This window comes from Nycticebus coucang, chromosome 18 (assembly GCF_027406575.1).
Source record: "Nycticebus coucang isolate mNycCou1 chromosome 18, mNycCou1.pri, whole genome shotgun sequence".
Lineage (NCBI taxonomy): Eukaryota > Metazoa > Chordata > Mammalia > Primates > Lorisidae > Nycticebus > Nycticebus coucang.
The window spans coordinates 42,331,161-42,447,420 of record NC_069797.1 but is presented as its reverse complement, the minus strand read 5'-3'; the positions used below and the strand labels follow the sequence as shown (position 1 = coordinate 42,447,420).

The 116,260-nt window shown below is 41.5% G+C and overlaps 3 protein-coding genes across 7 annotated transcripts; 1 reads left to right on the top strand and 2 right to left on the bottom strand.

Annotated features, from left to right (window-relative positions):
• Positions 1 to 16,230: 16,230 nt before the first annotated feature.
• TUBD1 (tubulin delta 1) lies at positions 16,231 to 49,838 on the bottom strand. Its single transcript, XM_053568043.1, has 9 exons — positions 49,752 to 49,838; positions 47,626 to 47,841; positions 45,023 to 45,170; positions 42,820 to 43,036; positions 41,593 to 41,824; positions 31,282 to 31,446; positions 23,973 to 24,113; positions 19,240 to 19,423; positions 16,231 to 16,652 (listed from the first exon to the last, which is right to left on the bottom strand). Exons 2-9 carry the CDS (start codon positions 47,795 to 47,797, stop codon positions 16,550 to 16,552), a joined length of 1,362 nt encoding a protein of 453 aa, XP_053424018.1. The 5' UTR covers positions 47,798 to 47,841; positions 49,752 to 49,838; the 3' UTR covers positions 16,231 to 16,549.
• Positions 49,055 to 108,630, top strand: RPS6KB1 (ribosomal protein S6 kinase B1). 4 transcript variants are annotated; one of them, XM_053568036.1, is made up of 16 exons: positions 49,055 to 49,298; positions 58,625 to 58,674; positions 60,373 to 60,493; positions 62,490 to 62,558; positions 77,989 to 78,136; positions 80,162 to 80,219; positions 80,474 to 80,491; positions 81,690 to 81,790; positions 84,892 to 84,982; positions 85,162 to 85,252; positions 86,738 to 86,845; positions 87,130 to 87,192; positions 87,379 to 87,456; positions 90,474 to 90,581; positions 93,612 to 93,724; positions 94,697 to 96,778. In XM_053568036.1, the coding sequence occupies exons 1-16, from the start codon at positions 49,158 to 49,160 to the stop codon at positions 94,932 to 94,934; spliced, it is 1,596 nt and encodes a 531-aa protein (XP_053424011.1). In that variant the 5' UTR covers positions 49,055 to 49,157; the 3' UTR covers positions 94,935 to 96,778. The 4 variants fall into 4 exon arrangements, with proteins under 4 accessions (XP_053424011.1, XP_053424014.1, XP_053424013.1 ...); XM_053568038.1 differs by lacking the exon at positions 94,697 to 96,778 and adding an exon at positions 107,855 to 108,630 and having other exon boundaries at positions 49,079 to 49,298; XM_053568037.1 differs by lacking the exon at positions 80,474 to 80,491 and having other exon boundaries at positions 49,079 to 49,298.
• RNFT1 (ring finger protein, transmembrane 1) lies at positions 100,583 to 115,587 on the bottom strand. Of its 2 annotated transcripts, none has more exons than XM_053568040.1 (9): positions 115,427 to 115,587; positions 113,115 to 113,569; positions 112,835 to 112,911; positions 111,391 to 111,491; positions 109,404 to 109,557; positions 108,645 to 108,803; positions 107,634 to 107,699; positions 101,927 to 102,028; positions 100,583 to 101,314 (listed from the first exon to the last, which is right to left on the bottom strand). In XM_053568040.1, the coding sequence occupies exons 2-9, from the start codon at positions 113,512 to 113,514 to the stop codon at positions 101,180 to 101,182; spliced, it is 1,194 nt and encodes a 397-aa protein (XP_053424015.1). In that variant the 5' UTR covers positions 113,515 to 113,569; positions 115,427 to 115,587; the 3' UTR covers positions 100,583 to 101,179. The 2 variants fall into 2 exon arrangements, with proteins under 2 accessions (XP_053424015.1, XP_053424017.1); XM_053568042.1 differs by having other exon boundaries at positions 113,220 to 113,569.
• Positions 115,588 to 116,260: the final 673 nt, after the last annotated feature.

Here is a 116,260-nt window from a genome sequence, read left to right as displayed (position 1 = left end):
TGGGGTATTCTTTGATTTCTGATGGAATGAGATATGAGATGCCTATCTGGTAAAATACAAGGTCTGACAATAAAGTTCACGAACTTACCACCATGTACTTACGCTGGCAGCACTGTAGAAACAGCTCTGCAAGGTTTCATAACCTTGGTACATCAGCATCTCACATGGCAGTGTCTTGCTGAGTGGCACTTGTTATTGTCGAGTGTTTTTGTGTGCTGTTATAAAAATGTCAAAGCTTGAATTAGAGCAATGAATAAATTTCTTGTTAAACTTGGCAAAATTGGAAGTGAAATCAGGGACGTGTTAGTCCAAGTTTATAGGGATGATGCCATGAAGAAAACGGCAGTGTACAAATGGATTGAACGTTTTTCTAGTGGGAGGGAAGGCATCACTGATAAAGAAGGTCAGAGCAGCCAGTAATGAGCAGAACTGACGAAAACGTTGCAAAAATTCATGAAATTGTGGGTCAAGACTGTCATTGACTATGAGAAGCATAGCAGATCGAGTAAAAACTGATAGAGAAATAGGAAAATCTTAACTAGGCACAGAGACACAAAAAATGTGTCATAGCACAAAAGAATACAAGGCACAAAATCTTGGCATGAGGGTGGCCCTGTGGCTCAAAGGAGTAAGGCACCAGCCCCATATGCTGGAGGTGGCAGGTTCAAACCCAGCCCCAGCCAAAAACTGCAAAAAAAAAAAAAAAATCTTGGTATGAGAGAGGTGTCTCTTGCATCTTGACAATGTACCAGCTCACTGGGCACCGTCTGTGAGGGAGTTTTTAGCCAGTAAACAAACAACTGTTTTGGAACACCCTCCATACTCACCTGATCTGGACACCAGTGACTTTTTTCTTTACCCAAAGATAAAGGAAATATTGAAAGGAAGACATTTTGATGACATTGAGGACAACAAGAGTAATATGATGAAAACTCTGATGGCCATTCCAGAAAAAGAGTTCCAAAATTGCTCTGAGGGGCAGAGTAGGCACTGGTGTAAGTGCAGAGCTTCCCAAGGGAGTCCTTGGAAGGTGACCATAGTGATATTCAGCCATGAGGCATGTAGCACTTTTTCTTTCTTCCTTTTTTTTTGGGGATGGAGTCTCTGTGCCCTAGGTAGAGTACCAGGGTGTCACAGCTCACAGCAACCTCAAACTCTTAGGCTCAGGTGATCCCCTGCCTCAGCCTCCCGTGCACCTGCCACCACACCTGGCTGGTTTTTCTATTTTTGATAAAGACAAGGTCTTCCTTTTGCTCAAGCTGGTTTCCCAACTCCTGAGCTCAGGCAGTTCACATGCCTTAGCCTCCCAGAGTGCTAGGACTACAAGCATGAGCCACCACTCCAGGCCATGTAGAACTTTCTCTAGATGGGATCTCCAACTTTTTTTTCCTTTTCTTGGCAGAGTCTCACCATGTCGCCCTTGGTAGAGTACTATGACATCACAGCTCACAGCAACCTCAAACTCTTAGGCTGAAGCAATTCTCTTGCCTCAGCCTCCCAAGTAACTGGGACTACAGGCGCCCGCCACAACACCCAGCTATTTTTTGGTTGTAGTTGTGGTCATTTGGCAGGCCCAGGCTGGGTTCAAACCCACTAGCCTTTGTGTATGCAGCTGGCACCCTAGCCGCTGAGTTACAGGTGCCGAGCCTGGGATCTCAAACTTAATTGTCATACTTCATATGTGAATGACAGTACTTTGCACAATTTCAGAAGGAAAAACCAGAGTGAGGGGCAGCGCCTGTGGCTCAGTCGGTAAGGCGCTGGCCCCATATACCGAGGGTGGCGGGTTCAAACCCGGCCCCGGCCAAAAACTGCAACCAAAAAATAGCCGGGCGTTGTGGCGAGCGCCTGTAGTCCCAGCTACTCGGGAGGCTGAGGCAACAGAATTGCTTAAGCCCAGGAGTTGGAGGTTGCTGTGAGCTGTGTGAGGCCACGGCACTCTACCGAGGGCCATAAAGTGAGACTCTGTCTCTACAAAAAAAAAAAAAAAACAGAGTGAGGTAGAGGGGAGAAGCAATGAATTCAGAAAAAAATGTATAGATTAAAGAAATTTTAAAATGTTCTTCATTTTCTTTGTCAATTATAAAGAATCCATCCAGGGCGGCGCCTGTGGCTCAAGGAGTAGGGCGCCGATCCCATATGCCGGAGGTGGCGGGTTCAAACCTAGCCCCGGCCAAAAACCAAAAAAAAAAAAAAAAGAATCCATCCAAGCATAAAAGACATCCCTAGTCTCTGTACGAAGAAGTAAAAAGTTCTTTCATACACGTTTTCCTACTTTAAATACCTTCTTTTTATATACTCCCAGATGTTGTTTTGTGATACATTAAGTCTTCCCTAGAGTAAGCAGTGTTCATTAGAACACATTGAGACAGTAAGACCCCAAGTTAGTCTTTAATTTCTCCTTTCTTTCTCTGCCTCCAGAGTTCCTGGCCAGAAGTTCCTACACCCCATTTACATGACAGTTCATAGAACACAGATGTTTCTTATTACTCCCCGCTTCTGGCCACCTTCTGATTCACTAACTCAATCCTCTGTTCTTCAAACCGCCTCCAGGTGTTATTGTCCTTCAAAAAAATCATTTTAGTTATCCTATCTTTATGTTGGGGTTTAAAGGCTTTATTTTTTAAAAATGCAAGCAAAAGAAGTGAAGTTTCCTGAGAAATCCACTCCCCAAAAGACATTACCATGAAATCTAGTGTGTATATCCTTTCCGAACTGCTCAAAAATGCTCTGACCCTTTCATTCCTGGTGGTCAGGGCAGCACAGAGGCCCTGGAGGATCACTGGGGCCTGTCTCTTAATCTATACATTTAGGGCAATGACAGCTTGCTCCTGTTCTCTCTGAACAAAATTAGACATCATCTGGCTCGGCACCTGTAGCTCAAGCAGCTAAGGCGCCAGCCACATACAACAGAGCTGGTGGGTTCAAATCCAGCCTGGACCTGCCAAACAACAATGGCAACTACAACCAAAAGATAGCCAGGTGTTGTGGCGGGCGCTGTAGTCCCAGCTACTTGGGAGGCTTAGGCAAGAGAATTGCTTGAGCCCAGGAGTTGGAGGTTGCTGTGAGCTGATGCCACAGCACTCTACCCAGGGCGACAGCTTGAGGATCTGTCTCAAAAAAAAAAAAAGAAAAAAGAAAAAAGAATTTAAATATCATTTGATAGACAAAACCATGAATATTCTGTTTGTTTTTTAAGGGACAAAGTCTCTATCACCCAGACCAGAGTGCAGTGACATGATCATAACTCACAGCAGCCTCAAACTCCTATGCTCAACTAATCTTTCCACTTCAATCTCCTGAGTAGCTTGGATAACAGACAAGAACCACCACACCTGGCTAATTTTTCTTATTTTTTTTTGTGGAGATGAGTCTCATTGTGTTATGTTATGAACTCCTGGCCTCAAACAATCCTTTAGTCTCTCAAAATTCTAGGATCACAGGCACAGGCATCAGCCATTGCACCCAGCTCATGTGTTTTTCTTAACATTTAACAGCCATTTCTGGGTTGTTTTTTTTTTTTTTCAGTTTTCAGTTTTGGCCCAGGGCTGTGTTTGAACCCACCACCTCCAGCATATGGGGCCGGCACCCTACTCCTTTTGAGCCACAGGCGCCGCACAGCCATTTTTGTATGCCTTGGCTACTGTGGCACATATAAAAGGAACAGTGGGGGACAGCTTTGAATTCCAGGAAAAGTCTACGGCCATACCACCCTGAACGTGCCCCATCTCGTCTGAATTCCAGGAAAAGATTTAGATTTCAGGCAAGGACTTGAAAGCAATGGCAATTCTTCACTCTCAATATTTTGTTTGAATTTACAAGGTCTTAAATGGCTTTTTTTTTTTTGTAGAGACAGAGTCTCACTGTACCGCCCTTGGGTAGAGTGCCGTGGTGTCACACGGCTCACAGCAACCTCTAACTCTTGGGCTTACGCGATTCTCTTGCCTCAGCCTCCCGAGCAGCTGGGACTACAGGCGCCCGCCACAACGCCCGGCTATTTTTTTTGTTGTTGTTGTTGCAGTTTGGCCGGGGCTGGGTTTGAACCCGCCACCCTCGGCATATGGGGCCAGCACCCTACTCACTGAGCCACAGGCGCCGCCCCTTAAATGGCTTTTAATTAAATAAGATTGCTACAGAGACAAAAATCTTTAATGATTTATATATTTATTTTATTATTTTTTTTGTCACCCTCAGTAGAGTGCTGTGGCATCACAGTTCACAGCAACCTCCACCTCTTGGGCTTAGGCGATTCTCTTGCCTCAGCCTCCAAGTAGCTGGGACTATAGGCGCTCACCATAACGCCAGGCTAATTTTTGGTTGCAGTTTGGCTGGGGCTGGGTTTGAACCTGCCACCCTCAGTATATGGAGCCAGCACCCTACTCACTGAGCCACAGGCACTGCCCAATGATTTTTATTTATTTTTTTTTTCTTGTTTTTTTTTTTTGTCGAGGCAGAGTTCTACCCTATGCCCTGAGCAGAGGGCAGTGGCGTGGGAGCTCACCGCAGCCTCGGACTCCGGCTGTGGGCACCCTGCTGCCTCAGCCTCCCGGGCCGCTGGGATTACAGGCGCTCGCCGCTGCGCCCGGCTGGGTTTTTCCATTTTTTTCACGAGTTGGGGTCTCACTCTCGCTCAGAGAAGCCTTGAACTCCTGAGCTCAAGCAATCCTCCCGCCTCAGCCTCCCACAGTGCTGGGATTACAGGCGTGAGCCACCGCGCCCGGCTATTTATTTATTTTTTTGTAGAGACAGAGTCTCACTTTATGGCCCTTGGTACAGTGCCGTGGCCTCACACAGCTCACAGCAACCTCCAACTCCTGGGCCTAGGCGATTCTCTTGCCTCAGCCTCCCGAGTAGCTGGGACTACAGGCGCCCGCCACAACGCCTGGCTATTTTTTTGTTGCAGTTTTGGCCAGGGTCGGGTTTGAACCTGCCACCCTCAGTATATGGGGCCGGCGCCCTGCTCACTGAGCCACAGGCGCCACCCTGCCCAATTATTTTTATATTTTCAGGTCCTTAGTTTCATCTGGCTGTGCAGTCTGTTGCTGTTATAGGTTTTGTTTTTTTTTTTTTTTGAGACAGAGCCTCAAGCTGTTGCTCCTGGTAGAGAGTACCATGGCATCACAGCTCACAGCAACCTCAAACTCAAGTGATTCTCCTGCCTCTGCCTCCCAAATAGCTGGGACTACAGGTGCCCACCACAATGCCTGGCTATATTTTTGGTTGCAGCTGTCGTTGTTGGGTGGGCCCAGGCTGGATTCAAACCCGCCAGCTCTGGTGTATGTGACTGGCGCCTTAGCTGCTTGAGCCACAGGTGCTGAGCCATAACAGGGGCTTTAACAGGCTTCCCTGCTTGTCTGTTTTTTTTTTTGTAGAGACAGAGTCTCACTTAATGGCCCTCGGTAGAGTGCCGTGGCCTCACACAGCTCACAGCAACCTCCAACTCCTGGGCTTAAGCGATTCTCTTGCCTCAGCCTCCCGAGTAGCTGGGACTACAGGCGCCACCACAACGCCCGGCTATTTTTGGTTGCAGTTTGGCCGGGGCCGGGATTGAACCCGCCACCCTCAGTATATGGGGCCGGCGCCTTACCGACTGAGCCACAAGTGCCGCCCTTCCCTGCTTGTCTGTAATGCAGCAGCTTTACATCTCTTTCAGGGTTTTTTAGACCAGGCACGTGCTTTGCAGCAAAGTACATACCAAGTGGTGAACTCTTTGAGGACAGAAGTCAGGTTTAACCCATTTTTGTCAGTGTCTTTCCTTGAAGTGTTCACTGGATGTTTGTTGAAGTAAGCTCACATTCTGCCTCTTTCATGGTGATCACATGAGTTGAGCTTAAGCAAAAGGCTTTTTTTTTTTTGTTAAAGACAGAGTTTCTCTTTATCACCCTCTGTAGAGTGATATAGCATCACAGCTCACAGCAACCTCCAACTCCTGGGTTTTTAGGTGATTCTCTTGCCTCAGCCTCCCAAGTAGCTGGGACTATAGATGCCTGCCACAACACCCAGCTATTTTTTTGTTGCAGTTTGGCCGGGGCTGGGTTTGAACCCACCACCCTCAGTATATGGGACCGGCGCCCTACTCACTGAGCCACAGGCACCACCCAGCAAAAGCCTCTTTTTGTCATGTTTCTTACTATCATGTTCCCATGACCTCTCACCTAGTAAGGATAAGCTTTGTTCAACTCCAGTTTCTATAGTTCCTGAGACTTTGCTTCTGAAATATCTACAACAGCCCTGTCCCATAAATATGTTGGAAGCCATAAAACTAATTTTGAAAAACATTAATTGTACTCAGGAGGCTGAGACAAGAGGATCACTTGAGCCCAACAGTTTGAGGTTGCTGTGAACTATGACACCACAGCACTCTACCCAGGGTGACACAGGGAGACTGTCTCAAAAAAAAAAAAAAGTTGCTACATTTTATTATTTTTTATTTTTTTACAGTTTTTTTTTGGCTAGGGCTGGGTTTGAACCCACCACCTCCAGCATATGGGGCTGGTGCCTTACCCCTTTGAGCCACATAGCTGGGCACTATGGCTTACGCCTGTAATCCTAGCAGTGTCAAGGCCGACGTGGATGGATTGCCTGAGCTCACAAGTTAGAGACCAGCCTGAGCCAGAGTGAGACCTCGTCCTGAAAAATAGCTGGGTGTTGTAGCAGGTGACTGTAGTCCCAGCTACTCAGGAAGCTGAGGCAAGAGAATGGCTTGAGCCCAGGAGTTTGAGGTTGCTGGGAACTGTGACACCACAAAACGCTATGGAGGGCATAAGAGTGAGACTCTATAAAAAAAAGTAAAAATAAACAGGTAAGGGCAGCAGCGCCTGTGGCTCATTGAGTAGGTTGCCAGCCGCATATACCAAGGGCGGCGGGTTCAAACCCGGCCCGGGCCAAACTGCAGCAAAAAATAGCCAAGCGTTGTGGTGGGCACCTATGGTCCCAGCTGCTTGGGAGGCTGAGGCAAGAGAATCGCCTAAGCCCAGGAGTTGGAGATTGCTGTGAGCTATGACGCCACAGCACTGTACCAAGGGAGATAGAGTGAGACTCTGTCTCAAAAATAAATAAATAAATAATAAGCAGGCTTGGCACCTGTGGCTTAAGCAGCTAAGGCGCCAGGCACATACACCTGAGCTGGTGGGTTCGAATCCAGCCCAGGCTGCCAAACAGCAACGATGGCTGCAACCAAAAAATAGCTGGGCGTTGTGGCGGGCGCCTGTAGTCTCAGCTACTTGGGAGGCAGAGGCAGGAGAATCCCTTGCATCCAGGAGTTGGAAGTTGCTGTGAGCTGTGATGTCACAGCACTCTACCCAGGGCGACAGCTTGAGGCTCTGTCTCAAAAAAAAGAAAAGTCATAAACAGGTAAAATTAATTTGAATAATTTTATTTAACTTAATGTGTCAAAAATATCAAACTATTTAAAATGTTAATATTTTATGTTTCTTTTATTCACTCATCTTTGAATCCAATGTATATTTTACATTTATAGCATTAGTCGTACGCGGACAGCATGATATAGAATCTTTGAATTTGTGTGTACTTACCATGTAAATAAATTTGTATTTTATTATTTAGAAATTCATGCAAAAATACCCCTCAAAGCTGGGTGTGGAAGTGTATACCTGTAGTCCTAGGGAATCAGGAGGCTGAGACAGGATGATCACTTGAGCCTAAATGCTCAAGGCTATTGTGTGTGATTATTGCACCTGTGAATAACAGGTTGGACAACATAGTGAGACTTTGTCTCATAAAAAAAGGGGGAGGTTAGCCCGGTGTTGTGGCGGGCGCCTGTAGTCCCAGCTACTCGGGAGGCTGAGGCAAGAGAATTGCTTAAGCCCAGGAGTTGGAGGTTGCTGTGAGCTGTGTGATGCCATGGCACTCTACCGAGGGCCATAAAAGTGAGACTCTGTCTCTACAAAAAAAAAAAAAGTGGGGGGGGGCAGCGCCTGAGGCTCAAAGGAGTAGGGTGCTGGCCCCATATGCTGGAGGTGGTGGGTTCAAACCTAGCCCCAGCTAAAAACTGAAAAATAAATAAAGGAAAAAAAGGCTCCATGTCCATAGCTCAGTAAGGGTGCCAGCCATATACACCAATGCTGGCAGGTTCACGCCCGGCCCTAGCCTGCTAAACGATGACAACTGCAACCAAAAAGTAGCCAGGTGTTGTTGCGGGCACCTGTAGCCCAGCTACTTGGGAGGCTGAGGCAAGGGAATCACTTAAGCCCAAGAGTTTGAGGTTGCTGTGAGATGTGACAACAAGGCACTCTACCCAGGGCAACATACTGAGACTCTGTCTCAAAAAAAAAAGTACCCATCATCTTGGCTCCATCATTTGTAAAGGAGATAAATTCAGGTTAAGACAATTATTTGCAAAGTGATATATAATTTAGTTTACTTTTGCAGGGGTGGAGACTGTGGCCTTAAAGAACCTGGTCCTTAGGTGTGGCCTTTTGAAAGAATCTAAATTTTATATAACAAAACCTTTTATTAAAAGGGGTACTACTTACAGCAAAAAACAATAGAGGCTTTTGTTGTCTCCCCTGGTGCCTTAAAAAGAACAATCTCAAAATCAGAAGGCCGCACTCCCCTTCCCCCCATTTATCCTACACTTCCCCAATATTGTCGTTTCCCAGAAGCTTGAAAAATATTTACATTGTTTATGTTAGTTCCTTGTGGGATTCCATCTATTATTAATAAGGTTGACATTACATCATCTGAGACAGGGCATAGGAGTAACAAGTTATTTAGTCCAAAATGCAAAGCCAGGCTTTTTAGCTCACATTCCTAAAAAACCACACAAAATAATGTGATTGATACAGATGAGCAAATGTCTCTTAAGTAACTGTAGGCCAAAAAAGACAAGTTAGTGGGTGAAACCATATTTGGTATGTAGGTGGTAGGACAAGAAAGGGTTGACTGCCAATCCTTAGGCTCATGGAGAGAACAGTCGGATAGGGACATATGGAGCATGTTTTAAAACAAAGTTTTGGACAGGAATTCAAGTGTGATAAACATGGTGGTCAGGAGAAGAATCACTGGTATGTTGTACACTGCGAAGTAGAGTCTACAGAGCCAGTGAGGAGATGTTTCCATACTTAAATCTAGCCCAGGCTAGAGTTCCCAGATCATTGTTCTTCCTAAGACATCTTTCTGTAAAAAGCTGAATATGCACTCAAGCAAGATAACAGGTAATCATTAGGAAATTAGATATGCAGCACCAGACATCCAGAGAAACTTACTATACTGTAAGCTTCGTTTAGTTTTGTTTTTTGAGGCTGGAGTGCAGTGGCATGATCATAGCTCACTGCAGCCTTTAACTCCTGGGTTCCAGTGATCCTCTTGCCTCAGTCTCTCAAGTAGCTGGGACTACAGGTGGCCATCACCATGCCTCCCTAATTTTCTATTTTTAGGGGAGACAGGGTCTCACTCTTGCTCAGGCTGAGCTCAAGTGCTCCTCCTGCATTGGCCTCCTAGATTGGTAGGTTATAAGGTGTGAGCCACTGTGCCCAGCCCTGTAAACTTCTTCATTTAGACTATGTAGAACTGACCTCTTTACCTTAGTTAAACATCTTGCTCAATGCCTGCCACTGAATAGTTATTGGTTGGATGAATGTATTGGCTGGTAACAATGAATTGTTGGCATACTTAGTAAGTTCTTTTTTGTGTGTGTGGTTTTTTGGCCGGGGCTGGGTTTGAACCCGCCACCTCCGGCATATGGGACCGGCGCCCTACTCCTTGAGCCACAGGCGCTGCCCTGTAAGTTCTAAGTAATGGTAAAAAAAAGGAAAAAGAGCCAGGTGGGTGTTTGTAGTTCCAGCTGTTCAGGAGGCTGAGGCAGGTAGATCTCCTGAGCCCAGAAGTTCAAGGTTGAAGTGAACTGTAATCATGCCAGTGCACTCCAGCTTGGGTGACAAAGTGAGTCTCTCAAAAATAAAAAGGCTGGGTGAGGTGACTCACACCTGAAATCCTAGCATTCTGGGAGGCAGAAGCAGGTGGATTGCTTGAGCTCACAAATTTAAGAGCAGCCTGAGCAAGATTTGAGACCCCCCATCTCCACTAAAAATGAAAAACTGAGACAAGATCTCTTGAGCCCAAGAGTTTGAGGTTGCTGTGAGCTATGACGCCACAGCACTCTACCAAAGGCAATAAAGTGAGACTCTGTCTCAAATAAATAAATAAATGTTACAGATTGAGTATAGGGTATCCCAAAAGTCACTATACATATTAGTTGGGGGGAAGGTGGGAAATTGTGACTAAATGTATCCTTATTAATTAAAAGTATCGTTTTTGTGGCAGTGCCTGTAGTTTCAGCTACTTGGGAGGCTGAGGAAAAGAATCCCTTACACTCTAGAGTCTGAGGTTGCTGTGAGCTGTGATGCCAAAGCACTCTACTAGGGATGACAAAGCAAGACTTGTCTTGAAAATAAATAAATAAAATAAAATAATCATTTTTAAGGCTGGGTGCAGTGGCTCATGTCTGTAATCCTAGCATTCTGGGAGGCCAAAGCACGTGGACTGCTTGAGCTCAAAGGTTCGAAACCAGCCTGAGCAAGAGCAAGACCCCATCTTAAAAACAGCCAGGCCTTGTGGAGGGCACCTGTAGTCCCAGATACTTGGGAGGCTGAGCCAAGAGAATCATTTGAGCCCAAGAGTTTGAGGTTGCTGTGAGCTATGACACTGCCATGTCACTCTACCAAGGGCGACAAAGTGAGAATCTGTCAAAAAAAAAAAATCGGGCAGCGCCTGTGGCTCAAGGAGTAGGGTGCTGGCCCCATATACCAGAGGTGGCGGGTTCAAACCCAGTCCTGGCCAAAAACTATAAACAAACAAAAAAAGTCATTTTAAAAATGATTTTCCCTATGTATGGAGGCTTTTGGGATGCCCTGTAGTAAAGAGAGTAGGAAAGAAATACGTTTTACAGCTTAAATAGCTCTCGAGAAAAGCACAACTGGGGGGAGATAAAGAAGGAAAAGGTTTGAAAATAAGAAATAGTTTGCAGCCTGTAGTCCCAGCTGCTCGGAGGCTGAGGCAAGAGAATCACGTAAGCCCAAGAGCTGGAGGTTGCTGTGAGCCGTGTGACGCCACGGCACTCTACCAAGGCCGGTACAGTGAGACTCTGTCTCTACAAAAAAAAAAATAAATAAATAAAATAAAAGAAATAGTTTGCATTTACACTGTACTCACTGTCCTCAAGGGTGTATCCTGGCTCTGCAGAATAATCTTTGAAAACATAGTATGCCAGTTACCCAGTAATCTAAAAAATTACATTTTCAAAATTTTCTGGATCAGTAACAGGCCCAGGAGTTTATGATTCTAATGTTGTCCTGGTTGATTAGCCATTTTCTTCACACAAATCAAAGTGTATTTCCAAAGACATTCCATATCTTGAAACACTGACATTAGCTTTCTTGTGTTTTTATATTTTTATTTTTAATTTTTTTGTAGAGAAAGAGTCTCACTTTATTGCCCTCAGTAGAGTGCCGTGGTGTCACAGCTCACAGCAACCTCCAACTCCTGGGCTTAGGCAATTCTCTTGTCTCAGCCTCCTGAGTAGCTGGGACTACAGGCACCCGCCACAACGCCTGGCTATTTTGTTATTGTTGTTGTCGTTGCAGTTTGGCCGGGGCGGGTTTGAACCCACCACCCTCAGTATATGGGGCCGGTGCCCTACCCACTGAGCCACAGGTGCTGACCCACTGTGTTCTAAATTAAACTCACAACCCTAAGAGCAAAAATTTTGTTATTCCAAATAGACAAGAAAAGGTATTTTCCATGTAAATGTTTAAAATAAGCTTTAATATGTTTAGAATTCACACTTATCAAATAATGCAGTTGCTGGTGGTGCCTGTGGCTCAAGGAGTATGGTGCTGGCCCCATATGCCTGAGGTGGTGGGTACAAACCAGGTTCTGGCCAAACACTGCAAAAAATAAAAATAAAAATGCAGTTGTAGATCATAAAAAAGGGTCAAGGCTGGGTGCAGTGGCTCATACCTACAATCCCAGTGTTTTGGGAGGCGGAGGAAAAAGGATCACTTGAAGCTTAGATAACAAAATAAGACTCTGTCTCAAAGAAGAGAAAAGGTCAAACAGTATAAGGGGACGGATGATGCAGAGGTTGGTCCAATTGGGGTTTATTCCTAGTGTTCACCCGCCACTGTTCTATGAGTTGCCAGATTAGAAATATACTTGACCCTATTCGTTCCTCAAACATCAAATAATTTCCACTTACAACTTTCTTTAAGCTTAACTTCTAGCAAGGTTCCTCCCTTGCTGAGGTAAGTCAGTTACAGATCTTCATTAATGCTACTTTCATCTGGGAAACTGTTTCAGTCTTTGGATTTCTTTAATGCCTAAACAATTACTTTAACTTAGTTTTGTAAAATGATGATCTAATTATTTTTCAAGTATACTTGGGTTAACAAAATGCAGCAGTGGGGTGTGCCTTTTAGCAGCTGAACAGACCATTTTTACATTCCTTAGAAATAAGATATGGTTCAGTATTTTAAATCATAGCAACAGTTGATAATAAAAACAGCAAAAAGGTAATTATTTCCATATGGAAAGAAAAGGAAGAAACCAGGGAAACTGTGAACTGTCATTTTTCCATATAAAAATCACTACTGGTAGATCTGGCTGAAAGGACACATGTTCCTATTTATTTTCCGTTTTACATTTGTTAATACACTGCATGTCATGTGTTTTATGGAAATATACCATTTCCCTCAAAGTTAGTTGCCAATTTTCTTTTTTTTTTTTTTTTTTGTAGAGACAGTTTCACTTTATGGCCCTCGGTAGAGTGCCGTGGCCTCACACAGCTCACAGCAACCTCCAACTCCTGGGCTTAAGCGATTCTCCTGCCTCAACCTCCCGAGTAGCTGGGACTACAGGCACCCGCCACAAGGCCCGGCTATTTTTTTGTTGCAGTTCGGGCCGGGGTCGGGTTTGAACCCGCCACCCTCGGCATATGGGGCCGGCACCCTACCGACTGAGCCACAGGCGCCACCTAGTTGCCAATTTTCAAGTGTGTTTTATCCTTCTGAGTGAAACTACATCTCTTGTGTGTCAATTTCCTTGGTGGTAATTTTCTCAACATAGTGAAAAATTTGGGTGAAAGTTCTTACCCCTTTTATTGCAAAGCACATAGCCATCATCTATACTAGCTAAACACCGGTAAGTGATTTATTAATTTATTTGTTTTGAGACAGAGTCTCACCCTGTCACCCTGGGTAGAGTGCTGTGGCCTCCTAGCTCACAGTAACGTTCAACTCTTTCAGCTCAAGCGTTCCTCTTGCTTCAGCCTCTTGAGTAGTTGGGACCACAACACCTGGCTAGTTGGGTTTTTTTTCCCCCATCCTTAGTAGAGATGGGGTGTCACTCTTGCTCAGGCTGGTCTGGAAGTCCTGAGTTCAAGCAATCCACCTGCCTCGGCTTCCCAGAGTAAGGATTACAGGCATGAGCCACTGCACCTAGCCTAGCAATTTCTTTTATTTTTATTTATTTATTTATTTATTTTGTAGAGACAGTTTCACTTTGTTACCCTCAGTAGAGTGCCGTGGTGTCACACTGCTCACAGCAACCTCCAACTCCTGGGCTTTGGCGATTCTCTTGCCTCAGCCTTCCAAGTAGCTGGGACTACAGGTGCCTGCCACAATGCTCGGCTACTTTTTTTGTTGCAGTTTGGCCGGGGCTGGGTTTGAACCTGCCACCCTCAGTATATGGGGCTGGAGCCCTGCCCACTGAGCCACAGGCGTCACCCTAGCAATTTCTTTAAAAAAAAGAAAGAAGGGTCTCACTATGTTTCCCAGGCTTGTCTTGAACTCAAAGGCTTAAGGGATCCTCCTGCCTCGGGTTCTAGAGTCACTGGGATAATAGGTGCATGCCACTGCACCTGGCTCCTATAAGCCATTATAAAGCAATGGTTCGATAAAATCAATTTCATCTCTGGCATTCCAAGGTCCAAAACAAAATGTGACCCAATTTTCTCATACTCAGAGTTTTACAAAAGCAAAACACGTATTTACTAATTTTTTATTTATGCATAAGCATTTATCATTATCCTGACATTTATTTTTAAATAGCTGCTAAGAATGGAAACCCCGTCGTTAACAGAACATTTAAAATAGATGTTCATGCTGTAACATTTGACAACATCCCCCTCTTGTGGTTCAAAGCATTCCTACTGAGTTACAATTTCTTTCTTTTTTTGCAGTTTTTGGCCAGGGTGGGTTTGAACCCGCCACCTCCGGTATATGGGGCTGGTGCCCTACTCCTTGAGCCGCAGACGTCATCCCAGAGTTACAATTTCTTAGCTTTAGATTCTGCTATGTAAATTTCGTTGCTATTCAGTGAATCCTTTTTGGACTAAAGTGGAAAGATTAAGGAACCTTGAAGACAAACAGAATAGTCCCTTTTCTTGGATAGTTCCAGAGTTCCAAAATCTCAGCAGAATCTTTCCAAAGTTCTTTACAGAAGCACCAATTTTTTTCTTACAAATGAAATGCCAATTAGATATTTTCTTTTTCTTTCTTTCCTTTTTTTTTTGAGACAGATCTCACTGTCACCCTCGGTTGAGTGCAGTGGCATCACAGCTCACAGCAACCTCCAACTCTTAGGTTCAAGTGATTTTCTTGCCTTAGCCACCCAAGTAGCTGGGACTATAGGAGCCCGCTACAACGCCTGGCTATTTTGTTGTTGTTGTTGTCATTGTTGTTTAACTGGCCTGGGCTGGGCTTGAACCCACCAACCTCGGTGTATGTGGCTGGTGCCCTAACTACTGAACTATGGGAACTGAGTCTCTTTCTTTTTTTTTGTTTTGAGACATCACTTTATCACCCTCGATAGAGTGGCGTGGCATCACAGCTCACAGCAACCTCCAACTCCTGAGCTTAGGTGATTTTCTTGCCTCAGCCTCCCGAGCAGCTGGGACTACAGGTACCCACCACAACGCCCAGCTATTTTTTGTTGCTGTTGTTGCAGTGTGGCTGGGGCCGGGTTTAAACCCACCACCCTCGCTATATGGGGCCATTGCTCTATCCACTGAGCCACAGGCCCCGCCCTCTTTTTTTTGAGACAGAGTCTAACTCTGTCACCGTGGATAAAGTGCCCTGGCATCATGGCATCATCATAACTCACAGCAACCTCCAACTTTTGGGCTCAAGAGATCCTCTTGCCTCCATTTTTCTATTTTTAGTAAAGATGGGGTCTTACTGTTGCTCAGGCTGGTTTTGAACTCTTAAGCTCAAGCCATCCATCCGTCTTGGCATCCCAGGGTGCTAGGATTACAGGCGTGAAGCACCTTGCCTGGCCTTTTTTTTTTTTTGAGACAGTCTTACACTGTCACCCTGGGTAGAGTGCTGAGGCATTATAGCTCACAGCAACCTCAAACTCATGGGCTTGAGCAATCCTCCTGCCTCAGCCTCCCTAGTAGCTGGGACTACAGGTGCCCACCACAATGCCCAGGTAGTTTTTCTATTTTCAGTAGAAATGGGGAGTCCCTCTTGCTCAGGCTGATCTCAAACCTGTGAGCTCAAGCAATCCACCTGCCTCAGCCTACCAGAGTGCTAGGATTACAGGCTTGAGCCACAGTGCCTTGCCCCAAGTAGATATTTTCTCTGAAAACATGCTAGTCTTCCTTTAAAAGATTTCCTCCTCCTTTTCTGTGGGTAGTGTACAGAATTGACTCAGCATTCTACTTTGTTACTTTAACAGTTAGGATTCTTTTTTTTGAGGCCGAGTCTCACTATGTCACCCTCGGTAGAGTGCTGCCTGTCACAACGCATGGCTATTTTTTGGTTGTAAATTGTCACTGTTGTTTGGCAGGCCAGGCTGGGTTCAAACCCACTAACTCCGCTGTATGTGGCTGATGCCCTAGCCACTGAGCTACAGGCGCTGAGCCAACAGTTAGGATTTGTTAAAGCCTCACAAAGTAGTATTGAAAATATTTTAGTCCAGGCAGCACCTGTGGCTCAGTGAGTAGGGCGCCAGCCCCATATGCCAAAGGTGGCGGGTTCAAACCCAGCCCCGGCCAAACTGCAACAAAAAAATAGCCGGGCGTTGTGGTGGGCACCTGTAGTCCCAGCTACTTGGGAGGCTGAGGCAAGAGAATCGCATAAGCCCAAGAGTTAAGAGTTTGCTGTGAGCCGTGTGACGTCATGGCACTCTATCGGAGTGCGGTACAGTGAGACTCTGTCTCTACAAAAAAAAAAAAGAAAAAAAAAATATTTTAGTCCAGGGCCAGATGCGGTGGCTCACACCTGTAATCCCAGCACTTGGGAAGCTGAGGCAGGTGGACTGCCTAAGATTACAGCTTTGAGACCAGCCTGCCAGAGCAAGATCTCACTGCTAAAAATAGTTGGGTGTTGTGGCAGGCACCTGTAGTCCCAGCTACTCAGGAGGCTGAGGCAAGAGAATGGCTTAAGCCCAGGAGTTTGAGGTTGCTGTGAGCCATGAAGCCAAGGCAATCTGCTAAGGGTAACAAAGTGAGACTGTCTCAAAAAAGAAAGAAGAAAGAAAATATTTTAGTCCAGAAATGCTTCAAGATACTTTTCTCCTTTGTTTAAGATCAGAGGTTACAGTAACTGGCAACAACCTGCTCTAACAATGTGAAACTGTCCAAGAAGTCCTCCTCTTCAATTCCAAATTTTGTGTACTGATGAATGTAGGCTCTGGTAAGAAAATAAAAGTAAAATTTCAGGCTGGTGAATAACTTATTTTTTTCACCCTAGGTAGAGTGCTGTGGCATTACAACTGACAAGAACCTCAAACTCTTGGTCTTAAGCAATCTTCTTGCCTCAGCCTCTCGAGTAGCTGGGACTACAGTGCCTGCCACAATGCTAGGCTAGTTTTTCTATCATTATTATTATTTTTTTTTTTGTTTTTTGGAGAGACAGGGTCTTGCTCTCGCTTGGGCTGGTCTCAAACTCCTGAGCTCAAGCAATCCACCCATCTCCACCTTCCAGAGTGCTAGGATTATGGAGTGAGCCACTTTGCTGGGGCTTTATTTTTTTCCTTTTGAGACAGTCTCACTCTGTTACCCCTGTCTACAGTACTGTGGCATCAGCCTAGCTCACAGCACCCTCAAACTCCTGGATTCAAGCAATGTTCCCACCACAGCCTTCCAAGTAGCTGAGATTAAAGGTGCCTGCCACAATGCCCAGCTGAGTTTTTTTATTTTTGGTAGAGACGGGTCTTACTCTTGCTCAGGCTGCCCTCGAACTCCTGAGCTCAAGCACTCCACCTGCCTTGGCCTCCCAGAGTGTTAGGATTACAACCTTGAGACGCTGCACCCAGCCTCATTGAATTAACTCTTAAAATCAATGAATAGACTTTTTCTAGCTTATGAACATTTGAAGATCACTGAATGTCTTAGAAGTCTTATATTTGCTACATTTTTTTTACTGCAGAGATTAGTGAGCTTTCAGAATTTATGGCAAACTCCCTGTTTTGTTAGTGTTCAAGAGACTGACAAGCAGCAGCCCACAGGAAAAAGCAGCATGTGGGCGACGCCTGTGGAGTGGGTAGGGCGCCGGCCCCATATACCGAGGGTGGCAGGTTCGAACGCGGCCTTGGCCAAAGTGCAACAAAAAATAGCCAAGCATTGTGGCAGGCACCTGTAGTCCCAGCTACTCGGGAGGCTGAGGCAAGAGCATTGTCTAAGCCCCAAAGCTGGAGGTTGCTGTGAGCTGTGACGCCACAGCACTCTATGGAGGGTGATAAACTGAGACTCTATCTCTTAAAAAAAAGGAAAAAGCAGCATGTTCAGATTTGGTTGTCCACCCAACACATCTTTAACACCCTATAGGAGATGACTGGGTTTAATATAAATTCTAAAAAGTGTCTGAGAAGTTTCTTCTAAGGATTGAAGCTAAAAAACACATCAATCCGGTTCTAGGAATGTGGCAAAGCACCCCAAGTGCTTTTCAGACATTTAATTTGTAGTTATGGGGCACCAGGCCCATATACTGAGGGTGGCAGGTTCAAACCCAGCCCTGGCCAAATTGCAACAAAAAAATAGCCAGGCATTGTGGCGGGCACCTGGAGTCCCAGCTACTTGGGAGGCTGAGGCAAGAGCATCGCCTAAGCCAAGGAGTTGGAGGTTGCTGTGAGCTGTGATGCCACGGCACTTTGCTCAGGGGCATAGGGTGGGACTCTGTCTCTAAAAAAAAATAATAATTTGTAGTTATGTCAAGGTGGTCCTCTCAATCCCTTCCATCCCCCAAAATGTTCTGAGGCAGGAGAAATCATGTCTAAAAAAGAATATCAGGGTGGCACCTGTGGCTCAAGGAGTAGGGCGCCAGTCCCATATGCTGGAGGTGGCGGGTTCAAACCCAGCCCCGGCCAAAAACAAACAAACAAACAAAAAAAAAAAAAAAAAAAGAATATCAAGGGCAGATGTGGATTAAATTGGCATAATAATGCCGCTACCATATAGTAAGAGTGGGAAGAGAATGATAGCCAAAGAAAACAGAGGGTTCCCGGTGCTGAGGACTAGGGAATTATGGAATGGCCACCGCAGGACAGCTGGGCTATTGGTAGAGGCTTTGTTGAGACATTTGAGGAATTTTGCTTTGACATTAAGTAATTGTGGTAGAGGTCAAGAACCCTAGTAAGATATTTCTTAGTATCAAGTGGACTTTCCCTAGTATCAGAGTTTAACTTGCCATGTATCTTACTGAGGAAGAGCAGGATTTCTTCCATTCTCCTAAGCATCTTAGTTTTGAAACTTATTTATTGTCCCTGCCTTATAATGAAATTTCTACTTTAATTTCTTGTGGCTTGGAAAATATTCATTTATAGCCGGGCATTGTGGCGGGCGCCTGTAGTCCCAGCCGCTCGGGAGGCTGAGGCAGGAGAATCGCCTAAGCCCAGGAGTTGGAGGTTGCTGTGAGCTGTGTGAGGCCACGGCACTCTACCAAGGGCCATAAAGTGAGACTCTGTCTCTACAAAAAAAAAAAAAAAAAAAGAAAATATTCACTTAGTTAACAAGAATAATAATATTAAAATAATAATAATATCATTTACTAGTGAGGCATTATACTAGGTGCTTTACATGATTATCTCATTTAATTCTCACCCGAAATTTTCTCAGTCAGGACCAGTTTCATAGGTGAGGAAATGAAGCCTTGAAGCAAGATGCCCAAGTCTTCACACCTACTAAGGAGTAACCGTGCTTACTCCACATCCGGCTTCATGCTTTAACACGGTATCGTCTACCTGAGGTTAGAAAAATTTGTAGACTTATTCTTTACTTACTTTGAAGCAAACATATTCCATGCTTTGCCCACAATCATATCGAGTGGTTTCACTAAGAACTGGCTGTTGCTGACCAAGGCTGCAGACTTCTCATACTTCCTAAAGGCTCGCTGGGTTTTCCACACGTTGAAAGCATCAACAGGCTTTAACCAGGAGGTATAGAGAGCTGGGTCTTTAAATCCCTCTAGAGTAAAAACAACATGAGCCATTCTTTATAGCATCAATTAATCATTGTGAAAACAAATTAATAGATGAATATTTTCTTGTATATTTCATTCAAAAAATTTTTTTTGCCTTTTAAAATTAGCATTAATTAAAAAAAAAAAAAACAGGCATTAAAAGAGCCAGCAAAGTGGCTCATACCTATAATCCCAGCACTCTGGGTGTCCGAGGTGGGAGGAAAACAACGGGGTCAATGACCCCGTTTCATTTGGTTTTAATGAAAACTTAAATTAAAACCAAAACAATATATAAGAAAAACTGGCTATATATATTGGCACACAAATGCCTATGTTCTCCAGGCTGGTTTCAAATTCCTGCCCTCAAGTAATGCCTTGGCCTCCAAAAGTCGCTGGTATTACAGGTATGAACCACTGTGCTCAGCCTGCATTTTTCATTCTATGTAATATCATCAACCTCTTTTTATATCAATAAATATAACTTATCTTTGAGGGTCCCTTATGTGAATTATCCCAAAATTTGTTTAAGAGGTTTTCTAATTTTTTTTTTTTGAGACATCGTCTCAAGCTGATGCCCTGAGTAGAGTGCCAGGACATCATAGCTCACAGCAACCTCCAACACTTGGGCTCAAGCAACAATCTTGCCTCAGTCTTTCTATTTTTAGTAGAGACAGGGTCTCGCTTTTGCTTAGGCTGTTCTCGAACTCGTGAGCTCAAGCAATCCACCCCACCTTAGCCTCCCAGAGTGCTAGGATTACAGGCATGAGCTACCTAGCCCAGCCTTTCTTTCTTTCTTTCTTTTTTTTTTTTTTTGAGACAGAGTCTTACTTTGTCACCCTTGGTAGAGTGCCAAGGCATCATACCTCACAACAACCTCAAACTCTTGGGCACAAGCAATCCTCTTGCCTCAGCTTCCCAAGTAGCTGGGATTACAGGCTCCCACCACCATGCCCGGCTATTTTTTAGAGATGGGGTCTCGTTCTTGCTCAGGCTGGTCTCTTAAAACTCCTGAGCTCCTGAGCTCAGGCGATCCACCCACCTCGGCCTCCCAGAGTGCTAGGATTATAGGCCTGAGCTACCATGCCTGGCTTTTTTTTTTTCTCTTTTTTATTTTCTTTTTTTTTTTTTGAGACAGGGCCTCAGTCTGTCACTCCTGGGTAGAGTATCATGACATCATAGCTCACAGCAATCTCAAATTTCTGGTGTCAAACTATGCTCTTGCCTCAGCCTCCTGGGTAACTGGGACTATAGGCAGGTGCCACTACACTTGGATAGTTTTTCTAATTTTAGTAAGATGGGGCCTAGCTTTTGCTTACACTGGTCTCGGACTCCTGAGCTCAAGAAATCCAGCCTCCCAGAATGCTAAGCTTGTAGGCATGAGCCACTGTGCCCAGCCTGTTTAAGAAGTTTCCTAATTTAAAAAAGTTTCCTAGTCTTAGGTATGTAGGTTGTTCCCACATTTTGTTAATGTGAAAGATATTGCAATGAACATCTACATAAGAACAACTTGTGCATCCATGTCATTGCTGTGGGCGAATTTTGAAAGATGAATGACTTTATATATCCTTTTAAAAATCTCCTTATTTTGGTCAGGGACAGGGACTACACCTGTAACACCAACACCTTGGGAGGCCAGTAAATAAAAGAAAACCTGAATGAAAAAAGCATCCAATGGACTCAATACTGATATGAAGCCAATAGACAAACTAAAGCATGCCCACATAAGTGAACAACTCAATTCCATTCAGGGTGGGAGGAGGGAGGAAAGGAGGAAGGTGTTCCTAGCTTATGGGCACAATGTAAGGGTGCATGGCACACCTCCTGGGTGTGGGATACAACTACAACAGGGACCTTACCTAACAAATACAAACATTGTAACCTAATCATTTCTACCCTAACATTAATCTGAAATTTGAAAACTTAAATTAAAACCAAAACAATATATAAGAAAAACTGGCTAGATATATTGGCACACAAATGCCTATAGTAGTAGCTACTTGGGAGGTTGAAGCAGGAAGATTACAGGTGTGAGCCACTGTACCCAGCTGAAATGATCTATTTTACATTTTTTTTTGTGTGTGTGTGTGGTTTTTGGCCGGGGCTGGGTTTGAACCCGCCACCTCCGGCATATGGGACTGGCGCCCTACTCCTTGAGCCACAGGTGCCGCCCCTATTTTACATTATTATTAGTGCAATGTCTAAGGGACATTATAAGGAGTAAATTGATTGGTTTTCTTTCTTTCTTTTTTTTTTTTTTTTGTAGAGACAGAGTCTCACTTTACCGCCCTCGGGTAGAGTGCCATGACTTCACATGGCTCACAGCAACCTCAAACTCTTGGGCTTAAGCGATTCTCTTGCCTCAGCCTCCCAAGCAGCTGGGACTAGAGGCGCCCGCCACAACACCCAGCTATTTTTTGGTTGCGGAGGCCGGGTTTGAACCCACTACCCTTGGTATATGGGGCCGGTGCCCTACTCACTGAGCCACAGGCACCACCCTGGTTTTCTTTATATCACAGCAAGAAGTAGCCAGTGTGGCCAGGTACAGAGGCCCACACCCATAATCCTATAGCACTTTATTTATTTTTTATTTTTTGTGACAGTCTCACTTTGTTGCCCTCCAGAGAGTGCTAATGGCATCATAGCTCACAGCAACTTCCAACCCTTGGGGCTCAAGTGATTCTCTTGCCTCTGACTCCCAGTAGCTGGGACTACAGGTGTCCACCACAATGCCTGGCTGTTTTTAGAGACAGGGTCTCACTCTGGCTCAGGCTGGTCTCAAACTCGTGCACTCAGGCAATCTACCCACCTTAGCCTCCCAGAGTGCTAAGATTACAGGCATGAGCCACCACACCCAGCCAATCCTAGCATTTTTGGAAGCTGAGGTGGGAGGATCACTTGAGGCCAAGAGTTTGAGACCAGCTGCGGCAACACAGTGAGACCCTATTGATATTAAGAAAAAAAAAAACACACTCACAAAACACAGTAGCAAATATGACACTACTAAAGCCATCAAAGAAAGATAAAATGGGCCGGTCACAGTGGCTCACACCTGTAATCCTAGCACTCTGGGATGCTGAAGCAGGTGAATCACCTGTGCTCAGGAGTTCAAGACCAGCCTAAGCAAAGCAGACCCCATCTCTACTAGAAAAAAAAAACAGAAAAGCTAGCTTGGTATTGTAAAGGTTGCCTGTAAACACTCAGAAGGCTGAGGCAAAAGGATCACTTGAGCCCAGGAGTTCGAGGTTGCTGTGGGCTATGACACCACAGCACTCTACCCAGGACATCAAAGTGAGACTACCTCAAAAAAACAAACAAAAAAAAGGAATAAAGTGAACCTAGAGACCTAATGGATAAAAACAAGCCTAATAAGAACACTGCTCTTTTCTTTTTTCTTGAGACAAAGTTTCATTGTGTCATCCTCTGTAGAGTGCTATAGTATCATAGCTCACAGCAACCTCCAACCCTTGGGGCTCAAGAGATTCTCTTGTCTCAGCCTCCCAAGTAGCTGGGACCACAGGCGCCTGCCACAAAACCCAGCTATTTTTAGAGACGAGGTCTCTCTTTTGCTCAGGCTGGTCTCGAACCTTGCTAAGGCTCGTCTCAGGGCAATCCACCTGCCTTGGCCTCTTAGAGGGCTAGGATTACAGGCGTGAGTCACCGTGCCAGGCCTCTTTTTTCTTTTTTTGAGACCGGGTCTTGCTCTGTTACCCTAACTAGAGTGCTGTGACATCATTGTAGCTCACTGCAACCTCAAATTCAACCCCTAGTCTCAAGCAATCTTCTCGTGCCCTCCTGCAGAGTAGCTAGGACTACTATAGATACACACCACCATGTCCAGCTAATTTTTCTTTTTTTTTCTTTTTGAAACAGAGCCTCACTCTGTTGGCCTGGCTAGAGTGCCATGGTGTCATCATAGCTCGGAACAACCTCAAACTCTTGGGCTTGAGCAATCCTCTTGTGTTAGCCTTCTGAGTAGCTGGGGCTGCAGGCGTCCACTACAATGCCCAGATAGTTTTTCTATTTTAGTAGAGATGGGGTCTCACTCTTGCTCAGGCTGGTCTCAAACTCCTCAGTTCAAACAATCCACTGGCCTCAGCCTCTCAGAGTGCTAGGATTACAGTTTTGAGCCACCTCACCTGACCAATTTTTCTATTTTTAGTAGAGGCAGATCTTGTTCTTGCTTAGGCTAACTTCTAAGCTCAAGGGATCCTCCCACAGCAACCTCAAACTCCTGGGGTCAAGTGATACTCTTGCTTCAGGCTCCTGAGTAGCTGGGACTAAAGGCACCTACCACAATCCCCGGTAATTTTTTCTGTTTTTAGTAGAGACGAGGTCTCGCTTTTACTCAAGTAGATCTAAAACCCCTGAGCTCAATAATCCACCTGCCTCGGCCTCCAACTTTTATCTTCTTTAAACCAATTTTATCTTGGTGTCCACTCTAACCCATTCAATGGGTACATTTTGCCATGCAAGCACACTTTCTTTTCTCCAAGAGTAAACACAGGAAAATGATGTGCCATACACATGTGCAAAAGTGTCATGTTAACTACTTACCCAGATCCGCACTTTGCACATCTTTCCCACGAAGGATGACCAAGTTAGCAATGGAAGTGTTAAAATGAAGCTCCTTGTTGACAGGCATTTTACCAAGTGGAGGAAGTCCTGATAAGGGAGGTCGTACTTGCCAATCAATACCTACCAAAAGAAAAAACAGCAATAGACTTTTTTTTTTTAATTGAGACAGAGTCTCACTTTGTTGCCCTTTATAGAGTGCCGTGGCGTCATAGCTCACAGCAACCTCAAACTCTTGGGCTCAAGCTCAAACTCTAGGGCTCAAACAATTCTCTTGCCTCAGCCTCCCTAGTAGCTGGAACTACAAGTACCCACCACAACACCCATCTATTTTTTTTTGTTTGTTTGGTCTCGTTTTAGCAGGCCTGGGCCAGGTTCAAACCCACCAGCCCTGGTGCATATGGCCAGCACCCTAACCACTGAGCTGCAGGCACCCAGCCAGCAATAGACTTTCTGTTTTTTTTTTTTTTTTTTGCAGTTTTGGCTGGGGCTGGGTTTGAACCCGCCACCTCCAGCATATATATATATATATATATATATATATATATATAGGACCAGTGCCCTACTCCTCTGAGCCACAGGCGCTACCCTAGCATTAGACTTTCTATGTAACTTTGAACACGAGGTCTTGTATTTGAGACAAGGTCTCACTATGTTGCCCAAGATGTTCTCAAATTCCTGGCCTCAAGTCATCTTCTCACCTCAGCCTCCTGACTTACTGTGATTATAGTCATGAGCCACCACACCCAGCTCTGGCTTAAAAATTTTTACTTGATACATGAAAGTTCATTTTTTTTTTTTTGTAGAGACATAGTTTCACTCTATCGCCCTCGGGTAGAGTGCCGTGGCGTCCCTCACAGCAACCTCCAACTCCTGGGCTTAAGCGATTCTCTTGCCTCAGCCTCCCGAGTAGCTGGGACTACAGGTGCCCGCCACAACGCCCGGCTATTTTTTTGTTGCAGTTTGGCCAGGGCCGGGCTTGAACCCGCCACCCTCGGTATATGGGGCCGGTGCCCCGCTCACTGAGCCACAGGCGCCGCCCTGAAAGTTCATTTTTCCTCTAAAGGTTTAAAAATTCTCTTGCCTCAGCCTCCCGAGTAGCTGGGACTATAGGCACCCACCACAACTTCCAGCTATTTTTTTGTTGCAGTTTGGCTGGGGCTGGGTTTGAACCTGCCACCCTCAGTATATGGGCTGGCACCCTGCCCACTGAGTCACAGGCGTCACCAAGGTTTAAAAATTCTTTTTTTTTTTTTTTTTTTGTAGAGACAGAGTTTCACTTTATTGCCATGGTGTCACAGCTCATAACATCTTCCAGCTCTTGGACTTAGGCGCTTCTCTTGCCTCAGCCTCCCTCGTAGTTGGTACTACAGGCGCCCGCCACAATGCCTGGCTATTTTTTGTTGCAGTTTGGTTGGGGCCAGGTTTGAACCCACCACCTTCAGTATATGGGGCCAGCGCCCTACTCACTGAGCCACAGGCGCATCCCGGTTTAAAAATTCTTATCTAGGGCGGCGCCTGTGGCTCAAGGAGTAGGGCGCCGGTCCCCAAATGCCAGAGGTGGTGGGTTCAAACCCAGCCCCGGCCAAAAACAAAAAAACAAAAAAAAATTCTTATCTAGATGTCCTACAGTGTTCAAGCCACCCAATTCTGAGGACGGCATGAGATATTCATATGAAGGAATTCAACTCAGCAATAAAAACAAACTACCAATAAATGCAACAACATTGACAAAGGTATTATGCTAAATGAAACAAGGTAGGCGCAAAAAATTATATACTATATGATTCCATTTATAGGACATTCTACAAAAAGCAAAACTATAGGAACAAAATTCTTATAGTTTTTTATAGGAGTGAAGAGGCAGACTGCCTACAAAGGGGTGTGAGAGAAATTTGAGGGATAATTGAAATACTCTACCTCAGTTGAGGTGGTGGTTATACACTATGTAAGTTTGGCAAAGTTCATACATCTATGAAAAAGGTAAAGTTCACTGTATGTGCTTTTTTATTTATTTATTTATTTTTATTTTATTTTTTTTTGTAGAGACACTCAGTTTATCACCCTCAGTAGAGTGCTGTGGCATCACACAGCTCACAGCAACCTATAGTTCCTGGGCGTAGGCGATTCTCTTGCCTCAGCTGTATATGCTTTTTTAAAGTGCTGGGATTACAGGCATGAGCCACAGTGCTTGACGTGTGTGTGTGTGTGTGTGTACACACCTTTATAAACACACAAGACACACAGAAAAATATTGAAGATGTAGAAACAAAATAAAAATAGGAAAAAAAAAACAAAAAAAAAAGAGGCGGCGCCTGTAGCTCAAGGAGTACGGTGCCAGTCCCATATGCCGGAGGTGCCGGGTTCAAACCCAGCCCCGGCCAAAAACCACAAAAAAAAAAATAAATAAAAATAAAAATAGGACTGAAAATTGACTAGTCAGATAGGTGTGGTGGCATGCAATGGTAGTTCCAGCTACTTAGAAGGCTCAGGTGGGAGGACTGCTTGAGCCTAGGAGTTTAAGCCTGTAGTGCACTATGATCTCACCTTTGAATAGCTACTGCACTCCAGCTGGGGCAACACAGCGACACCCTGTCTCCAAAAAAAAAAATTGACTAGTCAAATAAAAATACTAAATAAAATATTCTTTTATAGAAAAAAACCCAGCCAGGTGTTGTGGTAGGCACCTGTAGTCCCAGCTACTCAGGAGGCTGAGGCAAAGGGATTGCTTGAGCCCAAGAGTTTGAGGGTGCTGTGAGCTGTGATGATTACAGGGCATTCTATCAGGGGCACAGAGTGAGAATGTCTCAAAAAAAAAAAAAAAAAAATCATGTCTCATTCTTAAACATATGTAAAATTTTAATAAAATAAATGGGTTAAGGTTTTCCAAAATGTTTTCACATGCAGTGACTACCACTTTCACCTCTACATTAGTGTTGCCTTGTTTTTTTCACACATTATTGTTCTCTGTGCCTCCAGAACATGGGTGATGCAAGATTCCTTCAGGGAATCCATGAAAAAGCTAAAAACCATTTAAGTTGGCTTTGCAATCATGTAGATCACATCTACCTTTGATTCCTGCTTATGGAATGTTGCTAGACTTGTCTATGACCAATGAAGACTCCAATACTCCAGCAGAAAACTAAGCTTATTTTTTGGACAGGATATGAGTAAAGGTCTCTGGTTAGGGAAATACCTGACGGACAAAATACCTGAATAGATCAAGAAGAAAATTAGACAAGTAGAAAAACACTGACAGTTGAACACCAATAGGTACACGGAAAAACTAGAGCAAACAAGCAAGCAATTATTAACTCTAAAGAAAATAAAAAATTATACAGGAAAGAAAAGTAATCATAGTACGGTCTATTACATGGCTGAGTGTGAACAGCATTTACTTGGTCATAATATAAAGCACAATATTGGCTTAGCCAAATGATACTACTGTATCGGAAGGAGGAGGAGACAGAAGGGCAAATGTAGGGGTTAGAGGCCAGTGGGGGGGGGAAGAGCTAACTCCTAACCTTCCGTAGTGGGAACTAAGTAGATAATGCCTAAGTAAGTGAGAAACCAATAAAGGGCAGTGAATGGATAAAAACAGCAAAAGAGCCACCAACACAGTACTGGCAAATAGTTGCCTCTGGGAAGGAGAAAATAGGAGAAGGTTATCAACTGATAGTTTTTACACTACCCATGTAGAATTATTTTTTTATTTTTTTTTTTTTGTAGAGACAGAGTCTCACTTTATAGCCCTCGGTAGAGTGTCGTGGCATCACACAGCTCACAGCAACCTCCAACTCCTGGGCTTAAGTGATTTCTCTTGCCTCAGCCTCCCGAGTAGCTGGGACTACAGGTGCCCGCCACAACGCCCGGCTATTTTTTTGTTGTTGTTGCAGTTCAGCCGGGGCCGGGTTTGAACCCGCCACCCTCGGTATATGGGGCCGGCGCCTTACCGACTGAGCCACAGGCACCGCCCATGTAGAATTATTTTACTCTGTAATCTATGTGCATTCAATAAATTGTGACTATATAGTTATGAAAAACAATAAGGCATGTCTAAATGTATTGAATTGGAAAGAGGGTCACAAAATATGCTGAATAAAAGTTGTAGACACAAAATACATATGATATGACACCACTTGATTTAAATAAACAAAGTCTCAGTTTGTCACCGTTGGTGGAGTGCTGTGGCATTGTAGCCTACCGTAACCTTAAACTCTTGGGCTCAAGTGATCCTCTTGCCTCAGCCTCCTTAGTAGCTGGGACTACAGGCACCCGCCACAATGCCCGACTAGTTTTTTTTTTTTTGTTTTTTTTTTTTAAAGAGCTGGGGGTCTCACTCTTGCTCAGGCTGATCTCGAACTCCTGAGTTCAGGCAGTCCACCTTCCTCAGCATACTAGAGTGCTAGGATTATAGGTGTGAGCCACCAAGTCTGGACATTTTCTTCCCCTCTTCAGAAGAGAGTGTCTACCAGTTATCCCATGCCTGTTCTGCCAGAGTATGTACATCAGGCACTATAGCCAGGAGTGGTGGCTCATGCCTGTAATCCTAGCACTCTGGGAGGCCAAGGCGAGTGGATAGCTTGAGCTCACGAGTTTGAGACTAGCCTGAGCAAAAGCAAGACCCCATCTATACTAAAATAGAAGAACTAAGCCTCAGCGCCCATAGTACAGTGGTTAGGGCACCAGCCACATACAAAGAGGCTTATGGGTTCGAACCCAGCCTGAGCCAGCTAAACAACAATTACAACTCAAACAGAAAAACAGCTGGGTGTTGTGGCAGGCACCTATAGTCCCAGCTACTTGGGAGGCTGAGGCAAGAGAATTGCTTAAGCCCAAGAGTTGGAGGTTGCTGTGAGCTGTGACGCATGACACTCTACCCAAGGCAACATAATGAGACTGTTTCAAAAAAAAAAAAAAAAAAACTGAGGCAAGAGGATCACTGGAGCCCCAAGAGTTTGGGAAGCCACGGCACTCTACTGAGGGTGACATTATGAGACTCTGTCTCCAAAAAAATAAATAAATAAAAACAAAAGTCAAGTAACTGTACTTAAGAAATCTCAACCGAGGAGTATAAATCCACACTACTTTTAGAAAACAAGATTCTGGACTACAGGCTGGTGTGCTAATGGGATCTAATATCTGGAGGCCTTGGGAGAGGAAGAGTATATTCTGCACATGGAAAAACAAGATTCATCGGAGAGAGATGGCAGAGGGCAGTCAGTCAGCCTCCAAGATGACCCCTTTTAGTCCTTGGGCCACATCCTCCCACACTGGATAGGGCCGACTTTAATGACCAAAAGGACAGTACAGAACGACAGCATGCGACAGCTAGGTCACAGAACGCACTGACTTCTGCCTTGCTCCCTGTTGGATTACTCATTCCTCCTGTTGCTGAACATGTGGAAATAGGTACGTTGCTGATAGTGACAGAAACAGGGTCTATCTTTATAAAGGTAAAACAATCTGATAACACAAGCAGTCATATCTGATCCCTCAATCTGGTTTGTGGCATAAATATATTTATGCATGGCTGAGCACCCGTAACTCAGTGGTTAGAGCACCAGTCCTGTGCATCAGAAGTGGCAGGTTCAAATCCGGCCTGAGCCTGCTTAACAAAGAAAGAAAACATTTATACATTCAAACTCTGTAACTGTGAAAAAATGCTGATGCCCTAAAGTTCTGCATGAGAAAATAAGCAAACTGTGGTTTATGTACCTAAGTGAGCTCAGAGCAACATGTCTCACGCTACCCTGAGGAACATCATGTTCCTTAAAAGATTAATAAGTATTTCTAGAAAAACAGGTACTATGGCCAAAAAATTTGGGAAGCACTACTTTAAGATGTAAACTTTCTATTTATCTTCAAGACTCTGGCATTACAATCTAAAACCAATAAAATATTATAAGTATTGAGAAAATCCACTTTCACAGCATATGAAACCTAAGTTATTTTAATTTGTTGTATAATATATGCTACGAAAGTAATACAGAGTAGTGATTTCCGGTTAGACAGGACAGACTGAACATACCAGTTTACTGCCATTCTCTTCCCAAATCTCGCTAAGGCAATAAAGAGATTTCTTTTTTTTTTTTTTTTCAGACACAGTCTTACTTTGTCATCCTAGGTAGAGTGCAATGGTGTCATAGCTCACAGCAACCTCAGGCTACTGGGCTCAAGTGATCCTCTTATCTGAGCCTCCTGAATAGCTGGGACTATAGGTGTCTGGCATAGCTTTTTTTCTTTTTTTTTGTAGAGACAGAGTCTCACTTTATAGCCCTTGGTAGAGTGCCGTGGCATCACACAGCTCACAGCAACCTCCAACTCCTGGGCTTAAGCGATTCTCTTGCCTCAGCCTCCCGAGTAGCTGGGACTACACGCACCCGCCACAACGCCCGGCTATTTTTTTTGTTGTTGCTGTTGTTGTTGCAGTTTGGCCGGGCTGGGTTTGAACCCCCCACCCTTGGGATATGGGGCCGGCGCCCTACTCACTGAGCCACAGGCGCCGCCCTACTTTTTTTCTTTTATTGAGACAGAGTCTCACTCTGTTGCCTTGGGTAGAAAGAATCCCATGGTGTTACAGCTCACAGCAACCTCAAACTCTTGGGCTCAAGTGATCCTCTTACCTCAGCCTCCTGAGTAGCTGGGACTACAGGCGCCCGCCACAATGCCTGGCTATTTTTTTATTGTTGTTGCAGTTTGGTTGGGGCTGGGTTTGAACCCATCACCCTTGGTATATGGGGCTGGTGCCCTACCCACTGAGCCACAGGTGCCACCCAGGCATTTTTTTTTTTTTTTTTTTTGAGACAGAGTCTCAAGCTGTAGAGCGCAGTGGCGTCACAGCTCACAGCAACCTTAAACTTTCGGGTTTAAGCAATTCTCCTGCCTCAGGCTCCCAAGCAGCTAAGACTACAGGCATCCGCCACAAAGCCCAGCTATTTTTGTTGTTGTGTTGTTGTAGTAGTTCTCATTGTTGTTTAGCAGGCCCGGGCCAGATTCAAACCTGCCAGCCCCAGTGTATGTGGCCAGTGCCCTAACCACTGAGCAATAGGCGCTGAGCCAATAATACAATTTTTTTTAATATGGCATTCATCTGAAATATTTTTTGGTAATAAAACTGTGAAATGAATAAGAAGCCCTCCTAGGATGTCCTGGTGACTTTCTGTAGGAGCCACCCAGGCCAGAAGAAGGGACCATTATTTCAACTGGTCCAAGCCAGTTTATATTTGAGAGCTCCAGGACAGGCACTTTTCCCAGATTGTGGGCTGCATATTTTAAAAATACCCTTTACCTTCTTCCATCTTTGCATTAGAAATGAGCATCTGTCTCAAATGCTTGAGGAGGCCAGCCCAAGTAAACGTGCTATATGCCAGTGAATTCTCAGACATTTGAGGAATGTTACGAACACTCAGCATCTTAAATTCAGGATGAGGAACTAAATTCTCCATTAAGTCTCCTGTAAAGAAAAAAAAAAGATCTGAACTAAATTTTTTTTATTCTGTACTGTTGCCACTGGCCTATACACAACCGCGATTTGAAGGTGTTTTGGGGCCAAATGCTTTTTCTCCCCTAAAGGCAGAACTGCTTAAACTTAAAAATACAAATAAAATTTCAGAGACAATGTCTATTACATACCACATCTTTGTTTCACTTTAGCACCCATTTTAGCATGCATGAGAAAAGATTTAAAGAAAAAAGAAAAGCTGCCCTCCGGTTAACTGTCCACATAACATCCTCACTAAGGCCTGGTAAAGCTGGTAAAGACATCTCACCTCACACTCAACATGTCTAAGACCCACCTTTTTCTTTGTTCTCTATGGTGAGGTCTTGTTTTGCTGTGTTTTCAGTATACCTAGCCTTGCCTGACAGTGCCACCATCCAGGATGCTGTGTAAACCACAGCCTGTGAATTATGTTCCACATTTCTCTCCCCTGGTGAAAATGAACAGGGCTACGTGAGAAATAACGAGGAGGTCCCAAGGCAGCAGCTCGTGAACATGGCAAGAATGGCAAAAGACAAGGGAAAGTTGAAAGGTAGAAGGCAGATCACACAAGGCCTTGTTGACACAACTATAGGCTTTACTGTAAGAAATCTGGCTCGGCACCTGTGGCTCAGTGGCTAAGGCGCCAGCCACATACAGCGGAGCTGGTGGGTTTGAATCCAGCCCGGGCCCGCCAAACAACAACGATGGCTGCAACCAAAAAATAGCTGGGCGTTGTGGCGGGCGCCTGTAGTCCCAGCTACTTGGGAGGCAGAAATAGGAGAATTGCTTGAGCCCAGGAGTTGGAGGTTGCTATGAGCTGCGATGCCACAGCACTCTACTCAGGGCAAAAGCTTGAGGCTCTGTCTCGAACAAAAAAAAAAAGAAATCTGGAACTAAGATTTTTAAATTGAGCAATGGAGAGATTAAAGAAGAAATAGGCTTTTCAGGGTGGGGGGCTCCTGGCTCAGTGAGTAGGGTGCTCCCACCCAATAAACCCAGGATGGTGGGTTCAAACACAGCCCCGGCCAAAGTGCAACAAAAAAATAGCTGGGTGTTGTGGTGGGCACCTGTAGTCTGAGCTACGAGAGGCTGAGGCAGGAGAATCGCCTGGGCCCAAGAGCTGGAGGTTACTGTGAGCTGTGACACCACAGCAGTCTACTAGGGGCAACAAAGTGAGACTCTGTCTCTAAAAAAAAAAAGAAATAGGCTTTTGGGGGAAAGCTAAGAGAACTGTGCTAGACACATTATGTTTGGGAAGTCCATGGAATATGCCCATCCTGTGTCAGGATGGCTGCTGGACACAGAAATCTGGAGCTTAGGGAGTTGGTTAGAGTAGATGAGAAGCTGGAAGGCTGGGGAATACAAGTGATATTTAAAGCCATGGAATGGGGCTGGTCATCTAGACAGAGGATCTAAGACTAGCATTTAGAGGTTAGGGGAAGAAGAAAGAACCAAAAAGGGGACCAAATGGAGTTATTTATTGAGACAGGAGGAATAGTAAGAGCAGGGCTGTCACTAATCACACAGAGGAGACTTTGAATACAAGAGTCAGCTGTGCCAAATTTTACTGAGTGGCTGATCAAAACAAGGACAGCTAAGTGTCCATTGAATTTGGCAATGTGAGCTTGCTTGTGACTTAATAAAAACAATTTCAGAAAGTGGTGGGAGAGAAACTAGAAATGAGAGGGTATTAAATAATAAATAGGTCTGGCTGGGTGCGGCGGCTCATGCCTATAATCCTAGCACTCTGGGAGGCTGAGGTGAGTGGATTCCTCAAGCTCAGGAGTGGCATCATCATAGCTCACTGCAACCTCAAACTCCTGGGCTCTAGGATCCTCTCGCTTCAGCCTCCTGAGTAGCTGAGCACACACCACCATGCCCAGCTAATTTTTATATTTTTAGTAGAGACAAGGTCTTGCTCTTGATCAGGCTGGTCTCATACTCCTGAGCTGAAGTGATCCTCCCACCTTGGCCTCCCACAATGCTAGGATTACAGGTGTGAGCCCTTGCATCCAGCCTATCGTTCTTTCACTTAAATGTACAGGTTGTCCCAAAGTCATCATACATGAGGAAAATGAAACATTGTACTTAAATGTATCTTTGTTTACAAAATATTCATTATGAAATTTTACAAAGAGGTGGCCATCAGGTAGAGAATATTTTGTAAAAATTTTTTGAGATTGTCTCACTCTGTTGCCCTGGGTTGAATGCCCTGGCGTCATCACAGTTCACAACAACCTCAAACTTTTGGACTTAAGCAAGCCTCTTTTTTTTTTTTTTTTTTTTTGTAGAGACAGAGTCTCACTTTATGGCCCTCGGTAGAGTGCCAGGGCCTCACACAGCTCACAGCAACCTCCAACTCCTGGGCTTAAGATGATTCTTTTGCCTCAGCCTCCCGAGTAGCTGGGACTACAGGCACCCGCCACAACGCCCAGCTAGTTTTTGGTTGCAGTTTGGCCGGGGCCGGGTTTGAACCCACCACCCTCGGTATATGGCGCCGGCACCTTACCAACTGAGCCATAGGCAGCGCCCTAAGCAATCCTCTTGCCTTAGCTTCCCACGTAGCTGGGACTACAAGCACCTCCCATAATGCCCAGCTAGTTTATCTCAATTTTTTCTTTCACTTTTTTTTTTTTTTTTTAGTAGAGACACAGTCTCACTCTTGGGCAGATCAGTCCTGAACTCCTGAGTTCAAGCAACCACCCACCCCAGCCTCCCAGAGTGTTAGGATGACAGGTGAGAGCCACAGTACCTGACCTAATGTTTGTCTTTTACACTAAATACTGTGTCCATGTTGGCTCTCTGCTGTATCTCCAAGGTTTAGCACAGTCCCTGGCACATAATAGGAAGTCAGTAAGTATTGTCTGAGTGAACAAATATGCACACAGTATGGTAATTCCTGTGGGAAGCAGAGAAATTAAGACACATGTCTCCAAGGAAGCTGTACATAAGTGGGAACTATAAAACACACACATGGGGCCAGTTACAGTGATAGTATCTGGAAAGGGATAAGAAAGAGACTTACTTTTGTTTCCATATTCTTTTGTACTTGAATAAATGGGTATGTATTATTATTATTATTATTATTATTTTATGTAGAGACAGAGTCTCACTTCATGGCCCTCGGTAAAGTGCCGTGGCCTCACACAGCTCACAGGAACCTCCAACTCCTGGGCTTAAGCGATTCTCTTTTTTTTTTTTTTTTTTTTTTTTTAATTTGGCCGGGGCTGGGTTTGAACCCGCCACCTCCGGCATATGGGACCGGCGCCCTACCCGCTGAGCCACAGGTGCCGCCCCTTAAGCGATTCTCTTGCCTCAGCCTCCCAAGCATCTGGGACTACAGGTGCCTGCCGCAACATCCGGCTATTTTTTGGCTGCAGTTTGGCTGGGGCCGGGCTTGAACCCGCCACCCTCAGCATATGGGGCCAGTGCCCCACCGACTGAGCCACAGGCACCGCCCTATTATTATTATTTTTGAGACAGAGTCTATGTCACCCTCGGTAGTGTGCTATGGCGTCACAGCTCACAGCAACCTCAGACTCGTGGGCTTAAGTGATTCTCTTGCCTCAGCCTCCCAAGTAGCTGGGACTATAAGTGCCTGCCACAATGCCTGGCTATTTTTTGTTGTTGTTGCAGTTCAAACCCACCAGCCTCGGTGTATGTGACCAGTGCCGTAACCACTGTGCTAAGAGTGCTGAGCCAGGTGTGTATTATTTTTAAAGGTAAGCAAACATATTTAAAAAATAATAATACAGGGTGGCGCCTGTGGCTCAAAGGGGTAGGGCGCTGGCCTCATATGTCAGAGGTGGCTGGTTCATACTCAGCCCTGGCCAAATACTGCAAAAAAAATAAAAAATAAAATAAAAATAAAAAAATAATAATAATACAGGGTGGCGCCTGTGGCTCAGTGAGTAAGGCGCCGGTCCCATATACCGAGGGTGGCAGGTTCAAACCCAGCCCCGGCTGAATTGCAACCAAAAAATAGCCGGGCATTGTGGCGGGACACCTGTCAAACCCAGTCCCAGCTGCTTGGGAGGCTGAGGCAGGAGAATCACGGAAGCCCAAGAGCTAGAGGTCCTGTGACATCATGGCACTCTACCCAAGGCGGTAAAGTGAGACTCTGTCTCTACAAAAAAATAAAATAATAAAATAATAATAATACAGGCAAAAATAATTAAGTGACATAAATGAGATACAGATGTCATAGGCAAACGTTTAAAGAAAAGGAGTATTACTTCTAACTACAGGCCTCAGTAGGAAAGCTTCATGGAAAACTGTCATGTGACTTGGACCCTGAAGGATGAGCACAGTTTCAATAGACACGGACCAGAGCAGGAAAGTACCAGACTGAAGAAAGGCAGTAAAGATAGAATGAAAAATCGATGGGGACCCACCCAGGCAGAGAAGGCAGCAGGAGATGAAGCTAGTGTGAACTGAAATAAAATCTTAAGGCTCCCCACCCCCGACCCCCACAGCAAGTGACTGGACACCTTCTTGCCCAGTGGGGTCCCTAAAACATGAGAAAGGAGATCAGACATGCCTCATCATGTCCCCCTCCCTTTTTTTTTTTTTTCTTTTTTTTTTGCAGTTTTTGGCTGGGTCCGAGTTTGAACCTGCCATCTCCGGTATATGGGGCCAGCGCCCTACTCCTTTGAGCCACAGGCACTGCCCCCCCCCTTAGAGATGTTCTTGGGACTCATTAACAGGCCTAAGGCTAGGCAAGACATAACTGCAGGTCATCAATATACACAACAAACACTTGAGTCTGGCCATATATCCTCTAGTATGTCTCTAATTAACAGACACTTATCTTAACTCAGCATTCCTTTTTGCTGATTCCTGGTCTATTAGACAGACTCTACTTCTTTCAGCCAACTGTCAGCCAAACACACCTATACCTGTAAGCCCCACTTTGAGATATCCCACCTTTTGGGGCCAAACCAATGCATACCTTCCACATACTGATTTATTACTTTACCTGTAATTCCTCTCTCCCTGAAATGTATAAAACCAAACTGTAACCCCACCACCACAAGCCCACTTGCTCATGGCTTCTTGGGAGTGGCTCCAGGTCTTGGTCCTCAAATTTGGCTCAGAATAAACCTCTTTAACTATTTTATAGAGTATGGCTTCTTTTCCATCCACACCAGAAAGTAATCGTTCAGGGCATAATGAGGGCAGGCAATGCCAGGCTAAAACATTCCTATAAACCTGGCAGGTAACGCATGAGCCACAGATTAAGCATAAAAGGCATAAGGATTAGGACTGCACATTGGGAAGGCTCATTTGGATCCAGAGTGAAGAAGGACTGGAAGGGAAAGAGGCAGGCAACAGGAAGAAGAGAAGGATTAACACCACTTTAAGGACTGAGAGGGGTAGCCTGTGCTAAGGATTCCAGTACTTTGGGATAGGGAGGCAGGAGATCATTTGAAGCCAGAAATTCTAGACCAAGCTGGGTAACATAGTGAGATCCTGTCTCTACAAAAACTTAAAATTTTAGCTGGGCATGGTAACATGCACCTGTAGTCCCAGCTACTTGGGCAAACTAAGGCAAGAGGCTCTCTTGAGGCCAGGAGTTTGAGGTAGAAATGAGCTATGATTATGATGATTATGCCACTCTACCCTAGCCAGGGTAACAAAGTGACACTCTGCCTCAAAAAACAAACAAACACAAACTCTTAAGAGAGAAATATCCCTGTAAATGTAAGCTTCTGTTCTATGCAAAAAAAAAAGAGAGAGAATAAAAAGGCTAATTTGCTTTGGTTTGCTTTGTATTCTGGGGCAGTACAGCAAGATTAACTGAGAGATAATGAGACCCTGAGCCTATGTCAGAGAGACAGACGTATACAGATGAGGGAAGTGGATGGGGGAGAAATGGTAAAGGGAACAGGGAATTGAGGAAAAGGAGAACCGGTTTGGTGGGGTAGAAAAGGCAGGGGAAAAAAAAATGTATTCCAAACATGCTAAATTTGAAGAAGCAGAAGGCAACTAAGAAAAATGGACCAGGCAAGTGTGTTTTGTTTTTTCTTTTCTTTTTCTTTTTTTGCAGTTTTTGGATGGGGCCAGGTTTGAACCCGTCACCTCCCGAATATGGGGCTGGGGCCCTACTCACTGAGCCACAGGCGCCATCCTGTTTTATTTTCTTATTCAGCCTTCTCACATTGAATAAGCCACTATTTGGAAAAGAAATTAGGAATGGGGGATAAAGGTTAGGGTCTCATTTGCTGATAGATAATTTGAACTGACAAGGCACCACTTGAAGAATAAGAGCCGAAGAATCTGTGGGAAATGAGTATCTTCCAGCTGAAGGAAGTAAAAATGGTGGGAAAATACAACACAGAGCAATTAGAGAGGGAGAAGGACAGTGAAGTCCTCAAGCTGGCAGGTTGAGGGAGGAAGTTCAAGGAGAGAGCTGTCAAGTATAAAATGCTACTAGACATTCAAGCTAAGAGAACTACTGGATTTGGAGGCCAGACAGCCATAGCTAGAAAGCACACCTCAGAAGACAGGGAGGTGAGGAGACTAGAGCAAGGCGTGAAGAGAAAGGACGCCAAGACAGTGAAAAGAAAACCCACAGGATGAAAGAAAATGTTAATCATATACCTGATACGTGAGTAGTACCCAAAACACATAAAGAAACTCAAACAATTCAATAACCAAAAAACCCTAATTTTTCAGCTTGGCGCCTGTAGCTCAGGGGTTACAGCGCTGGCCACATACACCAGGGCTGGCAGGTTCAAACCCGGCCTGGGCTTGCTAAACAACAATGACAACTACAACAAAAAAACACCCGGACGTTGTGGCAGGTGCCTGTAGTCCCAGCTACTTGGGAGGCTGAGGCAAGAGAATCAATCGCTTAAGCCCAAGAGTTGGAGGTTGCTGTGAGCTGTGACTCCACAGCACTCTACGGAGGGCAACATAATGAGACTCTGTCTCAAAAAAAAAAAAAAAACCCTGAATTTTAAAAGTGGGCAAAGGATATGAATAGATGTTTCTCCAAAAGAGATATATAAATAGTCAATAAGCATGTGGAAAAGATGTTCAAAGTCATTAGCCATCAGGGATATGCAAATCAAAATCACAAGGAGATACAACTTCACATCCACTAGGACGGTTATAAAAAAAGTGACATAAAAATGAGGCATGTATGTAGAGAAACTGGACCCCTCGGATGCTGCTGGTAGAAAGATAAAATAGTGTAGCCACTGGGTAATCAGTTGGGCAGCTTTCAAATGACTAAACATAGCATCACCATGGGCTCCAGCAATTCTACTCCTAGATATTCTGGGTGTCCATAAAGTTCATGTGCAACTTAAAATTAGTCAACTATTTTAAATTGCACACAAACTTTGCACCATTAAGAAATGAAAACATACATGCACACAAAAATTTGCACACTAATGTCAATGGCAGCATTGTTCATAAAGGCTCAAATGGGAAGAACAACCCAAATGTCCATTAATGTTACTGAAAGTTCAGTATTTGTCCCCTAAAGCCTCCTCAGAAAAAAAGAGACAAGTAGTTTGGGAAGGAATGAGAAATTTATTACTTTGAGGTCGAAAGAGGAAAATGACTGACAATGGTCTCAAAATCCAAATTCCTGCTTCTGAGCAGAGGTATAGAGCATTTTTTTTTGTTTTTGAGACAGAATCACACTTTGTCACTTTTGGTACAGTGTGGTGGTTTCATAGCTCACAGCAACCTCAAACTCTTGGGCTCAAGTAATCCTCTTGCTTCAACCTCCCAGGTAGCTGGGACTACAGGAGCCCATGACAACACCTGGCTTTTTTTTTTTTTTTTTTTTTTGAGACAAAGCCTCAAGCTGTTGCCCTGGATAGAGTGCTGTGCCTTCACAGCTCATAGCAACTTCCAACTCCTTGGCTTAAGCGATTCTCCTGCCTTAGCCCCCCAAGTAGCTGGGACTCCAGACACCCGCCACAACGCCCGGTTATTTTTTAGTTGCAGCTGTCATTGTTGTTTGGTGGGCTGGGCTGGATTTGAACCTGCCACCTCTGGTGTATGTGGCTGGTGCCCCAGCCGCTTGAGCTACAGGCACCGAGCCAACACCTGGCTATTTTTAAAGATGGGGTCTCTCTTTTGCTTCGGTTGGTCTTGAACTCCTGAGCTCAAGCAATCCACCACCGTAGTCTCCCTGAGTGCTAGGATTACAGGCATGGGCCACCGCGCTCAGCCTCAAGCACAGAGCTTTTAAAGGCTCTGATCCCATAATCCCATCTTGGGCCGAGACAATCTCACAGTTTCTGCAAGGTCTAGGGACTTCTATCCAGATTAATCTCATCTTCACTTAAGATCTCATGACCTACACCAATTCCATCTCAGCCAAGTAGATCTTGTGACCTCCACCCAGGCTATTCCTTTAAACTATCTAATGTGGTAAAAAGAGACTTTCCCTGCCCTTCCTGGCCGCTGGCTTGAGGTAGGGATGCAGGTTTTAGTTCCCAGTCAAGGAGACAGAAAAAATATTCATGTATCATTTTGAGACAGAGTCTCACTCTGTCACCTTGGGTAGAGTGCCATGGTGTTATAGCTCACAGGAACCTCAAACTCCAGGGCTCAAGCCATCTTCTTGTCTCACTCTCCCAAGTAGCTGGGACTACAGGCACCCACCACAACACCTAGCTAGCAGAAAATATTTTTTCCCTTCTTTTTTTCAGGCCATCCCTCTGCAACATTAACTGGTGAATAGATAAACAAAATGTAACATATTCATACAGTAAAATATTATTTGGCCATAAAGAGGAATGAACACATGCTGCGAACAACCTGGATGAACCATAAAAGCATCAGGCTAAGTGAAAGAAGCAGATCACAAAGGGCAAGATATGATGCCAGGCATGGTGGCTCACACCTGTAATCCTAGCACTCTGCAGGCTAAGGCAGGTGGATCACTTGAGCTCACGGGTTCGAGAGCAGCCTGAGCAAAAAGTGAGACCCAGTCTCCACTAAAACAATTAAAAAACTGAGGCAAGAGGATCTCTGGAGCCCAAGAGATAGAAGTTGCTGTGGGCTATGATGCCACGGCACTCTACCCAGCACGACAGCTTGAGACTCTGTCTCAAACGAAATACCAAACAAAAGGCAAGATACTGTGTGATTCCAATTATACAAAATGTCCAAAACAGGTGAATCTACAGGGACAGAAAGGAGAGTAGTGGTTACCTAGGACTGGAGGAGCTGAGGGAAAATGCAGAGTGGCCCCTAACAGCTACAGGTTTTCTTTATGGAGTGAGGAATATGATGTTGTATAAACTGTGAATATGATAAAAAAACACTGTACACTTTAAATGGGTGAATTGTATGTTATATCAATAAAGTTGCTATAACAAAATAAGAATCTTTTTTTTTTTTTGAGACAGAGTCTTATTCTGTTGACCTGGATAGAGTACTGTGGCATCATCACAGCTCACAGCAACCTCAAACTCTTGGGCTCAAGCGATCCTCTTGCCTCAGCCTCCCAAGTAGCTGGGACTATAGGCATGCACCACCATACCCGGCTAGTTTTTTCTTTTCCTTCTCTTTAGAGACAGAGTTTCACTTTGTCGCCCTGGGTAGAGTGCTGTGGCGTCATAGCTCACAGCAACCTTTAGCTCTTGGGCTTAGGCAATTCTCTTGCCTCAGCCTCCTGAGTAGCTGGGACTACAGGCGCCTGCCACAAAATAGCACCTGCCACCCAGCTATTTTTTTGTTGTTGCAGTTTGGCTGGGGCCGGGTTCAAACCCGCCACCCCTGGTATATGGGGCGGGTGCCCTACTCACTGAGCCACAGGTGCTGCCCAGTTTTTTCTATTTTTAGTAGAGGCTGGTCTCAAATTCCTGATTTCACATAATCCTCCCACCTTGGACTCCCAGAACATTAGGATTATAAGCATGAGCTACTTCACCCGGCCAAGAGACCAACATTCTTTTCAGGAATTTAGCAACTTTTCAAAGCTTTTCAGTAAGATGGTGCAGAGAACTAAGCAGGTCCACAGGAAGGTTTTAGAGATGAGAGAGACAAGGGTATCATCAGGCAGAGGAGAGGAAATGGTGAAGAATAAACTTTGAGGTTCTCAGAACATAGTAAGAATTTCCTACAAACAACACACGGGGAGAAAAATACCCAGTGGATTTCTTCGGTAGTGAGATGAGCCTTCTGCAGAGTAAGTAGGCTGGAACACACTTCCCAGCTGATGTGCAAGGACTTGATTTATATCACTGAAGGAGATCGGCCTGATATTCATTAGTTTTGCACATATTTTATGGACAGCATCATTCTCATGAACGAGCAGGGCATCTGAAGATCGGTACAAGTGAGAAAGAGTCAAAATGGAGTTGTAGTTCTGAACAATAACCTGGAGAGGAAAAGGTCAGAAATAAGAAAGGGAGGAGAGAATCTGTCTGTGGTAGACTCTACAGGCATTCTGCCTGGGTTCAAATCCCGGCTCTGTCACTTTCTAGCAGTATGACCTTGGGCAAAGTTATTTAATCTCATTATGCCTCATTTTCTCATTTGTAATGACCTCCTAAAGTTGCAAGAATGAGTGACATGATGCAAGTAAAGCACTTACAACAGTGCTTTGTACGTAGTAAGGGCACAACAAACATGGGCTATTACTATGAAACTTGCTTCTGTATCGTTTTCATGCAGTGGTTCTCAACCTTCCTAATGCCGCAACGTATTTTCATTGTTAAAAAGGGGTCGCATGTGAAACTTATTAAATGTAGAATATAAATGTCTTAACACAATAACTAAGAAAATGCCATGAAGGCTATGTTAACCAGTTTGATGAAAATATTTCAAATTGTATATAAAACCAGCACATTATGTACCCCATGACTGCATTAATGTACACAGCAATGATTTAATAATAAAAAAGGGGGGGGTCATGACCCACAGGTTGAGAACCGCTGTCCTATAGTGACTTGTTTCACCTCCGTTTTATTTCTCCAATTAAGTTGATAGAAAGGAAATTTTCTTATATACGATGTTCCTCCCAATAGAAAGAAATGGAAATTATTTGAAGGTTGGCAGTGGTACCATGAACTGCAACATGAGGTCACAGTCCCTGCATTACATACTGTGGCCAGAGGGGCATTCTACAGAAAGGGTTCCTGAGAGAAGCAGCAAAATCATTTTCTTTAAAATTTTGAATAAGAAGGACATCTCATTTGTTTAGAAAATTTCAAGCAAAGTTAAATGAATTGCTCCAAAAGTACCACATTGTATCATCACTCTTGAAGCTGTAACTTAACATTTCCAAAGAAAGGGTGAGATCAGTCTTTTATCCACATCTATTTCAAGTGCAAAGAACATAAAACTTAGTATTTTCAATTAATATGTTCATACCTCACCAGTTCCATAAGGCCATATAATCTGATTCATTTTCAAAGAGTTTGGGTAATGATCTTGTAAATTCTGTGTAACAAAGGCTCCTATCCCGGATCCTGTACCCCCAGCAATACTCATTATGATAAAAAAACCAGTCAAAGAGTCACATTTCTCTACTTCCTTCTGGATTAGGTCCATTATAGAGTCTTTATGCTTGGGTCCGTGGACAGAGTAACTGTGCAATGGCAAAAGAAACAAATATAAACAACTTTCAATTTAACCAGACACAAGGCAGAGAAAAAGATACAGGATAGAAAGGTTTTCCAAAACTATTTTAAGTGAAAGAACTCTCAGGAAAGTTATGCATACCCTGACAAAATTTTATTTTATTTTATTTTATTTTTTTGAGAGACAGGGTCTCACTTTGGGCACTCTGAGTCAAATTCTTGGGCTTGGGGCTGGGCACAACGGCTCATGCCTATAATCTCAGCACTCTGGGAGGCCAAGGCAGGCGGATGGCCCAAGAGTTTGAGGTTGCTGTGAGCTATAACCCCCTGGTACTCTACCAGGGGTGACCAAGTGAACTCTGTCTCAAAAAAAACCCAAACAACAACAAAAAAACACTGTTGGGCTCAAGTGATCCTCCTGCCTCAGCCTCTCAACTAGCTGGGATTACAGGCACCTGCTGCAAGAGACGGGGTCTCACTTTGGCTCAGGCTGGTCTCAAACTCCTGAGCTCAAGCAATCCACCTGTCTTGGCCTCCCAGAGTGTTATGTTTCCAAGCATGAGCCACCATGCCCAGGCCCCTGACACAATTTTAAATATAATAAGTTAAATATATTTAAATGGTGAATGAGAGCAGGAGATTAGATTTACAAGCCACAGCAATTTCTTTTTTATTTATTTGGGTCTTTCTTTTGGGGGTGGTGGTGATTATATAGTTTTTTGGGTTTTTTGTTTTTTTTTTTGAGACAGAAGCTCACTTTGTCACCCTCGGTAAAGCGCCCTGGCGTCATAGCTCCCAGCAACCTCAAACTCTTAGGCTCAAGCAATTCTCTTGTCTCAGCCTCCCGAGTAGCTGGGACTATAGGCACTTGTGACAAAGCCTGGCTATTTTTAAAGACAAGGTCTCACTCTGGCTCAGGCTCGTCTCGAACCAGTAAGCTCAGGCAATCTACCCACCTCAGCCTCCCAGAGCTAGGATTCATTATTTTTTGTTTTTATTGCTATATCATAGTTGTACATATTTGCGGGGGGGGGTACATATGACATTTTGATACATGTATACAATGCATGATGCTCAAATCAGGACAATTGGGATATTTATCAACCTCAAACATTTATCTTTTCTTTGTGTTGAGAATATTACAATTCTTCTTTTCTAGCTATTTTGAAATATGCAATAAATTTTTTTTTTCTTTTGGTGGTATTTGGCCGGGGCTGGGATTGAACCTGCCACCTCCGGCATATGGGACCAGCGCCCTACTCCTTGAGCCACAGGCGCCGCCCTGAAATATGCAATAAATTATTAACTATAATTTTCCCTACTGTATTGATGAATCCTAAAACGGATTCCTTCTATCTGACTGTATTTTTGTACCCTTTAGCCAACTTCTCTTCAGCCCTCCCCTTCCCTCAAAAGCTTTTTATAGATAATTCCTTTAGCTGGAGCTTTCAATTATCAGGTAGTTACACAAGTTTACAGTACAACATAATATTCAATATTCATAAGAACAGTCTTCAAGCAGTGGTTCTCTCAAATTGTTATGTATTAGCATCACCTGGGAGCCTCTGAAACATCCCAACATCTAGGCTTCGCTCTAAACCAGTTAAACCACAATCTCTGGAAGTAAGCCCTCGTCATGAGGATGTTCTAAAGAACCCCAGGAAATTCTAACATTCAGCAAAGTTTGGGAACTACTGCCTTCTTGTATTCCTTACAACTGGAACATATGCCAGATATGGATACTGTATTGATGAGAAGTTACTCTGCAGCATGACAGTGAACATAGGAAACAAGGCTAAGGGAGATTCTTTGTTTAATCATTACCTGTATGTGAAGCAGAGATAGATGGAATGAGCTTTTCTTCTAGATGAAGTCTAATTCCAAATTTTAAAACAAAGTCAAGATTACTTGCCAACCACTGTGTAGTTGTAACTTCACAATTAATGGACTGTGTAGCTGTAACTAAACTGAAAATCATGAGGAATCAGCCTTACCCATATGCCCAGTTGTTTCCAGAACCTTGTTTTTGACAGAAGTATGCATGCTGGCCATATTTCCATCGGCCAGACCGGGCAGCCTTTGACAGCGTTTGATTGATAACTTTAGGCTCCATGTCAACAAGTACAGCTCGGGCAATAGGAACTAAACAGTGAAAAAAATTCAAAAGAAAAAATTATTTCCTATGTCTTATTTGGGTAATTCAGAGCATAAAATTCTAGATCTAGGAAAAATCCTCAGGGGTTGGGAATAGAAAGATCTATCATACTGCTTAGAAATCCAGGCGGACAGCAGCAGGTATACAAAAATGTTCATGAAGCTCAATATTCTATTAAGCAAGAAGAATCAGTGTGGGCTAAAATGATCACTTGGGTCAGGTCTACAAACATCGGTTGAAAAAAACATTAAAAAAATCGGTTGTATGTCTACAATGTGCCATGTACTGCGTGTGCTGGAATATAGAGATAAATACACCGTCAACCCAGCCCTAGAAGGATTAGTGGGAGAGAAAACAACACATCAGTACTTAACACAGTGTGACTTGATATAACCCACAATGATTCCACATCAAAGGAGCAGCACATTCAAAGATACAAAATACCATGGGTATAAATACAGCTCAGAATTGCTGCAGCTGAGGAAAGAAAAGGAGGTGGTAGAAGAAGTGATAGATGGAGATGGAAATTGGGCAGGGTCCAAAGCTTGGAAAACCTTGCAGGTAATACTAAAAAGCTTGAACTTTATCTTTTTTATTTTTTATTTTTATTTATTTATTTATTTTTTGAACTTTATCTTTTAGGCACTAATAAACCATCCAAAATTTTAAAGCAGGGGAGGAATAGTTAGACGTCTTTTTTTTTTCTTGAGACAGAGTCTTACTTTGTCACCCTCGGTAGAGTGCCATGGCATCATACCTCACAGCAACCTCAAACTCTTGGGCTCAAGCGATTCTCTTGCCTCAGCCTCCCAGGCAGCTGGGACTACAGGAGCCCGCCACAATGCCTGGCTATTTTTAGAGATGGAGTCTTGCTCTTGCTCAGGTTGGTCTCAAACTCCTGAGCTCAGGCAAACCACCCACCTCAGCCTCCCAGAGTGCTAGGATTGTAGGCATGAGCCACCACTCTCAGCCTTTAGAGGTCTTTTTTAATACAGCAGTGTGGAGGACAGATGTGACAGACACAAGACTCCTAGCTGGGAAACCCAGAGGGAATGTGTTGAAACAGTCCAGGTAAGAGAGGAAAAGAGCTAGAACTAAGGTAATATCAGTTACTGTGGAATTGGAGAACTGTTTCAGGAGATATACAGGAAGTCAAAATAAGCAGATCTCGATGTTGATGGTACGTATGCAGTAAGAGTGAAAGTTTTTTTTTTTTGTGGTTTTTTGGCCAGGGCTGGGTTTGAACCCGCCACCTCCGGCATATGGGACCTGCGCCCTACTCCTTGAGCCACAGGCGCCGCCCCAAAGAGTGAAAGTGTTTTTTTTTTTGTAGAGACAGAGTCTCACTGTACCGCCCTTGGTAGAGTGCCATGGCGTCACACGGCTCACAGCAACCTCTAACACTTGGGCTTACGTGATTCTCTTGCCTCAGCCTCCCGAGTAGCTGGGACTACAGGCGCCCGCCACAACACCCGGCTATTTTTTTTTTGTTGCAGTTTGGCCGGGGCCGGGTTTGAACCCGCCACCCTCGGCATATGGGGCTGGCGCCCTACTCACTGAGCCACAGGTGCCGCCCAAGAGTGAAAGTTTTAAAGTAAAGATAATGAATGTCTTGGGTGTGAAGATGTTGCATTTGAGGCTCACATGGGAGATGCCTGTGGAAGTGTCCAATGATTTGTCTAAAGCTTGGGAGAGAGGTTGGGCTACAGGTTTGAGAGTCACCATTGTAAAAAATGGAGCTAATTATGAAAGTGACTGAAAATGCCCAGAGAGAACTATACAAGTGAGAACAGAGGATAGCTTGAGATACGATCAGTGGAGAAAAAAAGTACAGACATTAAGGAGTTTCAAGGAGGGAGTTTTACTGTTAATGTTATCAAATCCAATTGAGAAATTAAATTAATTAAGAGAAGAAAAATAGGTTGAGTACAGTGGCATTCACCTATAGTCCCAGCTCCTCAGGAAGCTAAGGGTTGTGAATAGCCACTTCTACTCCAGGTTGGATAACATAGCAGGACCTATCTCTTAAAAAAAAAAAAAAAAAAAGAAGAAAAGAATAGAAAAATAGCAGCTGGATCTGGTAAACTAGAAGGTCACTGGAAATTTAGTGCAGCTTCAGTAGTATTGAGGGCAGAAGCTTGGTTAATCAGGGTTCTCCTTTGAGAATCTCAGATGAAAAGGCAAAGAAATAAGAAGAAATTCTAGTTGAGGGATAAATTTTACTTGGTTGATTTTAGATTGGCGAGATGGGAGCATTCACGTGTGCTGGGGGTAAGATGCCACTGGAGAGGCAAAGATGGTTAACACAGAAACAAAGGGTCAAGAGCAAAGTCATTCCCTAGTGAGATGGAAAGGGATGGGGTTCAGATGCCATGTGGAGGTCCTGGCCTTGAATAAGTAGGCTATGTCAGGGTAAATGAGAGGCCTGCAGACCACACGTACCTCCATTTTCCTCCTCACTGAAGAATCTTTCTTTGCAAGATGCTCGATAAGCCTCATTCTCTCTCTTAGAGCACAGACCCTGGGAACTGTGTGAGTCACTGAATAAGGTATCAAACACTTCAAAACCAATCTGATTGCCACACTGACCAAGCTGCACTGTCACTATTGACATGCTGAGCCACAATCTATGTCTATTTCCTTAAAAAAGTGAAGAACCTGTAATAGACAAAATACAGGCTTTTAGAACCACTACATTACTAACAGGAACAAATAAAATGTTATATATGTTAATTATACATCAATAAAAATTTTAGAATGCCTCATATATAACGTTGTAAATGAAACAGCTATATTGTCTACAGAGTCAGTTATTCAAGTTTTTCTCTTGGTCTATATGGTTTAGGATTTGGGACTGCCCATATACAAACCCATTCATACACACCTCAAGTTTCCAAAATATGATTTGTACTCACTATTTTCCTAAACATGCATTTAAAACAAAACAAAATGAATGCTGGTTGAAGCAATTAGTAGTACTCCTTTTCACACATGGACACACAGAATGCAGACGTCAGCTCAACAGTTGCACATCAAATTAACATTAATTTTCTCTCTTCTGAATGACTCTCTGCACCAACCACCTTTCTAGCCTGCAAACTTTAGTAAGATACAAGACAGACTGTGTTCACCTCGGGTACAACAGAAAGAGAGATGGCAGTTGGAGAAAGACCAAATGAAGTATTAGCACAGTATTTTTAACAACGTAAAAAGACAATTTTTCATAAAAGCCTCAAATCAGGTCTATGCAGCACTGGAAACAAGCAGTGGATTGTGAGCCAGGCAACGTACTTATACCCGCAAAGTAGGTATTATTATTCTCACCATACAAAGTAAGGCTCTGAAAAGTTATGTGACTTCCACAAGGCCACCGAACTAGCAAACGGTAAAGCCAAGACTCTTCCTTTCTCCATCAGCCCTAGAAACTCCCTCTTAATCCCAGTAGCTCACCATTAACCTGGTTCACCCACAGCCTCCAACTAGCCGCTTCTGCCGCTTTCAAACTTCCAAGGACCCGCCTCCTCAATATGCGCATGCTCACTTTCAAAACTAAAAAAATCTGAGAACGAATGCGCATGTCCCACAAACGAGGAGTTTTGTTGTATATATTTTTTCCCCTATTCCAAAAGTTAATTACGCATTTTCAATATCAATTTATCAACTTCAGATATGGTACGCATGCTCGCTATCTAGCAAACGCTTTATCTGACGATGCGCATATTCTAGACTCCACGACTGGCTTCGGCTGGTCTTTTGCGCATGTCTCTGCCAGTACTTGCCCCCGCCTTGCGCCCCTCTCCCCCGGCAATAGTTCTGCGCATGTCCATTGCCCACGCTTTGGCCTCATAGAACCCTGTACGCATGCTCTTTCGCTGAACTTGAGGAGCCAGTCTAGGGCCTAGGCGCAGACGCACTAAGCCTAAGCAGCCGGTGATGGCGGCATTAGCCGCTGTGGTTGCAGCGGGTCCGGGCCCATGAGGCGACGACGGAGGCGGGACGGCTTTTACCCAGCGCCGGACTTCCGAGACAGGGAAGCTGAGGATATGGCAGGAGTGTTTGACATAGACCTGGACCAGCCAGAGGACGCGGGCTCTGAAGATGAGCTGGAGGAGGGGGTGAGGCCCGGGGTCTCTGAGCGGCAGTGGGTGCCGAGGTGACAGGGCCGGGGCGGTGGCGCGGATGCAGGAAGCGCGGCGTGTTTCTGGAGTATAGTCTCGCGGGGCAGAGGGTCTTGGAGGAGCTGAGGAGCCTAGCTGCTCCAGGCGGGGCAGCGGGCGGGGCGGACATGGCCCTAGGTGTGAGGCCTCTGCGGGACTTGCAGGTGCAGGTCGTGCCCTTAGCCCCAGGTCAGCGCAGCCGCGAGCAATCTGAAGAGGTAATAGAAAGGGCGCGTGGTCGATTCCTCGAGCTCGTGCACTTGAGTGTGGCGGGGTGCGGGTGATGTGAACATGTGTTGGGGGGAGGAGGGCTGCGCTTGCTGGACGTCCAAAAGTGCAGGTGAAGCGCGGAAGGGTTTCCCTCCGTTCGTAAGATTTCAAGTATTAAATCTTCAGACTCCTCACACCTACCTCTCTCCTCGGCTTGTCACTCTCTCCTAGGAAGCGCTCAGCTGTTAGAAGTGACAGCTGAAAACTTCTGTCGGGAGTAGCACTGCCACAGCTCTTAACAGCCACCGGGAGTTTTATTTCGGGAGCAAGGGGGCTGTGCTGCAACTTCCAGGGTTTGTTTGTTTGTTTGCTTTTTTTTGTTTTTAACCCCTTTCCGTGTGACTTTTTAAAATAGCGTTTATGAGGACATATGGCGTTTGTAGCTTTTCCCCAAGTTGAAATTGTCTATTTTTTCAGAATAATTTATGTAATTTGGGGGGTGGAAAAAAAACAGTGTTGACAGCTGTGATTTGGTTTGCCAAAAATAAATTGCTTGAACAGAGATTTGTGAATGGTGGTGTGAGGGCTTTCCTTGCTGTAATTTAGGGTGCTAAATTTAGATTTGTTTTTCCTAATGCACAGCTTGATTTTTACCTTTGCTGTCTTAATGGTTTGTTATTCTTTATGAAATAACATTCTTTTTTTCAAGATAAATCAAAGAATCACAAATTTCCCGAATTTCAAAAATGGTTTTGCCCTACCAAAGCACTGAGTCTGGACAAAAGGTTATCAGTGACAATCTCATGGTAATGTGGGTTCTAAATTCAGTTGTGTATGTCTGTACCTGGGTTAATGGCTGATGTTTGCTCTACTGCACAGGGGACTTCCCTTCCCTGGACTCAGCCTCAGTTTTTCTCCTCTGGCATGTGCCCTACTGTTGACAGAAGATTGAGATTACTATGTATAAAGGACTATGAACACTTTAAGAAACTAAGTGGACTAGAATAATACTGTCTTTTCATAATGAAATTAGACTAAATCAAAATCACATGGTTTAGAAGATAGTTATTGGGGGCTTTTTCAACTGATCATTTCATACGGAATTCCATTTAGCTTCTTAACTGAGTATGGTGATAACACTACAATTTAAAACAAATGCTACTTTCATTGCATTATACCACACTCATCAGTTATGTTGATTCCATATGGCAATGGTTTTGAAGCAAGGCAGAGGAGAAAACTGGGTAGAAAGTTTTGGGGGTTTTTTTGCCTACTTTCATTAATCGAACTGAGAATTTCCACATCATGGGTTTATTCTTTTTTTTTTTTTGAGACATAGTCTTATTTTGTTGCCCTCGGTAGAGTGCTCATAGCTCACAGCAACCTCAAACTCCTGGGCTTAAGCGATTCTCTTGCCTCAGCCTCCCAAGTAGCTGGGACTACAGGCACCTGCCACAACGCCCGGCAGGGTTTATTCTTCTTTGAAAGTACAGTAGCACATACTGTATTAAGATTCCTGTTAAGAATAGAGACCTTGTTTTCTTTTCTCTTTCTTTTGTATTTTAGGAACAGTAGGTGTTCCAGGCCTTTTGTTTCACTGGGTACAAGTAGTGAAAAAATATAGAAAAATCCCAATACTTATCTTGCTTTGTAGTATAAACTTAGCATAAAGTACCAACTTTTATATTTTTGCAGTTTTTGGCCAGTGCTGGGTTTGAACCCACCACCTCCGGCATATGGGGCCAGTGCTCTACTTCTTTGAGCCACAGGCGCTGCCCAGTACCAACTATTTTTAAATACTCTAAGATTTGGGGTATGGATTATCCATTTCTCTCAATTCGAGTTACTGAATCATACCAGGAAATGTGCGAGCAGGCAGGCAAATAATTGGTTTAGTGAATATTTGAATTAAGGATAATTTCACCTATTGTGGAATTATTTATTTATTTATTTATTTATTTTGAGACAGAGTTTCACCATGTCACCTTCAGTAGAGTGCTGTGGAGTCACAGCTCACAGCAACATCAAACTCTTGGGCTTAAGCGATTCTCTTGCCTCAGCCTCCTGAGTAGCTGGGACTACAGCCAGCTTTTTTGTTGTAGTTGTTGTTGTTGCAGTTGTTGTTTAGCTGGCCCAGGCCAGGTTTGAACCTGCCAGCCTCGGTGCATGTGGCCAGTGCCATAACCACTGTGTTACGGGTGCCGAGCCTGGAATAACTTATTTAAATTTTTATAAAATGTGCTCTCATTGGGACTTTAGGCATATTAAATTGAATTTATATACTTTATTTATTTCTTTTTTTGAGACAGAGTCTCACTCTGTTGCCCAGGCTGAGTACTATGACCTCAGCCTAGCTCATAGCATCCTCAACTCCTGGGTTCAAGTGATCCTCCTCCCCAGTCCCAGCTGGGACTACAGGTGCCTGCCTCCACACACGGATAATTATTCTATTTTTTGTAGAGATGGGGTGTCACCATTTCTTAGGCTGGTCTCAAACTCAAACTTAAACTGTCTCCCAGAGTGCTACGATAGGTGTAAGCCACCATGCCCAACGTATATACATTTTTAATTTAAAACTTTGCAAATAGTCATTCTAATGGGCCAGTTTAGAACAGTATATCTTCTGTAGTACCTTAGGTGAGCAGAATTCTACTTTGTCAATCATAATGGCACACAGAAAAAGCCTTGTATAGATCATAAAGCTTGAACAGTTGCATACCAATGGTGGGGGTGGTCAGGGGCTGACCCCACTGGTGGTTTGTTTCACATGCTCTGTTATCCTGCTTAAACAAATGTACAAAAAAACCCATTTGGTGGAGTCAGTTCCTGACATAGGCACATCCCCACTGTGGGTACATGATTATAGGCAGAAGAAAAAATTATGAATAGAGTTTCCTGTGAAACAGAGTTGTCAGTATGTATTATAATGTTAGCTTGATGCTTCTTGTGTGAGACTTTTCTAAAGGCAACACTAGTAGCAGGAAAGATTCGTACTTCTAATGCTTCTGTTCTAGAAGGTAACCCGGAGGAAGTTATAAACACAGATGCAGGTGGCTATACAGGCCTGGCTAGCTCCAGAAATGAAACATAGCTACAGGGCATATCTTGCGAGGCTGCTCCAAAGTCATGGCTCTACTTTAACTAGTCTGTAGTCTTTAATTTAGAATAAAATAAAGCTAACATTAAAGAAAAAAACAATTAGGTAATACCAGTTTTATCACATCTAAAAGAATTTAGTCTTTTGTCTTTAAAGTGAAGCCATCACAGGTGATTATATAGAGCTACAGAGATTAAAAAATAAATAAAAAACCTAGCCATGACCACCCCCACCTCCCCTACACAGAAGATACTGTATCCAGTTGAAATGGTGAGAGCTTTTTTTCTTAATGTCTTTTGAATTATTCTAAAATTTTGACATTGATTGCTTAACGATTTCTAATTTTTAGAGCCTATTTTCAATTAAGTGATATCCTTTTGTGTGTAAACGGAAAGAGTTCGGGCGGCGCCTGTGGCTCAGTCAGTAAGGCGCCAGCCCCATATGCCGAGGGTGGCGGGTTCAAACCTGGCCCCGGCCAAACTGCAAAAAATAGCCGGGCGTTGTGGCGGGCGCCTGTAGTCCCAGCTACTCGGGAGGCTAAGGCAAGAGAATCGCTTAAGCCCAGGAATTGGAGGTTGCTGTGAGCTGTGTGAGGCCACGGCACTCTACCGAGGGCCATAAAGTGAGACTCTGTCTCTACAAAAAAAAAAAAAACGGAAAGAGTTCATAGACTATAGTCAAGAACACTCATTTAAAGCTGTATGTTATATCAATAACTAAATTTCTGCTGCTAAGTTTTGCTTTTGCAATTTAGTGAATTTTAAAATACAGTGTATCCCAAAGTTCACCTCTAAAATTGCCATACACAGGGAAGATGGGAACTTGTAGCTAAATGTACCTTTTTTTTTTTTTTTTTTTTTTGAGACAGAGTCCCACTGTACCACCCTCGGGTAGAGTGACATGACATCACACAGCTCACAGCAACCTCTAACTCTTGGTCTTACGCGATTCTCCTGCCTCAGCCTCCGGAGCAGCTGGGACTACAGGCACCCGCCACAATGCCCGGCTATTTTTTGGTTGCAGTTTGGATGGGACTGGGTTTGAACCCGCCACCCTTGGCATATGGGGCCGGCGCCCTACTCACTGAGCCACAGGCACCGCCCAGCTAAATGTACCTTTATTTACAAAATATTCATTACAGAATTTTACAAAATATTCTCTTCATGTTGGCCAGCTCTTTGTAAAATTTTGCAATGAATTTTTTTTTTTCCGAGACAGTCTCCCTTTCACCCTGGGTAGAGTGCTATGGCATCATCTTGGCTCACAGCAACTCTCTTGGGCTCAAAAGTTCCTTCTGCCTCAGCCTTCCCAAAAGCTAAGACTACAGGCGACTGTCTTGATGCCTAACTAGTTTTTCTATTTTTTAGTAGAGACAAGGTCTTGCTCTTGCTCAGGCTGCGTCTTCTGTGTCCAGCTAACATTAAATGTTTTTGAGAATCAAAATATGATTTTAACATGTATCAGTAGCATGTTTCTGTTTAGGGCCCAGTAGTATTCCACTGTATGGATAAACTGCATTTTGTTTATCTCTTCAAGTTGATGTTCATTTGAGTTGTTCTTTTAGATATTCCTTTGGGTTGTGCAAAGCTTTGGAGGGGGGTGTCTTTGGGGGACAGTATCACTCTGTCACCCTGGGTAGAGTGCTGTGGCATCATTGTAGCTCACAGCAACCTCATTCTTAAGCCTGAGCCTCCCGAGTGGCCCAAAAGGCACCCACCATGTTGCCCGGCTAGTTTTTCTAATTTTTTTGTAGAGACAAGGTCTCCCTCTTGCTTAGGCTGGGATGGTCTTGAACCCTGAGCTCTGGAAGTCCATTTGCCTCAGACTCCTAGAGTGAATGCTAGGATTACAGGCATTAGCCACTGTGCCTATCCACTTGAATAAAACCTTTATGAATATTTGTGCCTGGGTCTTTGTGGAATGTGTATTTTTATTTCTTTTGAATACATACCTAGGAGTAGATTTCTTGGATCATATGGTAAGTGTATGTTTATCGTTTTAAAAGACCGTCAAACTGTTTTCCAAAACACGCCATTTTACATTCCCACCAGCAGTGTCTGAGGATTCTGATTTCTCTACATTTGCCAAACTGACTTTTCTTTTGATTATAACCATCCTAAGTGGTATCTTAGTGTGGTTTGGGTTTGCATTTCCCTAAGGACTAATGGTGTTGAACATCTTTTCATGTACTTACTGTCTTTGGAAAAATACTCAGATCCTAGTCCCTTTTTTTAAATTGGGTTATTTGGCTAAGCACAGTGGCTCATTCCTGTGATCTAGGACTTTGGGAGGCCAAGGCAAGAGGATTGCTTGAGGCCAGTAGTTTGAGACCAACCTGAGCAAGGGCAAGACCCTCTTCCTCCAAAAAAATAATTTTTTTTTTTTTGTGATTTTTTGGCCGGGGCTGGGTTTGAACCCACCAACTCCAGCATATGGGACCAGCGCCCTACTCCTTGAGCCACAGGCGCCGCCCCCAAAAAATAATTAAATATTACAAGTATAGTGGCACAGGCCTATAGACCCACCTATTCAGGAGGCTGAGCCAGAAGGAGTTTGGGGCTGTAGTGAGCTAGGATCATGCCATTAGACTCCAGCTGGGGTGACAGAGTGAGACCCTGTCTCTAAAAAACATTAAAATTGGCTGGCTCAGCACCCATAGCAAAGTGATTACAGCACTGGCCACATGCACCGAGGTTGGCAGATTCAAATCTACCCCAGGCCAGCTAAATTGCAGTGACAACTGCAACAAAAAAATAGCTGGGCATTGCGGGCGCCTGTATAGTCCCAGCTAGTTGGGAGGCTGAGGCAGGAGAATCACTTAAACTCAAGAGTTTGAGGTTGCTGTGAGCTGTGATGCCCTGGCACTCTACCGAGGGTGACATAATGAGACTCTGTCTCAAAAAATAAATAAATAAAAAGGAAGAAAAAATAAATTATTGCCTTTCCCAAGATCATTGAAGTTTCACTCCCGCCTGTGTTTCTTTGGAGAGTTTTCTAGTTTTAGCTGATACACTTAGGTCAGGGATGTCTAGCCTGCTGCCTACATGCCACATGCTAATTATTTGAGGCTTATTTTGCTTATCTGTGGTGTCATATCTCAAAAAAGCATTCCTGGACTTTTTTTGGTCACCAGCTTTTGTTAGCGTTTGTGTATTTAATGTGTGGCCCAACGCAAATTATTCCAATCTATAGCAGAGAAGAAAACAGGTTGGACACTTATTATTTGCTCCATTTCGAGTTAATTTTTGTGCATGATATGAAGTAGAGATCCAAATTAATTTTTTTGTTTCTTTTTTGAAATAGAGGCTCACTTTCTTGCCTCCCAGTAGAGTGCTGTAACATCATACCTCAAACTTTTCTTGGAAAAATTGACAAGCCGATCCTAAAATTCATATACAAATGCAAATGATCCAAACTCAAACTCTTGGGCTCAAGCTATTCTCTTACCTCAGCCTCCCGAGTAGCTGGGAGTATAGGCGTCCACCACAACACCCGGCTATTTTTAGAGACAGGGTTTCTCTCTGGCTTGGGCTGGTCTCGAACTTGTGTTAAACAGTCCACCTGCCTCAGCCTCCCAGAGTGCTGGGATTGCAGGTGTGAGCCACCTCGCTTGGCCTTTTTTTTTTTTTTTTGAGACAGAGTCTCCCTTTGTCGCCCTGGTTAGAGTGCCATGGCATTACAGCTGGTTAAGAGTGCCATGGCATTACAGCTCACAGCAACCTCAAACTCTTGGGGTACTGACAAGTACCCAAGGCAAGCGATTCTCTTGCCTCAGCCTCCCAGGTAGCTGGGGACTACAGGGACCTGCCACAACTCCTAGCTACTTTTTTCTTTCTAGAGACGAGGTCTCACTCTGCCTCAGACTGGTCTCAAACTCATGAGCTCAGGCAATCCAACTGCCTTGGCCTCCCACAGTGCTAGGATTACAGGTGTGAGCCATCGCGCTGGCCCCAAATTAATTTTCTTTTTGCATGTAGATATGTAATTGTGCTAGCACCACTTATTGTCTGTTTTTTTTGCTATTAAATATTTTTGGCATTTTTATTGAGAATTAGTTGGCCATAAGAGTTTAGTTCTGGATTCTCAGTTCTGTTCCATTGATCTATATGTCTTTCCTTATGTCAGTACCCTGTCTTGATTGCTGTAGCTTTGTCATAAATTTTGAAATTGGGAAGTATCTGTCCTCTGACTGTGTTCTTTTTCATGAATATATTGGCTATTTGGATCATTTGCATTTGTATATGAATTTTAGGATCAGCTTGTCAATTTTCCCAAGAAAGGAACATGGGATTTTGAAAGGATTCAGTTAAATCTGTAGATCAGTTTGGTTGGTATTGTCATTTAAACAATAATTCTTCCACTCCATCAACATGGAATGTCTTTCCAGTTTTTTAGTTCTTTAATTTTTTTATCAAGATTTTATAGTTTTTCAGTGTATAAGTCTTATGCTTTTGTTAATTTTTTTCTAACCTATTCTTGTTTATGCTATTGTGAATGGAATTGTTATCTTGATTTCATTTTGGAGGATGTTCATTACTAGTATAAAGAAGGTTAATTGAATTTTGCATTCATTTATTCTATGGTCAAAATAAATGTTCAGCCAGCATGAGTTCTTTTTTTTTGGAGACAGAGTCTCACTATGTCACCCTGGGTAGAGTGCCATGGTGTCACAGCTCACGGCGACCTTAAACTCTTGGGCTGAAGGCATTCTCTTGCCTCAGCCTCTCAAGTAGCTGGGATTACAGGTGCCCACCACAATGCCCAGCTATTTTTTTTGTTGCAGTTGTCATTGTTGTTTAGCAGGCCCAGGCCAGGTTCAAACCCACCAGCCCTGGTGTGCCCCAACCACTGAGCTATGGGCGCCAAGCCCAGCCAGCTTGACTTTTAACTATTTGAGAGTATTGCTTAATTATTTTGCCTTTATCTGCCATATCGTACACTACGTATATTAGACTTGTTGTCATTACTGTAGGCTTACTTCATAGCATTATGTTAGCCTCTATCAGAAGCGTGTCATACCAGCACTTCATGTAAAGCATTTGATTGATTAAATCATACTTAGAATGTAGTGCCTTTAGTTTCATAATACTCAGATTTAAAAAAAAATGTAAATTTTGAAGAAAGAATCACTTGGTTTCGTTTTTAGATTATTGGTGAATAGCCTCTCTAGTTTAGTTGTGATATAAAATTAAAAATGAAATCCCCATAGTATTGTTTGTGTGCTTGTTTTGTTCTTTACCGTGTTTGCCTGTTATTTAAATTTAGACGTTTTCTTATTTTTCTTATTTTTTCTTTCTTTTTTTTTTTTTTTTTTTTTGAGACAGTCTCAGTCTCACTGTCACCCTGGTTAGAGAGCTATGACATCACAGCTCACAGCAACCTCTGTTGAGCTGTGAGCTCAAACTCTTGGGCTTAAGCAATTCTCTTGCCTCAGCTTCCCAAGTCCCTGGGACTACAGGCACCCACCACAACGCCCAGGTGTTTTTTGTTGCAATTGTCATTGATGTTTGGTAGGCCTGGGCTGGGTTTGAACCCACCAGCCTGAGTGTATGTGGCAGGCACCCTACCCACTGAGCTACAGGCGCCACCCATTAGAGAATTTTTAAGCTGGTTTCTTTCTTTTATTCTCTTTCAGTTATGAGGTAAAACACTAAACTTCTAAATTTTATGTTTATGGGCTGGGCTCCCATCACTTAGCGGTTAGGGCGCCAGCTGTATACTCCGGGGTAGGTGGGTTCCAACCGGCCCAGGCCTGCTAAACAAACAAACAAAAAAAGCCAGGCATTGTGGCAGGAGCCTGTAGTCCCAGCTACTTGGGAGGCTGAGGCAAGAGAATGCTTAAGCCCAAGAGTTGGAGGTTGCTGTGAGCAGTGATGTCATGGCACTCTACCAAGGGCGACAAAGTGAGACTGTCTCAAAAAAAATTTTTGTGTGTGTGTTTATGAAGTTATTTCTAAAACTTTAACATATTTTTCAGGGTCAGTTAAATGAAAGCATGGACCATGGGGGAGTTGGACCATATGAACTGTAAGTTTATATGAAAAGATTTTCATTGTGTTGTTTCTTACAAGTTATATCAGTTTCAGTTTTAGCTATCATGTGATTCCAATAACCTGTTCTTAAATATGTAGTCTTTTTTATAGACTTGGTTTATGAGTTTGGCACTAAAACCTGATCAATATAATAGGATATCCAGAGTTTTGAGATGGTGTATAGATTTTTTTTTTTTTTTTTGAGACAGAGTCTCACTATGCCCCCCTGGGGAGTATATCTTTGGTATAGCTATGGTATCACAGCTCACAGCAACTTCCAACTCTTGGGCTTAAGCGATTCTCTTGCCTCAGCCTTCCAAGTAGCTGGGACTACAGGCGCCCGTCACAATGCCTAGCTATTTTTTTGTTGCAATTATCATTGTTGTTTTAGCTGGCCTGGGCCAGGTTCAAACCCGCCAGCCTCCTTGTATGTGGCTAACACCATAACTACAGTGCTACGGGTGCTAAGCTGAGATTGTGTATACATTTTAAGAAAAAATTAGTTATCCATGGGCGGCGCCTGTGGCTCAAGGGGTAGGGTGCCGGTCCCATATGCCGGAGGTGGCGGGTTCAAACCCAGCCCCAGCCAAAAAAAAAAAAAAAAAATTAGTTATCCAAATTCAGAGTACAGTGAATGAGACTGAGTCAATTAAGAATTAATAGTTCAATATAGAAAACCACCCTTGTGGCGGCACCTTAGCTCAGTGGGTAGGGCGCTGGCCACATACACCCAGACTGGTGGGTTCTAACCCAGCCCAGGCCAGCTAAACAACAATGACAACTCCAACAAAAAAATAGCCCTGCATTGTGGTGGGCGCCTGTAGTCCCAGCTTCTTGGGAGGCTGAGGCAAGAGAATTGCTTAAGCCCAAGAGTTGGAGGTTGCTGTGAGCTGTGATGCCATGGCACGTTACCAAGGGTGACATAGTGAGACTCTGTCTCAAAAAAAGAAAAAGAAAACCATACTTGTAACTTTTTCTTACTGAAAATTTTATAGAAATGCTCCTAAAAGTCAGATACCTCTTGTTTTGCTTTAATACATCATTCAAACAGAGATTCACATGGACTTAAGTCATTTTAGACAAGCTTCATTACGTGAGTGTGGGGATTAATCTGCTCTGTACTGTACTCTCAAGTAAAAAGTCTGGGTAAGAAGTAGACTGCACACGCAGAAAGGATTTGAATGGCAGGCATAATTTTGGGTTCTTTAAATCAGTTAATAACTTAAAAAGCCAGACGTGGAAAGATGCATGGATAAATTTAATTAGCAAGAATTTTTGTAGCAGAAAAACTTGAACTAATTGAGTAGTTTTAGAAAGATCACAGATTTTTTGCTATAATATCTAACTTCATTGACATTTTGAATGAAGTAAATTTGAATAACTAGAAGATTTTTCCTTTCTCAACTTTATAAACTTGTTCTAGTTTACCTTAGCTTGTGAAAAAATAAATAGCACATTCAGTGAACAAGCAGGTAATTATCAGACCACCTAATCTTGACTTTCCATGTTATTGAATCATCAGTTTATTTAGAGAACAGATGTTAAATTTGCTGTCATGTACTTTTTTCTTCTCTTTCTTAACAGTCTGCTGAAGGTAATTTAATGTTTTAGATTGCATTTCTCTTTCTTAACAGTATGTTGAAAGTAATTTAACATTTTGCAAATTTACTTTTGGTTTTGTTTTTCTTCATAGTGGCATGGAACATTGTGAGAAATTTGAAATCTCAGAAACTAGTGTGAACAGAGGGCCAGAAAAAATCAGACCAGAATGTTTTGAACTACTTCGGGTACTTGGTAAAGGGGGTTATGGAAAGGTAGGAAGTATTTTTGAAATGAGAGCTATTATCTGTCTTGGATAGATTAATTTTTATACCCTGATTCTAGCAGTCATCTTCAAACTTTGTTAGCCATCAGCAAAGGATATGACTATGACTACTTACCGGTATAATTTGAAGGATGTGCAAAAGTTCAATTTTTCCTCCTCTTCATACCACCACACATGTAAAAGCCCAGCACTTAAGTAAATCCCCAAGTTACAAACATCTGACTGGCATATGACTTGCTTACAAATAGAGGGTATTACAGGTAATAGGTAAATTTACCTGTTCCAACTTATATATAAATTCAACTTAAGAACAAACCTGTAGAACCAATCTTCTTTGTAAGCCAGGGACTGCCTTCTCAGTATTTGTTGAATAAATAAATAGGCCACCATGCCAGGCAGAGTTTGTTATTAGAGGATCCACGCTTTCCTTTGGTTAAAAATCGCATCCTTTTTTTTTTTTTTGTAGAGACAGTCTCACTGTACCGCCCTCCGGTAGAGTGCCGTGGCGTCACACGGCTCACAGCAACCTCTAACTCTTGGGCTTACGCGATTCTCTTGCCTCAGCCTCCCGAGCAGCTGGGACTACAGGCGCCCACCACAATGCCCGGCTATTTTTTTGTTGCAGTTTGGCCGGGTCTGGGTTTGAACCCGCCACCCTCGGCATATGGGGCTGGCGCCCTACTCACTGAGCCACAGGTGCCGCCCAAAAATCGCATCCTTTTTAACAACAAACTACTCTTTATTTTCAAAGGGCATGGCACTTTAAATTGTTATCTGTCCCTGAGACCTTAATGTGAGTTAGTTTTCTTTGACTTGCAGTGTCAAAGTACTGCAGTACTTTGGAGCAGTAGAATTAGAAAGCTTAACAAATATAAAAAAGGAGAAGAAAACTTCCTAGTTTCACATTTTTGCCCATGCTTTCTAACTTAAGACCTCACTTTTACAAATTCTACCCAAGAAAACTTACACCAAGCCATTCTCTGTCAAAAGACAGAAATTAGATAACTCAATTAAAGTTAAAGAACTGCTTATACTATTGTGTGACATTAATTTTTGCAAAGCACAATGTTGGTAGTTCATTTTTATGCTTGAAGACACATTCTAATGTAGTCTAGTCATCCTCCATGTATAACACATGCACTTTAAATCTCACATTTTAACTGTTACATAAAAATGTTTACAGTTGTCTGTTCAGTATCTGCAAGAGGTGGAGAAGGATTGATTCCAGGACCCTTGCAGATACTGAAAATCTGCAGATGCTCCAGCGCCTTACCTAAAATGGTATAGTGTTTGCATGTAACCTATGCACATCCTCCCCGATTTGAAAGATGATACTTTTAAATTATCTCTAAATTATTTATACCTAATATTTGGTACAATGTAAGTGCTGTGTAAATAGTTGTTATCCTGTACTTTACGTATTTTTAAAATTCTTATATAGTTTTTATTGTTTTTTCCCAAAATATTTTTGTCTGTGGTTGGTTGAATCTGCGGCTAAAGAATTGCTGGATTCTGAGGGCCAACTATGATAACTAGACATTTTAAAGTACAGGTAATTTCCTATCAGCTATTATTGTGTAGTTGATGTGAAGCAAGAACAGTGGCACCACTGGAAGAAATTTATTAAATATTTTACAATTTTTAAGTTTGCTGTTATACTTCTAAAAACCCAGAGTGTTGCTCATTCTAAGTAAATTAGTATTTTATATACAAAGTAATAGGAAATGCTCATTTTCAGATGGTCATTGCCCAACTTTGTCAATAGAACGAATAGGAAAATCTCATGTTTAAAAGATGTCACTAGTAAATCTTTACTGTGGTTTGCTCCTTTAGCTGATCATTTTTGCAAGCAATCCTTCATGATATTATAATAGTTTTTACAAGAATATAAAGTGCCGTATTGTTTCCTTCCTATAAATAGGAATTAAGGGACTATGACTAACGTAGTCTGGCTTTTAATAACATACACTTATTTTTTTATTCAGGTTTTTCAAGTACGAAAAGTAACAGGAGCAAATACTGGGAAAATATTTGCCATGAAGGTGCTTAAAAAGGTGATTCCCCGACCACCTTTGTTTTTTTCACCACACTGTATTCTTAATTGCTATAAAAGTTTGGGCTAAAATTCTTGGTCAGAAAATTATGTTTCAAGCAAGGCACAGTGGCATGTGACCGTACTCCTTGTTACTTAGGAGGTTGATACAGAGGATCACTTGCCCTCAGGAGTTTAATGCCACCTTGGCCAAAATAATGAGCCACCATCTCTTTTTTTTCTTGACACCGAGTCTCACTTTGTTGCCCTCAGAGTGCCATGGCGTCACAGGTTGCAGCAACCTCAAACTCCTGGGCTCAAGTGGTTCTCTCGCCTCAGCCTCCCAAATAGCTGGGACTACAGGTACCTGCCGCAATGCCCGACTATTTTTAGAGACACGGTCTCGCTCTTACTCAGGTAGTCCATCCACCTTGGCCTCCCAGAGTGCTAGGAGAGCCACCATCTCTTTAAAAAAAATTTCTAATGCAATTATAATTCCTTTTAGAATGTCGGATATGTTTCATTGTTATTCGTATTATATTTCTGCTTAGGGTAGAATCTGTTCATCTCTGAGATAACTGTTTTAGCTGTTTCTGGTCTTCACATTTCTAAGAAATAAGCGTGTACTGCAGTCTTTTAATTCAGCAGTTTTAGCATTACGTCTTAACTTTCTACATGTATTATGATAGTTAAGGATTTTAATCTCATTTATGTCTCCTCCCTTTCTTCTCATCATCTAATTGTTTTGCTTTCTTTGAATCTACTCTTGTTCTCTTATACCTTCCAACAACTGTAAAACACCTTTTAATCTAATGTTCTTGGTCAGACTGAATCCATCAGTTCTATTTATTTTCCCAGAGGCATTTCTGTACTAACTTTCTAACTTTCGATCTCTAGACTGGATAGTTCTCTAGGCATAACTGTCATTACTAGACCCTCCCTTTACCATAATCCTTGGAATTTTTTTTTTTTTTTTTTGAGACAGAATCTCACTATGTTTCTCTCTGTAGAGTGCTGTGGTGTCACAGCTTATAACAGCCTCAAACTCTTGGACTTAATCAATTCTCTTGCCTCAGTCTCCCAAGTAGCTGAGATTACAGGTGCCCACCCCAATGCCCGGCTATTTTTTTATTATTGTTGTCATTATTGTTTAGCAGGCCTGGGCCAAGTTTGAACCACCAGCCCCAGTGCATGTGGTCAGCGCCCTAACTACTGAGCTATGGGCATTGAGACAGTTCTTGGAATTCTTTAGCTCCTTCAATGATGGATTCTTTTGTTTTCTGGATCCCATATCTTCATTTTTCTTAATTTACACCTTTGTTCTTATTTTGGTGACTACTAGTGACTTCTGAGAAAAGGTACATGAAGGTAAATTTTTAAGAAAATATTGCATTATTTCAGAATTTACTTACCTTTATACTTGTTTGATCGTTTGGGTATAGTTTTGAAGTTGAAAATAATTTTCACTCAGAATTTTGCTCCTTTTTCCTCTATATTCGAGAGTTTCTTTTGGGAAATCCCTGGCCATTCTGATTCCTGATCCTTTATAAGGGCATATTTTTGTGGTTTTTTTTTTTTTTTTTGGCCGGGGCTGGGTTTGAACCCACCACCTCCGGCATATGGGACCGGCACCCTACTCCTTGAGCCACAGGCGCCGCCCTATAAGGGCATATTTTTCTTTGAAAATATTTGAGATTTTCTCTTTCTTCCTAATATTCTAGATTTTTTCTTTTTTTTTTCTGAGACAGAGTCCCACTCTGTCGCCCTCAGTAGAGTGCCATGGTATCACTCAGAGCAACCTCAGAGTCTTGGGCTTAAGTGATTCTCTTGCCTCAGCCTCCCAAGTAGCTGGGACTACAGCCTCCTGCCACAACACCGGACTGTTTTATTGTTGTTGTTGCCATTGTTGTTTAGCTGGCCCAGGCCAGGTTTGAACCTGCCAGCCTTGGTGTATGTGGCTGGCAGGTGCCCAGCCAGATATTCTAGATTTTTATAGTGATATGTCTAGCTTTGAGTTTTATTTATTTAGAGTCTCACTCTGTTGCCCATGCTAGAATGTTATGGCCTCAGCCTAGCTCACAGCACCCTCAAACTCCTGGGCTCACATGATCCTTCTGCCTCAGCCACTCAAGTAGCTGAGACTATAGGTACTTGCCACAATGCTCAGCTATTTTTCTAATTTTAGTAGAGATGAGGTCTTGCTTTTGTTTAGACTACTCTTGAACTCCTGAACTCAAGCAATCCACCTGCCTCAGCCTCCCAGAATGCTTGGATTGCAGGTGTGCCTGGTCTTGACTCTTAATGTATTTTTAATCTTTTAATCTTAAAGCTTCAGACTTTCAGTTCTAGGAAATTTTCTTATAAGATTTCTTTGATAATTTCCTTCTCCTACTGTTTTCTCATCTCGGAATTGCTATTAGTCAGTTGTTGGACCTTCTGAACTGATCTCTAATTTTTTTTAAATCTTTCATTTGTCCATTTCCTTGTCTTATTTACCATCTTTCACAGAATCTTTTTTTTCTTTCTTTCTTTTGTTTTTTAATAATAGATACAGTCTTATTCTTGCCCTGGGTAGAGGGATGTGGCATCATCATAGCTCACCATACCCTCAAACTCTTGGGCTCAAACAATTCTGTTGCCTCAGTTTCAGAAGCCTACCGCAGATGCCCAGCTAGTTTTTCTGTTTTCAGTAGAGATGGGGTCTTGCTCTTGCTTAGTCTGTCTTAAACTCTCAAGCTTAAGCAATCCACCCACCTCAGCCTCCCAGAGTGCTAGGATTACAGACGTGAGCCACTGCTCTCAGTCTACAGTGTGTTTTTAAGGCTATTTGTGGTTCCCGAGAGCTCTTTCTGTGGCTTTCACTTTTTTTATTTTTTTTATTTTTTTGGCTTTCACTTTTTATAGTACCCTGTTGTATAAGTACAATATTTTCTCTTATCCCTCTGAGGGTTTTAATTATAATTCTTTGAAATGTTCTTTGTTCCATGCATCATCTCTTTTTTGAATTTCTCTATTCTTTGACTTTTCATTTAGTCTTTTCTGCGTTAGTCTCTAAGGAGGCCTTCTTTAGCTGTCAGATGTCCTTTATTCATATTTAAGAGTGGAACTCTGAAAAGCTGGTGAGAAGTTCTACATATGTAGGCTTCTCTCTGTAGGGCAGTCAAATGGTAAACTGGCAGTTAACCAAGAACTTCCAAGTAATATTACCTCTAGATCCTCTTTCTAGAGGTCTAGTGGATCATTTGGTGTTAGAAAAAAGCCTCCATTGTATTGCCTGGAAAAAGCTTTCTGGAGCTGGATGAGAGAGTGGATAGAGATATTACCTTTCAACGTGTAAAGTTGAGTTTTTACTTTAGTACTCTCTCTGTATATCTAATCCTTCACTTTTTTTTTTCCTAGAGACTATGCCTCTTCTTGGGTTAGTTCTTTGACTTAGTGTAGAGATGGGAATTTTTTTTGGTCTATCTATTCTTTATACAGGCTTTCTGATACTCTCCCTCCTATTTTTAGCCCTCTACTTTCTACAGTCTCTCTGAGTCCTCTAACTTTAATTTCCTTCTTTTTTTTTTTTTTTTTTTTTTTGAGACAGAGTCTTACTCGGTTGCTCTGGGTAAAATGTCATGATGTCATAGCTCACAGCAACCTCAAACTCTTGGGCTCAGGCAATTCTCTTGCCTTAGCCTCTCAAGTAGCTAGGACTACAGGCATCTGCCATAACACCCAGCTAGTTTTTCTGTTTTTAGTAGTGACAGGGTCTGGCTCTTGTTCAGTATGGTCTTGAACTTGTGAGCTCAGGATCCACCTGCCTCGGCTTTCCAGAGTGCTAGGATTATAGATGTGAGCCCCGGAACCTGGACTTTCATTTCCTTTTTAAAAAATATTTCCCCTTAATTTTTTAATTTTGCCATTCCATAGATGGAATCAACTTACTTTGTTTTATTCCTCTTTGTAACCACTTGAGTTTGATCTCACCCCACTCTCCTAAGTCATAGACCAGTGCTTTATCAAACCCACTGTATCTTTATCTTTTGAGTGTGGGGTTCCATGTATTTACTGCTTTTACTGAAGGTGAATTATGTGTTTTCAGTTTCTTTCTTTCTTTCTTTCTTTTTTTGTAGAAACAGAGTCTCACTTTATCGTTCTCGGTAAAGTGCCGGGGCATCACACAACTCATAGCAACCTCCAACTCCTGGGCTTAAGCGATTCTCTTGCCTCAGCCTCCTGAGTAGCTGGTACTACAGGTGCCCACCACAATGCCCAGCTATTTTTTTGTTGCAGTTTGGCCGGGGCTGGGTTTGAACCCGCCACCTCCGGTATATGGGGCAGGCGCCCTACTCACTGAGCCACAAGCACTGCCCTTTTTCAGTTTCTTGTACTTGTTTGGGATTGATTTCTGAAAAGATTCCACTGTCTTTTTTTTTTTTTTTTTTTTTTTTGAAACAGAGTCTCACTTTGTTGTACTCAGTAGAGTGCTGTGGTGTCATAGCTCACAGCAACCTCAAACTCTTGGGCTTAAGTGATTCTCTTGCCTCAGCCTGCCAAGTAGCTGGGACTACAGGCACCCGCCACAACACCCCACTATTTTTTTTTTAGAGATGGGATCTCGCTCTAGCTCAGGCTGGTCTTAAACTCGTGAGTTCAGGCAGTCCACCCACCTCGGCCTCCCAGAGTGCTGGGATTACAGGAAAGAACTACTCTAAAAGGTAATAAAAATGACTTTTAAAAAAATTACAAGATTTGTAATACTTTGGTCCTTATCTTCTTGTTAATTTTTATTTAGCGGAACAAATGACTCTTCAATTTAAAAACCAAAGAAGGTGGATTGCTTCAGTTCAGGAGTTTGGGACCAACCTGAGTATAAGAGCAAGAGCAAGACCCCATCTCTACTGAAAAAAATAGAAAAGGGCAGGCCTGGTAGCTCATGCCTATAATCCTAGCACTCTGGGAGGCAAAGGTGGGTGGATTGCCTAAGTTCACGAGTTCGAGATCGGCCTCAGCCAGAGCTAGACCTCATCTCTAAAAATAACTGGGCATTGTGGCCCGCGCCTGTAGTCCCAGTTACTTGGGAGGCTGAGGCAACAGAATTGCTTTAGCCCAAGAGTTTGAAGTTGTTGTGAGCTGTAATGCCATGGCACTCTAAGAGAGCAACAAATGAGACTCTGTTTAATAAATAAATAAATAAATAAAAATAGCCAGGCATCGGGGCAGTGCCTGTGGCTCAGTGAGTAGGGCGCTAGCCCCATATACCGAGGGTGGCCGGTTCAAACCCGGCCCAGCCAAACTGCAACAAAAAAATATAGCCGGGCGTTGTGGTGGGCGCCTGTAGTCCTAGCTACTCAGGAGGCTGAGGCAAGAGAATCGCCTAAGACCAGGAGTTGGAGGTTGCTGTGAGCTGTGTGATGCCACGGCACTCTACCCAGGGCGATAAAGTGAGACTCTGTCTCTACAAAAAAAAAAAAAAAATAGCCAGGCATCATGACAGGCACCTGTAATTACAGCTTTTGGGGAGACTGAGGCAAGTGGATGGCTTGAGCCCAAGAGCTTGAGGTTGCTTGAGCTATGAGAATGCCATGGCATTCTACCAGGGCAATGGAGTGAGATAATAAATAAATAAATAGTAAATGCCAAAGAACAAATACTGTGACCACAAGTGTATTGGAAATGGTCTTAAACCATATAGGTATTGTCAACCATTATTTCTGCTTCAGTAAATTGGAATTAATATCTGCTTTCTGGCTTTCTTTCCTGTTGGAATCATTTGAGATTAGTGATTTATGTAATTTTTTTTTTGGCCGGGGCTGGGTTTGAACCCACCACCTCCGGCATATGGGACCGGCACCCTACTCCTTGAGCCACAGGCGCCGCCCCAGATTTATTTTTTTTTTAACTGTAAAGCACGTTGGGTATATAATTGAAAGCAGCATAATAGTGCCAGTTCTGGAAATACTGAAAGAATTACTGGTCAAGATTCTTTTTTTTTACTGGTCAAGATTCTAAGTAATTCATTCCTTTTAATATATTACATATCTATGCCTGATAATCAGGGTTGATCATATTAGCCATAATTATACCTTGCATAAAATATATGTTTGACACAGGTATCTTTGTGAAAAGCAGAGGATATTGGCTTTTTTCCCTCTCCCGGTGGGTGGGAGCGGAGTACTGGGAGATTCATTGACTTGTTTATTGGTAAATTTCAGGCCTCATTTTTCAGCATGGGCTTCTAAGAGCTAAGCTATTTTGCCTCTCCTTTTGCTTGGTTACCATTATTTCCCACTCTCGGGTCTTATTTCCTCATGCCTGGCTAGAGGATCAGACACTGTCTTTCCTTGCTATCCTTGAAAACAAGCTCTCGGCAAAAGTAATAAAGTGAAGAAGTTACTAGGGTTAGGTCCAGGATTTTAATTACTAAATTCCTAGATAAGATGACTATAGGCTCCCCTTGAGTTTCTTTCTTCTGATCTCATTATGCTGGAGGCAAAGAGAACTAACTCCTCTAATCCAAGTATGTGATAAGAGGATACCACTTTCTAGTCATTAAGATGAAATCAGAGTAGAACCAGGTGTGCCCTATCTTAAGTGAGTTGTTTGTAGCTGGACACTCTGTCTGGATTTATCAGTTCTCTTGGGACTGTTTACTTTTTATAGGAATGTTCCCATTTGAGTAGCTGTGTGGTGGAATGTTGAGGAAAAAACTATGAACAACCGTCTTTCTACTAGTTGCAAAAAAAATGTACTCTGTAAGCAAAATAATACTGCCAGTGGCATTGGTTTGCTTTGCATTATAAATTTCAGAACTTTGGCCAAAGGCTTGTGGGTCACAAATTGGCCATACCATTTCCATTCCATCTTTTATTAAACCAGTTGAGAACCTGTGATGTGCTGAGCATTATACAAAGTACAAGGATTTAGCATTTGAGACGAGTGCAGTCTCTGCCTCTCACTTTACTTACTGTGTAATCCAGGAGGAAGAACTGATAAAATTATTCTTACAATTACTCATCTACCTTTTGGTCAAACCTCTTTCTCAGATGTTTAAGCCACTCGAAAACCTTAAATTTACCATCTCCCGGTTTTTCCCTTAAATTTATGAAGACTTCAACAAGTAGTTCAGTCTTTTCCCCCATGCACAAGTCTTGTCGTTCAGGTGTTTTCGCTGTCTTTGTGTTGAATAGCCTAACCTTCTAATTCCTTGATGATATCAGCTCCAACAGCTTTCACCTCCCTCCACTTCATCACTATATTCTCAACCTCTGGAATATCAGGCTTTCATACAACAGTAACTTTTTCACTTCTAATTTTCTTTATTTCCACGATGCCTGTTTTTTTTTTTGTTTGTTTGTTTTTTACCTTAAGGCCTTTAGTTTTTTGACCTTGCAGTCCTTTCTCAAGTTCTTAGCCCTCTTCTTATTTCACTTTCTTCTGAATCCAGCCTAATCTGCCTCTTCATTCAGGTGCTAACCCTATTGACCTTATGTTCAGGACAGTTCTAATCTGAATCAGCTCACTTGTCAGGACTCCTTTGTTCCTGTATCTCAGGTTCTGAACATTACTGGCAGAAATCACACAAACCTGTAGATTACTGTTGGGGAAATATATGATCTAAAACTGTTTAGACCCTAAATACTCCCCAAGTATTTTTCTACCTGTCTAGATAAATCCTTCCATTCTCTATGAGTCTTTCCATCAGCCTCTCTACTGCTTTTAGTCTAAGCTGCCTCTTTCTATTTGAGGCTGTCAGATGTGATTTCCTTCAACTTCCATTCTAGTCTGTACCTCAACACCATGTTACTCTGCATTTTTACCTGCCTTTACATCCTTTTCTATAGTCTCAGTGTTGATGTGTTCCCCTCCCTTTCTAAGACTTTCTTTTCTGTGTTTTGGAAATCATCCCTGCCTGCCTATTCAGAGATTTTGCTCTCTCACCTCTTTCCATCCTTTATTCTGATTTCTTTCTTTCTTTAAATATATTCTTGCCTCTGTCATATTTAGCTAAACAAAAACTTCCTTCACTCAAAGTCTCCCCGTAGCCATCACCCTCCTTTCCTCTTCATAGCTGAACTTCTTGAGAAGTGGGGTCCACATTACCATCTCTTCTTGTCATGTTTTATTTATATATTTAATTTTTATTTTTTGGAGGCAGGGTGTTGCTCTGTTACCCAGGCTAGAGTATAGTAGTATCAGCCCATTTTATTCTTTATCATCATTATTATTCATTGTATTTTGACTTATGACTATTTTTTTAAGACACCAAGTCTTGCTACGTCATTTAGACTAAACACTGCCTGCTTCATAGGCTCAGTTATAGCACGCTGCAACCTTGAACTCCTAGGTTCAAGCAGTCTTCCCACGTCAGCCTCAGTAGCTGAGACTACAGATACACATTACTCTGCCCAGCATGACTGTACCTTTTCAGTCAAACTGCTATCCTGTAAGTCATCAGCAACTTCCCAATTACTGAATGTAATGGTCTTTTCTTAGTTCATCCTTTTTTTATTTTTAATTTTTTTTAATTTTTAATTTCAGCTTGTTCATTCTTCTTCATTTGAAGTACTCTTTTTTTTTTTTTGTTCATTTTCTTCTTCCTCTGGCCCTGCTCTGTCCTGCTGTTTTTGATTCAGTAGAGACGGGGTCTTACTCTGGCTCACTGCTGGTCATAATGGTCTGGAACCTCTGAGCTCAGGCAATCCACCCACCTTGGCCTCCCACAGCGCTGGGACTATAGGCGTGAGGCACCACGCCTGGCCATTTTTCTTTTTTTTTTTTTTTGAGACAGAGTCTCATCGTGTTATCCTCAGTAGAGTCCTATGGAGTCACAGCTCACAGCAACCTCTAACTTTTAGGCTTAAGCAATTCGCTGCCTCAGCCTCCCAAGTAGCTGGGACTACAGGCGCCCACTATTACACCAGCTATTTTTGTTGTTGTTGTTATCATTGTTGCTTAGCTGGCCTGGACTGACCAGGCTCAAACCGCCAGCCTCAGTGCATGTGGCTGGCTCCGTAACCACTGTGCTATGGGTGCCAAGCCTCTTAGTTCATCCTTAATTACTTCTCTTTTGCATTGAAGATATTGACCATCACATTTTGAAACTCTGCTTTCCTTGGCTGCCATGAGTTCATTTACTAATTCTTCATCTTATTTCTTAGTCTTGGCTTCTCAGACTTATTTAAAAAACTCAGATCTCCTGACCAGGTCACTTCCTCTTTTTTTTCTTTTTTGCTAATCAGGCCCAGGCCTCTGCCGCTGGTATGCAGAGCTGATGCACTAACCAATGAGCTGTGGTGCACAGGTTCCTGAGCAGTTCAAAATTTTTGAGTATTTTTGTTTTGTTTTGTGTTTTTTTTTTTTTTTTTGTAGAGACAGAGTGTCACTTTATTGCCCTTAGTAGTGTGCAGTGGTGTCACACAGCTCACAACAACCTCCAAATCCTGGGCTTAGGCATTCGCTTGCCTCAGCCTCCCGAGTAGCTGGGACTACAGGCGCCTGCCACAACGCCGGACTATTTTTTTGTTGCAGTTTGGCTGGGGCTGGGGTGGGGTTTGAACCCACCACCCTCGGTATATGGGGCCGGCGCCCTACCCACTGAGCCAAGGCGCTGCCCAAAACTTTTGAGGTTTTTTTTAATATCTTCCAAAGAGTTGCAGGAATGGTTAAATGATATCAGTTGTTAACATTTTGCCATGTGTTTTATTTGTCTGCCCCTCCCTTTCTCCTGCCCCCACATATATCTATATGTAATTTATGTAAATTCAGATTTTTAATTTAAAGTTGTTATGCTGTACAATTTTAGAATTAGTTTTAAAAAATTATAGCACTTTATCCCTAAATTCTTCAGGTATATATCTCCTGAATGAAGACATTTTCACATATAACCACAGTATAATTTATCATACTTTGGAGTTTAACATTGATATGTAATACTATTTTCTTTATTTTTATCAATACTGTTTTCTAATACATAGCACATACTCATACTTCCTGTTCTCTTAATAATATACTTTATAGGCTCGGCACTAGGGCGCTAGCCACATACACCGGAACTAGCGCGTTCATATCCAGCCTGGGCCTGCCAAACAACGACAACTATAACAAAAAAAAAAAGCCAGACATTGTGGCAGGTATCTGTAGTCCCAGCTACTTGGAAGGATGAGGCAAGAAAAATGCTTAAGCCTAAGAGTTGGAGGTTGCTGTGAGCTGTAATAGCACATCACTGTACCGAGAGGGACATAGTAAGGTTCTGTCTCAAAAAAGAAAAAAATTTTAATAATATCATTGTAGGCCAGGCACAGTGGCTCACACCTATAATCCTAGCACTCTGAGAAGCCAAGGTGGGAGGATCACTTGAGCTCAGGAGTTCAAGACCAGCCTGAGCAATAGCAAGACTCTAACTCTACTAAAAATAGAAAAAATTAGGTGAGCAATGTGGAGGGCACCTGTAGTCCCAACTACAGAAGCTGAGGCAGGAAGATCACTTTAGCCCAGGAGTTTGAGGTTGCTGTGAGCTTGGCTGATGCCACACCACTCTAGCTTGGAGCAACACAATGAGACTCTGTCTCAAAAATAATAATAATGGGCGGCGCCCGTGGCTCAGTGAGTAGGGCGCCGGCCCCATATGCCGAGGGTGGTGGATTCAAACCCAGCCCGGACCAAACTGCAACAACAAAAAAATAGCCGGGTGTTGTGGCGGGCGCCTGTAGTCCCAGCTGCTCGGGAGGCTGAGGCAAGAGAATCACATAAGCCCGAGAGCTGGAGGTTGCTGTGAGCCGTGTGACGCCACGGCACTCTACCGAGGGCAGTAAAGTGAGACTCTGTCTCTACAAAAAAAAAAAATAATAATAATAATCCTTTATAGCTTTTAGCTGTTTTTATTTTATTTTGTTTTGTTTTTTTAGACAGTCTTGCTTTGTCACCCTCCATAGAGTCTGTAGCATAATAGCTCACAACAACTTCAAACTTTTGGGCTTAAGCAATTCTATTGCCTCGGCCTCCCAAGTAGCTGGACTATAGGCGCCTGTCACAACGCCTGGCTATTTTTAAAGACAGGCTCTCCCTTTTCCTCAGGCTGGTCTGTAACCCGTGAGCTCAGGCAACCCAGCCACCTTGGCCTCCCAGAGTGTTAGAATTACAGGCATAAGCCACTATGCCTGGCTTGGCTGTTCTGTTTTTTTTTTGAGACAGAGCCTCAAGCTGTCACCCTGGGTAGAGTGCTGTGGCATCACAGCTAACAGCAACCTCCAACTCCTGGGCTCAAGCAATTCTCTTGTCTCTGCCTCCCAAGTAGCTGGGACTACAGGCACCTGCCACAATGCCTGGCCATTTTTTTTTTTTTTTTTTTTTTGAAGAGTCTAGGCCAGTTGTTTTGCAGAATATTCCTTGATTTGGGTTTCATTGTTTCCTAATGAATATATAAATTTTAAAAAGGTTAAACACCTCACAAGAGTTACATAGGCACCACTGTGTTATTAGTTCACGGGCTCAGGAGGCACAGTATGTTCGTCACATTATTTGCTGAAGTAGAGTTTGATCACTTGATTAAGATGGTGTCCAGGCCGGGCTCACAGCTGTAATTCTAACACTTTGAGAGGTCAAGGTGGGAGTATTGCTTGTAGTTCAAGACCAACCTGGACAACATAGTGATACTTCGTCTCTACTAAAAACAAAAAAATTAGCCAGATGTGGTGGTGTGTACCTGTAATCAAAGCTACTCAGGAGGCTGAGGTGGGAGGATGGTCTGAGGCTAGGAGTTTGAAGTTACAGTGATCATCATGATCATGTTAACTGCGCTCCAGCCTAGGTGACAGAATGAAACCCTCTCTCCTTTTTTTTTTTTTTGAGATTGTCTCACTTTGTTACCCTTGGTAGAGTATGTTGGTGTCATAGCTCACAGCAACCTCAGACTCTTGGAACCAACTGATTCTCTTGCCTCAGCCTCCCAAGTAGCTGGGACTACAGGTGCCTGCCATAATTCTTGGCTGTTACCTTAGAAACAGGGTCTTGGGCGGCGCCTGTGGCTCAGTCGGTAAGGCGCCGGCCCCATATACCGAGGGTGGCGGGTTCAAACCTGGCCCCGGCCAAACTGCAACCAAAAAATAGCCGGGCGTTGTGGCAGGCGCCTGTGGTCCCAGCTACTTGGGAGGCTGAGGCAAGAGAATCGCTTAAGCCCAGGAGTTGGAGGTTGCTGTGAGCTGTGTGAGGCCACAGCACTCTACCCGAGGGCCATAAAGTGAGACTCTGTCTCTACAAAAAAAAAAAAAAAAAGAAACAGGGTCTTGCTCTGGCTCAGGCTGGTCTCAAATTCCTGACCTCAAGCAATCCACCTGCCTTGGCCCCCTAGAGTGCTGGGATTACAGACATGAGCTGCTGCGCCTGGCCGAGACCCTATCTCTTTAAACAAAAAAAAACAAAAAACTGGTGTCCACCTATTTTCTATTCTTTTCTGTTATTCTATTCTTTTTCCTTTTATAATTAAGACGTGTTCTAGGGAATGATAAAACTGTGAATATCTTGTCCTATAATAATGTTATACTTAATGGTTTTATCATCTGTTTTTTTTCTTGCCCAAATCAAATATTACAATAATGATTCTAAAATGGAGGTTTTTCTACTTCTATTTTTTTCTGCATTGTCATTCTTCTATAAAGAAGTTTTTATGCCCTTTTTGTTTGTTTGTTTTGTTTTTTATTTTTTGTAGAGACAGAGTTTCACTTTATTGCTCTCGGTAGAGTGCCGTGGCGTCACACAGCTCACAGCAACCTCCAAGTCCTGGGCTTAGGCGATTCTCCTGCTATGCCCTGTTTTAAAATTATTTTTAAAGAATCAGTATGGGCCAGCTGCAGTGGTGGTATACACCTGTAGTCCTAGCTACTCAGGAAATTCAGGAAGGAAGATAGCTTGAGCAATATACCAAGATCCTGTCTCTTAAGAAAAAAAAGAATTAGTATGAACTTTCTTTTCCTGTGTGTTATCCATTTCTATCATTATTCATTGGTTCTCAAATTATCTCAAATTTTTCTAGAGAGAGCCCTATTAAAAGCTTTTACATTCTGAAAAAACCTATATTTTCTAGTAAAACAAACAAAAAAATAAGCACCCTTCTACATCTTTTTAATGTATCTCCATAATTTTTTTTTTTTTTTTTTGAAACAGTCTCATTATGTCACCCTCAGTAGAGTGCTGGGGTATCACAAGCTCACAGCAACCTCTATCTCCTGGGCTTAAGCGATTCTCTTGCCTCAGCCTCCCAAGTAGCTGGGACTATGGGTGCCTGCCACAACACCAAGCTATTTTTTTGTTGTTGTTGCCATTGTTGGTTTAGCTGGCCCGGTCCGCGTTTGGACCCGCCAGCCCTGGTGTATGTGGCTGGTGCCCTACCCCCTGAGCTACAAATGCCATCCCAAGTTTTTGTTTTAAATGGTGGCTTCATATTGATACCCTAATTCCAGTCCAATTCCACAGGGTTCTTTTTCTTCTCTTAGTGCATTTTTGCGTCTTTTTTCCACAGTGAGAACCCTGGTAACAGTATCAGTAATTGTATTTATTTGTTCAGTTGTACAATACCAATATTGCTACCAGCTACAAACCGACTAGGTGTAGCTTAGGATTTCTCTTGCAATTTTTTTTTTTTTTTTTTTTTTTGTAGAGACAGAGTCTCACTGTACCGCCCTCGGGTAGAGTGCCGTGGCGTCACACGGCTCACAGCAACCTCTTAACCCTTGGGCTTACGCAATTCTCTTGCCTCAGCCTCCCGAGCAGCTGGGACTACAGGCGCCCGCCACAACGCCCGGCTATTTTTTGGTTGCAGTTTGGCCGGGGCTGGGTTTGAACCCGCCACCCTCGGCATATGGGGCTGGCGCCCTACTCACTGAGCCACAGTACTTAACATATAGGCCTCTAATGGTGTGCAGTCTAAAGTTAACTAAATATCTTTCTTTTTCTGTAGTAAAGTTATTAATGTGATAATTATGTATTGCTAAAATATTCAGTTGTATTTTCCCATCCTTGATTTCATTTTATTTTTGGAATGTATAAAACATTATTATGGTTCAGAAATAAAAATCTGTTTTTTATAATTGTAATAATTGATTTAGGCGAGAAAAACATTGATGATAAAATCATTAAGGCTTTACTCAGAAAGTATACTCAAAAGTCTTATTTCCTTTCTTACCCCTCCTTTATCATTAGCTCTAGCTTTATCTTAGTTGTGTTCATTTTTGTAGATATAAGCAGATACTTACACATATTCTCATTTCCCCTTTCGTACATAAAAGATAGCATAATAGAATATACTGTGTTTGCTGCTGTACTCATATACTCGTTTGCACTTTGCTTTCATAGAAATATTCTTTATTCCTGTTATAGCTTCTTTTATACAGTTTGCAGATTTCATAGATTTCAGCCAATATTCCTGTGTGTGAGCATATGAGGTTTGTCTCGTTTTTCAGTTTCACAGATAATACTGTAACTAATAACCTTGTATTTTGCTTTCCATATTACTAGAATTATATCATCAGGGTAACTTCCTAGAACATAGAGTTAGCATCTCCAAAACAGTACATCATTTTCTCAAATCTTTTTTTTTCCTTTCCCTGTTACTGAATGACCCTATTATCTATGCTTTTATTTAAGGAAGAAAAAAGAGTATCACCATTTCTTCTTGTATCTCGTTAGCAAGTGCAAACTAGTGTATTAGCCTCCCAATTAGTCTCATTTCTACCCATACTACTACTAGAATTGACTTTCTTAAAGACAAAAGTTTTCTCATTTCACTCATCTCCACATTCTTCCTTGCCTCTGAGATAAGATTCTAACACCTTTCCCTAGATGCTAGGCCTTCAATTTCCTGGCCTCTACCTACTTCTGCAACCTAACTTCTAACCACTTCTAACCATACTGAACCACTTGTAGATTCCCCAGACCTTTTCTGTTCTATTAACCTCTTGGGCATTGGAATGCTTTTTTAAACCTTCCATATGTCATTTTAATAACTTTCAAGATACAGCTTGGATACCACCACATCTAGGAAGACTTCTTGCCAGGTTCCTCTGTTTACTCATTGTGTCCTTTGCTTACCTCCATTCACTTGTGTTTTTTCCCTGAGACTTTGGGCTTTTATGGATAGGGCATTCCTTCTATTAGTTCTAGTTGGCACAGAGGCTGGAGCATGGTAGATACTCAACAGTTAGTGACTACACAAGTAAACTTGATCTAATTACAGATTTTTTTAAAGCATCTTTAGGTTTTTATTTACATGTTCACTGCAAAAAAATAAATAAATTTAACCAGTGCAGATGTGTATAAAAAGTGAACGTCTTCCATTACCTCATCTCAGTTTCTAATGGGAACTATGATTAATAGTTCAATATTGGCAAGATAAACACTAAATAGATTTTCCAGTTACTGTAGAATAAAAATGTTCACTATTTTGTTCTTATAGATCATCTCTTTCCCTTTAGGCAATGATAGTAAGAAATGCTAAAGATACAGCTCATACAAAAGCAGAACGGAATATTCTGGAGGAAGTAAAGCATCCCTTCATTGTGGATTTAATTTATGCCTTTCAGACCGGTGGAAAACTCTACCTCATCCTTGAGTATCTCAGTGGTCAGTACACAGAGTTTGGTGTAATTATTTGCATTTGCTCCAGAAACTGGGTCAGAACATTATTTTTCAGTGGAAAAATGCTTTTTCCCATTGTGATCAAATAGTTCTTAAATTGACAAGTGCATTGAAGTAAGGAATTCAGATGTGACCAAATATTTATATTTGCAGACAAATAAAAAGGAAATTTTAAAGTTTAAGTTGTTCCTTGTCTGAAATTTTATCATGATCCCTTTGTAATCCCTCCGTTAACAAAACAACAAACACCTAATTGATACAGAGCCATCAGATTGTGCTGGGGTAAGCTACTGTAGTGCAAATAAACCATTAAAATATTTCTTTCTAAACTAAAGTAGAAACACTTATCCAGGGTAGTGTTTAAGATAGTGGGTGTTTTTGGAATTTTATTTTTAAACAGAGTTTTTAGTTTAATGTAATCTTTCTTAGTGGTTATAGGGTATGCAGTTTATTATGGAACATTTTCCAAGGCCCATCACTTCCTAGGAACTTTTTGTTCTCCATATCATTTCTAGATCACTGAATCTATTTCTAGCAAACAAACATATTAGAGTTTTCTGAGAAACAGATTTCATAGTAGCTTGCAACATAGAATAGAAAGCAGAATTTAGCAACATTTTTGTGACTATTGCCATTTTTTCTTATACCTTTATTTTGACATAATTTTGGACTTATACAAAAAACAAAAGAGTTTTCATGTACCCCTCACCTAGATTCCCCAAATGTCAACCATTCCACCACATTTCTTTTGTTTTATCCTTCTACATATATATGTGTGTGTGTATATATATATATATACACATATATAAGCACACAATTTTTTTTGAACTGTGTGAGAGTATTACATGATTTCCATTCATCACTAAAACTTCAATGTATATTTTCTAAAATCAATGACAGTATCTTGATACTAAAATTATTAAAAATAGGAAATAAACATTGATACAGTAATATCTTTCCTCAATTTCCTTTAAGCTGAAACAGTTCCTAAGTCTTCTTTTGTCTCTCGTGATGTTGACATTTTTGAAGAATACAGGCAGGTTATTTTGTATAATGCATCAATTTGAATTTAGCTGATGTTTCCTTAAGATTAGGCTCATGTCATGCGTTTTTGGCAGGACCATCAAAGTGACCTTGTGTCCTTCTCAGTGCATCAGATCAAGAGGTACATGGTATCTTTGTCCTGTTACTAGTGATGCTAACTTCGGTCATACCTGTAATATAGTATCTGCTGTTTTTTTCCCCTGGTAAAGTTTCTCTTTTGTATTGTATCTTTTGAAGAGATATTTTAAGATTATTTAAATATCTCATCTCTCATCAAGCTTTCACATTCAGTTTTGGCATCCGTTGATTCTTGCCTGTAACAATTACCTGTGATATTTGCCAAGTGATTTTTTCTTATTCTATCATGCTTCCTTCATTTATTACTTGGCATTTGGACTATAACAAAGAGCTTTCCTTTCTCCCATTTCAAAAATTAATTTTATCCATTTATTTACATCATTGTGGGCTTGTGGATTCTAGGATTATTCATTTGGATATAACCCTTTACTATCATTATTTTTGTACTTAAATTGTGCTGTACTTTTTATAAGACCACTGCCAGGTTAATTCAGTTTTCTTAAGGGCTCATAAAATATGAAAGATGAGCCTCACTAAAACTAGTGAGGGTGGTTTAATTCTACTTATGGGTAAAATGTTAAAGAGACTTTAATAAGATATTTTTAAACTGAAGTCTGGAATTTACAAATACTTTGAAGTTTGTAGGTCTAAAGCCTAGAATTCTAAGCCAGTTCTGGTTTTTAAATGTACGTACCTCAGAAGAATAAGAATGCTGCTACAAAGAATTCTAAGGACTTAGTTTAAAACCTATAACTTTTAGGATCTTTTTTTTATTTTTAAGAGGCAAATGTCTTTTAATTATGGTTAGAAGGAAAGCACAAACTCTCATTAGAAGTAGGTTGGCAATAAAAATTGTTTTATTTTTAAAGTCTTTCCTTTTCTTTACAGGAGGAGAACTATTTATGCAGTTAGAAAGAGAGGGAATATTTATGGAAGACACAGCCTGGTAAGTGAAATCTTTGTGGTCACATAGATTCAGGTAATGATTCATATAATTAAAAGCAAAGCCCCATTCCCACTGTGGTCAGCAGAATGATTCAGAAAATTGATCTGGAGCCCGTTAGTCACTCAGGAGTTCAATGGGGAAAAGCAGCTTTGGGACTGGACAGCTATTGGAGGTTACATTATTCCTTTGCCCTCAGGCCTTGGGTGGACTGCTCCTCACACCAGTTGTTCCTAACAGAACCATTCTCATTGCAGCTTTCTTTCCTTGAATTGGTAAGCTGCCTGTCTTGGCTATGGGTGAGTGTGGTTTTCCAGTGAAACTTTATGTGTGGAACAATGGAAAGTATCAGAAATTATTCCCTCTTTTTGTTTTTTTTTTTTTTTTTTTTTTTTTTAGACTTTCCAGTTCCCAAGGTACAGTCTTAGGTGATAAGCTTGCACATATCTTGATTATATAGCCAGAATTGAATCTACCCTTCTATTTCTAAAGATAACATCTGCTTCAAATTAAAAATATACACATCCTTTTGTGAAGTGACAGTATTGGGTAAAAATAAATCAGCTTATCCTACACATTAATTGAATAGAAAACAACACTTAAATGTTTTTTTCTACCTTAATTACCAAACTGCATTCCATTGTTTAATTTCAGGCCTTTTCTAACACAGAAGCTGCATTTAAGAGCCTTAGGGATGAAGTGCCCTTTTTTGGAGGAGGCTCTCTGAGCCATGTTGGAGGCTGTGTTTGTGGTCGTGCTGGCTGTGAAACTGCCTCAGTCCTCTAGGACACACCCTTCTCCATCCTGGAGTAATCTGCAGGATTGCAACATTGTTATGCAGCCACTATTGCAGTGCCTTGTGCTTTTCGAATCCAGACAGGGTTGATTCAGCCCTTTATTCTTTTGAGGTAGATAAATTTGAGTGTCACACAGTTTATAGTTGTGGGCTGGCTGGCAAGAGGGAGGGCAGATAGGGTGGGCATAAGCTATCTATAAATATGTAGCCATGTTAAGGGAGGAATGGGCTTCTGAGGGTCAGGTTATGATATAAGGTATCTTTTGAAATCAAGACTTGATCTCTGATAATGACAAAGTTCCTATTAACTATGGAATTGTAAAGTTGGGCTGGGTGGGAGAATTCTGCTTTGCTCTGAATGATTATGGGCCTAATTTCTACACAGAAAGAACAAATCATGACCCGTGACAGTTGAGCATAGTCTAGACATCTTTGCAATTTTATCAGTATATTCGAATGGCAAAATAAAACATTTTGTAGTTTGACTAAAACAAATGAAACATAAATGTCCCCATGCCCTTGGCAGCATCCTGTGCCATCTCTTTTCCCCATCCATCTCCCTACCCCACTGATTTGGTCTTTGGTGCATGTCTGTTTCTTTCAAGGAATTTTGCTCCATACATAAACTGCTTTGGGTAGATTACTTTTTAATTTTATTAAATCACTTTTGTTTCCAGCTTTTACTTGGCAGAAATCTCCATGGCTTTGGGGCATTTACATCAAAAGGGGATCATCTACAGAGACCTGAAGCCGGAGAATATCATGCTTAATCACCAAGGTGGAGATATACCGTAAACATTTCTATAGTAAATAATCATCTTAAATTCTTCCCACTCAGGTCATGGTCATTTTCAAAGCCCCATATTCATCTCTCTGTTTTATACATTTCTTCCCTCAGAATTTATGACATCATAATACTTGCGAATGCTTAGTATTTACTTATAGTTGATGAGATTAGATGGAGTTGAAGATAATAGCTACACAACTGCTATTTTTGTGTATAATCTTTACTCTTTTTAGGTTTTCTATACATAATATGTGAACCCAAACATTGCTACATTTTACTGAGTAAAATGTGCTCCCTGTGTATAATGTGCACCCATGTTTTTGGCCTAAACTTTTAGGAAAATGCCCCCTAAAAGTGGCTGACTCTCAGCTAGGAGAGACACATTTAGGGGAAGGTTAATGTTCCACCCTCCCACAGCCACTGTCTCTGTGAAGGTTGCCCCTTCTCTCCTAGGAGCCCTTCCCTCCCCACCATGTATCATCTACTGCTGAGATGGCCACATGCCTGGCTGGCAGGGCAAGGTGGTGAGCTCCCACTCTCCTCCATGCACTGGGCCTTGGCCCTTACCAGTCCCACCAGTGCCCCTGTCCTGATTGTGATGCTCCCGCTGGATCCCATATCCTTCCAGACTGGAACCCCGTACACCATGCTGGCCCAGGCAAGATGGTGCAGTGGCTCTGGTCCCAAGCCATACCTCCTATGTATAATGTGCATCCTTATTTTACCTTTAAAAATTTGGGCAAAAAATGTGCGTTATACATGTCAAAATATGGGTTTGGTAAGTTTTACTTTGGTACCAACTTAATGTTGTAAAAAGCAAACAAACAAAATGGCTGGGCATGGTGGCCCACACCTGTGATCCTAGCATTCTGGTCACCGGCTCAGAAGTTCAAGAGTAGCCTGAGCAAGAGCGAGAACCTGTCACTATTAAAAATAGAAAAAACTAGCTGAGTATTGTGGCAGGCACCTGTAGTCCCAGCTACTTAATGAGGCTGAGGCAAGAGGATCGCTTGAGGCTTGGCGCCTGTGGCTCAAGCAGCTAAGGCGCCAGCCACATAACAGCGGAGCTGGAGCGTTTGAATCCAGCCCGGGCCTGCCAAACAACAATGACGGGTACAACCAAAAAATAGCCGGGCGTTGTGGCGGGTGCCTGTAGTCCCAGCTACTTGGGAGGCAGAAGCAGGAGACTCGCTTAAGCCCAGGAGTTGGAGGTGGCTGTTGGAGGTGGCTGTTGGAGGTGGCTGTGAGCTGTGATGCCACGGCACCCTACCCAGGGCGACAGCTTGAGACTCTGTCTCAAAAAAAAGATCACTTGAGCCTGGGAGTTTGAGGTTGCTGCAAGCTGTAATGCCATGGCACGCTATCCAGGGTGACAGAATGAGACTCTGTCTCAAAAAAAAAAAAAAAAGAGAGAAAACCCAAAAAAAGTTATATTAGTGCTGGAAAAAGGAAAAGATTGGAATGAAACCCAGGTATTTGATGTAACCTTAGAAATAAAATGTTTAGTAGGCATCAATTTTTTCTTGCCATTCGAGACAAGAAACGTAAACATTAGAAACAATGATACTCTATGTAGCTATGATTATAGCAGAAAATCCTTGAGTACACCTGCATGCTGCTACAAACAGCTTAATTTACGCTAGAGTAATCTGGGTGGAGGAACCCAGTATATGTAGGGGGCTGGAAGCAACTGCTGATCCTTAGATATCCACAGAATGATCCATAAAATAATTAACTGTTTCATACTCTTAGACGGAAAATGGTATATGGACAATAGGCTAATATAAATGTTACAAATTGTGCTTTCAGTCTTTTCTTTTTTTCTTTTTCTTTTTCACAGTTTTTGGCCAGGGCTGGGCCTGAACCCACCACCTCTGGCATATGGGGCCAGTGCCCTACTCCTTTGAACCACAGGTGCCATCCTTTTTTCTTTTTATTTTATTTTATTGTATTTATTTATTTATTTTGACCGGGGCTGGGTTTGAACCCACCACCTCTGGCATATGGGGCCAGCGCCCTACTCCTTTGAACCACAGGTGCCATTCTTTTTTCTTTTTATTTTATTTTATTGTATTTATTTATTTATTTTGACCGGGGCTGGGTTTGAACCCATCACCTCTGGCATATGGGGCCAGCTACTCCTTTGAGCCACAGGTGCCATCCTTTTTTCTTTTTCTTTTCTTTTCTTTTCTTTCTTTATTTATTTATTTTGGCCAGGGCTGTGTTTGAACCCGCCACCTCTGGCATATGGAGCCAGCACCCTACTCATTTGAGCCACAGGCGCTGCCCTTCTTTTTTTATTTTTAAAGAAGAAATGCTGTATTTAAGTACATCATGGGAATCAGTATCTTTCCCTTGCTCTCACCCCCCAAAACCTGGATTCTGAATTCTAAGACATAAGATAGAATAGGGGAGTGATAACATAGTTAAAGTCTTCTTTAACCTATAAGCCTGGGTATGTCATGTAGTCTGTGAAAATAAAGGCCATATTTCTTCTTTATGTATCAGAGTATAGTATATATTTACATTGGAATCAGTAGGCCATTGTCTTGTCTTTTAATGTCTTGTCTTTTCTCTGAAGTGAACCTGAAATACTAGGGCTGAATTAGCTAACTTGTTATAGTGACTTTCTGGGACTATTTTAAGAACTCTCAAGTTGCAGTTCACTGTGATAAAAAGCTATATGTTTGAAGTACTGTCTTACACCTTTGTTTAAAAGATACAGAATATATCTATTAGGGTCTAGGTACTTAAACCAAATGCCTTAAAGAAAATTTCCCAGGATTTTTCTCTTTTGTGATGGTAGAGGATTGTGTGTATAGTTAAAGCTAGAGCCTTAGCAAGCTGTTTCACTTTCTTCTCTATTTTTATTTTCTCTTTCGCAGATAAATTATACCATTGGCTAAAAATTACTTTGGTGTAACCTTAAATAGTTGGCATCATTTTTTATGGTAACACTTCATGAGTTCTCGATATCTTCAAGAAAAGTTTAATGTAGGAGAAGTTAAATTGAAGGACAGGTTATTATCTGTTAAGATATTTTCAAACTCGGCACATTCTCAGAATAATCATGCTGTCATCTCTCATTGTAGGTCATGTGAAGCTAACAGACTTTGGACTATGCAAAGAATCTATTCATGATGGAACAGTCACACACACATTTTGTGGAACAATAGAATACATGTGAGCTGCATGTTAAAAGATATATAACTGGTGTGGGGGGTGATAGCTAATTTTTACCTGGTTTGAGGAATAGTATTTTATGTAGCATCATTGTCAATATGTGGCATTTTAAAAATTCTATTTCACATGAAATACAAATGAGTGAATAATTTTTAGGCATATTATTTTTCTCATTTTAGGGCCCCTGAAATCTTGATGAGAAGCGGCCACAATCGTGCTGTGGATTGGTGGAGTTTGGGAGCATTAATGTATGACATGCTGACTGGAGCAGTAGGTGCACAGTTCAAAGCTGCATGTATATGACCTGTGCTTAGTAGTCATGAGATCACTATAGCAGGTGACCTCTTGTACTTTTTGAAAAAGTTACTTAACCAATAACTTTGAAAAGTTATATTCAAAGGCCAAAGATTTGTTATCGGCAATTTAACAATAAGAATACTTTATGATTATATGGGATCCCGTACTTATATATTTTTTATTTTTAATTTTTTTTTGAGACAGATCCTCAAGCTGTCGCCTTGGTTGGAGTGCGGTGGCATCACAGCTCACAGCAACCTCCAACTCCTGGGTTCAAGCGAGTCTCCTGCCTCAGGCTCCCAAGTATCTGGGACTACAGGCGCCTGCCATAACGCCTGGCTATATTTTGGCTGCAGCCATCGTTGTTTGGCAGGCCTGGGCTGGATTTCAAGCCACCAGCTCAGGTGTATGTGGCTGGCACCTTAGCCGCTTGAGCCACAGGCTCCGAGCCATGGGATCCCGTACTTTTAAAATCATGTTCATTTAAGATCTATGTCTGACAGGCCTGTGAAATTGCTGTTGAATATTTAATCCCCTTATTTTATAAATGGAGATATCAAATCATAAAATCACCTCTCATTTATTATGTCACAACAAATTAATGGTGGAAACCCAGGCTTCCTTCCAGGACATTGCTACTTCCTCTGTCCTGTTACTTAAACACGATATAGTTCTGCTGGGTGTAGTGCTGCATGCCGATAATCCCAGCTTCTCGGGAGGCTGAGGTGGGAGGGTTGGTTGAGCCCAGTAGTTCAGAGTTGGCCTGAGCAGCACATTGAGACCCAGTTTCTGAAAGTAAATATAAATTAAAAATCATTTAAAAGAGGCATTGCATCTGCAGCCACCACCTCTACCCAAAGCACAAGTTCTCTGTGGGCACAACCTATGAAGGCTGCACTGAAGCAGCTCTCAAGTCCTTAGCAAACTGGGAGAAGTTAAGAATGACATTGATAGCCCCAACAAGGTTTCCATGCCTAGCTTCCCTGCAATAAAATGTTACTTTAGTTGGGGAGAAATTTTTTTAAGCAGATTTTTTTAAATTACAGATCTGTAGTAGTTACCTACTTCTCAGCATACATTTGTTTGAATTTTCTGTTCCTTGGGCTAGAGTGCAGTGATCATAGCTTATGACACCCTCAAATTCCTGGGCTTATGCATTCCTCTCCTGCCTCAGTCTCCTGAGTAGCTTGAACTAAAGGCATGTACCACCAAGCCTAGCCAATTTTTCTGTTGCTTGTAGAGACTGAGGTCTCTCTTTGTTGCTCAGGCTGGTCTCTGAACTCCTGGCCTCAAGTGATCCTCTCTCCTTGGCTTCCCAAAGGTCTGAGATAATAGGCATGAGCCACTGCATTTATTTCTGATTTCCATGTATAACTAACTAATTCAGGAAATGAGTAATGTTGTTATTTAATATTTGTTTCTGACATGCTAATTTTTTTCATTCTCTTCTACTCTTAGCCTCCCTTTACTGGGGAGAATAGAAAGAAAACAATTGACAAAATTCTCAAATGTAAACTCAATTTGCCTCCCTACCTCACACAAGAAGCCAGAGATCTGCTTAAAAAGGTAGGGTTCTTAAATGGGCATTCATGCTACAAGCCTCAGTGGCTAGGATGTAAATAGAATTTAATGAATATTTTGAATAAAGAATCATACACAGATAATGAGCCTAAAAAACCTGTTTTTTGGCTATCCTGCAGGCATAGACTTGTTTAAAGGGTTCTTTTTATTTTTAATATTTAGTAGTAATTAGTTTTCTTAAGACACAATAAGCAAATTCTACAAATAAAAAAACAAATCAAATTAAGAAAGACTCTTCATCAGTGTTTTTTTTTCCCCCCTCCCTAAAGCTGCTGAAAAGAAATGCTGCTTCTCGTCTTGGAGCTGGTCCTGGGGATGCTGGAGAAGTTCAAGTAGGGATTGGCATGTGTGGAGTTTGGGGGGAAGATAGTGCTGATTTTATGTATTTGTGAGGGTTGTATGTAGTTGCTTATAAGTTAAGTGTAGCTTATTTTGTGACTTATAACTTCAAAAAAGGCAGTTAATTTTTCAGTCCGATAAAGTCTATTCTCTACTTTCCTTTTTTTTTCCTCTCCTAGGCTCATCCATTCTTTAGACACATTAATTGGGAAGATCTTCTGGCTCGGAAGGTGGAGCCCCCCTTTAAACCCCTTTTGGTATGTATACACGAAAAGCATGTAACTGATGGTATCTTGTGGGAAGTAGCCAGCACAGGACAGTCCCTGCAACAAAGTATTACGGGGCCCAAGCACTGAGGTTGAGAAACTCCGGTCTCGTTTTATTTCCTTAGGGGTTTGTGAAATGGTCTTATTCTAACTGTTAATCATCCTTTCTTTATTAGCTGGAATCCTTCTGTTAGGTCATTAAATCTGAAATGTCCAATTTTGAATCAAAAGTTTAGTTTATTATATCTCAAACAAGAAGCAGTACATGTAATCAAAGTATGTGCCTAGACTATCAACACAGTTTTGCCATTTTAATAGTAGCTTGTGTATGCCAGCCACAAAGAAGCCTAGAGGGCAAGTGGTGGTGAAATCACAAAAGTGATTGTCCACAGCTCGTTGAGAATTGAGTATTTTTCCTTGGAAGAAGTGGTCCAAAGCCTGGAAGAAGTGGTAGTCAGCTGGTGCAATATCTGGTGAATACAGTGGATGACAGAGTTTCCAAGTCCAGCTTCTGTGTTAGAGCAGTGTTGTTTATGCTACATGTGATCGAGCGTTGTCTTACAAGAGAGTTACTCTGTCTCTGTTGACCAGTCTGGGCTGCTTAATCACAGCCATCCTCATTAGGTCATCCAGTTTGTTATAGTAAACATCTGCTGCAATTGACTGACAAGGTTTTGTGAAGCTGTAGTGGGTAATACCAGCGCTGGACCACCAAACAGACACCATTAGCTTTTTTTAATGAATATTTGGTTTTAGACTGTGTTTCAGCACCTCATCTTTATCCAGCCCTTGTGCTGAACACTTGAGATTGTCAAAAAGAATCCCTTTTTCATCACACATAACAATACAGTGTAGAAATGGTTTGCCTTTATTCATGATGGCAAAAGAAAGGAAAGCTTTGAGACCATTTCTCTTCTGATGCTCTTTTAATTCATATGGAACTATCTATCTAGCTTCTTCACCTTGGCAATTTGTTTCAAATGGTCCAGTACTGTTAGAATAGTAATGTCAAAACTTTGCTGCTAATTCACACAGTGTTGAGATGGATTTGCTTCTACTACAACTTTCAGCTCATTAACCACGTTGGTCTGTTTACCCACGTGGCTTATTTTTAAGATTAAAATCACCAAAACAGAACTTCTCAAACCATGAATGTACTATGCATTCATTAGCCACATTCTTCCCAAACACTTTGTTGCTATTTGAAACTGTGGTGCTTCGGTTCCACAGTGGAACTCATATTCAAAAATAACAATTTTTGACTTATCCATGGTTTCACAAAAATTACTCTTAAAAAAAAAATTGAAAGATAATCACAGGCCAAAATGTGCATTTGAAAGAATGAGGATGTATCTTCACAATTTAAAAAAAGTGTCAAAATATCAGAGATGTCAACTGTCAAATTTAGTACTTAAGAAAATCAGACATTTCATACATAATAATATAAACTCTTTGATCAATTGCTTAGTTAGTCAAGGTACAATTCATACAGAAAAGGAAGGATAAATGCGCATATTTGATTCCTTCCCAGTTTTCAAAATAATGAGTTAGTTTTCTAGCATATTCCAGAATTGACCAGTGACTTTTGTGCAGTTTTTTAAATATCATTATGAACTCTTAACATTTTAGCATGTATGTGTTTCAATCCATTGCAGTTTTTGTTGATGCGCAATTTTTTTCAGCTTTGGACACTGGCTGCGTCTTCATGTTTTTTCTGATTCCTTTTGACACAATCACATAGTGTGATGTTGAAAGGAAGGGAAAGAAACTGCTGTTCTGTGCTTATCTTAGATGTTTCCTACCCCACACCTGGAATCAGTCATTTCTTCAAGAAATGCTGGTTCCTTCTAGTGGGAAATAGAATTTATAGATCACAGTCTGGGCTCTTAAGAGTGGACAGTGTTACTGGGTTGATCATTGTCTTAAACTTTTTATTCAGAGGTATATGTTGTAAATAAGCTCAATGTGATCATCTTTTAGTAGTAAGTCAGATTTTCTAAACTGTATTTATTTCCTATATTTGGGTCAAGGGTCTATCTAACTAGATACACTGAGAAAGAGAGAAGGAATAAAAGAAGTAAATCTGGTGGCCAGAACTTAAATGAGAAGTATTCTTTTACAAGAAAATATAACTCATGTAAAATAAAATATTATTTTTGCTCTTTTGTAAATCTAAAGTAATGAAATAAGCTATGGGGAGAAACTTTAATTGGACTATCTTACAACTGTGATTTGTGCTGTTAGTTTTTCAAGTTTAGTATAAACCTGGCAGCAGCCAACAGAACAAATTATCTCTAAACAGGGATTTAGCCAGCAGACTAGGCACACTGAAGCTTTTTGAGAAAGGAAAATTAATAGTCAGATTTTTTAATTGTAATGATAAGTATATTAAAATCCATTAGAGTGCATATATAGGATTGGAAGCTATAATTTGACCCTTAAATTTTTAATTTAATTTTTTTTTTTTTTTTTGGTTGCAGTTGTCATTGTTGCTTAGCAGGCCCGGCCTGGGTTCGAACTGGCCACCCTAGGTGTATGTGGCCAGCGCCCTTGCCCATTGAGCCACAGGCGCCGCCCTAATTTAATTTTTTTTTTTTTGAGACAAGAGTCTCACACTGTCGCCCTGAATAGAGTGCTAAAGTGTCATAGTTCATAGCAACCTCAAACTCTTGGGCCTGAGCAATCTTCTTGCCTCAGCCTCTCAAGTAGCTGGGGCACGTGCCACTATCTCTGGCTAGTTTTTGTTGCTGTTGTTGTTTTTAGTCGTGAACTCCTGAGCTCCAGCAATCCACCTGCCTAGCCTTCCAGAGTGCTGGGATTATAGGCATGAACCAACAGGCCCAGCCTCACCTGCATTCTTTTCTACGATCTGTGCCTGCCAAGACTATTCTGATATTTTATTATAGTCAACCCCTGTGAAAAGAGCTCTATCAGAGCCTGTGGTGCATTTTATTAATATGTATAATATAGACTATTTATCATTTTCTAATCGTTTTGTTTGTATAAAGCAATCTGAAGAGGATGTAAGTCAGTTTGATTCCAAGTTTACACGTCAGACACCTGTTGATAGCCCAGACGACTCAACTCTCAGTGAAAGTGCCAACCAGGTCTTTCTGGTAAGTAAAAAATTTCCATGTAGCTGTGGGAAATTTAATGTGAGAATAGGCCCCTAAAATAAAGCTCAGTTTGCTTAATTTGCAGTTCACATAGTCTGGTTAACTTTTTTTAAAAAAAACCAACCCTCATAATTTTTTGCTACCTACAAAATTAATTTTTATATTCCATCATTTCATTTTAGCAGTTAGAGGGAATTCTTTGAAGTATATGATCTCTTTCTTTGCATGGGCCACAGATGTAAAGTATTTGGTTTTACATCTCAACCAAAAACCACACAGCCATAGCAGTGGGAGAAAAAGAGGTCACTTAGCTACATGTATTTTATTCCTGAAACAGCTATAGATTTTTGGTACTCTAAACATAAGTCAGGAAGGGATTTTTAATATTATTTGTGAATATTTGACATCAAAATACATTGGTTCATATGTGATAGTGAATTAATTTTCATTATAGAAGTATCTATGGATTTATAGCTTGTTTCAGATTGAAAAGCAAAATTTTTAGATAGTGATCAACAGAAATGATGGCCATCAGATGACCATCAGTGCATACCATTTTGCCTAAGTGTCATATATGTTTATTTTATTACCATGTCCCATGAACAATTTACCTTGTTTTGTATTTTTTGTTTCCTTTGCCATTTGTCATTGTTACATCCTTTGTCATTTCTTTTGGGTGTGATTTTTTTCCCGTTTGAGTTCACTGTTGTTTGTCAAATTAACTTAATTCTCTTCCCCCGCGCTACACACACTGCTCATAGTATCGTTGTTATATTATGGGGGGAGGATAAATTCCAAAAGTTAGCACAGAATGTAAAATTTGTGTCTAGTCAAAATCACTCTTAAGTTATCATAGTACAGCATGGTTTTGAGTAAACAACATTAAATAGTAGTAATAATTCTATAAATTAGTAAATGAAAAGAATAGAGCACATTTACAAAATATCTTACAGTATTTTTAATTACATGAGAAGAAAGATGAGTGAAGAGAGGAAAGATGAATTGGCTGCATGTTGTTAAATTCAAGCGTGATACGTGCATGATGCAAAGTCATTGTAATCTAGTAGACTCGCTTATGTTCAGTTAGGGAAATGGGCATAAATTACTTGAATTCTGGCATTTTCTTTTTTCTTTTATGTACTACTGGTATGGAATTTATACCTTAGATAGAGACCTTTTCTTCAGTTGAACATTACAGTTTCAACTGGTTTGACAGTTTTTCCCCCATAAAAATACTCTAGAAACATCTTATCTCACTATAAAGAAATCCAAAGTTGTGATACCAAAAATTATATAGTTAAGCTTTCTTTGCTAAGATATTATTGAGCTTTTAATAATTAAGTTGGATAATTAATGAACATAAGAACGGTTTGTTAGGTTGTAACAGAACTCTGTACATAAAGTGAATCTCTTTAAAAATTAATAGAAGCATACCACTTATCTGGAGATTGTGATTCTAGCAACTTGTTTAACAAATATTTTGAGTCATAAATTTAAAGGAAATTGAAAGGATTAAGGGACACCCTGATCCTCCTACAGCTTTAGACCACTAGAACATGTGGCAAAATGTCTTGAAGTCCTCCCATGTCAAAAAGCATATTATTGCAGAATTGCACTTCACTCTTTGGGACTTCACCCAGAGCCTTGGTCAGTTTATTTATTTTAATGCATAGTGCTTACTCATAGTTTGTATAAGGAAAGATAGAGGACTTATTATTAAAAGAGTAGACATTGACAGCGAGAGAAATGGCAGCTTTTAGCCGATCCAAGTCCCAAGAGAGAACTAACATTAACAAAATTGCATTTTTGCCTATTATAATTAAGGGTTTTCACAATATTGACACTTACTCTTCAAGAAAATACTAAATTCTAACCTGGTACTGATGCATATGGTTGTAATCCTGGCTGCTTCGGAGGCCAAGGTAAGATCATCACTTAAGCCTAGAAGTTTGAGTCCATTGTATGTACACCTGTGATTATACCTGTGAGTAGCCTCTGCTTGGGCATCAGAGGGAAACCCCCTCTAATTTTATCAGTCAATTCAAATTTGTATAATCATTGGTATTAAAACCAGGAATCTTACACATACCAAGTCAGAAAATTATATTTTTACTTTGGCCTAAATACAAGAAGCTATTTTGTAGGTGATAATCTTTGTTGCTTTTTTTTTTTTTTTTTTTTTTTTTTTGAGACAGTTTCATTCTGTCATCCTGGATAGAGTGCTGTGGCGTTATAGCTCACAGTAACCTCAAACTCTTGGGCTCAAGTGATCCTTTTGCATCAGCCTCCTAAGTAGCTGGGACTATAGGCACCTGTCACAATGCCCAACTATTTTTAGAGATGGGGTCTTGCTCTTGCTTAGGTTGGCCTCGAATTCCTGAGCTCAGGCGATCCACCAGCCTCAGCCTCCCTGAGTGCTAGGATTACAGGTGTGAGCAACCACCCTTGGCCTTGGTTGCTTATATGTATGTAACTAAGAACACTAGAATTTTCTTTGAACTTCTCTTTTTATTTAACGTCTTAATATGGAGCCTACATTTTTTCCTTTTTTTTTTTGTTCCTATCAATCAGGAGAATTTTGTTTGCTTTATTCCTTTGCTTTTTTTTTCTTTTGCTTTTTTTTTCTTTTTTCTTTTTTTTTATTTTTATTAAACCATAGCTGTGTACATTAGTTCTTTTTCTTTTTCTTTTGATATAGAGTCTCACTTTGTTGCCCTGAGTAGATTCTGTGGCATCACATCTCACAGCAACCTCAAACTCTTGGGCTCAAGCAATCCTCTTGCCTTAGCTTCCTGAGTAGCTGGGACTACAGATGTGTGCCTGGCCATAGCACTCTGCTTTCTTTAGGTCTTTGCCTCAAGAAATGGCTGGAAAGAAGTTAACAGGTGTGAAAATGAGATTGAGGAAATGGAGAATATATATACATTGGTACATCATTCATTGTATTGATACGTCAGAGACTGAAAAATCCCATTTATTTGGTGTATATGACAAAATGCCATTCTGTAGTCTACTGTTACTGCCTTTCAGGGTTTTACATATGTGGCTCCATCTGTACTTGAAAGTGTGAAAGAGAAGTTTTCCTTTGAACCAAAAATCCGATCACCTCGAAGATTTATTGGCAGCCCACGAACACCTGTCAGGTACTTTATTCTCACTGTCTTTTCTTTTTAGCCTAGAAGAACGTTGCTTAAGAAATTTATGCCAAGTTACATAAATGAAAGAGCTGTCATATTCTCATTGGTTCACATATGCACAACATCTACACCTTCAGGTACATATTGTAGAGGTCTAGTTGGCGACTAATCTATAATACACTTTATGGTTTATCTTCCCTCCTGGAAGTAAGCTGCTCTACCAGCAAATGTCCTCTTTATCCATTCATTCAACATTTATTGTGCACCAGTGGCTATGCTACATAATATGTGTTATATTTGTATATACAAATAATACATATAATACAGGAATTGTCCCTGTCCTGATGAAACTTACAATTTAGTAGGAGAGAGTCACAATAAACAAAGAAGAAGATATAAAAAAGTATATATAATTACAAGTAGTGCCAAGTACGGCATTAAAAGCAGAGAAAAACAAAGGGGCTTCTACTCATGGTGGTCACAGAAAGGCCTTCCTGGTGAAGTAACAAGTAGTAACGAAGAGAAAGGGCCAGCCACATGAAAATAGGAGGTATGAGAGTATTGCAGGCAGAAGAACAGCAAGTGCAAAAGCCTGGAGGGAGGAATAAAGTTGGCCTTTTCTTGGAAAGAACGAGGATGTCTGTGGTGAGCGAGAATGGCAAAGATTTGGAAAAGTATTTTATTTTAAATGCCATGGAAAGCTGTGTTAAGCAAGGGAGAATAAAATAATTAAAAAGTATATATGTCATTGAGGGTTCTTAGAAGTCAAGTATAGAGGTAAAGAAACAAGTTGAGAAATTCTAGCAGATAGTCCAGGGGAGAGATGCCTTGACTTTTTCCTTTGTGCTAATCTGTATGAAAATAAAATTACCTGAAAAGAAATGTCGTGTTACCCAGTTCCCTTTAAATGTAAGGGAAATATTTCTTGCTGAGATGATCCTTGAGACAAATGAATGATAGCTCTTCCTTGTCTTAAAGCCCAGTCAAATTCTCTCCTGGGGATTTCTGGGGAAGAGGTGCTTCAGCCAGCACAGCAAATCCTCAGACACCTGTGGAATACCCAATGGAAACAAGTGGAATAGAGCAAATGGATGTGACAATGAGTGGGGAAGCATCAGCACCACTTCCAATACGACAGCCGAACTCCGGGCCATACAAAAAACAAGCTTTCCCCATGATCTCCAAACGGCCAGAGCACCTGCGTATGAATCTATGACAGAGCAATTCTTTTAATGAATTTAAGGCAAAAAAGATGGGGAGGGGATGTGTGAGCATTCTACAAGGTGAAATAAGAAGACTCAAAATGACAGTCTAAAAGCGTGTCATTACACAGAACACTTTGAACAGAGAAATATATAAACATGGATTTTTAAAAATCAATCAATGGTGCAAAAAAAAAAAACAACTTTAGCGAAATAGTATTGCGGAACTCTTAGACACATCAGTTAATTGATTCCTAGCGACATCTTCTCAACCTTATCAAGGATTTTCATATTGATGGCTCAAAACTGACAGTATTAAGGATAGGATGTTGCTTCTGAATCACTGTTGAGTTCTGATTGTGTCGAAGGAGGATTATCCTTCATTAGGCAAAGTACAAAATTGCCTATAATACTTGCAACTAAGGACAAATTAGCATGCAAGCTTGGTCAAACTTTTTCCAGCAACGTGGAATCAGAGACAAAAGAAACTTAACAATTGATGTTTTACGTGCAAATGACCTTTTTTTATATAAATATATATTTTTCAAATAGATTTTTGATTCAGCTCATTATGGAAAACATCCCAAACTTTAAAATGCAAAATTACTGGTTGGTGTGAAGAAAGCCAGACAACTTCTGTTTCTTCTCTTGGTGAAATAATAAAATGCAAGTGAATCATTGTTAACCACAGCTGTGGCTCGTTTGAGGGATTGGGGTGGACCTGGGGTTTATTTTCAGTAACCCAGCTGCAATACCTGTCTGTAATACTAGGAAAAAAAAATCTATTTAATCATTTCTACTTGCAGTACTGCTATGTGCTAAGCTTAACTGGAAGCCTTGGAATGGGCACAAGTTGTATGTCCTACATTTCATCCTTGTCTTGGCCCTGCATTGCACTGGAAAAAAATCGCCACCTGTTCTTATACCAGTATTTGGTTCAAGACGCCAAATGTGTGCAGCCCAAAAACGACAGAAGAGAGTCAGGATAACATACATACTAAGGGCGGCAAAGTGAGGGAGATAGGGATGCCCAGGGGATGAGGGTGTTGCTATGGTCCACACTCTAATCTTTTTACAGCATATGGGTAAGCTTTTAAGTTTTACATATTTTTACTGTTTTGTGTTTACTTTTGATTTCTTTTCCTCAACAGTTTTAAAAAGGAAAAAAAAGGTCTTAATTTTTCTTTTTTCCTATACTGGGGCTACATTTTTTTGATTGTAAAAATACTTGATGGCCTTTTAATGAATGTCTTCCACAGTGAATTAGAAAATTCAGTGGCTTAATTTAGAAAACACGTTAACAGGACACTGTTTTTGAAATTGTAACAAAATCTACATAAGTGATTTGTAGGTACAAAGAATAAAAATAAAGGTAACTTTACCTTTCTTAAATACTTCCTGCCTTAAAGAGAGCATTTCCATGACTTTAGCTGGTGAAAGGGTTTAATATCTGCAGAACTTTATAAGAGTGTTTCAGTGCATACTGGTATACTAGATGATCATGCAGTTGCAGTTGAGTCTTATCACCTTTTTGTTTGTCTTTTATAATGTCTTCAGTCTAGTGTGCAAAGTCAATTTGTAATATTTTGCAACCCTAGGATATTTTTAAATAGATGCTGCTTGCTGTGTTCTTCAAAACTTTTGAGCCATAGGATCCAAGCCATAAAATTCTTTATGCATGTTGAATTCAGTCAGAAAAAAGCAAGGCTTTGCTTAAATTTTAATTAAGAAAGATGGGATGAAATCCTATGACAGTAAACAAAATCAGAGCCACAAAAGATGATTGGAAATACATCTTCTTAATTGCCGCAATAATTGAAAGAATTGATAAAAGTTCATCTTTGAGCAGAAAGCCTTTTTTTTCTTTTTAAATCCCTTAAGACCCTCTCCTTCCTTATCGTAGCAGCCTCCTGAGACTTTATAACTGTAGCTGGTAAATTAGAAGCTACAATGATAAAGGGCAGAAATTGTACTTAAAGTGCAGATCTTTGTTCTCTGACAATTTGTGACTTCTTAAAAACAGAACCCAAAAAACTATTGTGATGTGTCCAGCCATTATTTCAGAATGTAAATGGCTTGTGCTACTCTGATACTTGTTTTCAAATGTGTTTACTAACTGTAGTGTTGACTGCCTGACCAAATTCCAGTGAAACTTTTACACCAAAATATTCTTTGACAGTCTTATTTGCTAGTAAAATGTGCACTGTGATTGGCTGGCTATAACCACCCCATAGTTAAAACATTTTCATCATTAGGACAGCCAGCAATAGCGGCAAACACTGCAACTTTTCTGCATAAAAGGCATTAATTGCACCATCCACACAAATACATGGTTTTTCTGACTTCACATTTATCAAGTGAAATTTATTTTCCATGCTATGGCAAGTTTGAGAACTTGTGTTTCATAAATGGATATCCCTATTATGACTGTGAAAACATGTCAAGTGTCACATTAGTGTCACAGACAGAAAGCACACACCTATGCAATATGGCTTACCCTATATTTATTTGTAAAAATCCAAGCATAGTTAAAAATATGATGTCAATATTACTAGTCTTGAGTTTCTAAGAGCGTTCTTTATGATTATACCAGGTAAGTGTATAAAAGAGATTAAGTGCTTTTCTTTCATCACTTATTTTCTTTAAAATCAGCTATTACAAGATATTTTTTTATTTTATACATAGTGTTTTTTAATTAAAATGTAATCACTGAAGTTTACTAATTTGATTTTATAAGGTTTGTAGCATTACAGAATAAACTGGGATTTATAAACCAGCTGTGATTAACAATGTAAAGTATTAATTATTGAACTTGAACCAGATTTTTAGGAAAATTATGTGTTTCTTTTCCCCCTTCATGGTCTTAACTAATTTGAATCCTTCAAGAAGGATTTTTCCATATTTTTTGAGATAGAAGATAATTTGGGGGGTGGGGAAGATGCATGTATGATACTCCATAAATTCAACATTCTTTACTGTAGGTAATAAATGATTATAAACAAGATGCATCTTAGATAATATACTGAGCCTCGGATTTTATATTTAATATAGGATCTAAATATTTTGACTATTCAGTTAATCATGATTCCTAGCTTATAAGGGCTAGATCTAAGATTGTTCCCATGAGAAATGTTGAATTTATGAAGACTGGATTTTGAAGCTTTGAAAATAGTTAATTTTTCAAATAAAAATATATCTATGTCCAAACATCTACCTTTTTTCATAGAGTAGACAATAGCAAGTTGGACAAAACTATCATAAAGTATTTGTCACATATAATCTGTGGTCTGTTGCTGATTGATACAGTACTTTTCTTGTGTGATTCTTAACACTACAGCACAAGTACTATTCTCAGTGGATTATCTGGAGTAACATCTGAAGGATGAGTTCATTTATGTTTGTTTGCTCATTAAACTATTGTTTCTCCTATCCCAAGTTGGCTTTGCATCCATCACAGTAAATAAATTCTTCAGCTGCCTTATTAGGAGTGCTATGAGGGTAACACCTTTTCTGCTTTTCATCTTGTATTTAGTTCACTGTATTATTTGATTTTGGATTGAATGAATGTAAATAGAAATTAAATGCAAATTTGAATGAACATAAAATAGAAGTGATTTTTTTTCCTAAGATAGAAGAAATTACTTATCTTACCTATCAGTGTACAAATTTTCTTCCATTAACATGCCAGAAGCGTTCAAGTTTTCATATTTAATAAAAATGTATATAAGGAATGACAGTTGTTAAAACTTTCTGCTGAAAAATTGAAGCTATTTATATAACAAGTTTTAGTACTACTTTGTTAGATGTTACACATCATGATTTTCAGGCGAACAGTAGACATAAATTGTTTGCTTAAAAGTACATGTGACAAGTTAGGTGAAAGCTGGCTTCACATAAAAACACTAAGAAGAGGGCGGCGCCTGTGGCTCAAGGAGTAGGGCGTCGGTCCCATATGCCGGAGGTGGCGGGTTCAAACCCAGCCCCGGCCAAAAAAAAAAAAAAACACTAAGAAGAAAGACTTTCTGGTGGTAACAATTTGTTCAGCTACATTTGATAATTTGATCTATGTGCACAAAAAGCACAGTACAGAAATCTGTTTTAACTAATGCCTCAATATGTCTACTGTAAGATGGGCGTTTTGTATAAACCACTTATTAGTTACATGACCCTTGCCAAGATTTCTCTACAAAGGAAAGTTAAACCAACTTTGCCTTCTTATAAAACATTTCAGTGCTGGTAAAATAGTCTTTTAGAGGTCATGATCGGAATTCACTATTTGTTTGAGAGAGTCTCACTCTGTTGCCCAAGTTAAGAGTGTTGTGGCATCAGCCTAGTTCACACTAACCTCAAACTCCTGGGTTCAACCTATCTTCCTGCCTCAGTCTCTTGAACAGCTGAGATTATAGGCACCCGCCAAACACCGGGCTAATTTTCCTATTTTTAGTAGAAACAGAGAGATGTTTGGGGAGGCTGGTCTTGAACTCCTGAGCTCAAGGGATCCTCCCATCTTGGCCTCCCAGAGAGCTAGAATTACAGTTGTGAGTAATGAGTAATAAAATGCCATTCTTGTGTTTTGAACAAGAAGTCATCTTGGTTATCTTCACAAATTGTAATCCCAAATTGCTTTTCTCACCCATCCCCTGTTGTACATGTGTACCTAAATAATAACCACAAAACTGTTGAAACATCTGCAGTGGTTCTCAAACTAGATATTAAATATAACTGAAAGAACAGAAGTAGTTATACTTATAACCTAGCAGTATTTACTTGAAGAAGATTCTTAATGTTCTTTTGTCAATTTGGATGGCCATATAGGCATGAAAGTTACTTCACCTGTAGAACGAGTTGTTCACTATCCTTATTAATCCATGTGCTGGTTTAGCTTTTGTCTTATCAATACTACAAATTTGTTTTCTACCTCTGCCTCTTCTTCTTCCCTCCATCATCTTCTTGTGTATAAACTAAAAGAGATGGGCAGATGCCTTGTACAGCCAGTAGCAGCCCTTTAGACTTCTATTATAGATTTTAGCATCTTGGAAGAAACAAGGGGAGAGACAAAAGTGCCTCCTCTCCTTTTCCACCACCTTGCACAAATAACTAGATGCAAATAAACCATACTCTCCAAAGCTCCTGGCTGCCTCTGAGTATACGCTTTAATCTCTCAATGCTGCCTTGAGGTTAGGAGTGCTGGCTTACACCTGTGATCCTAGCACTCTGGGAGGCCAAGGAAGGTGGATTGCCTGAGCTCAGAGGTTCAAAACCCGCCTGAGCAAAAGCAAGACCCTTTCTCTAAAAATAGCCGGGCGTTGTGGCCGGGCACCTGTAGTCCCAGCTGCTCAGGAGGCTGAGACAAAAGAATTGTTTGTGCCCAAGAGTTTGAGGTTGCTGTGAGCTGTGACACCATGGCACTCTACCAAGGGTGATAAATGAAACTGTCTCAAAAAAAAAAAAAAAAAAAGTGCTTTGAATATAAGATTCTAAAAGTTTTCTGGAGAATACCAATTACAAGGGCATTCTCAGATTTTAGGGCATTTGTCTTCCACACTATTCAAATCATCAAAGAAGCTGGGTGTTTGAAATTCATGTGACTTTTTAATAGTTACTTCAAGATACCACATGGCAGTATACAAAAAGCAACATAATGAACAAAGCAAGCTGAAGGTCCACAAAATGAATTTAAATCATTTATTCTCAATGATTACTAATCATACTACAGAGAATAGTACAAATATTAAAATATATCTTCAGTAAATCTTAGAAAATCCGATTGTTACAGATAAAATATTTAGAACTTTCATTTAAAAATACAAATTATGAAAATTTTAAGAATTTTTAGAATACGAATTATAAAAATGCTAAAGAAAAGCCTACTTTCAGATAATATGTATCTTAAAATATTATGAAAAATATTCTGTATTCTGAAAACAATGTCAGGAAAGAATACCTGAGTTCTCTAAAACCACTAGTTCTAGTTTCAAACTGCTGTTTTGGTAACATCAACAAGAAAACACAATTTAACACTGCAATTACCTGTTGAATAATGAATAAATGTTGCATATGCATTATGTTGAACGTTACATATGTTTTAAAACAGTTTTTTCATTTAATTTTTTGATGAAATGGACTATACACCTAAGTCCTACTATAGTCCAAAACCATTTGGAAACATTTTTCTAGCCCTGAAAATCCATACTAATGCTTTTATCAACAGTACCTGTAACCAACTCATGTTAGTTGTGGCCTTAATAGTTTATACAGCTTAATATATCTGAAGATGTGATGAAGTGGCTCCATCTTTCCATTTGTTTATATGGTCTGAAATCACAGTTCTGCACAGTGGACATGTTTTTTCTCTGTTAAACCATAAGGTAATGCACTCTTCACAAAATATATGCTGTAAGGGAATTGAGAACTAGATTTTATACTTGATAAACATTCTAAGTTCATCACATTGTAGAGAATGAAAGTGATTTTGGAGAGCATTTTATAAACGAGAAAATGGAAAAAGTATGACATATTCAAAATATCAAAGAGTGGTGTTAAGGGTAAAACCACGTGTGTTCTGACTGTAGTATTTAACCATTTTTAACAAATTAGAAGCTACTCCTAGGTGATACCTTTAAGATTTAAGTATGCTAACAGCTTAATAAAAGTCTTTGAGTTACTAGCAACTACCATAAAGTAACACAATCCAATAACAAATAATTGGTACTGTTCTAAAAGACTAGTATCCAATGTAAAAACAACCTGTTTTCCAATCACTTTGGTATTCAATCTGTCGGTTGAATATTTTTCCCCCTTCTTGTACTCTTGTATATAAAAATCATCAGAGCACAAGGACAAGATTTAGCCAATCTACCAAACCCCTAATCATGAAAAAAATATGTACCCTGAACGCTACCTCCACTAAAAATTGTAGATTTTTATAATCTTATAATGAACATAAATGTGACTCTTGCAAGTCACAGAGAAGTGTTGTATTTAAGTTGTTTAAAAATATAATTACCTGACAGATGAGAAGAATTGGCTTCTGAAATTCAGCTTGACATATTGAACAAGTATCATCCACTTCCAAACACTGTCTCTTGCTGGCAGTTACTCCATAACTCTATGAAGATAAGTTCTGTTCAGCAAAAGATTTCTTATTCCTCAAATGCATCAGTGATGCTGTTCTTCTCAAATCTCCCTGCAACCAGGCATTTGAAAACTTTCCCAAAGGATACATTTCAAAGCTGAACCACGTAGGGAAAATCACATCTTGACTAAACCAAGGTGAAATTGTTAAATAGTATCTAATAGAGGGCGGTTTGAACCCGGCCCAGGCCAGCTAAACAAGGACAACTGCAACAAAAAATAGCTGGGCCGGTCAGCACCTGCGGCTCAAAGGAGTAGGGCGCTAGCCCCATATGCCAGAGGTGGCGGGTTCAAACCCAGCCCTGGGCAAAAACTGCAGAAAAAAAAAAAAATCTAGCTAGGCCTTGTGGTGGGCACCTGTAGTTCCAGCTACTTGGGAGGCTGAGGCAAGAGAATCACTTAAGCCCAAGAGTTTGAGGTTGCTAAAATATCTAACAGGATCTTAGGAGATCCAAAAGATGTCAGTCCGTCAAATACAACACAACTGGCTTAAGCAATCTGAAATATAACTATTAGAAAACTTGTATGACCCAAGACTTACAGATTGAGTCCACTTACCTATGGCATTGGTTCATAAAGTCAATCCTGAAATTCGCTGGCTGAAAGTAACTCATGTGGAAAGCTTACTGTAAAAATCAATCTCTAGGGGTGCCCATAGCTCAGTGGTTAGGGTGCCACATGCTCCAGGACTGGTGGGTTCAAACCCAGCATGGACTTGCTAAACAAAAAATAGCTGGGCATTGTGGCAGGCACTTGTAGTCCCAGCTACTTGGGAGACTTGAGGCAAGCGAATCACTTGAGAGGTTGAGGTGGCTGTGAGCTATGATGCCACAGCACTCCACTGACGGTGACAAAGTGAAACTGTCTCAATAAAAAAAAAAAAAAATCGCTCTCTAGGCGAGGTGTGGTGGCTCATCCTAACAATCCCAGCACTTTCAGAGGCCAAGGTGAGAAGATCATTTGAGCCCAGAAATTTGAGAATAACCTGAGCAACACAGACTCCATCGCTAAGAATTTTTTTTTTTTTTAAATTAGCCAGGCGTGATGGCATTCTCCTGTAGTCTCAGCTACTGGGGGGCCTGAGGTGGAAGGAGCACTTGAGCCCAGGAATTCAAGGCTTCAGCGAGCTGTGATTGTACCACTCTAGCCTGGGTGATACAGGGAGATCCTATCTCTTTTTTTTTTTTTTTTTTGTAGAGACAGAGTCTCACTTTATCGCCCTTGGTAGAGTGCCGTGGCGTCACACAGCTCACAGCAACCTCCAACTCCTAGGCTTAGGCAATTCTCTTGCCTCAGCCTCCCAAGTAGCTGGGATTACAGGTGCCTGCCACAACGCCCGGCTATTTTTTTTTGTTGCAGTTTGACCGGGGCCGGGTTTGAACCCACCACCCTCGGCATGTGGGGCCGGCGCCCTACCCGCTGAGCCACAGGCGCCGCCCGAGATCCTATCTCTTAAAAGAAAACCAGATTTCTGTGTCCCATGCCCATTGATTCAGTGGGTCCAGACATATTGAGATGACATGACCCAGGAATCTTATTTTTTGAAAGGTTTCCAAATAAATTCAATATGAGGAAGACTTGGAGCCCACTGAACAGTGTTCTGCCACTAAATCTAAAAATAATTTCATTTACTGTCTATAATTACTGTAAAAACATTTTGTACTAAATGATTAAAATTTTACAAAGGAACTAATATCAAATGGTAGCATAACTCAAAACTGAAGAATAGTTTTTTGTTTTGTTTTGTTTTTTGTAGAGACAGAGTCTCACTGTACCACCCTCGGGTAGAGTGCCGTGGCATCACACGGCTCACAGCAACTTCTGACTCTTGGGCTTACGTGATTCTCTTGCCTCAGCCTCCCGAGCAACTGGGACTACAGGCGCCCGCCACAACGCCCGGCTATTTTTTTTGTTGTTGTTGTTGCAGTTTGGCCGGGGCTGGGTTTGAACCCGCCACCCTCAGCATATGGGGCCGGCGCCCTACTCACTGAGCCACAGGCGCCGCCGAATAGTTTTTTTTGTTTTTAATTTCTTCGAATGTCCTAAACTTTCTGATCTCTTTAAGGTCTTAACTTCCTCACAAAATTCAATAGAACTTAGGTCACTAACTAGACATGACAGTTATGAACCTTCAGTGAAATCTGGAGGAAGTAAAATGTTGCAAATGAATCAGCTCTATAGAAATGTTTTTTATTTTGTTTTAAAGACAAGAGTCTCACTCTGCTGCCCTGGGTAGAGTGCTATGGCATTATAGCTCACAGCATCCTCAAACTCTTGGGCTCAGGAGATCCTCCAAGGCTGGCTCCGTGCTCACACCTATGATCCTTGCACTCTAGAGAGGCCGAGGAGGGTGGATTGTCTGAGTTCAGGAGTTCAAGACCAGCCTGAGCAAGAGCGAGACTTCATCTTTAAAAATAGCTGGGTATTGTGGCAGGCACCTGTAGTCCCAGCTACTCGGGAGTCTGAGGCAAGTGACTTGCAGCTATGAGCTTTTACACCACAGCACTGTACTGAGGGTGACAAAGTGAAACTGTCTCTCAAAAAAAAAAAAAAAGGAGATCCTCTAGTCGTCTCAGCTTCCTGTAGTTAGCCATAAGGCCAGCTAGTTTTTCTTTCTTTCTTTTTTTTTTTTTTTAAATAGAGACGCAGGCTGGCTCTTGCTCAGGCTGGTCTCAGAACTCCTGAGCTCAAGCAATCCACCAGCCTTGGCCTCCCAGAGCAGGCATGAGCTGCCACGCCCAGCCAGCTTTCATAGAAAGGATAGGAGAAGAGATATAAGAACATCCAGGTTCAGTCATGACTTATCTCAACATTATCTTAAGTTATGATCTAAACTTCTTGTACTAAATGTCTAGGGATAAAAACTAAAACATCAAAGGATAAAAATAATAGAAACTAGGATTTTTTGAGACTGGTGATATTAAAGATTCCAGAAACAGGATATTATTAGACGATCTTGCTGCCAATTTCCCTTCAGTGTCATTTAGCAGAGTACATTGCAGATATTTATGCTGACAAACTTTCAAAACATCACTCTTGCCTGGCATTTTGGAGACTCCCTCCAGGTGAAGACATATCCTGACAGTGACTGCCATTTCCCTGATAAAAGTTAACATGTATATACATCTTTAGACCATCTCAGAGAAACTCAGGAGTAAATTAAAGTATAGATAACAGATCTTCTCTATACTTCTTTTGTCTCAGAGGAAGAATATCAGGGTATTTTACTGAGGCTATTTCAGCACAAATCCTACTACATGAATTATAGTAAAATGGCTGATGCTCAGATAATCAACTGAATTAACTTGGACGAAGCTGAACTCCCAATTTCATTATCGTCTAAGGAAAGAAGTCTGCATAAGATGAGCAAAAGTTGTTTCTATTTTGCTAACTCTATCTTAGGGAAAAGGTTGCTAGCCAGTTAGTCTGGACCACTTTATAAACAGAATCCATTTTTATTAGGTTTTTATGGAGACAGAAACTCACTATTGTCACCCTGGCTAGAGTGCAGTAGTGTCATAGCTCACAGCCACTTCAAACTCCAAGGTTTAAGGATGCTCCTGTCTCAGCCTCCTGAGTAGCTGAGACTACAGGCACCTGCCACGATACCTGGCTAATTTTTTTTTTTTTGAGACAGAGTGTCACTATGTCACCCTCAGAGTGCCATGGCATTACAGCTCACAGCAACCTCAAACTCTTGGGCTTAAGCGATTCTCTTGCCTCAGCCTCCCAAGTAGCTGGGACTACAGGCGCCTGCCACAATGCCCGGCTAATTTTTTGTTGTAGTTGTCACTGCTGTTTAGCAGGTCAAGGCCAAGTTCGAAACTGCCAGCCCCAGTGTATGTGGCTGGCACCCTAACCATTGGGCTTCGGGCGCCAAGCCCTTTTTTTTTTTTTTTTTTTTTTGAGACAGTCTCACTCTGTCACCCTCAGTAAAGTAACGTGGTGTTACAGCTCACAGCAACCTCCAGCTTTTGGGCTTAGGCAATTCTCTTGCCTGAGCCTCCCAAGTAGCTAGGACTACAGGCATCTGCCACAACACCTGGCTACTTTTCTGTTGCAGTTTGGCAGGGGCTGGGTTTGAACCCGCCACCCTCGGTATATGAAGCTGGCGTCCTACTCACAGAGCCACAGGCACCGCCCCTAATTTTTTTTTTTTTTAATTAGAGAGTTTCATTCTCTCACCCTGGGTAGCGTGCCACGGCATCATAGCTCACAGCAACCTCAAACTCCTGGGCTTAAGCTATCCTCTTTACCTCAGCCTCCCAGAATAGCTTGGGACTATAGGCACCTACCACACCACCTGGCTAATTTTTCTATTTTTAATAGAGATTAGGTCTTGCTCTTGTTCATGCTGGTCTCTACCTCCTGAGCTCAAGCAGCCCACCGCCTCAGCCTCCCAGAGTGCTAGGATTACCGGTGTGAGCTACTACCCCTGGCTAATTTTTCTTTTTTTAGTAGAAATAGGGTCTTGCTCTTGCTCAGGCTGGTCTTGAACTCCTGAGCTCAAGCAAACCTCCCATTTTGGCCTCCCAGAGTGCTAGAATTACAGATGTGAGCCACCAAGCCTGGCCTCTTTTATTTTTAACAGTACATTAGGGCAGCATTCTTGTAAATAAGTCCCCCTGATCCCTGACCAAATAATTGTTTAAGGACCTGATAGACTACTAAGCTGAGTGACCACATCTGGGTAAGAACCTTTGACGCTACTAAATATTAAGTAAATATTGTTGCAGTTTGTAACATCAACAGAGTCGCGTTTATAAGTGTCACTGGAGTTTCAACTGAAAGTTAAATTACATGCTGTGAACCTATTTAATACACAAAGAATTGAGCAATGGGGATATTTCCTCCAGTAAGAAAAGTCCAAGGGATGTGATTTTTGGTAATGCACTTTTTCACATACACAATTACAGTGGAAGCATTTTCAAAGATGCTGAATAAGGAATTAATGAAAATACACGAAGCTATCATCTGTGGATTAAAAAGAAGGGCCTGGCAAGATGGCTGTCGCCTATATACCAGCACTTTGGGAGGCTGAGATGACATCATGACATCTTAAGGCTAGGACATTGAGGCCAGCCTGGGCAACACAGTGAGACCTCATCTCTAACCAACAAAAAAATTGCCAGGAGTGGTGGCATAATCCTGTAATCCTGGCTACTTGGGAGGATGAAGCAGGAAGATCCCTTAAGACCAAAAGTGCAAGGCTGTAGTGAACTATTGCTCACCCATAGCCTGACAGGAGGAAAAAAGGAAAAACAACAAAAGCTTATGACAAGATTTCTAAGGAAATAATTTACAAGCCTCTGGATATATAAAGCAATTGGCAGAGGCAAGAGACACATTCAAATACATATACACTGCAACCAGTTAGCAGGTAGCTGCCACTGGGCAATTTAACAAAGTGATTATAGAGATAAACCTCCTGAACCACCTTGGGACAGGTGGTTTGTCCCAAGTGCCAAAGTACTAAAAAATATTTCAAAGTAAAAGGAAAGGATCATCTAATTATGAAATCCATACTGTTAAAATTTATAATTAGGTGAAAGTGTTTTTCCTTGATTGATAAAACTTACTGGGCGTGTAAAAAATACTCGTAAAACCTGTCTGAAGGTTCTCAGATGTCCAAAAAAGTCCAAAAGCTAGAAGAGAAAAGAAGAACTTATTAATTCAAACAGTCCTATCTGTTAAATCCAAAAATCAAAGCTGATATCCCATTAAATCAAACTCTCATATTAACTTAATGCTCAGTATAGATTACAACTAATCATTTTATTCTTCTTTTTTTTTTTTGTAGAGACAGAGTCTCACTGTACCGCCCTCGGGTAGAGTGCCGTGGCGTCACACGGCTCACAGCAACCTCTTAACTCTTGGGCTTACGCGATTCTCTTGCCTCAGCCTCCCGAGCAGCTGGGACTACAGGCGCCCGCCACAATGCCCGGCTATTTTTTTGTTGCAGTTTGGCCGGGGCTGGGTTTGAACCCGCCACCCTTGGCATATGGGGCCAGCGCCCTACTCACTGAGCCACAGGCGCCGCCCAATCATTTTATTCTAAATACAGTATATTTAGAGTCTAATTGCTGGATGTTTTCCTCAATTTATAGATTTGAGCCAACTCTTAGCTAAAATAATTTAAATATCTAGAGTAACAATTTCATCAAGATTAACTTAACTATGTCAAGGACAAAGCAATTTTATCTGTTTCATATATCCTTAACATTTAGATTTTTTAAGTTTCATAAAGTGATTGTTGAGTTGAGAAGAGTCTATACTCCACTAGTATAAGAATTATGTGTATAACAAATGTCACCATTAAGGATGAGTGTGTTCTATTCCACTTGTTTTCCACCTTTAGAAAATCCAGGCTACGTGGAGATCCACTCCCTTTCTCCCTAGTAAAAACTAAGAATCAATGGATTAAGATAAATATATAAATTCCCTTTTCTCCATTTCTAAACAGATACAGAACTGCCATTACTTCAAACTAGTGATGTGAAGATAAACTATAAAAACACAGTAAAAGACTAAAGTAGTATGTAAAATCAGTAATCATATGAATCATTAAATGACAAGTTAATGTTACGTACTTTTAGGATGAGGTAGAGTAAAGCCAGCAATATCCCAAGACTCCATCTAGTTACATTACCAAACTCCCCATAGCTTATGAGGTAACGAAACCAAACTGGTGTAGGAATAAAAGTTCGGTAATACTGACATAATTCTTCTAAAAGCATATACCAGTAAGCCTAAAAAAGAAGGAAAAAGCAAATAGAGCTTCCCAAGCTACTTAGATACCCAGCACAATGCTTAATACTAGACTGAGAATATTTGAGTATATTATACACAAATAACTATAAAATTAATCCTTATGCTGATTATGATTGACACAGCCTCAACCTAGATTCACATATTCCAGTCACTGGGTGGTTTGCTTTCAAAAATTTCTCAAAAATGACAGTGAAAATATTTTATGTGTACTACAAATAAAAATAACATGAGTATATTTTTTGCCAACTACAAAAAACATGCAAGAAGCCAACCAGGTTTTTATTGAGTATGGCAAGCCACTGAATAACTGTATACAGTCCATCAGTAACGTTCTAGAGGAGAAAAGAAGTATAAATTGAAATAATTCTTTCCTGTAGATGATGTGGGGACTGATTTTTTTTACCTGAATAGATTAATATTTAGGTTCAAGTCTTTGCCAGAGATAATATAGATAATCAAACTTAGGTTATTTACCGAATCAAAAAATCACAAAAGGAAGAGTCACTTAGACAAAGATTAAATGGTATTTAATGTGGTTTGTTAACATCATTCCAATAAACCATAAGATAGTTTCTTACCTTGGATTTAAAAGGCATGATGAAAGAAGGCACCAATAAAATAAGGCATTTTAAACCCATGAAGATGAATTTCAGAATGAAGTCTGTAATTCCAACGATCCAAAGTACTTCCCAGAAGCTCAAATAGTCCAAAGTAGGACTTAAAAAAATTAAGCTACCAAGAGAAAAACATTTACATTTACCAGAGTAACATGGAAAAGTGTAAAGTATTGCTAAAGGTTCTTAATTTGCTACAAATACCTTACAAATATATGATGTAAAAAAATATGAATTTGGCAGGATGATGTCAGAGTTCACATAAATGAACTGAAAGATCAGTTTGCTTAAAGAGACCTCTTTTTTTTTTTTTTTGTAGAGACAGAGTCTCACTTTATGGCCCTCGGTAGAGTGCCGTGGCCTCACACAGCTCACAGCAACCTCCAACTCCTGGGCTTAAGCGATTCTCTTGCCTCAGCCTCCCGAGTAGCTGGGACTACAGGCGCCCGCCACAACGCCCAGCCATTTTTTGGTTGCAGTTTGGCCAGGGCCGGGTTTGAACCCGCCACCCTCGGTATACGGGGCCGGCGCCTTACCGACTGAGCCACAGGCGCCGCCCAAGAGACTTCTTAAATATTCGAATTTCAGATCTTCCCTTCATAAAATAAAGTCTTCATAGCTTGTCATAGCTAACGCTTTTTTTAGGCTACAAACTAAAAAAACTCATTAATACTAGTTAATCTGCCTTTCTGTCCTGACCAACTCCAATCAGGATCCCATCATCTTTCAACTGAATTGCTTTTGTCCAACATCACTAACTACGTACTTCTAAAAAAAAATTTTTTTTTGAGACAGAGTCTCACTGTGTTGACTATGTTGCCCTCAGTAGTGCCGTGGCATCACAGCTCACAGCAACCTCAAACTCTTGGGCTTAAGCAATTCTCTTGCCTCAGCCTTCCCAGTAGCTGGGACTACAGGCACCCGCCACAATACCTGGCTATTTTTTGGTTGGAGTTGTCATTATTGTTTAGCAGGCCCGGGCTGGGCTCGAACCCACCAGCCTCAGTGGTGTATGTGGTCGGCATCCTATTCACTGAGCTACAGGTGCTGAGCCCCTATTTCTAAATTTCAGAGTGTCTCCTCTTTTTTAATCCTCCCTTCCTAAATTATTCTTTCTTCTCACATGTCACTGATGGTTTCTTAAGTTTCCTTTGCTGCTCCCCCACCAACTGTGGACAAGTCCAGTACTGTGCCCTCTTCTCTATGTATATTTTCTTTCCCTGGCTAGTTTTGTCCAATCCTGTGGTTTTTAAATATCATCCATATGCTGAAAATACCAAAATTTACAGCCCTAAAATTATCCCAAGCTCATGACATGTATTTAGAACCATTTTATTAACAGTTCTATTTGGCCTCTCAAATATATGTCCAAAATAAAATTATTGATTTTCCCCTCAAAATGAGTTCCTTCCCCAGTCTTTCCCAGCCCAATAAAATGTTACTACCATCCAGCCAGTGGCCAAGACCAAAAACCCAGAGGTCATTCTTGCTCCTTCCCATCCATCTACCCAATCTAATCCATCTGTGTGGTATTGCCTCCATATCCCAGATTTGTCCATATCTCTCAACTCCACTAAAACCAGGACTTCTAATTATTTGATAAAAGCTGAAAATTCAGAGTACTCCCACCTGACATAGAAACTTATCAACTACTGTCTTTCAATGAGCATTCTTCTAAAGACACAGAAAAGCCAAACATAACAACCTAATGGTACTTTCTATATTAATTACATAAACAAAAACTTAGGTGTTGAAAAATTAAATATTTGTTGAGCACCTGTCATGTGCCATGGCACTGAGGATACAGATCTGAATAAGTCATTTAAAGTTCTCAGTCATGAGTAAAAACTGAACTCAAATAGAATATATTTCATGAAATAAGACATATCCAAAGTTCCACATAATATGTGATTACATTAAAAATGTACTTGTGATTTGGACCTCTAATTACCTGTAATAAAGTGACTGAGAACGAAAGGTGTAATACAAAAGAACAGAAGATCCTGATAAGAATACGAGTAACCAGGCACATTGAATCTTTGAGGACTTTTCCTGAAAGATAAACAATTCTATGTTACTTTGATTTTGCCAGAATTTTAAATGTTAAACTGTTTAATGACTAATCTAATAACTTAGCACATTTTCTAGATTAATCCTAATAAAATACAGAATATCTGTTAAATTGTGATTTAATTTTAGTGAAGAGAACTCTTACAGTAAAGAAATTTTTTAAATACAAATTTCTTCACTGTATGAAAAACATGACCTGTGTTTCAAAGCCAAATCTACAGCTGACAAGAAAGGACCCAGCCAAAGCAAACTTTAAGAATAATTTTTTTATATTCTCATAAGTAAAAGGTAATTTGTTTTTATTCTCACTTTTAAAGTCAAATTGTAAATTACTAGCTTAATTCAAAATTTTACTAATTTTAAAGTATGAATGTAATTATTATAGTTTGACAGGTTCTACTATAAATTTCTAGGTCAGAATGCATGATGCTTTATACAGATATAGCCTTTTCCTGTTGCCCTAAGGTGTAATTTTATAAACCCATCTTATTTTTCCAAATGATTTATATGATTAGGATTCTTGTAATTTATGTTATGGAACTCCTTGAGTTTAATTTTAAGAGAGTCCCAAACAATTTAACATTCTTTAACACTTTTTATTCAATGATACATTTTTAGTTATTTTGTTTTTATTTGCTTTCTCTCAGCAGAATCTTTTTCAGTTATTCTAAATCTTTTCTTTTACTTTTTTTTTTTTAAGACAGTCTCACTCTGTTGCCCTGGTCTACCTAAGTGCCATGGCATGATAGCTAACAGCAACCTCAGACTCTTGGGCCCAAGCAATCCTCTTGTCTCAGCCTCCCAAGTAGCTGGGACTACAGGCATCTGCCACCATGTTCTGCTAGTTTTTCTATTTTTAGTAGAGATGGGGTCTACTTTTGCTCAAGCTGGTCTTGAACTCCACAGCTCAGGTGATCCACTGCATCAGCCTCCCAAAATGCTAGGATTACAGGCATAAGCCACTGTGCCAGCCCAGTTATTTTAAATCTTATGGTGAACAACTAAAATTTTAATGATTTATATTACTTAGTAGTCAAATTAATTCATAAAACATTAAAGTACCTCCCAAATCAGATCAAATAGTATGTTTTAAACCTTTCAAACCTTCTGTCTACTTTTCCTTTATCAAGAACTGAACATACAAAGAAAATAAGGTGAGGCAATTCAGCATTAAGATAGATAATTTATTCCAGATCATTTAAATAACAAATTTAATATATCATGATTGTTACAACATAGACTATTATTTCCTATTTCTCTCAAAATTATTTCTCTAAAATTCTATAGAAATAGTTAATAATTTTTTAGTTTCTTGTTATACTTACTCTTAGAAAAACCTGATTTACAATGCTTTTGTTTGCATACATAAAAGTTGTTAGCAGCCCAATTCCAAGAGAAATTCCTGTTAGAAAATAAGTTCCAGTTAATTGAAAGAAAAAAAAAATCAGAGAGGACAATGTAAGCTAAGGACAACATGAATTATAAGGAAACAATTTTAAACCTAACAGAAAATAAGTAACTGAAATGCATAAAATAGATTACCAATAAAGAAATAAAATTAACTGATTTAGCAATTAAACAAGTCAATGTTTTATTATGCCCTACCTGTTATATGCTGCATAACAAGTTTGACACTCAGAATCAAAATATATGGAAGACTTTTTTGCAACCACTTGAAGAGATAGCGGAATTCTGAGAAGGAGCTACTACCATGTTCTCCAGACTCCGTGGCAGTATCATCAGGCTGCCTTCCTTCACTAGGGGAGTGACTCCGTAAGCGACTATGTACACATCCATGGGTACAGCTATGTACACCTGACCTTATATTTCTGGAGCTTGGATTTTCAGAACATTCTTTAGGTGTAGAATTTATCTGGATGTGAACATCTCCAGAATGAAGACAAGAACCTTCTATCAATCTTGTATGGATACACTGAGAGGCTGAGGCATCCTCACTGCCTCCGGTTCCTGGAGGACTATGCAGCTGCCCACGATTGCTTTGCATGGTTCTTAAATGATTTTTCTGTGATCCAGATTTCTTTGCTTCAAGGTTCTATCTCCTAAAAAAAAAAAAATCAAAGAACAGAAAATATTCCAAGTGAACTGTTAAATACGGGCAGTATATTTCCTACAAGGTGTCCCTTTTTCACTAAGAGTGGCAGACAAACACAACAGATGGATTTTCAGGTTTCACTTAGTACTAGACTCCTCCCTTCTCTCTTAATGCCAAAACTCTGCTGCCCTATACAAATGATCTTTTAGGGAACATCAGCTACCAAAAAGACTTGGGCTTCAAATGCCTCTAGTTCTCTACTGGCAAAAGGCATTCAGCAAAATAATTAGGGAGTCTGGGTACCCAGCAAATATTAATGCATTCTAATACTCATACTGGATCCTTTTGTATATTTACTTTGCCCAACTGGAGCAGTTTCATCTGTGATGCAGATTCTACATCAAAGAAGTTTCACAAGAAAGAGGAGTATTTTTTTTTTTTTTGAGACAGAGTCTCAGTTCCTTGCCCTCAGTAGAGTGCGGTGGCATCACAGCTCACAGCAACCTCAAACTCTTGGGCTTAAGTGATTCTCTTGCCTCAGCCTCCCTAGTAGCTGGGACAACAGGCACCTGCCACAACACCCACTATTTTTTCGTTGTAGCTGTCCTTGTTTTTTAGCTGGCCCAGGCAGGGTTCGAACCGCTAGCCTCAGTGTATGTGGCTGCTACTATAACCACTGTGCTACAGGCGCCAAGCACAGAAGAGGAATATATATATATATATTTTTTTTTTTTGTAGAGACAGTCTCACTTTACTGCTTTCGGTAGAGTGCCATGATGTCACAGGACTCACAGCAACCTCTAGCTCTTGGGCTTCCGTGATTCTCCTGCCTCAGCCTCCCGAGCAGCTGGGACTACAGGCGCCCGCCACAACGCCCGGCTATTTTTTGGTTGCAGTTCAGCCGGGGCTGGGTTTGAACCCTCCACCCTCCGTATATGGGGCCGGCGCCCTATTCACTGAGCCACAGGCACCACCCAGAAGAGGAATATTTTTTAACGCATGGAAATACCAGGAAGAAACAAACATTACATCTTAATGTCTTAAGTATTTAATAACACACCATACATAATAAACATTTTACCTACGTGACCTACAAACTTCGTTTTATGCTAAAACAGCTTTTCCAAAGCTCATAAAGTTTCCATTAATTAATGGTGCTACCAAGAATACGTAGTTTACCTCTGGCCCAAAAGAATGTTACCTAAATACCTTTATAAAATAGGGACACTGTGGGGAGTCACCATGTAACTGCTAAGTAACTTTAAGAGTCTGAATAAAGGTTAGTTACACAGTCTGCCCAGTAAAATGCCACCGTCGGTGCCGTGTGTGTTGCGGGGTGGGGGGCGGGGGGCAGGTGTCAGGAAAGAGGACGCTGGCAAGGAAGGGTCCCTAACGATCACAGCGTGGAGCTGGAATCCCTAAGTCTATCCCAGACTGCGGTGGTTTCTCCCTTTCTCTTAGGTGGAAGCCAGAGTTACCGTCAGGGGATGTTCTGTGTCATTCTATTTGACTCTAGGACTGACTGTTGTTGCATTTGCAGTGTTTGACGGTTTGGGCTTTACTGCTTTTCACTAAAGGCTTTCACCCGGCTCCGACGTCACGGGTGGTATTTATTTCCTCAAACCTCTGAAGACCGACTTTGAACGAGGCAGTTTCAGCGTCTTTTCTATAATAAAAAACACAGAACCCTCCTACTCTCCTATGCACAGATAAGAAACAGGAGAAAAACAATCACAACAACTCTTCCGGAATCCCGAAGAGCAGAGTTATCCACCCACGTCCGAGCCTCGGGTGTTATTCTCCCACAGCCCCTTCGCGCGGCCCCTGTCCGCCGCCTCCTCCGCCCGCTTCCCCCAGGCCTGACCTCTCATGACTGGGAGCCGACGGAAGCCTCAGCAGCGACAGCAGAAACAGCAGCCCTCGCCGCGTCCGGCCCCTCGGCCAGAGCCATCACCCGCGAACCCCAACACCAGCGACGCCGACCCAGCAGCTGCGCCGGCGGCGGCGCACGCACTCCCCAGACGTCCTCACGCGCGCCCCGCCCCGCGCCGCGCGCGTCCCAGCACCGCCCCCGTCTGAGGGGAGGGCGCGGCCGCCGAGTCTGCGCGCTCCGAAGGGAGGGTGCAGGGCCGCGGAGCCGCGGTCCAGCGTGGCTCTAAACCCGGAGTCGTTAGTGTTGCGCCTTGACGTGTTGTCCGCCACGCGCCTCCGAGGTTCTGGACGTTTTGAGATTAAAAATGTTTATGCTCTGGGAACCTGCCGTCGGAGAAGGGGCTGAAGTCTGGGCTGTCTTACCCCCGTGCCGGTCTGGGCCCTCGGCATCCTTGCTTTCCGAGGCCTCTCGTCCCCGGATGCCTGAGCCACGTTGGCCCGAGTTCTTCCGTCTCCGGAGAGCCCGGCTGGGTGGGGCGAGAGCGTTATGGTTTCCGAGTTCGGGTGGCACGAGCTTGACTCTTGACCCCGCTGGGATTGGGCTGTAGGTGAAGTTTTAGCTGACCCAGCAGGGATCGGGCAGTAGGTGAAGTTTAAGCTGAACTGGGTTTTCGTTACAATAGAGAGGCTGCGCGGTGCTGAGCCCTGCTGAAAGGTGAGATTAGGAGGAAAGAGTTCAGTCTTTGCCTTCAGGAGTGCTCTGACCTGGGGCAGGGGTTCGGTCTTCCTCGCAGAAAATAAATTTACGTATGTATGCAGACATAAT

What these genes read in the sequence shown, in the direction of transcription:
- TUBD1 (XM_053568043.1), bottom strand. Translation starts at nt 47,797, where the DNA reads ATGTCAATAGTGACAGTGCAGCTTGGTCAGTGTGGCAATCAGATTGGT. An exon ending in CTACCGAAGAAATCCACTGG is followed by an intron (nt 31,447 to 41,592) that starts GTATTTTTCTCC and finishes TTTTCTTTACAG; the next exon opens with GAGACTTAATGGAGAATTTA. An exon ending in TAATGCAAAGATGGAAGAAG is followed by an intron (nt 24,114 to 31,281) that starts GTAAAGGGTATT and finishes TTCTTTTGGTAG; the next exon opens with GTATTGATTGGCAAGTACGA.
- RPS6KB1 (XM_053568036.1), top strand. Translation starts at nt 49,158, where the DNA reads ATGAGGCGACGACGGAGGCGGGACGGCTTTTACCCAGCGCCGGACTTC. An exon ending in CCATGAAGGTGCTTAAAAAG is followed by an intron (nt 62,559 to 77,988) that starts GTGATTCCCCGA and finishes CTTTCCCTTTAG; the next exon opens with GCAATGATAGTAAGAAATGC. An exon ending in AGCCCACGAACACCTGTCAG is followed by an intron (nt 93,725 to 94,696) that starts GTACTTTATTCT and finishes CTTGTCTTAAAG; the next exon opens with CCCAGTCAAATTCTCTCCTG.
- RNFT1 (XM_053568040.1), bottom strand. Translation starts at nt 113,514, where the DNA reads ATGCAAAGCAATCGTGGGCAGCTGCATAGTCCTCCAGGAACCGGAGGC. An exon ending in TGTTATGCAGCATATAACAG is followed by an intron (nt 112,912 to 113,114) that starts GTAGGGCATAAT and finishes ATTTTCTAACAG; the next exon opens with GAATTTCTCTTGGAATTGGG. An exon ending in CAATTCTTCTCATCTGTCAG is followed by an intron (nt 101,315 to 101,926) that starts GTAATTATATTT and finishes ATTCCCTTACAG; the next exon opens with CATATATTTTGTGAAGAGTG.